Source organism: Vipera berus, assembly GCF_964194415.1.
Source record: "Vipera berus genome assembly, chromosome: 16".
Lineage (NCBI taxonomy): Eukaryota > Metazoa > Chordata > Lepidosauria > Squamata > Viperidae > Vipera > Vipera berus.
This window is the reverse complement of record NC_138219.1, coordinates 1,063,157-1,184,369: the sequence shown is the minus strand read 5'-3', so window position 1 is coordinate 1,184,369 and position 121,213 is coordinate 1,063,157. Positions and strand designations below refer to the sequence as shown.

At 52.8% G+C, this 121,213-nt stretch overlaps 1 protein-coding gene across 7 annotated transcripts; it reads left to right on the top strand.

The window, feature by feature from the left end:
- The first annotated feature begins 10,356 nt into the window (after positions 1 to 10,356).
- MEF2D (myocyte enhancer factor 2D) lies at positions 10,357 to 92,640 on the top strand. Of its 7 annotated transcripts, none has more exons than XM_081340342.1 (11): positions 10,357 to 10,733; positions 57,289 to 57,562; positions 73,139 to 73,342; positions 77,767 to 77,904; positions 80,825 to 81,035; positions 81,787 to 81,843; positions 84,503 to 84,693; positions 85,488 to 85,508; positions 87,728 to 87,854; positions 91,231 to 91,378; positions 92,097 to 92,640. In XM_081340342.1, the coding sequence occupies exons 2-11, from the start codon at positions 57,509 to 57,511 to the stop codon at positions 92,563 to 92,565; spliced, it is 1,620 nt and encodes a 539-aa protein (XP_081196468.1). In that variant the 5' UTR covers positions 10,357 to 10,733; positions 57,289 to 57,508; the 3' UTR covers positions 92,566 to 92,640. The 7 variants fall into 7 exon arrangements, with proteins under 7 accessions (XP_081196468.1, XP_081196465.1, XP_081196470.1 ...); XM_081340339.1 differs by having other exon boundaries at positions 10,358 to 10,733; positions 87,725 to 87,854; XM_081340345.1 differs by having other exon boundaries at positions 10,368 to 10,733; positions 87,725 to 87,854; positions 92,211 to 92,640.
- Positions 92,641 to 121,213: the final 28,573 nt, after the last annotated feature.

The following is a 121,213-nucleotide window of genomic DNA, read 5'->3' as shown; positions in this document are numbered from 1 at the left end:
GGTGTGGGTTTTTTCTTTTTAAAGGAAAAGAGGGTAGTTCTAAGAAATGTCAGTCGGCTGCACTAGTTAGAGCTCCCTGTTCAGAGGCAGTCTATTTGTTCATTCTGGCCAAGATTTCTCTAAGAGGCCCCGGAGAAACTCCGTGGAGAGCTGGCTTTCTCCACACTGATGCTGGGCCCAGGACTAAGCTGAGACCTTCCATGCCAGGCACCCCCCATCCCGCCCCTGGGTGTCGAGTGCTGCTTCTCAGATGAAGAGTTTTGCATCCAGGACCGTTGACGAAGGGCACGGAGGGGGTCTTCTCAGGAAGAGGGCTGGGCTTGGGAAGCTGCCCATCCAAAGGAGGCCCAGAAGAGCCAGGGTGCCTTCAGGCCTTTCCTGGGGACCAGAGGTTGGCACGGGCCTTTCCTGCTTAGGAGTGTCCGCTGGCTGCCCTGGCTGGGCTGAGGGCTTCACTGGGCCCTTCAACAAAGACCAGCTTGGCTTCCCGGTTCTTGTCCTGTCTTTTGGCTCAGACGTTTCTCTCCTGCCCCAGGAGCTGGGCAGCGGCAGAGGAGGCTCTGCCCATGCAGCAAGAGGGACGTTCTGGGTGGAGGAAGCGCTGAGCCAGGCGGCCCCAGCCCTCCTGCTTCATGGAGGGCTCCCACGCACTCTCTGACTGATGGGCAGGGCCTGGGGAGGAGCCAGGCTGGGCAGCAGAGGCACCCGTCAACCCCCGGCTGGCTGGCTGCACCCCCACCTGAGCCCTGGCAGGAGGACGGGGCATCTACGGCCATGTGGCTCAGCCAGGCCAAAGCAGAAGGGGCAGGGGAAGGCGGCGAGTGCCTCCCCTGAAGTGGGGGAGAAAGAGTGGGGCCCAGCAAAGCTTGGAGTCCCAAATGGGGGGTGATGAAGCCCACTGATGCTCTGCTCAGTTCAGTAACCCCAGGGGTGGCCTGCAAGGGCAGCCTTGTGAGTGGTGGTCAAGGCGTTGATCGCGGGAAGACTGGCCATTGAGAATGAAATTCAATGGTGAAAAAAGTAAGGTTCTACACTTAGGGAAGAAAAAACAAATGCACAGGTATAGTACTATAGGTGGTACCTTGCTCAATAGTAGTAACTGTGAGAGGAATCTCGGAGTCCTAGTGGACAATCACTTCGATATGAGCCAGCAGTGTGCTGCAGCTGCCAAAAAAGCCAACACAGTGCTAGGCTGCATTAACAGAGAGACAGAATCAAGATCACCTGAAGTGTTAATACCACTTTACAAGGCCTTGGTAAGGCCACACTTGGAGTGCTGCATCCAGTTTTGGTCACCACGATGTAAAAAAGATGCTGAGACTCTAGAAAAAGTACAGAGAAGAGCAACAAAGATGATCAGGGGGCTGGAGGCTAAAACATATAGGGAATGGTTGCTGGAATTGGGTATGTGTAGTTTAATGAAGAAAAGGACGAAGGGTGACATGATAGCAGTGATCCAGTATCTCAGGGGCTGCCCCAAAGAAGAGGGAGTCAATCTATTCTCCAAAGTGCCCGAAGGCAGGACAAGAAGCAACGGATGGAAACCAATCAAGGGGAGAAGCAACCTGAAACTTAGGAGAAACTTCCTGACAGTGAGAACAATTAACCAGTGGAACTACTGGCCTCCAGAAGCTGTGAATGCTCCAACACTGGAAGTTTTTAAGAAGAGACTGGACAGCCTTTTGTCCGAAATGGTATAGGGTTTCCTGCCTGAGCAGCGGGTTGGACTAGATGACCTCCAAGGTACCTTCCAACTTTACTATTATGATTATGATTAAGGTCAACCAGCCAGCTGGCCAGTGAGATGGCACAGCATCTTCCGAGTGAGGATCATCCAGAGAAGCAGCTCCACACGTCTGGTGCTGATCCTGGCAGCCCCAATCAAAATTCAGCATTATACGAGGGCAATTCAGAAATAAACCTCTGTTGGTTATCAATGACAGACACTCGCAGATACAGAACTTTTATTATACACATTAGAAAACTACAACATGACATGACTTTTTGACATAATCGCCATTCCAGTTGAGGCCCTTGTCATAACAACTTACAAGGTTTGAAGTGCCTTTGAAGTGTCACTTGTGCCAGATCTGGGCTATGGGGTTGGGTGATCCAAAACATCCCAAGGGAACTGCTTCAAAAGTTCTTGGGTGCATCTAGCGGTGTGCGGGCGAGCATTATAGTGAACCGACACCACCCTCCGATGCTTGTTATGGATGCTCGTCTGACTTTTCGTAACGTTTCACAGCAGACGTCTGAACTGAGGATCAAACCATGCTCCATGAACTTCACTAGCAGTTACTCCTTTGGCGGGATTTTCCATGGCACCACTTCCAGTGTGGTATTCATTCACAATAATGCTCGCCCGTGCACTGCTAGACGCAGCCAGGAACTTTTCAAGTAGTTCCTTTGGAATGTTTTGGATCACGCACACACACACACACACACACACACAGAGAGAGAGAGAGAGATATTTGGCGCCAAGTGACAACAACTACGGAATTTCAAACCTTGTAAGACGTTATGACAAATGGCTCAATTTGAATGATGATTTTGTCAAAAAGTAATCTAATGTAGTTTTCTAATGTGTATAATAAAAGTTTTGTATCTGCGAGTGTCATTGATAACCAAACGGAGGCTTATTTCCGAATTGCCCTTGTAGGATCGAGTTATCATTGCAGGACATTTGGCTGGTATTTCATCAGCTCCTTCCCCGTGGTCTTCTGCATAGTGCCTGAGGTCTCTTACCTCTTTAAGTGACCCTGACAGGGTGAGACCCCCCCTCTTTGTAGGAGGGAAGCCTCTACAGGGCGGGAGGCCAGAGGGCAAGGACCCCCCCCCCATGACTGCTGAAATAAAAAGGCCACGGTGGACTATTCAGCTTCATCCCTGGCAGATCTGGCTGCAGGCCAACTGCAAGTCCGCCATTGGCACAGGGAGCCACTATCCTGCTGGGGGAATAAATGGGTGCTGGGACCCCCTTCTCTGGAGACAGCTGTGCTTGCTCCTAGTGCTTTCATGGTTGTGGATATTAATGTTGCAAGAGGGAGCTAATTTGCAGTTGGCTTCCATCGTGGCTTCTGGGGTTGGGGTGAGGGGGCCTGGTTTACTTATATTCGGCTGGGGTGGAGCTGTCTGTGGGGCCTTTCCTAAAAGAAGGCAAGCAAAAGGATTTCTTCTCCTCTTGGAGCCGAGCTGCTGGCGACTGAGGAGTGGGTCCGCTCAGTTGGAGGTCCTTCTTTCCTAGAGAGGGCCAGGAGGATGCCGGGCAGCAGCCTGGCCTTTGATTCAAATGCTGCGGCCTTGCAAGTCTCACATACACAACTCCCACGGTAATGGTTCCCTGCCTCTGGGAGAGCCTTCTGAACCGTGGCCTCATTGTGGCCGTTTGCCAAAAGCTCTTCCGAGGCTTCCAGTCTTGCTCCACCTCCCTCTCCTTGGTTGGAGGCTGCGTGGGCAGAGGAGGTGCCATATTGCACAGGCATTGGCACCCCCCAGCCCCTCTCTGGTCCCCTACTGGAAATGCCCGTCTCTTGCACAAAGAACCTGAAACTGGCCAAAGCAGAGCCATATCGGACCTTTGCCCAAAAGTCATTGTGGTGATGGGTGCCAGTCCCCCCCTTTCTACGCTGGCACAACTGTCCAAAATGTCTTTGTTAGACAGTGAACCTTCTTCAAATTAACGAACATAAGGTGGTTATGGTTGCCAGGGCGACATCTGATTGCCTTGGCAACCACAGCCGGGTAAAGCCAGCTGAGTTTTATCAAGGGTCATGTTGCAAACAAAGGAGAAGTGGGGGTTTTCAAGAAGGGGGGGCATAGGATACCACCCCCAGGCAAGTGCAGGGTTCAAGGCCGGGAGCTGCTGCCCACCATTCCCTCCCTCGCTCCCCCTCTCTCTTGGCCCCTCCCAGGGGGCTACTTTACACAGGGGCATCACAGGGAGGAGCAGAAGAGGTGGGGGCATTTTCCTGCCCCTCCTTCACTTCAGTGATGTTGTATGGGGTTGCCTCCCCAGCAGGGCCTGACTGGCTCCCCAAATGCCCTTCTACCTCTAGGGGATTTAAAGGTCTAACATTCATTCCCAGCTAACTCTGGCTAAGAAAGACCCCGGGGGACCCCCTGCCAGCCAGGGCTTCTGTGGGACCTCAAGCTAACCAGCCAAGGGTGTCAGACACCTTCAACCTGGGTGATTCATTAATGGCACTGTGTGTCCTCAACGCCCCAAATTTGGGCTTAGAGGTTACTTAAGGTGGAGGTCACGCAAAGCCCCCCCTTCCTGCCTAATGAGAATTCAGGCACTGGCATTCTGGCTTACTCTGGACATTAGAGATCCTGGCTTGCTTAGAACAGAGTGAAGGGGCTTGCACCTTGCTGGCTTTTTTGAAATTGTGGTCAAATTGTGCTGCTCTTAATACAGGCAAGGAATCCTGCGTAGCGCAGATGTGACTGGCCAGTAAACCAATTTCGACATTCTCCATGTTATTAAGAGGCATGAAGTGGAAACCTTGACTGAAGAAAGCCATGATGAAGGTCAGTGTCCATTGTGATTTCACACGAAAGAGGAGCGAAGAGGAAGAGCTGGGAAAAGTATATTGTCTTGCCTGTGAAAACAAGAGCCGTTCCTCTAAATGCAGCGTAAAGGGGCCAAGATGAAACCTTCATTTCGTGCAGTTTGCCTAACTGCTCTAGCATTCATGCAGACCACGATACAATTTAGTCACAGCTACAAGACCCCCAGCTGATATAAAGATCAGAGGGAACCTTGGAGGCCATCCAGTCTGCCCAGAGCAGGAATCCACCCCACCCACCGTGGAGATTTAAGCACCTCCGTGGAAGGAGACCCACCCTATCCTGAGTGCTCTACCCTGGACAGCTGATGTCCAGCCAGGTGCTTCCTTGCTTCTAGTCCTGCCTTCTGGAACAAATATGAACAACAGTGCCCCGTTTTCTAGGTGTCAGTTCTTCAGTGGCAGCTTTGATGTCTCCCTAAAGTATTTATCACTTGGCTGCTCTGCTCTGGACCTGCTCCAGGGTGGCCTGGCACTTCAGCCTCGTGCAATCCTTTCCTTGCCCTCCCTTGCCGTCCCTCCCCAGCCTCTGGGGACTCTCAGCCAAGGTTCTTCTGCTTCAGGTTCTCTCTCCCCCCTGCATGGGCCAGTCTCTAAGCTGACCCTGACCCAAATGAGATTAAACAGAGATTTGTCCAGCAAAAGCAGGGGGCGGGGTGTGTGTGTGTGTGTGTAGAACTTTGTTGGTTGCACATGTAGAAGGGTGGACACTTTTGCAGGCAGATAAAGCTGTGCTCTTGGCAGAGAAATCATACTATACAAGCGATGTCCACAGCTTTGAAAATGAATGTATGGAAGATGAAAGCAGCTGCATTTGCCAACAAAAATAGAGCAAGAAATTGGATGTTATTCATAAATGGCCAAAACTAGATCATATGCCTACACTTCTAGAGTGTGTATATTGAGGATGGGATAGTGCATGAAGACATTTCCAGGTGGACAAATATGATCTGCTACTAGCAACAAATACGCGTGCAAAGAAGTGAAAAAGGCTTGGTGTCAGAGGCGGCTTTGGCCCACTTTGCTAGAGGGAAGCAAGAGTTCTCTGATAAATTGAAAGACAAAAAGGACAAGTATAAGAAGTAGAAAAGAGGGGCACATAACTAAGGCAGAATATCAGCAAACAGCCCGTGCCTGCAAAGATGAAGTGGGGAAAGCTAAGGCTCAAAATGAACTAAGGCTTGCGACCAAAGTCAAAAATAACAAAAAAAGCTTCTTTCAACATATAAGAAACAAGAAAAAAGTTAAGGAAATGATTGGTCCATTAGTGGGGGAAAGTGGCAAGAAGGTGACAAGCAACAGGGAGAAAGCAGAACTATTTAGCTCGTTTTTTTGCATCTGTCTTTACACAAAGGGAAAAAACAGTCCAACCTACCAAAACCAGTGCCATAAAAAACAGAATAGAAACGCAAGTTAAGATAGGCAAGAAAATGGTAAGTGAGCACCTGTCCAGCCTAGACGAGTTCAAATCACCAGGACCAGATGGATTACACCCCAAGGTTCTCAAGGAACTGGCAGACGTGATCTCAGAACCACTGAACTGTATCTTTCAAAGATCCTGGAGCACTGGGGAACTACCAGAGGACTGGAAAAGAGCTGATGTAGTTCCCATCTTCAAAAAAAGGAAAAACAAAATGGATCCAGGAAACTACAGTCCTATCAGCCTGACCTCAATACCTGGGAAGATTCTGGAAAAGATAATCAAACAACGAATCAGCAAACACCTAGAGACAAACAAAATCATAACCAAAAGCCAAGGTGGGTTTGTCAAAAACAGATCATGCCAGACAAATCTTATTGCATTCTTTGACCAAGTGACAAAATCAGTGGACCAGAGGAATGCTATGGATATAATTTACTAGGACTTCAGTAAGGCATTTGATAAAGTAGATCACAACCTACTACTTGATAAGATAGAAAAATGTGGGTTAGACAGCAACACCACCAGATGGATTCGTAGCTGGCTGACAGGCCGTACTCAGCGTGTGGTCCTCAATGGAACCGCATCTACATGGAGGGAAGTGTGTAGTGGGGTGCCCCAGGGCTCTGTTCTGGGCCCAGTGCTCTTCAACATCTTCATTAACGATTTGGATGAGGGGATAGATGGGGAACTCATCAAATCTGTGGATGACACCAAGCTGGCAGGAATAGCCAACACTCCAGAAGACGGGCTTAAGATGCAGAAGGATCTGGACAGACTTGAACACTAGGCGCTATCTAACAAACTGAAATTCAGTGGTGAAAAAAGTAACATTCTACATTTAGGTAAGAAAAACCAAATGCACAGTACAGTATAGGTGGTACCTTGCTCAATAATGGTAGTATACAAGAGAACCTCGAAGAAAGTTGAATGCAAAAAGGAGAAGGCAGTCGAGAATGAAGGGGGTTGAGGGACAGGGGACAAGTACAAAACTGGGTTTACTGAGAGCATTTGAGGGAATCAAACTGCCAAACAAATATATGAAGCTGGGGTGCCTGGGGTGGGGGAGGGCCCAGTAAAGCAGCTGCTGTCAACACTGTAAACGCAGGATGTTCCCGCTCTGACAAGTGATGAAAATTGCAGCCATTTTCTCTTTTCTTTTAAGATGCTTCTTCTGGTGTTTAGAAATCGGCTCCAGGAGGAGGGTGGGGTGGAGGGTTGGAATGAAAGCATGAGCTGATAACGCTGAGGAGCAAGCCCACGTTTTAGGCGAATTGGAGAATGTGATTTATGACAGCTTATTGGGGGTGGGAATTGCACTTTGTTACTTTGTATCTGGGGAAGGGAATTTAGTTTTGGGGTTCAACTATGTAGTGCTGATACTTTGTTTCCCGAATAAGATGTTCTTTGAGGAAGAATTTTGCCTTGAAGTTCTTTTGATGGGTTTCATCTATCGGAACCACGACAGCTGCAACTTACCTCTCCCGATTTCTCTAATGCAGAGAACAGGGAAGGTGTTGTGAGGAAGGTTGAGAAAGCTGCCATTGACTTCTGGCTTGTGGATTTCAGTTTCAGAATTCTTTAGCCAATTCAGGAATTCTGGGAGTTGAAGTCCACAAGTTTTAAAGTTGCCAAGTTTGGAGGCCTCTGTTTTCCAGTCATAGCCAGCATCTTGAATTGCACCCGGACGGTACTGGGAGCCTGTCCAACTTACACAACAGGGGTGTAATGTGGGTGAACAGGGGGAAACCACCTCACTGTGTGTGCTGCCATGTTCTGCACCAGTTGTAACGCGGCTTGTCTTCAAAGGCAGCCCCACGTAGAGGACACTGCAGTAATCTAGGAGGGAAGGGACTGAGGCGTGGATGGCCTCTTTAGATCGGTTTCCCTTTCATTACTTGGGTCTCGTGGCTGAATTTTGCTTATTATTTCTTACTTTGGGGTGTGTGTGTTGCCTGACATTGCTTACCGCCAGAGGGGGCTTGCAGTACCTGCTCTCCGTGGGGTGGTGGAGCCAGAAATGGCTGGCTTTCCTCTCTTGGCTACATTATTCTGGCCTGCCTCATTGGTAGCAAACTCTTCCTGAGGGATTTTGGGAACTAAGTGCGTGCTGCTAGAGCTGAATTTATTGGTTAATTAATTTACATATATATTACTATTGTGCTTTGTTTGTTTATTTTGATCTGCTGGCTTTGTTGAATTTTGTGTTAAGCCAACGTGAATAGCTTATGGTTTGGCAGCATATATGTTGGATATGTAATACTGAGATGGTGGAGGAGAAGGCTTCTCCCTGGAGTAGGAAGGTCAGATAGATCGACAGAGAGAAATTAATCAATCAGAATCTCCCCAAAAGCAGGAGACAAAGAAGATCTTGTTAAGGCCCCCCCCCAATATTTTTATTTTTTTTATTTTATTTATTTTTAACATATTTATTGTCTCTCAAGCCTTTGGAAGTGCTGCGACCTCACAGTTCTCCACTGATGGCTGCTGCTGTATGCAGAGGACTCTGATGATGGAGAAAGCAGTTTTCTCCCAGCTTCTCTCTAAAGGCGTCTGTCCTGGGTGCCGATGGATTCCCCCCCTACAATTAAGCAGGCCAAAAATAGCCTTGAGGTCTGCTGACCGTGGATGGGAAGTCTGCGAGGAAAGAGCAGCGGTCTGAGGAGGGGAATGGCATTCATTTGCCCTCTTGCAAAGACTGAGAACTTGGGCGGTAGCAAGGGTTCCACTCTGTTCTGGGTAGGACATCAAGACTAATTGGGGGAAGGGGGGAAGGACAGGGTCGCTGGCCGCCTGAACAGTCTGGGCAATCCAATAAATAAATAAGGTGGGGAGATGCACGTCTAGAAGTCAAATTTTAGGTCGCTTGCACTATCTTGATACTTGAGGACCCCCAGGACAGCTTTGTCTAAAGTTCTGCCTCTCCTGACCCAGGTGGACCCAGGTGAGTCTCTTCCCAAGTGAGCCAGCACAAGAATGAGGGAGAACCTCGGGCCAGGATGGAGCCGGACTGCTTTGTTCAGTTTTGTCTAGTTGAGAAGGCAGAAGGCTTTTGTTCCGAAGGTGGGAAACAGCTGGAGAAGACCAGTTCAGAGTCAGGAGAGGAGAGCTGAAATTTTCCAGTAATCCGAGGCGATCGCAGCCTCCAGAGACGCGGGAAGAGACGGCGGTATTTATCGGATGGAAAGACATCTAAAAAGAAAGCAAGGAAGCGCTTCTGGGTGCGAGCAGCTGACTCGGAGCAGGAGCGCCGTTCCTCCTCGTGAGAAACTCCTCCTGGCCGCTACCTTCGGCTCCCTCTGGGTGAATTCGCACACCGGGCTAACCCAAACCTCCCGTCCCGTTTGGCTTGTTGCTCAGCACCCAAGTAAAAAGATGGCGGTAGTCGCTAGATTTTGTAAAACAAATAAACGAATTAATACAGTGCTTTTATTTCACAAAATGTAGCCACTGCACCCATTAGCCCTGCTACTATAGCCAAGAAATTTGCAGAGCTGGAAAAAGGGAAACAAAGTGATCTTATAAGGCGACGTTTAAGGGCTCCCGACGTTCCCGCTGTAACCCGTGCACGGGAGGGAGGCACCCCACTGGGCAGACAGACAGGGAAGAGAAGGAAGCATTTCTTTGCAAAGCAGAAGAGGCTTTTAAACACGGGCTCGGAAGGCTCCCTTCCCCACGACTCCTCAGTCCCGGGCTTCGCCGCTCAGCCACGCGCCGCCCGCCCCCGCTCGTCTGCCTGGCATCGCGCGGCCCACGCGCAGGCGCGTCCCCAAGGGGAGGAGCCGGGAGGGCGTGGCCGCCGTCTCCCGCGAGGGGGCGTAGGCCGCGCGCCGTCTGGTCGCCCAGGAGACGGTGACGCACGCGTGACGCCAACGCCGCGGGGGCGGGGCCGTGCACCGTCGTCGGCCGGGCGCGAGGGGGCAGAGCGGGTCTTCCTCCGCCGAGGGCCCGGCTAGATCCGCCCTCCCCTCTCGGAGGCTTCGCAGCCGCCTCTCGTAAACACCGTGTCCCTCCGCCGCGCGCGCAATGTAGTCCGCGCCCCGGTCGCGTTCTCACAACCCGGTTCGCGCGCTTGCGCTGCACGCGTCGCCCGAACGCGGCCGCCCTGCTCGGCCCGCATCGCTTCGAGGTCGGTTCGCCCCAGAAAGCAGGGCTGGCCTGATACAACGTGACACCCGAACTGCTGCCGCCGGTTCAGCCCGGAGTTTGGCTCCGCGGCCGGAGAAGCGCAGTCGACCCGGGGTGGGCGGCGGGGCCGGAGCCTCTCGGGGCCCAAGGCTCCCCGGGGCCCGCCCGCTGCCTCGGCCCACGCCTGGCCCCGCCCGGCGCCCCGCCGCTCCTGCGTCGCCCCGGCTCGCCCGCCCGACCCCCAGGGCCGCCCCCGTCCGCGCTCCGCCGCCCCCCGCAGGGCTAGAGCGGGGCCGGCCGGGGAGGGGGCGGCGGGGGGCTCGGCCGGAGGGTGGCTCTGCGCCGGGCGGAGGGATCCGGGCGGGGCGGGAGGAGGCGGCGGCGGCCCGGCGATTGGTCCCCGCCGCAGCTGCCCCGCCGCCTCGGCCCGCCTGGCTCGCCCTGCTGGCTGCCGGAGGGGCTGAGCGGCGCGGCGGCCTCGGAGCAGCCAGCGCGGGAGGCAGGCAGAGCAGCGCCGAGCCGGGCCGGAGCCGCCGATGCGGAGCCCGCCGCCCGAGCCTTGAGGAGGAGGAGGAGGAGGAGGGGGCCGCCCGGCGCCTGGCCGGGGCCCGCAGGTGAGCAGCGCCCGCCGGAGCCGGGCAGGGGAAGCGGGCCGGTCCCTCCAGCGCCGCCACCAGCCTCCGCGGCGGGGCCGGGCAGCGGCGCGCCCTTGGCGGCCTCCCGAGCGTGGCGCTGCCGGGGGGGGTCCGCGGAAGCAGCCCCCCCGCCGCTGCTGGGGAGGACCGGGGGGGGCGGAGGGCGCCGCGGGGGGGCGCTTCGGCTGGCGGACCCCTCCGGGCTCCTTAGCCCACCGGCCCAGGCCCTCCGGCCCCCCGGGCCCCTCGCCTCCAGCGGGGCAGCCGCGGGGAGGGCCGCGGCCCCGGGCGGGAGGGGCTTTGGGGGCGGGCGGGCGGGGAGCCTTCGGCCGGCCGTGGTGGGGCGGCGGCGGCGGCTTCCGATCCCGCGCCTGGCCTGTCGAGGTCCCGGAGCAGAAAAGGCTCCCGCCGGTAGAGTGCAGATGTAACGCCGCCCCCCCCCCAGGCCGGCGGGAGTTTTGGCCGCGGGTGGCTTTGCGCGTCTTCTGCATGGCTGCTCTGCGAAGGGAGCTGCGCGGGCGGGCGGCGCCTTCTAGGACGGGCGCTGCTCAACCCCGATTTTCCCGAATAAACCACCCTGGCTGAGCCCCTGAGCCAGGAGCCGCTGGATGAACGGTAACTGGTTTGGTGTGCTAAGTTGTGAATGATGGGATGTGACAGCTGTGTTTCATTCACGCCGTACGCCAGACTATAATGCGGTTGGTTTATCTTAATGTGTTTGAGAATTGTGGCATATATCTGATGAGTTATTATTTATCCTTTGGTATGATGGTTTGTTGAAAAAGCTGTAGTTAACCCATGGCTCAGTCTTTGAACCAATTTGACTGCATTCCCACAATAAGTTAACATTTCTCGGTTTTTATCTTGGTGGGTTCTTTTTTGACACAGCGATACAGCCATTGTGGTTAATTTATCATTCTTCTGTATGTCAACCCAAAATTGGGTTAATTGAGTAAATGGTGCCTCAATCAGCTGGGGGTGATAAGCGTGCTGTCTGAACTCAGCCTCTGATGTGAACGCATCCAGGTTCTCGCAGAATTGCAAGTTGCTCTCTAACCACTTCCCTGCCTGGTTGTGTGTATTTGGTCACTCTCTTGCTGAATGTGATGATTCTTTGAAGCTGCCTCTCTTGGTTGTTATGTATATCCGTGGATAAGATAATTTTTCTCAAATTGAATTTCCCTGAGTTTGGGTGACATTGGTCTATGTAAAGAACACCCCGGTTGGTCTGACATGCCAGGCTAGTTGGGTTGCTGGTTTTGGGTGCCATGCAGACACGGGGACTGAATCGCCACTGGGCAATGCCATTTTAGGTTAGAATGTCTTGCAGAATTGGCCAGTTTATTCCTGTTGGATTATTTCCCTAAACCATGGCCAAATTTATTATGCGTAAGCCTGTTGTGAAACCAGCCACTGGGTTGGGTCTTCCACTTTCTGGAAGTGTCCCCTGAGTTGGACAGGGGGGCAATCGGCTCCTCGTCTGCCAGCATTTCAGACCTCGCTTGCTGCCTCCTTGGCAGTGGGTCTCTGGCAGGCAACGGGCAGCGTCTGGTCTGCCAGCTGTGAAGGCTCTCGTGCCTGGGTGAGAGTCGCCGCTTGGCCCACCCCGTGAACACGCCAAGTAGGCTGGTCAGACTTGCATCATTGGCAGGAGTCGGCAGGCAAGCCCTGGGCTGGGAAAAGCTTGTTTTGGGGCAGGGAACCTGGGACGGACGGATGGAAGGGGGAGGGAGGGAGGCAGGTTCGGCAGCTGAAGGGGTCAAGGAGGTGGTTGTGAATGAGGCCCACAAGTGGCGGGGGCCTTTGCTCTTGTGTGGGATAAGTGAAATATGACTGACTGACTGCCACAGTGGTTTTGATTTCACCTTTTTGTGTACGTTGCCACAGCTGTGTGTGCACGCTCACACAGGACCCAGGATGGGTTCTTGTTTCCACAGCTGGGTTCCCACAACTCGTTTAGCTTGGTTCCTGAATGAACTCCGTATGCCGAGCCCTCAGCCGGGCAAGGAGGCACTTCACACCAAATTGCACAGGATTAAAATTAGCCACGCTGAGCACGTGGGAGTGCAGCCACCGGTCCTCCCATTAAGCCACTGAAACATGTTGTGTCAATACAGCCCATGTTGCACTTTTTGCGAGTCTTCTGCCTGGAACCTGCAGCTGTCGTCTTCTGGGCTGCGCCTCTAGAGTGTCGTTGAGGAGGGCTAATCCGAATTGAAACGGAGATGAGCACCGGCCCCTAGTGTCGGAAACGACTAGCACGCATGTGCGGGGGAACCTTTACCTTTACCTTTAATCCGAATGGTCAGAGGAGGAGGACGCTGAATGTCTGATTGCTGCATATTGACCATGGCTTGATGTGGCCGGCATGCACCATTTATTCTGGTTATGTAAGTCGAGAGTTTCTGCAGCACCTGAACAATCTGTAGTCCTCTGTGCCATGGGAACGGTCACTTCAGTTGCTGAGAGAATTGCTGAATACCAGGCCGGCGATGGGCATGGAGAGATGGGCGTTCTTTTGGTTGCTCACCCCTAAATTTGGGTCAGCGTCTTCCCAGGAAGGGAGAAATCTCCTTCTAGGGGCGCTGAATGGTTTTGCCGTTGGCTGTGGATCCGCAAAACGAGGCGTCTCCTGTATCCTTTTGGTCTCTTCCTTGAAATACACGTTTAAATTGCCTGTTTTGAAAGGCTTTGTAAGTGCCCCATTTTCAGGCTTCCCTGTTGGTTGGGGCTACCGGAGCTTTGTGCTGGCTGGTGCTGAATTTTCAGATATAGCCCCCAGATAGGAAAGGAAGGAAGGAACATTTGGTTGATGCGCAAGAAGGAGATTTTGGTGCAGTTTGGACCATTTCAGGGACTGGCGTAAAGGCTTGAGGGGGAGAGAAATCCTTGCCCATCTTTGGGTTAGACGTCTCCTGCCATTGTAGCCCCATCCCTGCCCCACGTCTTGAGGGCTACGGTTGGCCCTTCCGCCTGCAGCCTCCCCTCCCACGTCTGTCTCGGCTGACTGGGCCGGAGCAGCAGCCTCGGAGGGCCCAAACACCTGGGCCAGCTCCTTGTATGGGTGTGTTTTACAGGCACACATACCATTTGCACCCGCTGCCTTGCTTCAGGCTTGCCCAGTTGTCGCTTTCAGTATTGTGGCAGTCCTCTCCCCTCCCCGCCTGGCCGGGAGAGAGCCCAGCTGCCATCTTCCTGGAGGGTGGGCAGAGCCTGTGGGCGCTTTCGGCAAAGCCAGCCACCGCTGCTGCAGGTGGGTGCAGAAGCTCTCGCTGCACCCTCCTTGCGCCCCTCCTCCGGGCAGGCTCTTGGGCTGGCTCTGCTCTTCCTCTTTCTCAACTCCATTAGTTGCATTTTGACCATTTGCAATGCTGTCATGCCTGGTTTTGAAACTCCCTTATGGAGGGCAGAGCTCTCAGTGATGCCTGCCGCCTTCTGCTCTGAAGGGCAAAGAGGGAGGGGAAAACGAGCTCAGAAAGACGTAAATCTCCCACTTATTTGTATCCACAGGAGAACCCCCTTACGTGCTCCTCTCTTCTTCCCTCCCGATGAAAACCTTTGGCCTTGTCCCTGCCTTTTCTCCTAACTGCCACTGGCTGAAGGATCATCTCTTCTGGTGTCCGGAAAGGTTCCCTTTGGGGAGGGGGGAACTGCCTTTCCAGTCTGGGCAATGGAGACAGACTGGCAGGGCTGCCCGGGGGTGGGAGGGGGGCCGCAGGCTGGGGGTGAACCCAAATCTGGCTTAGCCGGTCCTTGACAAGCACAAAGTGCTCATCGTCCCAACTCTGCAGGTGGCTGTGGGAAACCATAGTTTGGGATCCTTGGCTATGCCTGCGGTTTCGATTTCGCCTTTTGGGGTGCTGATGTTTGGTGCTTGTTGCTGCTGTTCACTATTTTGTTTTTATGGTGAGCTATAATTTTCTCTTTTTTAATGTTTCCGTTCAGTTTTAACTGTTTACCTTTTGTTGGTTTAATTCCCTTTTCAGTTGTTCAGTTTTAAATAGGGTGTAGACAGAAGAACAGGCTAAAAGTAAATCACGGTGCCCAAAAAAGAACAGTCTCTGGCTTCCCACATCAGTTTGCTTAATCACAGTTTAGTGAATAAGCCACAGTTGGCTGGATTTGCGTAATGTTGCAATGCTTTAGAATTCATGCTTTAAAAACAGTAGTAGCTGCAGCCCCAAAATATGGTAAGTCAGAGGCATGCAAATCACGCAGTGGCTTCATGCTGGGAAGCTGGAGAGTAACTTATTTAAGTCCTAAAATTGTTGCCCAGCCAGGAGATGTGGAGGACAAACTCCAGCGGGGCCTTCCCCAGCCCGGCTTTCTTTATCTAGCTAGTGACAGGCAATATGGTTCAGAAGTCTTCACAAGAGGAATGCAGGAAGAGGAATCTCTGAACAGTTTCAACAAAACCATCCACAACATTAGCAAATCTGGATGTGGTATAATAAAACCACAGTAATGCTACCTCGTTCCTTTTCCCCCCTTAAAACCTGGATTGCCAGGGTTTGGGTTTCTCCCCTTGTAGCTCTGAAGAAAGAAAAGCCACTGGTTCTTCAGAGGCATAGCTCCGTCCATCCGTCCATCCGTTCATTAGAGAGGCAGCCCACCTACATGCAGGGACTCCTGTTCAGCCCCTCCTCTTTTGAGGGCTTGTTTAGCTTTGGACGCCGTCTCTCTGTTGGCTTCCTTGGAATAAAAAGAAAAAATGAAGGGCTTGGTCACTTTTGGCAGCCATAAATTCTGCACCTGTGAACTATACTTTTTTCTGCTTGCCATAAAACTCTTCTCCCATCCTACAGATCAAATCTGATCAAGTGATCCTATTTCTGTACTGCCTTGCCTTACCGAGATTTGCATCTGCTGCCTAGATTGTAAAATTTGGTACCAGACACTAAATCTTCCACTGCTGAAGGGGCTGATGGATGTTGATAGCTCCCAGGTGACTCCGAACCCTGTGGTCCAAGCCTGAAATTGTCTCAGGGGGAGCTTTGGGTTATTGGTGCCAGCCCGTGGTCAGTCTCCAGTGTAAAGGTCACACGGAAGCATGGAGTCATTCCAGTTGCAACCAGTTAGGGCGAGTCACCCATCAGACTCTGTGGAGAGCTTCTTGGTCAGGGAGCTGATGTCTTCAACACTTTTTAGATCCTAATGACCTGGATGCCAATCAGCTTCTCTGCTTTCTTTGCAAAGGAGCTGCTCGATCAAGTCGCTATTCCACCAGCTCAGCCTTGAAGTGCTGCTGTTCTCCTGGGAAAGCCCATGCCAAGTTCTGTCTGCATTGGGTGGTGTCTCAAGAATGTCTTCCCACTTAAGGATGTTGGGCGCCCAGTTCACCAGCTGGGTTTTGGTAGAGAATGAAGCTGAGGGGACAAAGAAGGAGGACCAGTCTGACTCCTCTTTATAGGCCTGTTGGATGTTGTGCCCTTTGCATCATCGTTGGCCTGAATTCCTGGGCAGCAACAGCCAGAAATCCAAAGACACAAGTTGCGTAATCAACCACAGCAGTGTTTCCAACCTTGGGTACTCTTAAGATGTGTGGACTGCAACTCCCAGAATTCTCCAGCCAGCTATGCTAGTTGAGAAATTCTGGGAAGTGAAGTCTACATGTCTTAAAGTTCCCGAGGCCGGCACTCAACTAAAGCGATTCCTGCTCATTAATTGGAGAGGCTGCTCAGCTATTGGATGCTCAGGTGTAGCTTCTGAAAGTAGGCAAAGACAGTGAACTTGAACTTTCTAAGATCCCTACAAAGGATAGGTTTGAATGCAAGATTTCATTTTACTTGTTCTTAATCACATTTCTATAGCCACCCCTTTCGCCCAAGGCTGACTTTCCACCATGTTCACACCATTGTGGACACCATCTTGTCAGGCTTGTTTACTGTTGCTGTTGTCTTCTTAGCACACTGCAGGCAAGATAAATGCAAGGCAGTCTCCCTAACCAGAAGCAAGGGGGAGGAGGAGGAGGAGGAGGTGGTGGTGGTGGTGGTGGTTCTTCCAAGAATTTGTCCCCAGCGTCTCCTCTCCCTCTCTCTGCAGCAGCAGATTCTCTGAGATGTGGAGACTTCATTGCCTGCTATAGAGTGGCCAGAAGGTCTACAGCCTCTTTAGGATCATCCAAGCCTTCGCCTGGCCAGTAGACCTGATGGCCCTTCAGGAGGAGACATTCTGTTCTTCCACAGGACAACAGAGATTTGAGATCACTTGGTCCGTTTTATTAAAAATGAGAGACAGTGTAAAATATTCATCTGAGTATTTCCTGCTGAAGTCCCAGAAATTGAGAGCCAGTCCTGGAAGGCCCATGTCCTCTAGCCCAGCATCGCAGGAAGGATCTCCGGAGAGGGCCGTGCCCTTCTCCGGGCAGCAGCACAAGAGCAGTTGCTCCCTTCCACTCCAGCACCATCCAAAACTAACCATGCCCAGCCCTGCTTAGCGTCCCAGTCCAGACCAGGTCAGCCAGTGCTGCCTCTTGTTGAGTCTTGCCTACCAGCATAGAACTGAGGCCGTCCTGTTTTGATCTTCCATGGGGAACTGCATTCTACGAAGCAAAGAAATAGAGTACAAAATAATAAGCCAATTTTTTAAAAAATTAAACGGTTGAGATAAGGAAAGAATAACAGCAAATGTAATTAACTCTATAACAAGTTCCACAGGCTGCTTCAGGGCCTTTTGTTTTGTATACATTTCATCAGTTTTTCAGGATATCATCGCCTCCAGCCAGTCAGGTTTCTTGGGTTTCCCGTTTATATTTGGCTCTTGCTTTGTCGCACATGCTTCTTAAGTACAGGTAGTCCTTGACTTACAACCATTCATTTAGCAACCATTTGAAATTGCAACACACCGGGAGAAGAAACTCACAAGTCTTGTGATTGCTGCAGCCTCACCCACGTAACATGATCGGAATTCAGGTGCTTGACAACCAGCATGAATTTATGACAGCTGCAATGCCGTGTGTGTGTGTGTGTGTGTGTGTGACATTTGCCACCTTCCCAACCTTCTGACAAAGTCAGTGGGCAAAGCCTGATTCACTTAACAACTGCATGATTCACTTAACAAGTCCAGTGATTTGCTTAACCAAGGCAAAGATCAGGTGTGATTCACTTAACCATCTTGCTTAAGAATGGAAATTCTGGTGCCAATTGTGGTTGTATGTTGAGGAGTAGCTGTACTTTCTTCCTTCTGCGTCAAATGTAGAGGTTTAAAATTTCTCTGAACCAGTTCCTCTGAATCTGAGCTCCAACTGGAAAATGTAATTCCTGATTTCCTGGAAAAGCCTGGTGGCTGTTTTGTTTGTCCTTAAGAAGAGGGACATCTGACTTTGCAGAAGCGAAAGGAAGGAAGAAATGGGAAGGGCTCTGCCCTGCGTCCCCACTGCTGGTTTCCCTGCACCCTCTGCAGAGCGGTGGGAATCGCCAGCTGCCTCAGCGCCTCCTGGCAGCTTTCTGCCAAGAGGAATGGCAGGTGTGCCCAGGCTGGCTCTTGGGCAAATGGGCTGCTTGCGTCTGGCCTCGCTTCCCTGCCTAGTATTATGGCATGCTTTTGATGGGCCTTCATCAAGGCTCTTGGCTTCCCCCAAACTGGCTGATATTTAGTTTGCCTTGTAATGTGTGTCAGGGTGTCATACAAGGAGTGTCCGAGGTGTCCATCACTCCTGCTCTGGTTTACCTATCCACAATTGAGAGAATTTGAGCTAAATGTTCTTCCTTCCTTCCTTCCTTCCTTCCTTCCTTCCTTCCTTCCTTCCTTCCTTCCTTCCTTCCTTCCTTCCTTCCTTCCTTCCCCTCCATGACACATTCACGGAGTGAATTCACTGAAGTGTTTATTCTGTGTAATGTGGTTTTTCCTCCTCCCAAGGGGAAAAATGGGACAGTTGGTCATCCTTAGGCGAGAGTCCAGAGAGTGGGGTGCCGTTCTCTTGGCAGCATCTCTCTGGCTGGTGTCAGAGGCCTTGGACTGGCAGTGGGGCTCAGGCAGAAGCTCCTGGTCCGGCCCCCTCCCCCCAGACCCACTTCGGAAGGAGGCTTGCCTGAAATGGCTCTGGACAGCAACACTGGTGGGAGGTTCCCCCCCCCGCCCCACTGCTTTCTTTTCCCTCCGTGTCACAGCCGCTTGTCTTTAAGGCTACTCACGTGTTAAGCTGGGGAGACAGTGTCAGGGTAAGAGAGTCGCTTGTGAATGTTGCATCTGGAGCTGCAGGGGAGGTCTGGGCTGCCCTCTGCGGTGGCTCCGAGGGCCCAGAGAGCCACGGGAGGGCTGTGCGCTGCTTCTCGGCCAGGACGAAGCAGCTCTGGGAGGAGGCCGAAGTGTAGGCCGAGTCGCCAGCTGGAACTGGCAGCTTTAGGAAGAGCCGAGTGTTGATGGAGTCACCTTCCCCCCCTTCTGTGCTGGGCTGAGCCGCTGCAGAGGGACACCTGTCCTCCTGGGCTGCCAGTGGTGTCACATGCCCTGATGGCAGGATGCCAATGTGGGCATGTCATTCCTCAGCCCTGGGGAGCCACGATTGATGCCCCGGAGACCAGGGCTGTCACTCATCCAGAGAGCGGTCCCAGAATTGGCCTCTCTATTGAGGAGCTCAGCTTGTGCAGGCCCAGAGGAACTTCCTTGAGGAGCAGCTTCAACCCGGCTTGCTCCTTAACGAGACTCTTGGAAGACCCCTCCCCACACCCCACCCCACCCCCTGTACCCAGAGGGCGGCCCTCCCGTTGCTCCCAGAAGCCATTGGTGACCGGGACTTCAATTGGGTTGCCTGGCCTTGGCCTTGGTTAGGAGCGAGAGAGACACTTGACCAACAAAGTTTTTGTATATTATGTGTTGTATATAGTGTTTTAATTGCCCTGTAAACCGCCCCGAGTCCTTCGGGAGAGGGGCGGTATATAAATTCAAATAATAAATAAAGTCACGGCCTAACCGGAATGTGCAGAAACTGGCATTTGCCTTTGATGGTCAGTCCTCAGCCAGCCAGAAGCGCCCCTTGGTTAAATGTTGGGGCCCCTCAGTTTAAGAAGTCTGCCTTCTTCTTTACTTGATCTACAACAGGAACTCCAGAATCCAAACAGCAGGTGGTGAGAAGGGACGGAAGCCGGGGGGGGGGTCCCCCAGGGCTGGGGTCTTGGGAGCAGAGATGGGCTCAAAAGACTTTTCTGTTGCTTTGCAGTGGAACGTTGGAAGCCTTTGGGCACAGGGGATGAAAGATGGAGAAGCCCCCAGCCGAGGGTTGAATCCTGTTCTGACCATGCACCGATTAGGTGGCCTTGGAAATCCAGACTCACTTCTACTGCGCGATTGTGGCTGGCAAAAAGGCCCCCATGAAACTGGGAAGCTGGTTTGGGAGGGCAGCTACGCTTCCGCCCCTTCTTCCCTGGTTGAAACTCAAGAGAGCTGTATGGATTGTGTATTGTTGTGTGCCTGCTGCCGCAGCTGAGCTAACCTAGCTGGCTGATGCTTCCACCGAAGAATCTGCGAGGGTCCCTTATTTAAAAGACACGGCCCTCCTTTCTCCCAGGATGGAGAGAGAGAATCTGCCGTGTGTGATTTGTGTGAAGTTCCGGACAGTCTTGGGCAGACCCAGGGGCTGGGAGTCGAAAGCACTTGTCCTGCGGGCAAATGCAGCTGGCCCCAAAACTCAAGCTGAAGAGGCTTTTGCCTGGGCTGGGTTGGGCAGCCTGGCTGGGCTTTAGCAGAAATACCTTCAAGTGCAGAGGGCATCACAAATGCCGTAAGAAGGCCTTCCTTGCTCTCTTATGTAAGGATTCTTAGTCACCAGGCTGAGGAGGCTGCCTTGCGGGTGCTTTGTGAGAGCTCGTCAAGGGAGGCAGGAAGGAAGAAGGCAAGGATGACCTTGGCTCCCACATCCCTCGGCGCTGGGCTTGGCTGGCCAAAAGAGCCTCTTTTCCACAGAGGTCAGAGCAGGTAAGCCTCCCACGAGCCTCTGTATTGACCGTTTCGTAGCTCTAAAGAGGGATCGCCAGTGTTCGTAATGTAAAAACAAGGCATCCTTCTCTTTTCCTTCTCAACTTTTCTATCCCGCCCTACATTTCTATCCCTCTAACATTCACTTCCTCTCCAGAAATCTCTGATGCTGATTTTACAACATCCTGATAGTTTCTTTGGCAATTTTGGTTTTGGTATATATATATATAAAAACCCTGTAAAAATAATAATAATAATTTGTCAGATTTTTGGCAGTCAAGATGTGAAAGGGTGAGAATGGAACATTTTGTCAGTCTTTTAGCGAACTGGCAAACATTCAAAGAAAAGTTGCTGTAAGTTGCATGTAACTTTCAGGTGTTGATCAACAGACGCATCCCGGCTTTCAAGGCAGAAGAGTCAGTGCCCAGAGCAGGTCTCCTCAGCGGAGCTAATTCTAAGTCACTTATAAGCCTTGCTCAAAAGATGGGGCCGCGGAGAGGCCCCAGAATCCAGGGGCACCATCATCTTCCTGACCGAGGCCAGCCCTTTGTCTGGCTTTACCTTTTCATTTTGCAGGTAAAACACGGCAGTTGAGGCAAGGACATACTTCTCCTATCTGCTCTGATGGTTCTGCTCTGGTTGGTGGGTCTCAGTCCATGATGGTAGAGCACCTGCATCGTGCAAATCTGAGGAATTAACAGGTGGTTCACCGAAGGTCCTGCGTGACGCCAAATGGAGCTTATGGTAGCTGAAGGGGCGACCACCCCTCAAATATACCGGGGTCTGCAGACATGCTGGAACAATTGCCAATGTCATTTAGTAGGTTGTAGGAAGACTGGTCCCTTCCTTCCGTGATCTCCTTGCTAGAAACAGCAGCTGAAGTGTAAAGCAGCCCCTGGGGTGGATGACATGTTCACACGACACGGGATTCATCTCCCCACCGTAATGTCTCAAGGATTAGGGCTTCCTTGTATCTGCCTGGTTCCCCCTTTTCCAGCCTGCCCTGCTGGTTTCTAGGTTTCTGAAATGGCAGAAGACACACACACACACACCCGAATCATTCCATAGACAGGCAGCATGATGGCCTTGTTCCACACAGAACCGCTCCTGTGGATTGTCCTTCCTGGTTCTTACCTGGCTTAGCCACCTGTCTGAAGAGACAACAGTTCTGATCGGTATTCCAGTCTCTTTCCTAACACCCCATCCTGGAATGTGCCCTTTTACAAACTGGCTCTTCACCTTCCTTTCCTCCTCACTTCCTCTTTCTGGAGAATTCTCACTGGATACAAATCCACCAGGACAGGTATGAAAGGTGGGTTTTATTCCTCAATAATTTGATGTCATCAGCTTCCCTGCTCAACTCCTCTTGATGAAAAGATTATTAAAATATTTTAAATATTTCACATTATGAACCTTCAAAAAAACACGGTCCTATGGGAAAATTACTTTTTTGCATGCGTCTTGCAAGAATACTTATTACCTGTATTCAGTTCTTTAACCCATTGCTGATTTTTAAGAAGGCCTCTTACTCCATGGTTTTTAAGTCTATTTAGGAGCTCTTAAGAAAGGTTGCCATGAGTCTTTCAAAAATACCATTTAACAAAGACTTCAGATTGCCTGCAACTGTGTACCTGTGTAAGAGATTAGCAAGACATAATTGAAGTTTCCAACAAACATCTCGATTCTTTCTCTTTTGCAATGCTTATCCTTCCAGGTGGGACTGGAGGGGGTCTGAGACAGTCTCGACTTCTGGCCACTGCCTGGACAAGTCCCTGCAGTTTTCAGAAGTGGTTTGCCATTGCCTCCTTCCTAGGGCTGAGAGAGAGTGGCTGGCCCAAGGTCACCCAGATGGCTTAGTGCCCAAGGCAAGACTAGTCTGGTTTCTAGCCTGGTGCCTTAACCACCAAATTGACTTTCATATGCTTGAGTTTTTAATTTTTCTAATAACAACAACAGTTTCATTTTCTGTGGATCTCTTTTGCAAAAAAATGGTGTAACATTGGCCCCTTTCCAGCCCTCTGGACAGAGGTCAGGCATTAAGGACACGGTGTGAATTTTTGCTACAAGATGAGCAATTTCATGCTTGAGGTGAACCTGGAGATTCAGATGTTTCCATTTGTCTTTTCCTGCTCTCTTAAGCTCTTGACTTTTTAAAATCTCTCTCTCTCTCTCTCTCTCTCTCTCTCTCTCTCTCTCTCTCTCTCTCTCTGAAAAACACATTTTATGAAGCAGAATAAATGTTTATTGGTATTCGTTTTCATTCTTCTTGGAAAGGGGGCTACCAGATTTCTGATATTTTGCCACTGTACACTAACCTGGTGCTTCTACAGTCTCTCCTAGGAAGTACCTGGGCGGACTCACCTTTCCATCTGTCTCTTGCTTAGCAAGGGGACTCCTCCATATTTAGGGCATGGCAGGTGCCATCCAAATGCCCAGGAGGCAGAGCTGACCAAGCCCCCTTTGGGAAGCCAGTCGACCTTGGCAGGTTTCTTGCAATTCTCACAAAGCTGCCTCCGCGGGGGGGGGGTGGTCACCTTTTTATGCAGTCTGCATAAAACAATTAGTTCTGGTGTATCTGGCTTATTTTTTTCTCTCTCTTATTTTTATTAGCTGTTTTTGAGGTCAGAATTGCCCTGCCTTTTCCTCCCCTTACAGCCAGAGCCGTGTACAGTTGTAGGTTTTCAAAAGAACCAACTAAATTTACAGCACGCTGAATCCAATTTCAGGAGAGTCCCTGGAAATAGCCTGCTTGAGTGAAAATCCAGGTTTTTGATGAGGTGTCATTGCTCCTTCCCAAATTTTGAGCACGTGAAGCTTAAATGCATATTCGTAGGCTTTAAGAGAGGCCAGGCATTTTTTTGGGTTTGTTTTGTGTACTTTGATTAAAAATAGCAGCAGAGACTTGGTTGCCCTGCTCTGCCCTCTCTTTCCAAAACCGGAGGCCTGGGATATGAGGAGCCTGCTGGCCTCTCGGGGTCATAAGTGTGGGTCAGGTCCTTTCTCTGCCCAGAGTGGAGCTCCAGCAGAGCCACCTGGAGAGACGGCAGTCCATAGCTGGCGTCACAGAACTGAGACCGAACTTGTGGAGCGATTCCTCGGCTGCGGCCGTGGCCATTTCAAGCAGGGCAGAAGAAATTGGTGGCTGGGTGCAGTGATGGAGATGGCTCCTCAGCCAGTGCCCTGTTTACTTTTGGCAAATTCTTGAGGAATCGAGTATGCCTCATCTTGAGGATGGGACAGCAGAAACCCGGTAGGCACCAATTTGTAGCAAAGCATTGCCAAAAGTTTGGGACATAGCTGGAACTGGAGGTATTTTGTGTGTTGTCTCACCAAAGGACTGCCGCTCGGTCTGGCTTGTCACGAAATCTCCATTTGCCAGAAAACAAGCTATTTAAGATGCTGCCTGTCACTTTCTCTGGAGCTTGCAAATAAACTGCTGGACCGCATCCAGTGACCACTTTTGGTTTCCGAAAATATCTCTGGGGTCCACATAGAATGCAGAAGTGATCCTGGGAACAGCCTGGAGGCTGGAGCTTTTTTCTCAGGAGGAAACGGGACTCCTGTGGAATCAGGAGCTGCTGATTCCACCCTCGCGCTCCTGGTAGGAAGGCCTGTTGAATAGGATTGTCCCAGCCCTCTCTAATCCAGGGGAAACGCTTGTTGGGCTCTGGCTTGCACAGTCCACCCGCGTTTATGCTTGGGGGATGTTCCCTGTAACCGTTTGGAATCTGCGGGCCTTTGGCTTAAACGCGTCCTACAAAGTCAAAGTGATGCCACTAAATGACTATGGAGAGACTCAGTCATCCGGGTCATAGTTGTCCCAAAAGTGCTTTTTCTGAAGAGGCTTTTTGGATGAGAAGCGAAAGTCCAGTTGCCTTGGAAGACGCACCTCAGGGCCAATGTGGTATCCTTCCAGCGTTTTGAAGAATCATGCTTTGAAATCCTCTAGATCCTCCATTGAAGATGGGGACAGGATTCGTCTTCTTTCAGTCCGCTGGCATTTTACTGAATCTCCAAGATTTCTCAAAAGATAATATATAAAAAACACACCATCCCCTGGAGATTCCAACTCGTTCAAAATAAATAGGATTTTCTGAAGTTTTCGTCTACCTCCATTTCTGCCCCTTTATCCTGTTGACAATTATTTGGTAAAATAAAAATCCTCTAGTTGGATTGGACTGACCCCAAATTGGGAATTGAGTCGCTCTGCCTTTTCACTGTCACATTTAACATGTTGTATTAGCTTTTTGTCCTTCTGAGCTGCACGTGGCTCTAGCCTCCCTTCACTCTGAGCTGCAGCTTTTCTGACACCAACTCAACGCTTCCACTCACTGGTCTGACTTCCCATTTCTGAGTGTTTCCTTTTTCATTTCCGGATTTTTCCCAAGATTTTAGGGGAGCCATTCTGGCATTTTCTGCCTTTTCTTATTGTTGGAATTGCAAGCCGGTAGTCAAGCGCCAGAATTGCAACCGTACAGCCACAGGGACATTGTGAATGCCATAACTACAACTCTGGTCAGTGAACGAGGACCGCTGTGGTTTCCCTTAAAATCAAGAACACCAGGCCTCCTGTGATCCTTTCCATCTAAGGTTCTTGCTACTTCTCTGCCCCCAACAATGTCTTCTCAATTGATTAGTGTCAGGTCAAGGTAGATTATCCTTCTGTGCCTTTCTTCACTGTCTAAAGGAGGATGTCGTCAGCAAGATAAATGGGGAATTTCCTGGAAGGCCCATCTTGGGCTGGTTTGTCTTTTTAACAGAATAACAGAGCTGGAAGGGACCTTAAGAGGTCAGGCAGAAGACTATACCATTTCAGACAAATGGTTGCCTAGTCTGTTCTTAAAAACCTCCAGTGTTGGAGCACCCACCATTTCTGAAGGCCAGGTGGTGTCTATCAATACAACCCCATCTTTATTTGAAAGATCTGCAATTTGCTTTTGAAGACCTCATCCACATCTCCTTGGCTGGAGGAGCCATGCAGCCGCATTGCTTTTATTTGTTCCTCCTTCAGTGCAGATGTTCTCCTGGATACGTGGGAATGTTTTTCAAGCCCAGCCCCTCCCTCCTGACTCTTTCTGTTCCTCGGGAACGGTTTGTGTCCTTTGGTTGCTCTGTTACAACCATGGCAGCCAATCTCATAATTCGCTAGCGTTGTGCTGCAGTTTGAGCTCGTGGTTGTAGTTTGTGCACTCCAGCTTCTGCTCTTCAAGGGTTAATGCTGGTGTTTTCCCTTCGGTTGGCCCCCAAATTCGGAATTGATGGGGTGTCTGTATGCACCATTAAAGGGGAGAGATGATTCGATGAGCAGATTCTGCTGCTCCTAGGGGTGTCCAGACGGCTGATCCTCCTCCTGTACCTGTTGCTGGATCAACAGCTGCAGGGATGATCCAAAGGGAGCTCAGCCCCTCCTCAGGAGAAGCAAATCACAGCAAGATTTAAGGCCTCCTTGACCTTTCTCCACCTTTCAAAAACAGAAATCTCCAGTCAAGGCAAGAATTAAGCCTTCAGATTACAGAATGAAGACCTTATATACACACTGAGCTCTGGCATAGAGGAAACCCAGCCAGGAGGAGCCAAGCAAACAGTGTGGAGGGAACATCTGGAGGACCCAGGTGGACGGAGAGATGTAGAGTTGTAGAAAGAGCCCTAGAAGGGAGCCGCTCCCTTCAAGACTCCAGCCAAGAGCACCTGGGGTTGGGGGTTCTCCAGCCAACTTGCTTTTAGTGTGATCTGCTTCCTTGGGCCAGTTGTTCCTTGTCCCACCAAGAACAGCCCTGGCCACTTAGGATTTCATGCAAATTGGGTGAGGAGAGACAGCTAGGCAATATCTGAGGGATGCGTCCCTACATTGTCCCCAGGTTTCGCATAAAGCAAAATTCAAAATGAAGATGGGCAGTTCTTTTCCTTTCATGGACTTTTGAGAGAGGCCAGGAACCACATATCCCTTCGCCAAATAATTCCTTATTTATCAGTGTGAAGAACAGCAGAAAGACTAGGCCAGGGTTATCTAACCTTGGCAACTTTAAGACCTGTGGGCTTCAACTCCCATAATTCCCCAGCCAGCAAAGCTTTGTAGAGCTGGCTGGGGGATTCTGGGGGTTGAAGTTCATAGGTCTTAAAGTTGCCAAGGTTGGGCATCCCTGACCTAGAGCAAGTCTTGCCGCACATGGAAGCACTGATGAACCCTTGGTGAGCACAGCTGATGGGAACTGAATGTCTTTAGACGTTGGTTGTCTGTCTTTATCAAGGAGGGACTGAAATCTCCCAGGCTTCAGGACGTAATTCTCTCCTTCCTCGGCGTGTCTGGAAGTTACCCGTGAAATCAGCTTGTCCAAAAGCCACGTTTCCTGCTCCCGATATTCTTTCCTTTCCCCTGCCCGTTTTTGCAGGTTTCCTGGGGACGTGAAAGAGTGGCTGCATCCAACTGCATTGCTGAGGTCTGGTCTGGCTGACTTGTGAGAGAGGGGCTCCTTCCGATTTCCTCCTTGAGCAGTTCATCCGATGCCAAGCTTCTCTCCTGGATAAGGTGCTTCTGGCTTTGGCACTCCAATGCCAGTTGTTTACTGAGATCCAAATCTTTGATTCTTTGCATTTTGCCTCTGGCTTTCTTAGGATTTTTGTTTTGTTCCTGTTCTGGGTCCTGGTTTGATGATAGGAAAAAATAAACTCCTTTGATAGTATTATTTCTGCACCCATCAGCGTCACCACCTAACAGCTGGATTGTCTCCAGCTGGATCTGCTTGTAAAGGCAGATGTTTCCTGCTTTCACTCGTGGTGGTACCTGTTTTCAGGGTGAGGGGCTTGGAGGGGTTGCCTTAGCAAAGGACTGGTAGCTGCTGAAATATAGGAAATGGGCCTTGGGTCACGTGTAGCTGTTGGCATCAGTTCTCTATCAGAGGCTGAGTAAATGGAAACTTAGTTATTTCGACTGTACTTTAAGAAAGATACGGGAAATAAAATTGCAGGCACCATAAGTACACTAAAGAAATCTGTAGGCCACCCAGGCTGGAGGTCATTGTAACGTCTTCTCATTGTCTCAAAGCATCTCGTGGAAGCAGAGGAGGCAACTAAAGGGTTGAGGAGTTGGAAGGGTGGTGTGAAAGCCCGTGTGATGTAGCTAGAGAAAAAGACCCACATTCAAATCGCACCACTTGTTGAATGTCCAGAGAGTTTTGTAAAAAGTGTTTCCCGATTGCCTCTTAGCAGTGAGTATTGGCTAAGACTTCCAGAAATAGCCAGCATCAACTGCCAAGGGCAAGAGGCCGGCCGGAGGCAGTTGTTAAGCGGGCAGCTTGTAGGTTGTTGTGTTCCTCGGGAATAACAAAAAGGCCACTTTAACTGATGGAGCAAGAGTTGTGATTCCACCATCTGGCCAGCTGTGGGGGAAAAAGGTGGACCGCAAATGGGGGCCTGTTCTTCCTTTTACATTAATCCTTCATTGGTGTCCATTACCCAGTTAGCGGTTCAAGGAGCAGAGTTAGTGATGTTGGCTTATGACTATGAGATGGACCGGAATTTACATCACTATGTGATGTGGTTGTAAAGATGACATGATTGCAGGGCTGCTGCAATGGGCCGTAACTTGGGGACTAGTGCCAAAGTAACTTTTTTTTTAAATTGAAAAGTTTTACAATACATTTTATTTTTAACAAAACAAAACAAAACCCCTCCCAACCCCCTCCCCTCTCCCCAACCCTCCCCAACACTTCCCTCCCTTCCCCCTCCCCCCTCCCCGACTTCCCAGAGCTAAATACAGGGTATAAGAATACAAACAATCATAATCTACCTTATGCAAACAACAATAAACTATTAAATCTATCGCACTTTAACTCTTATAAAATAACTACAAGCAATATAAATATCACATCAATACTTATTCAAATGCTAGATGAAACTTTTTAGTTCCATATTTATTCTGGATATAATCAATCCATTTTTTCCACTCCACAATATATCTCTGTTGCAAATGGTCTTTCAGGTACGCTGAGATCTTTGCCATTTCCGCCAGGTTGGAAACTTTCAAAGTCCATTCTTCTATAGTCGGCAGTTCTTCCTTCTTCCAATATTGCCCTACTAAAAGTCTTGCTGCCGTAATTAAGTTCAACATCAACTTAGTGTCCACAACAGTAGTATCAGTAATAATGCCCAATAAAAACAATTGTGGACAAAACTTTATCCTTTTCTTAAATATCTTTTGCATGTTCCACCAGATTCTAATCCAAAAAGCTTTAACCTTTTTACAGGTCCACCATATATGAAAATACGTTGCATCTTCACCACCACACCTCCAACATTGAGGCTGCCAAAGTAACTTTGAATGCTCACTGAATGACTTCCTGTAATCTACTGGTGGGGGGAAAACACATCCAGTGGATCCCTCCCTCCTCCCTCCCTCCCTCCCTCCCTCCCTCCCTCCCTCCCTCCTTCCTTCTCCATTTCCTGAATGCTCACCTAGGGAAGAGCGCAGTTGCACTCAGGAGCTCTCCTACACATAGTAACCATCAGGTGTTTGCTTGCTGTACCTTTCAGGTTCAGCCGAGACGTTTTAGTTCACACGAGGCATCTGGCTGAAGTGAAGGATGAGAGCCGCCCCAGAAGTCTCTGGACTCTTTTACAGAAGAACCTCTGGCTCACATCTGGTCGCCAGGCCGAAACTGCAGCGGATGACTGGGCCATCCCGAAGCCTGGGAACGGGACGGTGTGGGTTAGGCGTGTAGGAGCTTTAAGCTCAGCCTTATCCGCTCCCCACCCTGCGGAGAGGTGTCCTCCGGGGCTGAGGCTTTTGTCTGGATCTGTCCTTTGCCTTTGCCCTGTGGCCTCAGGAAGCGTGGAAGGAGCCTTTGGCTGCGGAGGGCAGCTGTTGGGAGACCCCCCTCGGGCCAGGTGCCCCCGCCCCCTCCCCGGCCCAGAGGGAGAGACTCCCCAGAGCCCTTGAGACCCAGAGCTGCTACCAGACATGCCCCTACTTGGTCCTCAGCCTAAGGGGCTGCTCGGCTCCGCCTGGCTGTTTATCTCCTTGCAGCCCTCATGATGAGGAGCAATAAAATCAGCCACGTGGCTTCACCCTGCCAGGCTGAGGCAGGGCCAGTCTGCGCGTCAGCGGTCAGTGGCGTTGCCTCGGGTAGAGATCTGCCAGCCGGATCGAATTCCTCAAGGGAGAGAGCCCTGCGGTTTCCCATAATGGCCTGGGGGTGGGGGGAGGGGGTAGAGAACCTCTGAGCACCTGGCCTGCTGGCCCCCTCTGCCCCCTCCTGCCCCCCCCCAGCCAGTGGGATTTTGCAACCCTGCAGCACTGCAGCTGCCCTCAGCAAAGGTTGCCTTCCTTTCTGAGAAGAGAGAGCAGCGCTCTCGGAAGCCCTTTTCCAGAGCAGAGTGGGGGAGGGTCTTCCTTTCTAGCCCACCATTGGCACGGTTGGTGCACTCAGTCACAGTGTGATTTGTTTGGGTTGACTTAGTGTGATATGTGAATCCAACCTTTGTTGCCATTGGCAAGTTGGAAAATAATCAGGAAAAGGTCGCTTAATAAACCATGGTGAAGGAGACGGGCTTTGGCGAGAGTTGGAAGAGGAAGGATGATGGTCCGGATCAGAGCTGTGGCAGCTCCAGTAGGAAACTGACAAGGGGTGGAACACAAGCTGAAATCCGCAAGAGATAGACACACACACACACACACACACACACACACAAAGTCAGACACCAGTTCATTGAAGTATTAGAAGGGGGTGGGGAGGTTCAGCGCAATGAGACTTGCAAGATTGTGTTCTTATAGCCAATCTCCATAAAGATAGTTTTAGCCTTCCTGTGGAATTAGAGTGGATTCTTGGTCTGGTCCATCTTGCTGGCTGACTGTCGTCTTGGAGTTGATCCAGCCCATCCTCAACCGGGACAGCGCTGGACTCGCTCACAGCGGCCCCAGGAAACAAAGACGCCAGCAAGGAGGCCCGCCCAGCCTCTCCCTAAAGCAGGGGTGTCAAACTCGCAACGTCAGGTGACTTTTTTTTCATTGCCAGCAATGGGGTGGGCGCAGTTTCGCTATTTGACCCCCCCCCACCCTAAAGGCCCCAAGGAAGGAGAGCCCAGCCTTCCCTGCCGAACAGAGCATTTTCCTGGAGGCCCCCTTGAAATCTTCCTCCTCGCCATTTCACCCCCTTCTCTCTTCTCTAACTTCTGGAGTGACGCTAAACCATTTTGCTCCGTGGTTTAGAAGAGTGAAACAGTTGGGGGGGCTCATTTATTGTGAGGACAGACGGTGGGTCTGTTGAGAAGGCGGCACTGAGCTCCTTGGCGGTTTTCTCAGAAAGGCTGAGCTTTGCTGGGCTGGGAAGAAGCCGCCTTCCGGCAGGTGAGCAAGACCTTTGCTGGCGGATCGCTGGTCCCTGCTGGGAAAGTTTTGGGAGCCTGGCCCAGCCCCGGGTGGCCAGGAGCCAAGGCTTATTCTAGGAAGGAGGGAAGAGGCTGTGGGAATAGAACGGCTTTCAGCAGGCCACGACCCCAGTGAGCACTGCGAAAGGCTGCGGCCACTCTCGAGTCCCAGCAACAGAATTTGCCTTCTGGGAGAAGAAGGGATTGGCTTGGGGCATCTCAGACGACCGCCAGGGACCCAGGTTTACCAGCTTTCTGTCACACACGTGAGCATTTTTCAATTCCTGGGGGTGGTTGGGGTGGGCGTCAGCTAAGTCGTGTCCAAAATGCCTCATCAAGAGCGGGTGAAAATACAGAACCATAGAAATGGCGTTTTGATCATTTTTAGGGCCATTTGTTGGTCCGGTGCTGGGAATGGCATCAAGGGTGCCTCAACCACGTTGTCCTGGTAGAATTGGTGCCATTCCTGTGACCCATAATTCTTCCTCAAGATGGCCGCCTGGAGCAATAGCCTGACGGGGAAGGAACTGAAGGGGTGACAAGATGGCCAGCAGTTTCAGTTCTGCTTCTTCCATTTGCTCCTTTTTGGCTTCCCCTAATGGCTCTTTGGCTTCCCCTAGTTGGAGCTCCTCATCGCTTGAACATTTGGAAGAGGAGCAGTCATGGGAGAGGCAGAGCAGCGAATGCAACTCCTTTCCCACCCAGGTGGAGCCATTCCCGTGTCTAAGGAGTCCACATCCAAGTAGAATAACAGAATCACAGAGCTGGAAGGGACCCTGGAGGTCTTCTAGTCCAACCCCCTGCTCAAGGCAGGAAACCCTACACATTCTGGAGAAATGGCTGTCCAATCTCTTCTTTAAAACCCCAGTGATGGAGAACACACAACTTCTGGAGGCAGGTTGTTCCATTGATTAATTGTTCATGTCACCCCAGTCCTTCTCTTTATTAGACTAGAGATGTTCCCAGTTCCTGCAACTGTTCATCTTATGCTTTACTCTCAGAAGAAAGATAACAGAACAACAGTTGGAAGGGACCTTGGAGGTCTTCTAGTCCAACCCATTGCCCAAGCAGGAGACCCCATACCATTTCAGACAAATGGTTGTCCAATCTCTTCTTGAAAACCTCCAGTGTTGGAGCACACACAACCTCTGGAAGGGAAGCAGGTCATTCCACCGATTAATTGTTCTCACTGTCAGGAAATTTCTCCTTAGTTCTAAGGTTATTCCTCTCTTTCCATCCGTTGCTTCTTGCCCTGCCTTCAGTTGCTTCGGAGAATAGGTAGATCCCCTCTTCTTTGTGGCAGCCCCTGAGATACTGGATCACTGCTATCATGTCACCCTTCGTCCTTTTCTTCATTAAACTAGACATACCCAATTCCAGCAGCCGTTCCTTATATGTTTGAAACATGTCACCCCTAGTCCTGCTTTTCAATAAGCGTGCCCCACATTAAATTGGTCCCATGTTGCTACACCATGTTCTTTTGCTCAGCTTTTCGGCAGTCTCACTGTGATGGAATGTAATCAGAATAACAGGATTGGTAGGGACCTTGGAGGTCTTCAACCTTCTGCTTAAGCAGGAAACATCCAGACAAGAGGCTGTCCAGTTTCTTCTTAAAAACCTCCAGCTTCAGCTTCTGGTTGGCTGACGATTGTGCATCATAGAAGCTTCCACCACATTTGTAGGCAGTTTGCTCCACCACTGATTAGTTTGCATGTCGGAAAGTTCTTTTAATTCAGATTCCTCCCTTTTTCTGTCATTCAGCTCTGTTGGGTCAGTTCTGTCGTGTAGAGTAGTGCTTCTCAATTGTGGCAACTTTAAAAATTGTGGACTTCAACTCCCAGCTATGCTGGCTGGGGAATTCTGGGAGTTGAAGTCCACATATCTTAAAGTGGCTGAGACACACTGATTTGGAGCAATGCGAAGTAAGTAATTCCTGTATCTACCTGCCATGTTGACTAAATTTCTCTTTCCACCTTTTTTCATCAACCTCTCCTGAATATAATCTAGTTCATTAATGTCTTCTTAGATTGTGTGTCTGTACATAGTGTTGGGGATGTAGATGGGGAACCGCAAGATTCCAGGTGAGATTTGGCCAAGGCACAAGAGAGCCAAACTTTTATGCTTTCTTGCAATGCAGCTAGAAGTGCCTTTATTTCTAGCCACTGGACTTTCTTTGTACTTAGTGGATGCCCGTCCTCTGCGGTATGTCAAGTTTTTAAGTATGGAAAGATAAAATTAAATGACATCTTAGAGCTGCTGAGCTCAATATCATACAAAATCTAAGACTCCTAAATATATTTGAGCAGAACTGGGCAGATTGAGAATGGAGCAGCACTGGTTTTGCCGAAGGCTTCAGGACAGCCTCCTAATAAGCAAAATAAGGAGCTGAAGGTAGTAAAATCACGAACTGACTCCTTGGAAAGCCAGCGGAAGGAGGCTTAACTGAAAGCCAATAACTTCCAGTCACATTTAGATTTCAACCCTAATTCTGCATTGCGTTTGATGGGCCAATTATTCTCTAATGCAAGTTTTCTTGTTTTGGAAAATGCAGTTTTGTAGAGGCATTTAAATCCGTGAAAAGGAACGCGATTTAAGCAGCATCCAGTCTTGTCTTATCCCAATAGGCAGCCCTAACTGGGAAGAGGGAAAAGGAGATCCTTTCGTGGGGATCTGAAGGGAGGGAAGGAGGAAGGATTACTTGAAATGCTCAGGTTCAGACTTCATGTCAGGAGGAGAAAGAGTTTGTCAAGCTCCGTATGTTAAAAAAAAAACAACTCACAGTATTTATAACCATGGGACGGCATCTTGTGAGATTTGCAGAGATCGCCCCCCAGCAGTCTCCACAATCCCACGTGGGAAGGCTAAAATCTGGACTGGAATCTTGGAAGATCTCTTGCAAAGTCCCTGGGGGTGGGGCAAGTAAGCAGGAAGGGGATCCTCCCTCCCTTGCTCCTAGGGGTGGCAGGCCCCTTGGGGTCTCCCCCTGCACCCCTCCCTGCATTGGCCCCCCTTCCAGACTGCCTTTGTGGGAGCTCGTTTGCCTCTGGCGGGGGGCCTCGCGCACCTTGCAACCTGCTGCCCGTTGCGGCTTGCTTGTCAGAACAGCAGCACTCTTGCTGCAACCTTTGTGGGCCAGGAAAGTGTATGTGTGCTTGTGTGCGCACACGCGCTTGGTTGCCATGGGAAGGTAGGCAGGCTGTCACTCCACCTTGCATGTGGCGTGTTGGTGTGGGGGTGGTGTGTTTCTCACAGGTTGCTGACTCACAGGGAAGCAGCTGCACATCTGGGCCAGCGCAGGACGGTGCTTCTGCTGATCCCTCTGGCTGCAGCTGCAGCAGGCGGCTCCCCACTGCGGCTCCCTTTCCAACAGCAGCAGCGGGCCTGGCTGCGCGGGGTTTGAAGCCATTGCAAACAGAGGTCATCCTGCCCAAATATGGGGCTGCTGCCGCCATTGCTGTCACCTTGGGACTCCAATTTCCTGGCCGGCTTCCGAGTGATGCAAGCTGCATGTTCTGCAAGGGGGATTCTGTGCCAGGCTGCTGCTGCTGCTGTTCCTCCTCCTCCTCCTCCCATGCCTGAGAAAATGCTTTTCAAAATAAATGTGGACTTTCTGGGAAGACCTCCAAACCTGCAGAGACCTAGGAGGGCTTTGGTGCCCGATTATTAGGAAGCCTAAGGCAGAGGTTCTGAAGGTATAGAGGGGGTCGGCTTCAGGCCTTCCTCAGTCCATCCTGCTCTGAGCAAGGCTTTTGGGTCGCCCCCCCCTCCCCAGGCCCTTGGACCTTCATCGGGGAGGGGGCAGACATTTCTTCCCAGGGCTGGCCAGTCCCTCCCACCCTCCCTCTTCGCCTCTGCTCTTTGCTGTGCACATGCATGGGGTGGGGGGTGGGAATGTTTCCTGAGTGCAATGTGAGAAATGACACCTCCGCAGCCCCCACGGGACTCAGTGGCCATCTGTAAAGCCAGCCTGCCCTGGAGCGGTGGCCAGAGACCGCCTGTGCCCACAGATGTGCCAGCGCCTGGCAGAAAAGAGCTGGATTATGTAACCCAGCAGCTTCTCCCGGTCAGCAATTAGCCAGAGGTTCTTCAATCATTAATGCTTTGCCTGACTCGCCACTAAGTAGGTCAGGAATGAGATGGATTGGGGGGGGGTGTCTCTCCAACCTCGATTGAAGCGGGGCCTTTGCTGGAAGCCTTCCCCCACCCAGGAGCCTGGCTTCCTGCTTCAGGTGGGAAAATTCCCTGCCTGCCTTCCCTTTTTTAAAATTGCTTGGAGTTGAGAGATCTTGAGGCAAATGGAAGAGTGCAATTCTGCATCACTCGTTGGTGCCTCCCATCAAAGGCTTCCAGGCCGTCCCTCGCGGGGCGCTGGGTGGTCCTCCCCTCTCCTGACCCCTGGATAGGAAATGGCTCTGCTGGTGGCTGCAGCCCAAGGGAGGCTCTCTGCGAACCCCATCGTGACCCCTGGAGATGGCCTTGCCTTCCTTTTGTGACAGAGCTGACGGAGGCATAACTGTGAAGGGGCTAGGATTAAGGTTAGCGTAGTCCCAGACCCTCCCCTTCCCTGGAGTTTTCAAGCAGAGGCTACATAATCTTCTGTTGTGGTGAATCCTGGAGTGTGTGCAGGGGGTTAGACTGGATGACCTCTTAGCTCCCTTCCTTTCTCTATGATTCTAATGACAGACTGAGCAGTTTCCCCCTCTGCTTGTAGAATTTGCATTCTTGGGCAGGTGTTATTTGAAACAGGGATGGGTTAAAATGGCTGTGCAGCAGAAGCCCCGCCCCTTTTCACACACATCTTCATTTTCGTGCAAAGGGGCAGGGCTTCCATAACTGGCGTGCCTCTGCTGCTTTTGACTCTCTTGTATCTCCTGAAGACACCCCTAATTTAAAGGCGGTTCAGTGAACTCGTGGCTGAACCCCAACCTCAGTGGGGCCCCCGAAACTGCTGCCCAGTGACTCGCAAGCTCCCACGCTTCTGACCGGCTCTGCTGGGATCTGCAGGCCTCCTCTTCACCCCTCCAGTGGGGAAGGGGTGTCTGTCGTGTCCATCTGAATTTTGGTTTTCAAACGTTAATGTGGTAAGGGCACCAGCTGTGCGGGGGGCGGGCTTTCATGCTTGGCAGAACTGGATTACAGGTAGGCCTTGACTGACAGCCAGTCATTTAATGACCATTTGAAGTTACAATGGCATTGAAAAAAGTGGCTTACAACCAATCCTCACTCTTACAACTGTTACAACATCCCCACCGCTTGGCCACCGGCACGGATCTGTGATGGCCACACCATCCCGGCGTCCCCTGGTAGCCATTTGCGACCTTCTCAGTGTCTCCTGATAAGTCAACTGGGGAAGCTGGATTTGCTTAACGACGGTCTAATTGCAGTGATTCACTTAACAACCATGGCAAAGAAGCCATAAAATCAGGTACAGCTCAATAACTGCCTTGCTTAACAGCAGAAATTCTGGTCCCAATCGTGGTCGTAAGTTGAGGACCCCCTGTATATTGAGCAGCATCCTGATTTCTCAGAAAAAGGAAAACTGTGTTTGTGGAGATAAAGCACACAGTTCAGGGAACTGGAGTCCCTCCCGAAGTCTCCGGTTTGCCAGCCTGCAACCACTGCGTGCCGGTGCCTGGTTTGCCTTTGAAATGGGCCTTGCAAGCGGGTGGGGAGTCATAAAAGAGCTGAGGTTGCCTACCCCCGGCCTACAGTATAGAATCAATATGCAAAATTTTAAAACGTGGGATTGAGGAGTTTAGTGAATACAAATCAGTTCTAGCTCTGATGATGTTACCGAGTTCAAGTTATGAAACATTGCATGAGAACAGTCGAGCCCAGAGAGCACCAAAGACCCCTCATTTCAATCCCGAGCTGCAAATATTCTCCTAACTAAAACTAAAATCAGTTTTAATGTTGTTTGTGTCTGAAAGCAAAGACCCAGCTTTCACTGACCATCTTGAATATTTTTTCCTCAAATATACTTTAACAATTTTAATTACAATATTAAAAATCAATACAGATTTAATTTAGAGAAAGGGAAGAGAATAGAAAGAATTGAAAGTACAAGAAAGAAAAAAAGAAAAAATATAATAAAAGAATATATAAAGAAGTGGCTTCCAACCTTCATTGCAAGTATAAACAAATTTAGTAATATTTCAACCCCTTCAAGCCACATCCTGTCTCTTATCTATAAACAAATCCATGAAATATCAACTTTTCAATCGTGGTGTCAGTAAAAGTTATGTAAAAGGTTATAAGAAGATTACAACAATATGTCTTATTTTAATTTTATTTTATTTATTTATTTTTAAATTCCATTTATATCCCGCCCTTCTCCGAAGACTCAGGGCGGCTTACAAGCTTAGCAATCTTGATCAGATAAACCAACTTTATGTTCCTTTTATTTTCCTTTACAGTCTAAATCTTTAATCAAATGTCATTTTGTTCTAGGATTTGATTTCTCTTCATTTTTTCCCCATTGCATAGATTTCTTCAAGACTTTTAACAGGCCTCTTTTATAAATTCAATAAGAAAACATTTAAGAGGGCATTCTTTTTGTTTATTGTTTGTATTTCCCTTTTAATTTTTAAAACTTCAGCCAGCCCCCCCTTTTTTGATAACTAGTTAAAGCACCCTTTTCCAAATCATTCTCTTAGTCTGTCATTTGTAGTCCCACATTCTGTCCTTTACCTTATCAGATAAAATCTATTCTGCATCTGTCATTCCTTTATTAACATCTTTTAGGCAGAGTCTGTCCTTACAAGCAGACACCATTACTGGCAGGTGTTGCTGGCCTCATTCTGCAAAGGTCTCCTTTATTACTTCCAATGTTATAACATTTTGTATCCTTCTATAAATCCCAGAATTAACAGACATCAAGGTTTTTTTCTGCTTAAAATCTTTAGTCCCTCTATTGTCCATTTTCTATTAACTTTTGTTATAACTTGCAATTGCCAGGATAACCAAATCAAGTTTGTTTCCCATAAGAAGTTGTTCATTTTTTATACTTAATTCCAAAATCTCATAGTAAAAATCAATATTCTAAATTTATCTGGATTCTTTATCTTTTGTTCAGATTTGAAGATAAAATTACCCTATGAACTTTTTTGAAATTTGCTGTTCTCAATGTCTCTAATAGCTTTAGAATAGATAATAGGGAAATTTTGGAAAGTGATTAGAATCTGAGGTTTGTGAATTTAGGGTCCTTTAAGAGTCTGCTGTGATTGCAAACAAGATGGCTGATTCTATTATCTTCCAGTGCTCACTGTCCTATACTCTCCTCTGAGGAGCTGCTATCCAGACCACATGTGGGCGATCTCCTACCTTGTCCTTATCTGGAGAGGTTCCATGGAATGGTCTACTCACAGCTTCCTTAGTCATTCGTCCATTCCACTTTTGCAGAGCCATCTTCAGGTCGCTGTGCCTGTTTCCCAAAAGTCTCGAACCTTCTTCCTCTCAGAGGAAAAAGAACCACCCAGAAGGTTCTTCTAAAAGCTTGTGGTTGGAGAATCCCCTAAAACAAGCTCATAACGTGAGAGCCGTCTTCCAATATTTATGGGGCTGCCACAGAGAAGAGGGAGTTTGCCTATTCTCCAAAGCACCAGAAGGCAGGACAAGAAGCAACGGATGGAAACCGATCAGGAAGAGATCCAACTTAGAACTAAGAAGGAATTTCCTGACAGTGAGAACAATTAATCAGTGGAACAACCTGCCTCCAGAAGTTATGGGTGCTTTTTAAGAAGACATTAGACAGCCATTGGTATAGAATAGGAATAGGAATAGAGCAGAGCAGGAAGGGACCTGGAAGGGTTTCCTGTTTGAGCAGGGAGCTCTACTAGAAGACCTGCGAGGTCCCTTCCAACTCTGTTGTTTTGTTAACTCGTTCCCTCTTCTCTGTCTCTTGGCAGGGACAGCTGGGGGAGAACTGGAAAAGTTTTGTGGACAGTCTGCTTCTAGGTGCGATTGGCTTCAAGCCCTGTTTGGATCTGGGCGTTCTTCCCTGAAACATCCCTCCAGAGTGCTTGCAGGCCCTTTGGCGATCTCTTGATAACATATTGCCCAAGAGGTCTGGGGCTTTAAAAAGATGCTGACTTCTGTGCAATTAGATTTTAGAGGTCTGTGGATCTGGCAGATTCCCCAGTAGCAAACCTGTTGCAACTCACTGCCACAACAGGGTGGTCACCGTCACTTGGCAGAGGTGGTTTGTGGCATGTTACTGGGTGCCGGAGGAAGCAGAGGAAGGGCTCTTTAACTCCCCTCCCCCGCAAGTGGTCCTCCTTTCTCCAGGGAGCAGAAGACATGCTTGAAAAGTCTTTGGGCTTGGTTCTTTGTGCTGCCAGGATTTCCTGCGAAGGCCCTCCCACGCCTTCCGTTTGCTGAAGTGACCGGTTGCTCGAGGGACACGATCCTGGGACTCGCAGGCGAGACACCCCAGAGGGATTGGGGGCAGGGGCTCTTTGCACCGCAGGGTGGCTGTTGAAGCTCTCAGGAGAGAGCCCTTTCTCCCGGGGTGGCTGGGGGGCCCTGCAAGTGGCACGGAGCCGCCTCCCCCACAACTGAGGGGTCAATTTTGTTTTTCCTTGCTCCAGCTTCTCTCCATCTGTTGGTTTCACTTCTTTCTCTCCCCGGGCAAGAAGGAAGTTGATCAGTGAGACTGAAACTCGTGGTTCTAACAGTCACAGCCCCACATCGCTCTCTGGTTCACCACATGGGTTAGGAGTCTCTTGTAGGGTGCAAACACACACACGCACACGCACACACACACTGCCCATGCATCCTGTTGTTCTTCTGCCTGCCCCGTTTCCCGCTCTGTCCCTCCTGAACGGATCTGTTCTCTACAATGTTTCTCAGAAGGAAGAAGGCTGCCCAAGTCAGCGGATGCCCACCCCTCTCTCTCTCTCTCTCTCTCGCTGGCTGCTGACACCTGGCCCCGACTTCTCCTTGTCCTACTCAGTTGTAGCGCAGCCCCAAGGATGTGCTTTCTATTCTTTGAGAGAATATATTTGGGGAAACCCTGGAATAATTGTCCAATAATTTTGGGACTCTTGAGGCCCACCTGGTTCCGCAGATCCCCTGAAGACGAGGTGAGCTGGGCTTTGCCAGAGAAGCCCCGCTTCCTTGGCCTGTGGGGAGACGGGGAAGGGGGTGGCCGGGGTAATCCGGCGAGGGGCCTTGCTTCGGAGCTTTCAGAGAGAGAGTAGGGAGAGCGGGAGTTCTAGTCCCGCCTTAGGCCTCTGATTGTGGTCTCTCTCAGCCCACCCACCTCACAGGGTTCCGGTGGTGGGAAAGCCAGGAGGGAGGAAGGTGTATTAGGTACGTTAGCTGTATTGAATTACCTATAAAGAAATAAATGTGTAAAAATCAAAGAATGATGAAGAATAATCTGATTAGAAAAATGAAGCTATCTTAATCAAGTATGAAAGGGACAGAAAATAAATCTGTTTCCCCCCCCCCCCCAGTGAGATGGTGACGTAATCTGCTGAATAAAAAAGTGCAGGATTTATTTATTTATATTTTATTTATTTATGCTTCATACTTCTTAACCAACCCTCTCTCTCAGAGAGCAACTCTGGGCGGTTTATCAATAAAATTAAACAAAATTAGAATAATTTAGGATTAAACCTTTTAAAATTTCAAAAGGTGAAGAATTAACAATTGTTAATAGGGGGGGGATTTTTTTTAAAATCCCATTTATATCCCGCCCTTCTCCGAAGACTCAGGGCGGCTTACAATTTAAGCACAAACCAATGTGCTTAGCAATAGCCTTCATTCTATGTATATGCCTGCTTTATTAGGGCTTTCGGGCCTTATTACAAAGTCAGCTTATTGCCCCCAACAATCTGGGTCCTCATTTTACCTACCTGGGAAGGATGGAAGGCTGAGTCAACCTTGAGCCTGGTGGGATGCGAACCTGCGCTAATTGCAGGCAGCTGGTGTTACTTAAGGAGGCATTAGCCCACTGCTCCACCAAGGCTCATGGCATCAGCCAGCCCCATAATCGGGGGGGGTGTGTGTGTGTGCCCCCCACGCAAGGCTGCACGGGAGGCCCAGCGACCGGGGGCTCTCCTCACCTCTGTGGACAGGATGTCCCACAATGCAGGGGCAGAGAAGGCCGCTTGCTGGGCCTGCCGGTCAAAACTATAAAGGGTTGAAAAGGCAAAGATGAAAAGAAATAACTGGGCTGATTCCCCTGGTGGAGAAGACCCCAAGGGCCATTCCTGGGATTTCCGAAGTGGGTCAGACAAGGGACTACAGCTTAGCTCAGCGGCCGTGAGACATGGAGGGCTGGCGGATGAGGGGAACTGTCTTGCACAAGGGCTGGAAGAGCCCCAGCAGTCCAAAAAGCAAAGAGATGCCTGGAAAACATGCCTCATTTTGTGACTCTGATGTACGGACTCTTATTTTACAAGCAGTAGCTCAGCAGCCAGTTCATCTTCAAGGATGATGAAGTGCTTTTAAATGGGGGGAGGCAGTGATGCGGCTCTGTGGAAGTGAGTAGGAGAGGTGGGGGTGGGAGCTCCTGGCCAGCCCCTCTCAAACACAGGCTGGGGGGGGGACTTTATGGAGAGCAGAGGTGGGTGGGCGAGAGAGGAAGCCAAGGGCAGCTGAGAGCCTGGCTGGGGGGGCATCCTGTGATCCTCAGCGGAGATCTTCAAACGATCAGAGGAACCTAGAGATGGAAAGCCATATTAGAACTGATTTTGGTGCCGGGTTTTTGTAGTTTTTAATCTTTAGCCAGTTGAGTTTTATAATTTTAATGGGATTTTATACGTCTTTTAATTTTATATGTCTTTTAATTTTTGATTGGGAGCCATACAGAGTTGGTTGAAGACGGATGGCCAAATAAATGTTTTACATAAAATAAATTGAGGCCAACCTATGCTCAGAAAAGCTTGCGCATCAGAAGCTGAAACCTCTCTATGGCCACAGCTCTGCCCAGGGCCCTCCCTCGTCCAGAGCCATCGCCAGCCTTTGGATGGCCCCGAGTTCAGGCCAGGGGCCGGGGGGGGGGGGGGAGGCTGGTCCTGCCCAGAGGGTCTCCCTCCCCTTGTCGGCAGCAGGCACAGAGGCTGGCTTGTTCTTGGGGTGGTGTGTGTGTGTGTGTGTGTGTGTGTGTGAGAGAGAGAGAGAGAGAGAGAGAGAGAGAGAGAGCTGATGGGGTGGGGGGGTGCTAACATGCCAGAGAGGAAGACAGTCTAGCAAGGCTGGGAGCTGAGGGATGGGGTGTGTGTGCGCCATTCCTCTCTTTAAATTTAAATTGCTCAGAAGCTTTGAAGGCTTCGTCTCTTTATCATTTGGTGGAAAAAAGGAATCTGTGTGAGGAGGCTGAGGGTCGGCCCTGAAGACCCAGCAGCCTTGGACGGCTTGGCTCTCTTGCAGTGACCCGACTGCCAGCTTCAGGCAGGGTACCCAGCCCCCCTCTCTCTCTTTGGGTGATGGACAGCTTTGCCTCCCAATCACCTTCCAAAGACAGCTGAGGCTGCTGGGAGCAGACGGACAGACAGGCAGGTGAGGGGGTGGCTGCCAAGAATTGTGGGGCTTGGGGGGGGGGGCTTCCACTCCCCTGTGGGTCCCAAGAAGAGAAAATCCTTTCTCCCTGATGGAGAATCTACCCTTTTAAGACTTTTTCAAGGGAATTGGTTGAGGAATTAAACTGCCATTCTAAACAGTTTAGGATTTGGACTGAAAATAATTGCATCTCTTACTTTTTGGCAAGCTGATTTATCAGCTTCTGGTTTAGCCACTATGTAGGTCAAGCGCTCCAGTGGTTCTTTAGGAATAGCTTGACCCCAGAATTAAGGAGATTTTCTCACTGTGCCAACTACGTGCCAGGAAAACAACTCAACAGCATACTGTGTGTGCGTGAGTGAGCGTTACCTACACAGGGCAGAGGCAAGTCAGACGTTCTGCTTGCCCTTCTCTCCTGGACAGAGGCAGCTGGCTTAGTTTTGTCTTTCCCTGGGAAAAAGCCTCCAGAGGGTTTGGTTACCGGAGGGATGCCGTGCCTGGAATGAATGACTCAATAAAGGCTGCTCCATCCTTGGGTCACGGGGAGGGAGAGCTGCGGTGAAGCCAGGCTGGTGCACAGTCGGGGTCTGGGCAGACGGGCTTGCCTGGGAGCCTGGCCAGTTCAGTGGGGTGTGTCTGGTCCACAGGGGCGCCTGATGTTTTAGCCTCTTTCTCAGGAGTAAACCTATAGCGGGGGCAAAGCCGAGGGAAGAAGAAGGTTGGTCTTGTGCTTGACTTGGAAGCTGGTTGCCTCCAACAGCAGCTCCTTGGCCCACCTCCTTGCCAGCCCCGCTGGCCCCCTCCCACTCTCCACCCCGAGCCCCTCCCTCCCCTCGGACTTCCTGCCCAGGAATCCTTAGGGGTCGGTCAGAAGGGAGGAGGCTCTTTCGGCTGGATCCAGCCGGTCAGTGAGAACTGGCTGGCTTGCTGAGCCTCTTGACTGGGCAGACGCTGGAGCAGAGCCTCTGGATGCAGGGCCACATTTGGCCTGGGCCCGCTGGCACCCGGTGGGCGGCTGAGCTCAGCAAGAGAGTGGCTGGGAGTTCTCCCATCACTGTCGCTCCAGCCATGGGGCTCTGTGTGTGCTTCTGTGGTTCCCATCATTTAGAAGTGGGGGGTCGTTTTGTTTTGCTGCTGCTTCTCTGCCTGTAAAGGAAATCATGGCATGCAGAGTGTTTTGGAAAGCCTTTTTTTCTTATTAATTTAATAAGGATTTTTTGGTTTGGTGTAATGTGTATTTTATTGGGTAAAAGCCTGAATCGGGGGAAAATGAAAACAAATGCACCTTGTGAGTCTTCTTGGGAAATAATAGGATTGTGACACTTTTCGTGGGACACAAGATGGCCTGAAGGTTGGCCACGGAAATGGGTCACCCAGTCATTTTTGTGAGTGTTTCTCCCAAGGACGGGATCAGAAATGGAGGCATTTGTGCTTTACTTTCTTGACAGCTTGAGAGAGCGAGAGCTGCTCCTGCCAAGGCCAGAGGGGTTTGTGCATCCCAGGGAGGGAAGTGGGGGGTGGGCTTTGCTGGCTGGAGCATCGAGCAGCCTTGGCCTCTCTCAGCAGCTGCAGCCCGGCAGATGCACGGAAAGGGGGTGCAGATGTCCTCGCAGATGTCAGGCTCCTAAACGGCAGCCAAAGGACCCCCAAATCCAAAGAAAACTAAGCCACATTTTAAAAGCTCCATCTTGTCAGCAGTCCTGGGGAGTCCGATATTTTTTTGTTCATGGGGATTTGCCAGCAGACGCAGAGGCTGGGCTGGGACAAAGATTGATTTGAGTTGGGCTTGGAGAGCTTGCTGGAGCAGGCTTCAATGGATGATGGTGCAATGAAACCCCCCACACAAAACTCTGTATATCTGCATCTTTTTTCGGGGAAAATAATACGGGTTTTGAACTATGTCTGGAGAGAGAGCTCTGGGTTTGCCTGGCTAGGTAACCCCTAAATTTGGGTTGTTGAACAGTACGCAGGTCTGTGTCTCCCCTAGCCTGAGGCTCACACCAGTAAAGCACAAGGTAGCTTAATGTGGTGGCCTTGGTCACTCTGGGTGCAGACGAGCTCCCTCTAGCCTGGTTGTGTGAACCCAGGAAGCAGGATTTTGCAAAGCTGTTTTCATCCTTAGCGCTGGTTTTTTACTTTGTTCACAGCCTGCCAAGTGCAGAATTTACCCCTTCGCCCCTTCCAGCCACGCTGCAGGGATTCGGGCTTTTCACTCCTCTTTGGAGGGGAGGCCAGGAGTTTGGGCCCGTAAGGGCGAGGAAAACATAGCGATGAAATCGTAGAAGACAACAACAACTGTTTATTGTTGGTTTTGTTTGCAGATTGTGAGACTTGCCTCCGGCTCCATGTTTATTCATGGTTCTTCCAAGTTCAGGAAAACTGCCCTGGTTTGAACAGGTGTGGATTCTTGGCCCAGTTGCTTTTTTGGTGCCTGCAGTGTCTGGATCAGCATTTTGTATGTTAGAGGTGAATACAGTACGATGTATTGTCACCGATGTTCCTTTGACGCACAGGAGGAGTTAGCGAAGAGGGAAGGAAAAGCGAGGGGGCAGACTTGTGTCCCAGTGGGGGCTGAACCCAGGGGAGCAGCATTGAAACGGGGAGACTGCTTGGCCCTCCTTCTGTCTCCCAACAATTTCTTTCGCCTTTAGCCTGGCTTTGGACAGTGCCCCCTGCCCCGTGCCTCTCCCCTACACACACACACACACACACACCCCTTCCCTCCGTCGGGAAGCAGGAGAGGAGCACTGTGTGAGCAAGGGAGTCCAGGTGAGGGGAATTGTCCTGTGTGCTGATCATCAGGCCCCACGGAGCCCTGCGAGGGGGCAGCAGAGGCCTGGTGGGGAGGGAAAACCTCTCTCCCCGTGCCCGGCCGCTGAGGTGCCCCTGGGCCTGGCTGGCTTCCCTGCAGCATCCAGGGCTGGGTAAGGGTGCCGTCTTCCTGGCGCCTCTCAGGGCCGCCTCACTCTTTCCACTGGAGAGTTAAAATTAGCAACCCCCCCCCTCTGCTCCCCTCCCCCTTTCTCTAAAGGACGGGCATTGTTTGAAGAGAGCCCAGCCGCCCCAGAGGTGCCGTTCTTTCTAAAGCGCCTGGCCGCCTGTTTGGGAAGCAGGGCTGGCTCAAGCGAGGTCACGGATGGAGCAGAGTCTGGGCCAGGCTCAGGCAGGCCGCTTGGCGCTCTTCTCTTGTCAGTCGGAAACCCCCCAAATAGACGCGGAGGCTGTGCCTGGAGGCAGCGCTTGTTTCCTGCCAGCAGGGGAAAGAGCAGCCACCACCTCTGCTCCGTAGCGGGGGGGGGGGAGGTGCTGGGGGGCTTCTCCGGCTGGCAGGGTTCCTGACACTCTCGTGGGGCCAGGAGGGGTCGGGCACACCTATATAAAGGGCAGCAACAAAATTACTGGAATTATGAATGGAAGCCAACGGCCAGGCTTTCACTGACTTGCTAGTCTTTCATTGGAGAGTTTGGCATTGTTGATAAGTTTTTTAGGGTTCTTGGTGGTGGTGTGTTTTTTTTGTTCCATAAATCCATCCCAGAGCGTCAGCCTCTTGCTGTGGGGTGTCCAGAAGGGAGCCAGAACTGGGGTGTTCATTGCCAGTAACTGACCTTCCATGATCAGAAACCTCTGAGGATGTGTGCTGGCTCCACCATAATGACATTGGCCAAGGTTGAAGGAGACAACCTTGCCTTGTGTGCCAAGGACACCAGCATCCATCCCTGGGACTTCCAGTAGGCCTGGGGAGGGTCCTTCTGGGCTTGGCTCTCCAGAAAACAGCTGAAATTTGGGACTGAGGAACCCTAGAACAGATGTTCAGCCTGTCCAAGAGCTTAACAAGCTTAACAGGTTGATGCATTCAGAGCAAAAAGCCATAATTGGATTAGGATGGTGGCCCTCAGGAACGAAGCTTAACCCTTTCCTTCGCTCCAGCACCTTGATAATGTACCCCTCCTCCAGTTTCTCCTATGCAGGAAAGGTGCTTTGCCCCCTCCACTTTCTCTCCCCGGGGCGGATCTTGTGAGGTGGCCAAGCCAGTCAGCTTGGTCTTCCCTGCTGGCCTGGGATGGCGGCCCAGCGTTGGGTCGAGAAGGTGTCTGGAGTGTCAGTCCTGTGGGGATCGCTGGCTCCCCTGAGTCTCTCAGAGAGGCTGCTGCAGGATCTGTGCCTTCCATTAGCTTTGCCTGCTTTTATTGCCTGCCCTTTAGAGCCAGCAAGGGACCCCATGGTGGGCACCAAAGCCACCCTCCATGCAGCCCCTCTCTGCATCATGGAGGCCCAGAGGTAGTGGGAGAGGGGTCTTGCCAGTGGGAGGGCCTCCTGTCCCCCCACCCTTCCTAAATTCTTCCCCTCCTGTGTTGACTAGACCAGGAATCTTTTTTTTTCATCTTGGAGGCTGGTGGAGCTGCAGGATGGGGTTCCTAGTCCTTGCGACCCACCCACCCATCCTCAGGGTCAAGCTGGGGGTTTGGTTGCGTTTCTTTGGGCAGTGGAGCTTCCCTGCCCCCCTGCTGCTCATTCTTGCACGCAGAGGGGTGGGTTTGGAAAGCCAGCCGCTGGCCCGGAGCAGTTCCAGTGGCCAAGATCCTTGGTGCCCGAGGTGCTCCGCTTCAGCGCTGCAGCTCAGCAGGCCCTTCCTTCCTCTGTGCCACTTTCTGCTGCCTTCGCCCGCCTCCCCCCAGAGCTTGGAGAGCGAAGGCGAGGGTTGGACCCTCTTCCTGCCCATCTGGGAAAACTGCAGAAGCCAGAGAAACAGACTGGGTTGAGCCGAGGCTGCCTTCAGATGGCCAGTGAGGCCAGCCTTTGGGTCATTGGCTTGGTTCCCTCTGCCGAATGCCTGGCGGCCTCTGGGCCTCCAGGTGTGGCTGATGGGCTCCCCACTCGGAGGGGCCCTGGCACGGGCCAAGGCTGAGCCGTGGGCAGGTAGTCCTCGACTTACAAAGACCTTTCAGTTACGCTTTAAACACGACTTGTGACCAGTATTCACCCTACAGGCCTGTGATTGGACTTCAGGGGCTACCAGCTGCATTTGGCATCCCGGGGGCCTGGGATTGTCATCTGGAACCTCCTTAGGGAACCTCTGATAAGCAAAGTCAGCAGGGGAAGCCTGATTTGCTTAATGACTGCGTGATTCACCTAAGAACTGTAGTGGTTTGTTTAACAACTGTGGGGAAAAGCTTGTAAAACTCACGTAACAATTGCTTAGCTTAACAGCAGGAACTTTGGGCTCAATAATGATTTTAAGTTGAGGACTCTTTGTATGCGTGTGTGCCCGTTGCTGCTTAGGAAAAATGGGTGAGGGGATGAAAGCCATTGGGCTTCTCGTGGGAAGCTCTCTCTGTGCAGAGATGCCCCCAAGAGGCTTCCCAGGAGAACCAGCAAGCCCAATCCCAGCATGCGTGAGATCCCCCGATGTTCCCCTCGGGCTTCTAGGGCTGCTTCCATCCTCCTCACCTTCTCCACTGAGCTGGAGAGCCCTTCCTGCCCCCATGAGGTGCCGAGCTGGAGCAGCCGAGCTTTCCATTTTCCCTGCCGTCATCGGCCGCCCTCACGTGCTTTTATCAGGGGTCTCCATTTTTGCAAGGACTTGAGGGACGGCGCCCACCTTTGTGCAGGGGAATGGTGGCTGGTTATTTCGTGCCCTGCAGGGGGCTGCGGGCGTCACTGGCTTCCCTTCATTTGGAGAGGAAGCAGCACCGGCTGTTTTGAGCTGACATAATTCACCTACGTTGCTGCTGTTAGGACACCTTTGGACCGAGGGCAGAGGATCCCTGGGTGATGAAATGCAAGAGCTTTGCCCCGTCCTCGCCTCCTTCCTTGTAAGCCCTGCCTGGGCTGGAATTCTGTTTGCAGAGTGAAAGAAATGGACGGGCCTTCCTCGAATCCCAGCGAGTCCCCCTTTGCCCACAGATGGAGGGCAGGAGCTCCGTGGCCTCACCCTCGGGCTGCTGCTTAGGAGGTCTCTCCGGGCATGGAGCCAGAGTCCTCCTCCGGCAACATAAATCTGTCATTGCTTGTCCTGGGGTGAGAGGCTGGACCTTGACCTTCTCTGCCTGGTGTCCTTGAGGAGTTCTCAGCCATCTTTCTGCTGGGCCGAATATGCCGCATCTCCTCCAGGGTCTCTCTAGGCATCATGCTTCGTCCCTGCTTCGTCCCTGCTGTGCAGGCTAGAAAATGCCCCCCCCCCCGTCTCCCTTCATGCAGCTCATGCTGAAAGTGTAAAAGCAGGCTTGGACCGACCGTTAGCTTGCTTGTCCAAAGGATCCCGTACAGCTACAGAGTTCCCATGTCCATTAAGGAAGTCAGCCAATCAAAACACGAGATAAGATTAGCCTGGTCTTGTCAAACACATCATTGTTTTCCAGGTGCCCTAGAATTTTTCTGATCCTGATTGCTCTTATTTGCTGGATCCTCCTGCATTCCAGCCCCAGGATTCTGCAAAGATTTAAGGTGTAAAGATTTGGTCAGAGGATCAACAGGTTCCTTCCGTGCCCTAGCAGGGGATTTAGCTGGCCCTGGAAATGCAGGCTGAGGGTTAGGGTCCTCTGCTCTGCTCTCCCCTCCTGCTTTTCCAGACCCTGACTCTGGGACGGCCTTGCAGTTGAAATAGTTCAAAAAACTGGGAAAGACTCAGGAGAGTGATCCAGGGCCCCTGGCTGCCTCTTCGCCAAAGCCCTAAAATGAAGGTCTATCAAAAGCCATCTTGTGTGGAAGGTGTGACTCAGGTGGGGAGAGTGTGTCTGTGGTTTTTGATGACTAGGTTCAAGGGCGGCGTTTAGACTCTTTTCCCTGGGTTTTTAGTAAAAGCTATGTTCATTTATTCCAATGCCATTTCACATCTCATTTAAAGCCAAAATTTGCAACGATGGAATCAATTCTCAGGTATGAAATTTATGGGAACACAAAGACAGGATGGGGCTTCCTCCCCTTCCCCCCCCCCCCCGCCAAAAAAGGCAAAAAAAAAGCTCCTGAGCATTTCTAGAAAATGGGGCCAAGAGGTGTTGCGTTTGTGTTTTGAAACCTGTTGTGTTTTCAAACTCAATTGATGTGGCCACCCACTTGCCAAGCTACTCTTGCTGGCTATCAAGGAACTAAAAACACCAGAATTCACTGAACCCGGCTAAGGCACCTGGAATGGCAGGGCAGCCTCTGGATCGGGGGCGTTTTCTGGCCTGGGAGGAGCGTCCCTCCGCCTCCGTCCCTCCCGAATGCTGTGGGGTCGGCAGGGCGGCTGGCACTGAGAGCTCTGGGTGGCTCCAGAATTGACTTGGGAGGCCGGTGTGTGGTGTAGTTGGTTCACATGGTGTGGTAGGATGGAGGGTCTGTTGTCACTGTGTGTTGGGGGAGGGAGCATGGGGCGGGAGGCTCAGCTAATCTCAATGTACACATGTTGTACTTTGACAATAAAGGTTATTATTATTATTTCTAGAGCATGCTGAACCTGGGATCAGGGACGCTGCTCTCGCCACTCATTCGGAGAGACGCAGAGCACGTTCCTGATTTGAGGTCTGGAGAACCTCAGTCATTTAGTCGCCATTTGATGTTACGACAGGCCTGCCTTGGGGCTGCTGAGCACTCCGATAGGAGTTTCCAATGGTTCCCCCCCCCCCCGTCATGTGACTTAACTTTGGGCACTCACCGACAATGCTGAATTTACAGCCATCACAACTTTTGCTTAGGCTTCATTATGACCCTGACTTGAGGACTGGCTCTGCTGGCGCATGGGAGAAACTTTTGTTTCCACCCTTTGAATTTAGCACAACTGGGTGGTCTTGCAGGACTGTTTTTGGTTATATTGCAAGATGCCAACTTTTAATTACCTTCCCACTCTTTTTGGCTGGCTTTGCACCACTAGCCAAATTCTAACCTATTTCTGGATTCAGACAATCGTAAACTAAACATGTAGACTGGAGTTGAACACTCACATGTAGACTGGAGTTGAACACCCCTTTATCCCTATTAGGACTTTCCCCACCAACTTTCCTCTCTCTTCAGCTCCAGTTTGGAGCAATGGGTTGGGAACAACCCCCCCCCCCCCGCCCCAGCTAACAAGCATCTGCTTGGATGAAGCTGACCAGCCGGGTATTTCTTGGGGCAGAAGGTTGGGGGTGGGAGGGGCTGTGAGGCATGGGATGTTGCTGGTCCTTCTCTGTTTTTCTGGGTCTGGGAGAGCTGGTTGGAATGCAGCTATGTTAGTTATTACTATACAAACTAAAGGGACACGGTGGCTCAGTGGCTTAGGAGGCTGAGCTTGTCAATCAGGTCAGCAGTTTGGTGGGTCAAATCCCGAGTGCCGTGTAACAGAGTGAGCGCCTGTTACTTGTCCCAGCTTCTGCCAACCTAGCAGTTCGAAAGCACGTAAAAAGGCAAGTAGAAAAATAGGGACCACTACGGTGGGAAGGTAACAGCGTTCTGTGTGCCTTTGGCGTCTAGTCATGCCGGCCACATGACCACGGAGACGTCCTCAGACAAGCGCTGGCTCTTCGGCTTTGAAACGGAGATGAGCACCGGCCCCTAGAGTTGGAAACGACTGGCACGCATGTGTGGGGGAACCTTTACCTTTATACAAACTAAATAGCAATATAGCAAGGGTGACAGTTGCAATAGAACAAGGTAACTGTTCTGTGAAAGAAGGGCCTTCCAAAGGACAATCTGATGCCTTAGATCTATAAAAACCTACTGAACATAGTGAAAAAGGAAGCCTACATTAAGGGACTTAAAAACAAAAGAAAACAAATTTAAGTTTATGGTTTAGCCCTCGTGCTCAACCCTAAGAAACCCCAGATGGTGTATTCACACAGCATGTTCAATCAAACAAATAAAGCTTTAAAGGCTTAAAACTACGATGACTGGTTAATATAATATAACAAAATATAACATAATATAAATACAATATAATACACTAATATATATAACCTGGACTATAGGGTTTAAAAAATAGACATGAAAGTTTTGGGAAGCTTAATGGATGTTATAAATTTGTTTCATATTTTAATCCAACAACAGAACTGAATGACCCTGCTGGGACCTTTGTTTATGGCAAAATAATATACATGGAAGTGATGTTATTTCGCAGAAGGTGTATGCCTTAAAGCAGGGGTGTCAAACTCAATTTCACTGAGGGCCGCATCAGCATTGCGGTTGCCCTCAAGGGGCCGGGTGGGTATGGCCAGGGTGGGCGTGGCCTACTGGGTGGGCGTGGCTAGAGTGCGTATGGCCTACTGGGTGGGCATGGCCAGCTCTACATGGTTCGCATCAAGGGTGCCTATGGGGGCCTGGGCAGGAGTGGGACAGATCTGGGGGTCTCTGGCAGAAGGAGGGTCTCTGGGCCGGGGCCAAGGCAGCGGGGGCCGTTCCCTCACTGTTTCCAGGATGGCTTCACGGGCCACATGAAACCACTTTGCGGGCTGGATCTGGCCCCCGGGCCTTGTGTTTGACATGTCTGCCTTAAAGGCAAGTTACAATTTTGCAATGAAAGACACTCCATTCTCTCTTTGTGGCTATGGCCTGTGTTCATGTGTATATTTGTTTCCCTCTTGGAGTTGTCTGGATTTTAGCAACCAAATTCTGGTTCATTTGCTTGCATAGCCTTGTATAAATTCAGATTTGCCTGCATTTGCATTCTTTGGGCTGATTTCCTTCCCCTTTGAGGCTTCTGCTGTAACCCTCTAATCTTTCTTTGCATCCTCAGGTTTTAGAAGCAGGAATTGTTGTGAAGTATAAGAGTGAAGGCTGTCGGGCCTGGTGCCCCCAAACACTGATGCTGGGCCTGCTCAGGCAACCACGTCTTCTCAGGCCCAGAAAAGGTGGCCTGACAGCTGTGAGCGTGGGGGCTGGTGAAGCCCCTCCCTCCCGGCCCTGCTGCTCGCTTTCCCGTCTGTTTGCTGCAAATGGCTGCCATCCCTGTCCTCTGTTTACCTAGTTAGCTTGCAAGCAGGGGGAAGGGGCTTGGGAAGGGGGAAAACCTCTAACTCTGTTGCATAGTAATAGTTGCCATGGAGACCATTCCCTCTGCATCCTGGCTGCCTGATGTTCCTCCTTTGGTCCTGTCTCTCCACAGATTTGAGAGAGAGGCTGGGGTGGGAGGGACACCTCCTGCCTGTCATAGAAGGATAGCTAGAAAAGGTGCCAGTCCTTGCTGCCAGCTGTCTCTTGAGGGCACCAGCAGGAGACAGCATCTAATGCCCCACGGGGTGGCCTTGGGCGCCAGTGGGACCACAAGGAAAAGGTCCTTCCCAGTTGCCACCCACTCCCCATCTGCCCTCCTCCTCCCCCCCCAGGCAGCTCCTTGCAAGCCCAGATCCTCCTTTGCAAACTAGGTCATGCTTTCTGCCTGTCTTCCCAAGCAGCGCCACGTGTGGAAGTGCCCAAGGATGCCCACCCTCTTTTCTGAAGAAGATCCCTGCACCCCACCGCCTGCCTTCCCTTCTGCCTGCCAACCGGTCCTGATGCATTTGTCTTCCTCTCCCAAGGAAATGTTCCTCTGGGCGCCCCTCTTCCTGAAGGCCCCTCGCTCTTCCACCCTTCTCTCGTCCTGGAGGCATCTCGGGGCCACTTCAGCGGGCCCTGGAGCTGACCTTGCGAGGCTGGGGTGCTCTGGGACCTGGCCTACGCTTAGCACGTGTGAAATGGCAGGCTCCCCAACCACATTCCAGCGTAGCCAAGCATTTCGTACAAGTGTGAGACAATTGTATCTTTCTCTTTAATATGAAAAGTGGATCACCGGCCTCATTTTTTGCAAGTAGTTTTTGAAAACGGAACATTTGAGGCTCAAATCCTTACTTGGCGCCAAAGTTCACCAAATGCTTAGGAGGAGGGTGGGGGGGCATCTCATCTCGGTTGCCTTTGCTTCTCGGGGTAGGAAGGCAGGACCCCTTCCTCAGTTGCAGCTGTGCAAGCAAGTGGAGGAAGCGCCCCCCCCCCGCTTCTTAAGCCAGTGGATTCTGCTTGTGGTAGGAAGTATCTAGGCCGCAGGCAGAGCAGACCCAGGAGGGTTGGTGAAAGAGGTAAAAGAGGTCAGAAGAGAGTGGGCAACCCTCAGCGCCTCAGCTCAAGAAAAGCTGCTGTTTCTCATGGTTCTGCATTGGCCAACGCAGCACTCGAATAGCGCACCCAGTTTAGGGCAGCATATTTGAGGAAAGATGTTGAGACGCTGGGGCAGGTCTGGAGGAGGGCAACCAAGAAATCAGGACTCTGGCGCATAAAATTTGCAAGAAGCGGATGGCGACGCTGTGGGGCTTTAGCTTCAGACGTCTCCAGGGCTGCCATGTAGGCGACAGGGCAGATTTGCCCAGAACTGTTCCAGAAGAGAAGACAAGGACGGTGGGTTGAAGTGCATCGAAGCAGATTCTGGCTGGACATCGAGAAAAGATCCCTTAGGCCAGTCAAGGGGAGCAGCTGCCCTGGGAGAGGTGGACTCTCCTTTCCTGCAGGCATTTCAGCAGAGGCGGGGGAGGGGGACACCTGTTGGGGAAGCTGCAGGGGCAGCCCCGGGGAGCAGGGGGATTCTGGTTTTGTGATATGGGACAGATATTGGTCAGGGGGACATTGTCCTGCTGCTGCATGTGGGCTGCTAAGGTCCTCGAGGGGTACGCCAGTTTGAAACGGCTGCCACATTGTGCTGAACCCCACTGCTCTTGCCGAAGGCAGTGTTGGCACACACCAGAGCAACATGTGGGCAGAGACACTGCTGCTGATGCCATCCTCCCTTAGGTCCAGATTGATGGGCTCTGGCCTTTGCTGGGGAGGGATCTTACATGGTGAGTGTAAGATAGGAGACGCAGCCACTGAGGAGCATGCGAATCTTGCCTGGCCTCCGTTGCTTCTTGGGCTTTTCAGAAGGGTGGTGTTGAAGGATGCAGTGGCCTCTTGCTGGCTCCCCAGGTGCAACTTTCGGCATTGGTTGGGTGCTGTGGAAGCGGGTGCAGCTCCTGGGGGGGACCTGCCTTGGATGCAGCTGGCAGCTCTTCTCGGAATCCTGGGCTGTGCAGGAACAGGAATCTCTGTTTCTTGAGAGCAATTGACACTCCCCACCTCCCTATTAATGGGATGCGGTGGCTCAGTGGGTTAGGATGCTGAGCCTGTCGATCAGAAGGTCGGCAGTTTGGCGGGTTGAATCCCGAGTGCCGCGTAACAGAGTGAGCGCCTGTTACTCGTCCCAGCTTCTGCCAACCTAGCAGTTGGAAAGCACATGAAAATGCAAGTAGAAAAATAGGGACCACTCCGGTGGGAAGGTAACAGCGTTCCGTGCGCCTTTGGCGTCTAGTCATGCCGGCCACATGACCACAGAAGACGTCCTCGGACAAGCGCTGGCTCTTCGGCTTTGAAACGGAGATGAGCACCGGCCCCTAGAGTCGGAAACGACTAGCACGCATGTGCCGGGGAACCTTTACCTTTACCTTTTACCTCCCTATTAAAGACTTTGGCTGCTGGATGAGGCTCTGCTCTCTTCAGGAGCCAATGCCGAAAAGGCCCCACTTCTTCCACTTGGGTTGGAGAGTCCCTTTTCCTGCTTCTGGATCACTGTGCCCCTCTTCTGGCAGGCTGGCTTTAAGACGGGGGCTCTGTTGGAAGCTCACACCTCCCGCAGCTGGCAGGTGGGCATCTCTGAGATAGGAGAAGGGCCCGGCCTGGCAGAACTCTTTCCAGCTGCCTCACCTTGCTTGCCCCACAGACTGCCAGCCATTCCCCAGCCAGCTGGGCACAAAAGCCCCTTGTGGCATCTGCTGAATGAAGTGGTGCTTTTTTTCCATGGTGCTTGTGATCTGTGGCTTGATTGTATCTTCACGCACACACAGCTCCCAGTCAGGGGCACCGAGGGGGCCTTCCCGGCTGGGAGGTTTATTCCAGCCCCTGTTTGGGGGATGTGGAGTACTTCTGTGAGTGGCACTCGCCTCCCAGAGCAGTTTGCCCTCAGTGGGCTTCAGATGGGCTGGGTGAGACACAGCAGGACAGTCCACGCTGCCCTGGGGTGTACAGAGGATTGTTCTGAATTCGGGACATGGAGGAGATGATGGCAGGTTCTGGGGCTCTCTTTGGCTTGTAACCAGCAGCTTGGATGCCACCAGAGATCCCGTCTCACTGCTGGGACCAGAAAGCACCTAAAGAGAAAAAAATGGTGGGCTGGTTGCGTTAGCTTTTTAGGAAGGGGGGGGGAAAGGACTAAATTGCCAGGTACAGTTGGGGGGGAGTTTCTTCTGGAATCCTCAGGGGTTCAAGGGGAGCCCAGCCCAACAGGCAAAGATCTACTGGGCAGCCCCACCCTTGTGGGCTTGGGGACAGCGAGGGATTGGACCCCCCGACCTCCCAGGCTCAAAGGGGGCTGCCTCTCTGGGCCTCTGGTTCTTTCAGAACGCCAAGCGCCCACGTGGCAAACGACTGTTTTGAAAGAATGACAAACCACGAATTGATGGTTGGTTGTGGCTCTTTTGTGCCTGCACAGGCCAGGTGTGTACAGTTTGCACTTCCTGTGCTGCTGTTCTGGGTTTAAGTGTTGTTAAGTGGAAACTTTCCTTCCACTTCCCTCTCCTCCTTTCTGGGGAGGGGAAAAGGGCTGGAGACGCCTGACCTTCCCCAGCGTCAGAGGCCTCTCTGTCCACCCGGGAACCATAGAATCCAACCCCCGCTCTCATCATTATATTCTGCTATTTCTTTTACTAAGTGGTAGTATCTGGTTGTACTCATTAACTATTAATTATTATTTTTGGCTTTTTAAAATTTTGCTGCTCATTGACCGAGCAAATATTATTGAGTGAGTGAGTGACTTAAAAAGTCATCAAGTCTAAACCCCTTCACTAGGCCGTCTCCAAGAGATTGTTATCTAGCCTCTGTTTGAAAACTGACCAGCCTTTAGTTATCCTTTTTTATTTTTGTCCGTAGGCACCTTTTTGTATTTCTGAACGTGTTTGTCGCACTGGGCTGACCTTGACTGATCTCAAAAAAATTGAGTGGGCTTTGAGTTTCTCTCAGTCTGAGAGAAACTCTCGGACTGAGACGTCAGACGAAAGCTCTGGAGGAAACACCAAGTCGTGGCTGACTTGATGCAGCCTCGGCCAAGTGAGAAGCTGTGGGGCTTCTTCTAGGCAGGGGACCCGGAGATTCTTCTCTCCTGCTCCTCCACGTTGCCTGGGGGAGGGGAGAGCCCCAGTTGCCTTCTGGAAAGGACAGGTGGGGAAGGGGCTGACTGGTGGGGCGTCGGGAAGTTGCCTTGCAGCCCAGCTGTAGAAAAATAATAGGCTGTGCAGGCAAGCCAGGTCACTGCGGAGGGGCTGCCTTTCCTGGACTTTAGGCGCAATGGGCTTCTGCTGTGCTGTCCTTGACCCAGAGCGGCTGTCCTTGACAGGAGGAGATCAGGGTGGAATTCTGGTATCTCTAGGGAGAATCAGAAGGAAAAGCAACTTCTGTTGAGAAGTAGCAATCGGAAATTGTTAGGGTCTGAATTGAGGGGTCCCCCAACATTTGCCTTTCCGCTTCCTGGGGTTTTGGGGGGAGGATTTTATCAGGAACCTGCTGCAAGATTGTCATGGCAAGGGGGAAAAGGAGGTGAACTGTGCCCACAGTGGTTTTCCGGTGTGTGTTTGTGTGTGTGTGTGTGTGTGTGTGTGTGTGTGTATGCCAGGATCCCCAGCTGATTTTAGAGGCATTCAAAGGGGAGAGAGATGCAGCTCATGCAGCCCCAGAATGATTGGCCCTACAGATCATTTCAAACCCAGCCAAGCCATGATTTTGACCCCGTCTCCTCCCTTCTGCTTCCTTGCAGGGCTCCTCCTGTCTTTTTTATGACTCCCCGTCTGGATTTATACCAAGTGGAATATCATGAACTGAAGAAATTTGCTCTTCTGTTTTTGCCTTCTTAATTTTTTTCTACTTTTTCCTTCTTTTTTAAGAAAGCTTTTTTTTGGATGATAATACTTTGAATTTTTTTCCTTTTTAAACTTTTTTTGAAATAAAAAAATAGAGGCACCTCATATCGTGAGAAGATGGGGAGGAAAAAGATCCAGATCCAGAGGATTACGGATGAAAGGAACCGACAGGTCAGTCGCGGGAAGTGGCTTTATTTGTCTGTGTCCTTAATTGATCCTGATTGATTCACGGAGGCCTCTGTCTTCTTGCTGGTACAGCAAGGAGATCAGAGCCAGGGAGATGCTTGGTGTTCCTGGCTGTGCCTGATGGGCCTCTGGTGGTCTGAGGCACCCAGAATATCATCCCTGGGGATGAGGGTGTGTCTCTGCATTTTAGGGTCACAAGGCTCTGGGATATGTAGGGCCAGGCCCCCTGAAGACTCATTTCCAGGGGCCTGGGCTCCTTTCTTGCTAATTGTGGGTCTGGCAGCTGCTTCCCAACCCTTATCCTGCTGCCTGGGACTTCAACATCCCTGGCTATCTTCTGGTCCTCGTTTGGTTGGTCATACAGTCTAGTGGTTAGACATCAGCCAGCAAGAACTCACCAGGGAAGGCAGCCTGGAAGCCTTTGAAGCCTTAAGTTCAGAGCTGATCTGGGGTGTCACTTTTCTTTTCACATAGTCATCCGTATGGGCAAATACATTGGAAAGTTTCAGTCTGGCAAAATGGACTTCAGAATCTTGTGGACAAAGTAAAGGTTTCTTTTCCGCTTTGCCAAGTGCTGGACCACTCAGTATGGTGATGCTCAAGGATATGGACTGGAAAGCCATTCCTGCTCTTTGCTCGTCTGGCTTGTAAACAGGGAACTTCAGGGTTTTCAGCTTCTTCCTCAACATTCCCGGGGATCCATCCATCCATCCAAATTTAGGATAAGGCCAGAGATCAAGGAACTAGTTTCCATTTTATGTCACCTGAGACTGCTTTATGTCATGACTAATACAAGCTGTTCTTTCCAACTTCATGTCTGACTTTATGAGGAACCCCCCAATTAAAAAAAAGATTACTGGATGAGACCTACTGAAACCAACAGTTAAACCAGCATTTCTGACGTTTTTTGGAATCTTTGGGTGGGGAAGATGATAGGGTGGTTCTAAACTTAGCTTCTCATATTTCTGCTTTGAAATAAATGAGGAAATTCTGGGCTTGCAGTTGTTGGGTTTCTAAGGATTCATGGATTTCTCTGGAGTGGGGAGGGGGATTAATCCTATACTGGTATTAAAGGGGAAACAGATTCCCAAGTTGACCTGGGAAGCTAAAACCATCACTTCCAAGCAAGCACTGACTTTCCTTCTTCTCCCTTGAAGCAACGCAGAGGATGATGGGAGAAGTATTGGAGAAGAGCTTCTTAGAAGGCTACGTCATGTGGTGAAGTTGGCAAAAGAGTTTTCTCTGCCTCTGTTACATCTTAGTGGTGGCTGTGTTTGTACAGTCCTAAACTTGAGTTAATCAACCTCCTTCTTGTGTTTGCATAACATGATATGGCCACCTAAGCTACATCCTTGCTTAACCTGGTGGTCCAGTTCATGTGAAGGAAAGGTTGGCTTCCCACAACCCCTCAAACCACAAATTATCTAACTACTCTCTGTTGACTTTAGTCCAGGAAGTTGTATGAACCCAGACATTGTTATCTAGTAGGCCTGTTTCAGATAATCAAGAGTTTTGAAGAAGGAAATGGTGGGCATTCCATGGACTTAAGGCAAAAGTGTAGGGTGCTTTATAAGCTTCATCCTGAATGATTTTAGGCATTATTTTCTTGACCCAATATGGAAGGGAGTTTGGCCACCCGTTCTCAAGAGGGGAACGGGGAGCAAACCCGACTGAACTTCTGCAGTTTGGAAGCCCCGTCAGCCATGGTGATCTTCTCTGGTGATCAACGCATTGTGTGGCAATGTTTCCACCGCAGCGTGGATGGTTATTTGAAGGATGCACTTACTGCTTTATTTGGGGAAGAAAATGGCATTATAGGGAGGCTTAGGGATCTCTCTGAAATCCTAACAAGAAGCTGTTTGTGATATTATTTGTGGATTAGGTAGAGAGGTCATAAATATGCTGTCTAAGAGTTGGCCTTCGTGGCAGAAAGAAGGGGGACACGAGAAGTTACCTAGAATTGTGTGTGGTGGAGAACGTGGATGGAGAGGTATTTTCTCCGGCTCTTACCACGACAGAAAAGGACAGAAAAGTGTGCATGCGTGCGTGCTCACACGCGTTGTCTTGTTGTGGAATCTGTTCCAACTCCCCCTTCTTGGGTGCGCCTTCCTCCGCCTTTGTCTGCCTTCCCTCAAGTGCCCCATCCTGGATCTCCCTCCCTCTTCCTCCCACTGCACCCGGCTGCCCTTGGAGCTGCCCCTCCCTGGCAGATGGCATCTGTCCCTCCCCAGGGGCTCTGCGGGCATTTGGCCCGTCCCTTCTGTCCATCCGCTGCTGCCCACTCCCCAGGGGGGCCGTTTACACCTGCCTCCCGGGCTGCAGCAGAGTCCTTCCCTGCCCTTCGGGGATCAGGATCTGAGAGTGACCCCCCACCCCCACCCCCCGAGTGGCAGATGGCCTGCTCCCTTGGTTCCCTCTGCTCCGGGTGACCTGCCAATCCTCTTAGGAGACCTGAAGAGCCTCCTTCAGCTGGCTGAGTCCACCCAGCGGGCGGCCGAAGGCGGGGAGTGGGCAGAGGCCCAGGGGGCTGGGTGGCACTGGGAGGGGGAGGGGCCCAGGCTTGGGATGGGGGCCACCAAAGGGGAATGCTGATGCAATCAGACACCCCCCCCTCGGGCTGCTTCCTGGCCGGTCCCCTGTGTCGCCACAGGGTGCTCAGAGAGGCTCCTGGGTGTCCATGTGGGATGTGCCCCCCTTTGCCTCCCCCCCTCCACTGCTCTGGAGGCGGCAGGACTCTGAAACGTCTTTCAGTCCTCTTGGACTCCTGAGGTGGCTGGTCTTGAATCCGAACAGAATCTTGAACCTTCCTCTCCCCGTTGTACCCCCAACTCCCGGCTTCCCGAACATCTGGAGGCCCATTTCAGTGGGCAGCTGAACTCCCAGGCAAAGCTGAGCTGGGGGGGCGGGGGGGCCTTTGAGAAGGGCCAGCTTCATGGATCATCACAGAGGAGGAGGCCGGTGCTGCTGCTGCCATGACTACGAGCACACACGGGTTGTTCCTTTGGGGTGGGGTGGGGGTAGAAAAAGGTGCCCCCCCAGTTACAGGAACTCCACTCTGCACACAGCCTGTGTTCCCCACGCAGAGCGTAATTGGTGGGAACGGGCTCTGCGGACGCCCAGAGGGTGAGAGGGCAAACTGAGGAAGAAATTGACACAGCTGCTCATCCATTTTAGGCCCTCACAAATCCTCTAAATAAACTTAAACAATAAGTTTAATCAGCTGGCTGCACATGTACCATATATGTTGTTTTTTATTTCTTTGACATCATCCGTAAGTGAAATCTCCTTCAAGCCAGCCTGGCTTCTGGTGATGCCATGGAGGCTTTCTGGGCAGAGTAATGGGAGTTTTTTGGCGCTGACTTTTTCTGAGTGCTTTTCAATTTCCTAATAGTCTCCATTCCAAATCCTGGCTGGTAAACTTTGGGATGAGGTTCCATCCCTTTATTCCTGGTGACATTTCCCTTCAGTTGACAGCAACCCTGCAATACAACTATGAAGTACTGGGGGGGGGGGGGGAAAGACTGTTACTTTGAGGAGAAATGCTACATTCATGTGCAAATGTGTGTGAATTTGAATAAATCAATCAAAAGTCGCATGACTGACTGAACATTCTTGATAATGTTTCTCAGCGTTCTGCAGTGATTTAGAGTAGGAGTGTGCAGAATATTTTGAATTTGAACCGTTTTATGTTCCAGTCCCAAATGTCAACCTTGAAAGGCCCCGTTGCTAGAGGGAAGCGGCTGCCTTTACTGTGGGGCGGGATGTCGCTACAGTTTGGGGGGTTGTTCTGAGGACATGCGGTACTTCCAAAATGATCGAAACGGGGGGGGGGGGGTTGGGGTTTCAGGATGAGATTCCTGCCTTCCTGGCTGCTCCCTTTGGGGTGGGGGGGACACCTCCTGGAGCGCGTAGCTGTCGGGAAGCTGGACCTAGGAGAAGGCTGGCTAAATCCAAGGGCCGCCACCGCTGGCTTGTCTAGGAGGGGCCCATTTCACACTAGGCAAAGGACCCAATCTGTTCAGGTCGTCCTTGGAAACAAAAAGGGTGGGCAGGTGCTGGTTTTCAAGAGGGAGACCCTCCAACCCACAGCTCCAGAGAGGTCTTTTCACCGGGGGGGGGGGCAGCAATTTCTGCACTTCCTGGTCCGCAGTGAATGATGGGGGGTGGTCTGTGAGGCAAGTGGGGAGAGAAAATATCCCAGTTATTCAAAGACTGAATCTTTCTTTTTTTTAAAGAGCAGAGGAAACTTGGCGAGGCCAAATAATAACTTTGCTCTGTTGGAAAGGAGTTGTTGGGTAGGAGAAACAAAATCCAAGGCTACCTGGGTGTGCACATACATCCCTGTGCATGCCATAGCAGTGGCTGCTCAGTGAATTTTGTGGAAGTGTTGCGGGGGGAGGGAGACACAGGAGCATTTGTGATTCCTCACCATGATGAAGGAGCAGTGTGGATTTGTGATTGTGGGTGAAGGAGGGCTATTAGCCCAGGATTGGGAGTGTGATTGAGAGGCAAACTCTGCCCACTGCCAGGAGTTCGATCCTGACCGGCTTAAAGTGGACTCATCCTTCCATCCTTCCCAGGTCAGTAAAATGAGGAGGGCGCCTAGGCTGATGTTTGTAAACCACTTAGAGCGGGCTGTAAAGTATTCTGAAACGGTACATGTAGCCCTCGCCTTAGGACCACGTTTGAGCCCAAAATTTATATTTCTAAGTGAGACATTTGTTAAGTGAGTTTTGCCCCATTTTGCAACCTTTCTTGGCACAGTCGTTAAGTGAATCACTGCAGCTGTTAAATTAGTAACACGGTTGTTAAGTGAATTGGGTTTCCCCATTGACTTTGCTTGCCCAAAGGTTACAAAAGACGGTCGCATGATCCCAAGACGCTGCGACCGTCATAAATATGAACCAGTTGTCAAACATCCTAATGGAAATCACATGACCACGGGGATGCTGCAGTGTTCAAAAGTGTGAAAAATGGTCATAAGTCACTTTTTCCAGTGCCGTTATAACTTTGAACGGTCACTGAATGAACTGTTGTAAAGTGGAGGACTGGCTGCGTATAAGTCCAAGTGCCCTCTGTGGGTCATCGGCCAAGGACCCGGCCTCCTTCACGATGATGTGTCACTGCTGGCTGAGCACTGAGCGGTGTGTGTGTGTGTCCTTGGAAAGGTGCCCAGCCAGGGTTCGGGTGCAGCACAGTTGCACTCCTAGAGCAGGGCAGGTGGGCGGCTTTGGTGGCTTTCAGACCTGCAGCTGCTCTGCAGAGAAATGGACATGAGACCCTTTGCAGGAAACTGGGACCCAGTGGATTTGCTGCGTCTGCTTTCCCCTAGCTGAGCTGCTGGATCCACCCCTGGCTGGCTTGGCAGTGCAGGGACAGCTCGGCTTATGGTCTCTGGGGACTTCAACCTGCCTTCCTGGGGGGGGGTCCCAATAATAATCGCAATTGCGGACTTGATGAAACGTGGCTGGTGATGGTCCCACACCAAGTCTAGCTTTTATCTTCTGGCAGAGGCAACATCTGGAATGAGGGAGGTTGCTATCAATGCCTCGTCCTAGGCAGATGTTTCCTCTTGCCTCCCGGTTCTCCCTGACTTGCTGGAAGGAGGAGGGTCCTGTTTGATAGGAGCGCCCCAAATGTTTGATGGAGCCGCAGAAGGAGCCTGGGGCTGTCCTCAAGGTCCCCCAACTGATCCCCTGTGCTGCTTGGAATCAGTGGGTGGGTCACAAGGTGCTTAGGTGGATTCTTGCTGCTTACTGGTCCCAGAGATCCCCCCATTTGGGGAGGAGCTCCAGGGCTTGAAATGTCGGAAGAGATATCCAGAGTCCGTAAAGATTACTCCCTCGGTGGCAGGAAGAGCAGCAAAATGCATTTCTCCATCTTGTGCTATCTTCAGGCTGCCGGCCAGCAGCTTTGGCTGAGGTGACCTGGTTTCTCCTGGGAAGCCCCTGCAAGGCTGCTGCAGATCCGCTCTGAGCTGGATTATCTGGACCCTCTCTGATGATCTGTGGCAGGGAGGGGGTCTCTCCTCAGAGCTGCCCACCCTGGGATCCTGGGGCGGAGGTGAGGAATGGGAGGGCCAGTGCCCCGCCGAAGGCTCCTCCCTCCTCCAGGGCCTTTTGGGTGGGGGTGAGAGAGAGGCCCAGAGCCTCCCTCCGTCTCCCTCCTCCTTTAATGCCCCCTGAAGCTGCCGGGTGAGGTTTCGTGAGGTTTCGTTTGTGGGTGGAGGCCTTTCCCCCTGCCGCAGCTGGTCTGAAGGCAGCCATGCCGGGAGCGACAGAGGCCCCTGGGTCTGCTCGCAGGGACCTTCTGGGGGAAATTCAGGCAGCTGATAGCCCTTCCCAGTCCTGGAGGCTACAGGACTGCCTCTTCCCGCGTTTCTCCCCCTTCTCCTGGGTTGCTCAGGCCCCTTTCGGGCCCCTTTCTCGGCACCCCCGCCCTTGGGAGCAGGTCCCCGGGAGGCTGGGGCAGCTCTGGCAATCTCGGCTCCTGATGGGGCCTGGGAAGCCCTGGGGCTCTTTCCCTGCGCCGGAGGTGAGTGTGGGGGGGGGGTTGTCACCCCAAGCCTCAGCTTATGCAGGACGCTTAGCTTGGATCACAGTTTGATCACTCCGTTGTTTTATTGTTCAGTTTGGGTGGTCTTTTGCTGGTTGCTTTATTCAGCGCCCAGAATAATGTATTTGCAGTAGAGGTTCAGTTATTAAATGAGTAAATCTTTGCAGGGTTCCTGGGAAAAGCAGGGAAGATGCTTGGCGGGCTGGGATGTTCTGAGGAGCCCCGAACGAATAGAGGTTCCCCCCTGAATTAGGGCCTTGGCAGTCGGCCCCTTTCCCTCTCCCCTGTCAGCTGGGGGAGTGGGGTTCTGTGCCCCCCCCCCCGGCTGCGAGTGTTGGATGTCAGGGGTGCATCTGCTCCGTGCAGGCGGTCAGCTGCCTCACAGGGCCAGGGGAGACGGCCTGCAGGTTGCTCTCCTGGTAGATCTCTCTGCTCACCGCAGAACAGGGGGGTGTGGTGGATCCACTGGGCAACTCTGAGCCCACTTTGGAGGGTGCAGCCCTGCCAGCGGGATGCCCTGGGAGGGCAGCTCCTAGAGATGATGGCAGGCACAGCCTGGCTTTAGTGGGCGTCTTGGCAAGATTAGCATCTAATCCTATCTTCACCCAGAGAGGGCTGAGCTGCAGCAGGCCCTCCCCGCTGGCATCCCCCCCCGAACGGACACCTTGGGGGAGCGAGCGGGCAGCCGCTGGGCGGGGGGTGGCTCTGTCTCACTGGGGCGGGAGAGGCCCACCGCTTTCACCCCGATGACACTTGCAGGAGGCTCAGAGCAGAGGTCCTGGCAGCAGAGCTGCCTGTGGTCAGCCTTGGAAAGTGCCGCACCTGGGCACCCCCAAAAGGCAGCGGGAGCCTGTGCCAGGCTGGCAGCCTCCAGCCAAGAGCTTATGTCCCAGAGGAAGAGGATTTGATGGCCCTCTTAGACTTAAAAGGTTAATGCCGCCAGATGAGGAACTAAACCTGGCTTAAAGGGCAAGCAGAGGGAGAGGTTTTGCCGCCTGCCTGGCGGGATGCCGGCTCAGCTCCCGGCAGGGTCCAGGGGTCTCGTTTTGCGAAGACCCCACAGGGGACCCTCAGCAAAGTCAAAACTAGCCCAGCTGACCTGGAGGAACGATTCCCTATGAAGCGAAAGGCAGAGGAGCAGGAAGCTCCCTCGGAGCTGGGTTCAAATTCCCTCCCAGCTGAGCTGCAAGACTGGTTGGCTGTTCCTGGAATCCACGAATGACTGAACCAGACCGCATGAGGCCCTGCTCTTCTCCCCAGACCCTCCGGGGCCCACGTCCCAGGGATGGCAAGAGGAGGAGGGCAGGTGCCTCCCTGGCTCGCCCATGACTTTAGTGTGACCTTCCTTTATTGGGAAACGAAAAGTGGCTGCAAATACGTAAATAAGGACAGGAGGAGGCCAGACGCTCGTCGCTGGAATCCCATCGTTTTTCAGCTACGTTATTTGTCCTCCTTTTGATCGGTTGATTGTGGCCTTGCAACACCTTGTGCCTTAACGTCACATTCCTCTGCCCGGTCATGCCATTGTCTCCCAGACAATTGTGCAAAGCAGAAAAAAAATGATGCATTCTGAAGCATGGAATGTTCTGTAGCAAAATAATATACGAATGCAACATGTTTGGCTATTCAGTACGCTCACGCTGCCTGCAGAAGGCCATTCCTACCTGTCTGTCTTGTTCTGTAATTCCTGCCCTGGCTGGATCTAGTGGGTCTCTTCTGCCAGCCCACCTACCGTGGGCTGCTCCTGACCCTGAAGACGAGGCCGCTCCTGTCTGTCCAGCCAGCTCTTCAGACATGCACAGAATCTCCAGCCTGAAGAGACGGATGGATGCTTTCCCCAAGGGCAATTGGGGGTTGATCAGAATCGTAGACTCTTAGGGCTGGAAGGAGCCTCCTTTTTGCCGTCTTCAATCAGAATACAGGTGGAAGGGACCTTGGAGGTCTTCTAGTCCAACCCCCTGCTCAAGCAGGAGTCCCTATACCATTCCAGACAAGTGGCTGTCCAGTCTCTTCTTTAAAACCTCCAGGGACGGAGCACCCACAACTTCTGGAGGCAAAGCTGTTCCATTCGATAATTTCTCTCTTTGATCAGTTTCCATCTATTTTTTTGTCCTGCCCTTTGGTACTTTGAAAAATAAGTTGACCCCCCCTCTTCTTTGTGGCAGCCCCTCAAATACTGGAAGACTGTTATCATGTCTGCCCTAGTCCTTCTTTTCTCTAGACTGGCCAAATCCAAATCCTGCAACCGTTCTTCATATGTTTTAACCCCCAGGCCTTGGATCATCTTAGTTGCTCTTCTTTGCACTGTTCCCAAAGTCTCAACATCTATTTTGTAGCGTGGTGACCGAAACTGGATCCAGGATTCCAGGTGTGGCCTCACTAAGGCTTCGTAAAGTGGCACTAATACTTGACGTGATTTTGATTCTATGCCTTTGATTATACAACCAAGGATTGTATTACTTTTTTGGCTGCTGCCGCACACAGCTGGCTCGTGTTTAAGTGATCATCCGCTAGGACTTCAAGGTCTCTCTCACAGTTACAGACACCTTCCCCCCCCCCCCAGTTTTTGCTGTGAAGTTTTGACCAGCCAGGCTGCCGGTAGTTTGCTGATGCTGCCGAGATGCAATTTCCTGGGGCCCGGCAGCCTTCAGGGTCTGAGGAGCACCCAATGCTGAGTGACATGTCAGATTGCTTTCTTCGGTCATGCTCTAAAGGAGCTTGTTGACAGTGTTTAGAGGAGTTTGGGGGCCTCCCTGTAGACCTGGGGTCTCCACCTGTGCAACGTTTGTTTGTCTGCTAAGGAGCAATTGCTTTTGATAGGATGCAGCCTCTTTCCATGGGGGAAAATGGGCTTCTGGCTTGTGCAGGCGCTGCCTGGAGGCGCTGCCTGGCTGGCATGGCAAGGGCCTGAAGGAGATGCCAAGGCTTTTCCCAGCAGAAAAAGAGGCAATTTGCTCAAATACGGGGAAGGGGTAGAACGGGTGGCAGAGGGCCTGGAGAGAGGAAGGAAGCTGACTTTCCTCTCTGCCCCTTCTTCAGATTTCCCCTCGCCAGACCTCCCAGGGGGGCCTCCTTTGAATCTGACCCCTTCTCACCCACATCTGCAGTGGGGGGCGGAGGGTGCCTGGTGCACGGCAGCCCGAAAACCCTGCACATAAGCAGGCCCAGGCTGATGAAAACAGGAAGGCGGCTGTTTCTATGCCTTCTGCCACCGGCTGCTTCGGAGGAGGCTTTATCTCCTGGCTTCAGTCCTGCAGGAACCGGTGCTGCCCCTTTGGGCCCCCCAGGCTGCCTGGCCCACTCTGGGCTGCAGAGAGCTCTGCCCCTTTGCCTCCTTTGCCCAGGCAATGGGGGGGGGGAGTGGATGAAAAGTATCTTGCTGCAAACATCTGTGCCTCCACATTATGTTTGCGGTGGGTTTTTCCCTTCACAGCATCTGTGCACACATTTGTTTATTATTTGTTTGTTTACGGCGGTTCGTTCATGGTTCAGTTGCAAATGGCTCTGAGTGGCTTTAAGCAAGCAATGGAAATGTTAAGATGGAAGCACTATCCCCCGGTGGCCGGCAGCGTCCGCTGCTGGTGAGGATTCCCTTCTGCAGAGTCGTCATGTTTCCAGAGGGGAGGGGTCCTGGATATTTGGGGCCGGCTGTTCCACGGAGGAGGCCACCACTGAGAAGGCCCCGCAGAAGTCCCTCTCTTGGTAGGGGACCATTCAAGGATCCCCTCGTCCTGAACTGAAAGGAAGGCTCCAAAAAGAACAGCCAGCATCTTGAATGGCACCCGGGAGCTGATTTGGCTGATCTAGGGAAGTCACGACTCCCTGGGTTGCTGCAAGTTCATGCCAGATGAAGCTTCCAGATGTCATTGAGTTTGGCCCTGTCCAGCATCAGGCAGGGACAAGCTTGCTGCAGCCTCACCCTCCTTCTGTCATTCGGCCTTCAAGTCTACTTGGGGGCAGAGAATGGCCCGAAGAGAGGAATTATCCTCCCTTGAAATAAGAGCCAGTCGTGCGGCAGTTTCAAGGCTGGGGGGCCACTGGCAGCATCTCTCTCCCTCGGCCCGAGAGGCTCTGGGGCGAAACGGTCCGCAAGAGCAGCCGAGGGACATCACCACGTCCCTCTGACCAGGCAGGCCTTGTGCCCTAATGCTGGCCGTACGAAACCCACCGATCCGTGGCAGGTACAGATCTTGTCCATTGAGCAGCCAAGGGAAGCTGACGGACGACAGGCACGAAGACGAGGCCAGAGAGCTGCCCTTGGGGGCGACAGCTTTATTGCGCCTCCCGCAAGAGGGATCTAACGGGCGGGCACCCCAAGGTCAGCCAAGGGCAAGCCCCGCAGCTGAAACAGACCACGGATCGGGGAGGGGGCCCTGTCTCACCTGGCAAACTCCTGTCCTCCTGTCCTCGGCTGCAGACCCCAGCCCGGGGGGGGGGGGGAAACAGCTAGACGGGTCGCTCTCAGACTTTGAAATGTAGCTTTAATGTGACCTTTTTAAATCCCTGGGGAGTGGCAACAGAAGCAGACTCGGGCTCTGTCTTGAATGCTGGGTGCCTTTGCTCAGGAGGGTGTAGGGGACTCCTTTCTCCCTTCCCCAGAGGGGCTCACACGGACAGCAGCCTCCTCTGGGTTTTCTGGGTAGGGGTCTCCTTGACCTGCGCCCAGCCCTCTTCTTCTCCCTCTGCCGCTGGGTCCCTGAGGACCAGCCACGCCTGGGAGGGAAGGGCTGACGGGCCTGGTTTTCTCCTCTGCGACTGGAGGGGCCCTGCTGAGCAAGGCCCTGTTCTCCCCTCCCAGAGGCCGAAGCCAGAGGAGTGTGCCGAGGGGGGGGGCGTGTGGGCCCTCCCAGAAGATGAGGGGGGAGCACTTATGCTCCCCCTGTTCTGGGAACGAGGGGCTGCCCCACGGGTATCCAGAGTCGGAAGGCTCCATCCCGATGAGAAGGCCGCTTCCTGGCAATTGGGAACCTGGCATTTCCTGGGCGAAGGACATTTTTCTCCCGTTTTCCACAAAACCCTCTTTCCGGCGTGCAGCTTCAGGACATGCAGAGAGGCTGCCTGGAACACAAAGCAGGGCAAGGCTTCCCTGGCTTGAGAAGAGGGTATCTAAGGGTCTTGGGTGCTGGGTTCAGATTCAGCGGAGGGTGCTCCTATTGTAACCCCTGCTAGGAAAGCTGGACTCCGGCTGGGCTGGGCATTGGCTTGCTTGACTTTGCCAAGGCTCTGGAGAGAAGCCCGTCTGTCTTCCTCTCCCCCATCCCCCCATCCCCTGCCCAGGATTTGGGAGGTCAGCGTAATCCTGCCCTTCAGTCCACCCCTGGTTGCAGCACGCCCTTGCCACCCCTGTGGGGATGGGGGGGGGGCTCAGCAGCCTTGCCCTGGGACGGCAGGCCGGAGAAGGGAAGTGGCTGCCTGCCGCTGACCTCCGAGCACTCTTGCCCACCGCTGCTGCCGCCACGGAGCCTGGCCACGTGACTGCCCAGCAGAGGAAGGACTGAAGCTGATCCCGCTTCCAGGGGAGTGGGGGAGGCACGGCGGTGTGTCCTTCATCACTCCGGTGCGGTGCGTGGAAAGGCGATTAGGACTCGATCTTGTTAACCGCTTTGGAGCCTCTGCTGGCCATGGAGACATGTCTCCCTCCCACCCCTCTGCTCCAAGGCTGCCTCCCTTGAGCTGGTGAGCCATGTAGCTCCTCAGCTGGTGGGCAAATGAAAGCTGAATTCAGGAGAGTCCCGTGGGTGCAATTGACCATTGTCGGCTGGGCCTGGTTCTTGCCACAGACCGGCCTCGTGACGGTGCCTGTTAGGATGGTTTAGAAGGCCTCCTTAGAGCCAGATCAAGAGCCGAGGAAGTCTGCTGAGATTCCTGCTGGGAGGAGGGCCCCAGCATGGGGGAACTGCAGCCATCAGGGTTGGGTTGCTGTGTGGAAAGACGATGGTTGGTCCCCTCTGTCCCCCACTGCTTCTATTGTGTCCCGCTTAGGAAAATGACTCCTGAAAAGCATCCTAAACAAAGCACAAAGAAAACAGCCACTGTGAAGCTCTAGAAACAAGCTTTCGGTAGGCTTTCGTTTGCCATTATTTCTTTGGTTGTGGTTTAGCCTCTGATGTTGGGTTGCTAGTTCTGGATCGCAAATCTCTGGAGGGCCACTAGATGCCAGCAAAGGTTTTTCTGTATTGCTCTGGTGCCTTCTGGTGGCATCTTTGGATTCAGGCAATGTGCAAACCTCAGGAACCCCATCAGTGGTGGTTAGTTCTGACTGCATAGTGCATGTTCAGCTTCTTAAAAAACTCTGAAAATTAAGAAGAGTGGTTTCCAGAACACAAACTTGTTTTAGAGAAGAAATCCAAAAGAGGGTGGCCATTTAATTAATGATATGAAGCAAAAATTTCACAGAAGTAAAGAAAGAATATTCAGTCTTTCTTAATTGTTTTCCTCAGCCTTTGACTTCATAGAATAGAATAGAATAGAATAGAATAGAATAGAATAGAATAGAATAGAATAGAATAGAATAGAATAGAATAGAATAGAATAGAATAGAATAGAATAGAATAGAATAGAATAGGACCTTGGAGGCCTTCTAGTCCAGCCCCAGTGACTGTGCCGTTTGAAAGCCCCCTATCCTTTGGTGTGCTTTTTAGGATGAGGAGGATCCCTTGGTTACTGTGGTGCTCCTCTAGATCTTGTCTTCTGTTCTGAGAAGAGTCGGGAAAGAGTGTTTCCCTTCTCCATCATTCCCCCCCCCAACCTGCAATCCGAGCATTTGGCTGAAAAGGGGTCAACCAGGCAACCTCCATAAGCTCTAAAATGCTTTGCTCAAGCATGAAAGCCGGCTCTGTTGTGATGGGCAGTCACACTCGCTGGCAGGACAGGTCAGGCTGGCTGAGACGTGACTTCTGGGGATGATGTGGGCAGGGCTGACCCCGAAGCCCTCCGTGAGAGAAAAGGCTTTTGCTTTTTAAAAAGCAAGGGCAGAAGCTCGGAGCCAGGCTGGGAAGAGAAGTGGGGCTTATTCCATCTCTCCAGAAGCCTCGGAATTAATTGCCACAAATCATCGCCAGGGATCTGGAGGAAAAGCCCAGGATTAGTTGAGACAGAGGGAACTTTTTTTAAGGACTTTTGTATTTATTCTCTTTGTACAAATCCAGTAACTGTACATTTTATGCAACTTGGATCTCTTGCTGACAGAGTTGTTCTTAAGCACAGAGGCCAGCATCATCCTATAATCTGCCTTCTTTCCTCATAATTAAATACCGTTTTTTTCTGCCAGATCCTTTTAAGTGATCATCTAAGATTTGAACACATTTTCGTTTTTATTGCCTTTACCACTAAATGTTTGGAATGTCACTTAAAGCTAAAAAAAGATTCTGTCTCTTCTTTTTTTAAAACAAAATGATTTCATTTACCTCTTATGAGAACGTCCTAACTCTTGAAGGACAGATTGATTCTACCAGGGCTACACGGCCAGGGATGGTTATAGAATTTATTTCATTTTATTTATTTATTTTATTTATTTAATTAGATTTCTATACCGCCCTATTCCTGAAGGACTCAGGGCCTTTCCCCCCCTTTTGCCAAAAAAAGTAGCCCAAGTTGCGGGATCGTTGTCCCATATCAGAGTTAGGGGTAGCACCCCAGATTGATGTCCCCTGGAAGAGAAGCAGTGACAGCCACTGAATCTACACCGGGGGGCGGGCTAATGTGCCCCCCCCAAGAGATTTGCAGTTCTTCAGTTTGGGTTCTAAAGCCTTTCCTGGACACTGATGTCTTCCTTCAAGGGCAGGAACCGCAGCAGTTTCCTTCCAGAGGGGAAAGGGGGGGGGATTTTATACCCTAACCTTAAAGCAGGAGCCTTTAATGTTGGAGCTTCTTTCCCCATTGCCCACTTGCCCAAAGGAGGTGAAACCAGTTAGTTTATCCACAGCAAAAAGGAACAAAGGGACTTCCAGAAAAAACCCAGAAAAAGGTAGATTTTTTTTTAATCCCATTTATATCCCGCCCTTCTCCGAAGACTCAGGGCGGCTTACAATCTAAGAAGCACAAATCAATGTGCTTAGCAATAGCCTTCATTCTATGTATATGCCTGCTTATTAGGGCTTTCACACACACACCAGCGGCATTATTACAAAGTCAACTTATTGCCCCCAACAATCTGGGTCCTCATTTTACCTACCTGGGAAGGATGGAAGGCTGAGTCAACCTGGAGTCTGGTGGGATGCGAACCTGCACTAATTGCAGGCAGCTGGTGTTACTTAAGGAGGCATTAGCCCACTGCTCCACCAAGGAACCTCAACTGAAATTTTCTAGTGCAATCCTCCTGAAACCTGCTTCCCACCTGCTCTTTCATCTGCAGATAAGAAGTTGGGCTGACAGGTCAGAGATGCTCCGCATTTTATTTCTTTATTATCCAACAGCTTCCCTCTTTTTCCTTAACATACATTTTGTGTGCACAAAAAATTGCCAACTGAAGCTAAAACCTGCCTTAATGGCTGGAGGGGGGGGCTGAAGTCTGTACAGGAGGCCTCAACCAGCGGGGGGTGGGGGAGCCATGAGGCTTCTGCTCTCCTCCGAGTTTCGGCTTTTCCTGCTTGCTTTACTTCTGGGGGGGGGGGAGTCTCTCTGCACAGGGCTGGGCACACACAGGATGGTTTTGACACGGGACACAGTCAAGGTCCTTCTGTGCGATGCTTCACCAGCAGGCCTCAGCGTTGTACAACAAGGAAGCTTAGTCGAGGCAGTGTAGGTCCTGCATAACGCAGATCCTCATCGTTTTTCAGCGCACCCCGAGGCAGCCTCCATCTTGAGAGGCTCTCCTGAGAAGCCCCACGCAGAAAGGGGTGTCGGGGCCGAGGCGGAGAATTTAGCTCCACTCCCAGATTATCTCCTGATTCTGGCTCCCCAACCCTGGGGCGGGGGAGGGGGGGATCTGGATGGCTTCGGGCTTGGGGCGGATCCTCCGGGCTGCCATCTCCCTGCGCTGATGCTGCTCGCTCTCTGCTGCTGCAGGTGACCTTCACCAAGCGGAAGTTTGGGCTGATGAAAAAGGCCTACGAGCTGAGCGTCCTCTGCGACTGCGAGATCGCCCTGATCATCTTCAACCACTCGAACAAGCTCTTCCAGTATGCCAGCACAGACATGGACAAGGTGCTGCTGAAGTACACCGAGTACAACGAGCCCCACGAGAGCCGGACCAACGCAGACATCATCGAGGTGCCGTGCCCCGTCCTTGCCCAGGAAGGGGGGGTGTCCCGCTGGTGGGCTAATCCTCCATGCCGGCCTGCAGAGCCACCTGCCCAGCCATGCAGGAGACTGGCTGGAGAGCCTTGCTTAGTTCAGTGGATGTGAGCCATGCCGGGCAGAGTTTTAGCCTTGCTCCATGGCCATTGAGCCGTGCCCAGTATTCTTAGGAGCAAACCTAATCAGGCTTGCACAGATTCAGCTGCGCTACCTTGCACCGGCTCCATTCAGCCCACAACATGTCAGCCCCAAAGGACACAACCTTCAGCAGTGGCTCCAGTGTGGCGTGATTTTTCCTGGGATAGGGAGGGAGCTTAGTCAAGGGGCTGGGACCGTGGTCAGCTTAGGGCCGCCACTGTGGCCACGCAGAGTGTGGATCCTGCATGCTCAGGAGGGCTGGCCAGAGGTCAGCGAGAGAGTCCTGGGATGGAGCCGGTTGGCCTCTGGGCTTTCGGAGGACCGGTCCAGCCCTCCAACCCTCTCTGTGCCCGAACGGCTTCCCAAAGAGGGACCAAGTGAGACGCCGCTGCTGCCAATTCTTTGTCACCTTTCAATGAAAACTTGCCCGTGGGTGGCTCTCTCTGTGCTTGGCAGGATCTAGACAAATGAATGGTTTGGCTGGGTAATTATTGACATTACAAGTGAGCAGAAATTAAGGCACACAAAACCTTTAGTCATTCAATTTATCTGCTCAAGATGGGAGAGAATAGGAAGGGGGAGGGAGAGGAATCATTCTGCAGGGAGGTTTTGTGCCAGGTGCACACTTAGGCCCTCACTTGCACTCCCTCATTCACATGTATGCGCGCGCACACACACACACACACACACACACACACACACACACGTCACTGCAAGTGGAATAAAATATAAAGAGGTCTAGAATTTGAGAATCACTTCCCATTTGAGGAGCTGTTTAGAAACGTCTGCCCTTTGTTGATTGCCTTTCAAAGTCCACCCTGGGGCTAGGAGGGCTGGAGGGAGAGTCTGACCTGGCTTCTCCCTTTTCTGCACCAGGCTGCCCATCACCTTCCAGGCCTCCCCACAAAACGGGTCTCCTGCAGGGCTGCTGAAGACCCTGCCAGCTGGGGCGTGTGAGGCTTTGGAGGGGTCCTTGGGGGTCTTTGCCGGGGTCTAGGTGAGTGAGGTCACACGTGGGCTTCTCCCCTTGCACCCAGCTCCATTGGCAGTGCCCTGATTGGCCATCCAGGAGAATCCTCGGCTGTCCTGTCCCACCAGCCCCAGGCAGCCTTAAGCCAGGGCATCGACTGTGGCAAGGAAACAAGAATTGCTCCCCTCGTTTCCCCTAAAGCCTCAGGTTGGTCAAAGGCGCGTTTCCAGGTGGTCTGGTTCTCTGCCATTTAAGGAAACGTGGAAGGTGCCCAGGAGCTGCTATGATAAGCTCCTCTCACTGAAAAGCCCCCCTCTTGGCCCTCCCCTGCACGGCCCCCGGCTTCTCTCCAGCTCAAGGGCCACCCTGGGCTGGTTTGGCACTTGACTCAAAGCTGCCAGGAAAGTCATTTGGGGCAGAGGAGAAGCAAAATGGGTTAATCCAGGTAAGGCCGACACCCTGGGGCCAGGAAACCAACTGATCCGAGGGAAGGATTAGGATTGTCCTAGATAGGGCGGCCTTCCCTGGGGTCCCTGCCAATCTGTGTGTGTGTGTGTGTGTGTGTGTGTGTGTGTGTGTGTGTGTGTGTGTCTGCCACTTTTCCTGCTGGCATCATGGTCCCCGCCTTCCAGAAGGGCAGTCTCCATACAGAAGGTGCCTCCTTTCCGAATCCAAATGGAAATGCTATCCTATCCTTGGGAGCATTTTTCTTCCAAATTTCTTTAACGACCTTGAGTATTTTGAATAATTTGAACTTTGAATATTTTTTGACCAACCTTGAATATTTTCTCGCTTAACATGACAGTTACGTTGGGGACAATGTACAAAGGAGAGCTGGGTCATTGTGGCTGGCAGAACAATCCCCACATCCGTGGGTGCCGTGGACCCAGAGCTGAGTGATGGACGGGGCTTCTTGCCTGAAATTTGTGCACTCTGTGCACTCTCCCATGTGCTGCCCTTGAGCCAGACTTTCCTCATTCTGCAGATGTTTCTCTCCTTTTCCTTGCCCTGCTGCACAGCTTTCATTTTCTCCCTGAAAAATTCCATTCTCCATGTTTCCGCCCACACTTCTAGCCCAGTCTGTTTCAACTTCCCCCCTCCTTTTCTGAATCTTAGCGCCCCCCCCTCATCTGGCAGGGGTCTGCAGTCCCTCTCCCAAAGGCCACCTGAGCCACTGCCCTGGGCCTCGGGCGTGCAGGGCAGCCGTGGCCCTCGTCCACCCTCAGCTTCTGGCACAAGGTGCCCTGCTCGTTTGCCAGGGGGGCAGCAAAGGGCTGCAGAAAGATCCTGCTTGGCCCAGTTTTATTTGCAGGGGGGGCAATCCAATGGCAATAAGAAGCAGAGGGAGGATGGAGGAGGAATCATGGGGAGAGCTTAACTATTGCATCCCCCCCCCATCTTCCTTGGCACAAACTTTCTGACTGAGATGGGTGGCCCAGTGTGGGGGTTGGGCTCAGTGAAAGTAGGCCTCAGCAAAAACCTGGTGGTTGGTGGCCATTTTGTGAGGCTGGTGAGGCTTTGCTGCGTTTTCCCCTTTTGATTGCCTTCCCCCCCCCCCCCCGCTTCCTGATCTCTTGGGATGGCTCTTGCTCCCCCGTCCGAGTTCAAGCCTTGGGGTCTTCCCTGAACTTGGGGAGAGGGTGCCTCTTTGTTGCTTACAACCCCCCCACACACACCTCTTGTGTCTTTGTTCACGTGCACACACACACACACACACACATATCCCATTTGCAAAGGACAGGTTTGCAGGATCGTCCTTGCGAGTTGGAGCCGAGATCAGCAGGGGCTGCGCAGTTGCACCCCATGTGGGCCACATCTGGACCACTTTGAGAGGAGCCACGTCCCGTGCTGGCTGCAGTGGCTGAGCCCAGATGGAAGGCTAGGAAGCCGGATGTGGCTGCCGCCTTCTCTGTTTTGTGCTGGTTTTTCAGCGCAGCTGCCAGGCTGGTTATGAACAGGAGTCTTATTTTTATTTTGTTTGTTTGTTTGTTCATTTATTTATTAAATTTATATGCCACGGAGAGGTGCTTCACTCTTTTTGGTGGCTGTGGGAAGGAGCCCTCCTGGCTCTCCTTCCTCCTCCTCTTAAGCTGGCCTTTGGGGCAGCCCCACCCAGGAGAGGCTGCCCCCCTTCCTTGGCTGCTCCAGAGCTGAAAAGGGCATGGGGGGGGGGCTGAGCTGCCCTTCCAGGAGTGGGGAGGGAAGAGGACAGCTGCTCTAAGCCTTGCCTAGTGCCTGAATCACAGCCGGGATTCAGGCCACAGCCGGCCACCTCCTCTGGCTAAAGTTTGGCCCTTTTGGATTCTGGGTCTTTCTCACCTTTTCTTCCTTTCTAAAATTATAATCCCATGAATTAATAATGGTCAGCCACAGTACATACCGGTAGGTGTACATTGGGAAAAAAGTCCCGAGTCTTTTGCCTGGGTCTTTTCTGTTTGGGGCCTGGATTTAATCCAGAAAAAGCTTTTCTTTTTTGCTGAAATGGCCAATCTCTCTCTCTCTCCCTCTCTCTCTCTCTCTCTCTCTCTCTCTCTCTCTCTCTCTCTCTCTCTCTCTCTCTCTCTCTCTCTCTCACACACACACACACACACACACACACACACACACACACACACACACAAACACGGACACCTTTCAATTTCTCATTAGCCCAACAAGAGATCAAGACTTCTCCACAACCTTGCCAGAAGTTGACTTTTAAAAAGAAATGGCAAGTGGGAGCTCCGTAATGGGGTCTAATTGCTTCTGGTATTTTGAAAACACAGTGATTAAGCGTGGCAGAGGAAGACAGCCTTCAAATCAGCTGCCAGGCCTGGAATAAACACGCTGTTTGATGTCCTCGTGACACACATGGGAAGTGTGCAGCCGCTTCTCTGCTGCCTGGGAAGAGGCAGCGGCCGCTCAAGAGCTGCCAGGCAGGATCTCAAGATCCCTCCAGATCTATGGGATCTCTGTCCAGTTCCTTTTTCCCCCTGAAATGGAGTTCTGGGGTTCAGTTATCGTTCAACCTGCCGTTGTCTCCAGGAAGCAGAAGTGCCTCCCGCTGGCCCTGGGCACTCCAGTGACCGCAGGTCGGCCCTGGCCTGAGGTCCACACTGACCCAGCACGAGTGGAATCAGGAGCGGCAGGGAAGGCCCCGGGGGGGGACTGTTGTGTGGCTGAGGGGGGGATGAGGAAAGGAAAGGTTCGTTGGGTTTCCGCTTGAGCCAGTGGCCCCTGGACTCCCGTCCCTGCCCCCTACCGAGGCTGGGCGAGGCCCCACCTGAACGTCTCCCGGTTGTGCTTTCAGACCTTAAGAAAGAAAGGTTTTAATGGTTGTGAGAGTCCCGAGCCCGACGTGGAAGACTCCATTGACCAGAGCCCGCTGACAGAGGAGAAGTACCGCAAAGCCAGTGAGGACCTGGACAACTTTTTCAAGCGCTACGGCGTAAGTAGCCACCCCCAGCCGGCCAGAAACCCCTCACCATCTCTCTCTCTCTCTCTCTCTTTCTCGTTCTCGTTTGTCTGTTGGATTCGACGCCCCCTGCCCACCCCCGGCCTCCCTTCCCCACTGGCTGACAGGTGCTGAACAAGAAGCATAGAGAGGGGGAGAGTCCCGACGGGGAGGACATCTTTACCCTGACACCCCAGACCGAAGAGAAGTATAAAAAGATTGATGAGGAGTTTGATAAAATGATGCAGACTTACAGGCTCACAGTGAGTAATGGGGCAGCCCACTCGCTCTCCTCCGCATGGTAAGGGCGGCTGCCGGACTGTGTGCCCTGCACATCGTGCCAGCCCTGCGCATCCTTGAGTCCTTAACACACGTGTGGACACTTCCCCGACACCCGCTCGCCTGGCCGAGACTTTCCCGTATGCCTAGGGGGAAGCAAGGAGGCCTGGTCCCCTGAGGAGATCAAGAAGGAAGGGATCCTGCCAGGAAAGCAAAGCAGTCCCGCCCTCCATGCTTTCTGACCCAGGTTCCCCCCAGGAGAGAAACAGGGGAGACTGGTGGCCGGTGGCCTGCCCCCACTCCCTCTGGGCATCAGGCCAGACTAGCTTTATTTATTTAGTATTTATTTATTAAACAAATAAATATATATAACCCCCAAAGTCTCACCTATGTGACTCTGGGCACATTTTTTACAAAATGTAAAAAAATCCATCCTGTAATACCCACCCGCTCCCCCCCCAGGGCTTGCCAGCCTTTCTGTCTCCTTCGGTTTGAGGGTCTTGGTGCAAAAACGGCGGCCGGAGACCAGCTGTAAAACAGGCCGTCTTTGCTTCTGGTGGGCAGGAGACCCAAAGGTGGGTCCTTCCCCCCTTTGCGGCCTGAAACTGGCTGGAGAGGAAGCGTCCAGAGCCACCCTGGACAAGGACAGCTGTGGGGCGCCTCATCTGGGGTCCAGGCCTGAGCAAGTGAGGGGCTAGCAGGAGAACGTGGGGCCCGAGCCGGCTCCAGAGGCCGAAGCTGCCGCCCCCTCCAGAGTCACAGATTTGCCCCAGAAGCGCTGAAGGGGGTGAAGATGGAAGCAGTTTGGGAGGTGCACGAGCCTCCTCAGAGAATTAACCCCAACCCTCTGCCTCGCAAACTAGTAACCCAAGCTGTGCCTGGCCAGAGCTTTGGTGTCGTCCGCAGAGCCGGACCCACAGGTTGTGGGCTTCCTTTGCAGCCCCCTTCTCTTCTCTTCCTGCCCCACAGGGTGCAATCTGTTCATGAGGCCAAGAGGAGGCTGGGGGGCAGCTGAAGGCGGAAGAAACGGGGGGCGGGGGAAGCAGAGGTGGCAGCAGACCCCTAGACCCTTCCCTAAAGGAAGTGGCAGGTTCACGGTCCCAAGGCAATGGGGTGTGAAAGACAGTGGGGCCAGGGCTTTTGGCTGAGCCCGGTATGGGGAGAAAGCAGCGCTGCTCTGATTAGATCCCAGAGAGGTCGCTTCCCACAGATTTCGCCAGGCCAGGAACTTCTGGCTGCTCAGCCTGGGGCCCTCCTGATGGAGCAGCTGCCAGTCAAGACCTGCCTTTGCCTGTGGAGAAGGAGCACCCCCAGCAGAGAAGGCCACAGCCTCCAGAAGGGCAGCGGCTGCCTTGCAGGCTGCTCGGCGCATCCTCAAGGGCTGCAGCTTTGCATGCTCACCTACACACCACTGCCCTCCCCCCACCCCCATCAGGGTTTCCCCCACTTTGCCACAATGCAGCGACCCCTGAAAAATTCAAATGCAGCCAGTGTCAAAAGCAAGGCAGGGAAAGTGCTGCGGCCATCTAATAAACAGAGGAATTAAAACCACCGGAATCTTGTAGTGATTTAAACAATGGCTTTAAAGATCTGAAGAATATTCTCAGTTGGCATCGAAAAGATGATGCTGGGGGCACCTGCCAGTTACCCTGGGCAGGAGACGCCTTCCCTGGAGTGGACAGGCACCCGGGAAGCCCAAGGAAGCCCGGGCCTTGGTGTCTTGGCCAAAGCTTCACGAGGGTCTTCTCAGCAACCTGACATCCAAAGCTTTTGACACCAAGGACCCCTGCAGGGACCTCAGAGGGCAGCTAGTCCACCTTCCTGCTGGATTTAGATCTGCACTTAACAGCATTCCTGCAAAAAGTCCTCCCCACCCCTTAAACGGCCCCCCCCCAGGTGTTTCCCAACTGCTAGCGAAGAAGAACAGGATTTCATTTCTTGCCATCCCTCTTGCGTGACCGGCTCCCTTCTCCCATTAACATGCCTGACTCTCTCGCTCCTTTGGAGTTGGGCAGCTTGTAAGCTCATATAAAAATGAACTAATAATTTTAGCCCCGGCTGTCCTGCTTGTTCGTCTCACAAGCTGCTGCCTTTGCCCAAAAGGCGTCTCTGGAGGGGCTGCAGAACGCGGAGGGCTCCTGACCTCCTCGCTGGGTGTGGAGAAGAGTGGTTGTTGCCTTTGTTCTTGCCCAGTTTGTGTCAGACTGAGGCTGCTAACTCCTCCTTACCTGCCTGCTGCCAAGCCAGATTCTCCCTCCCTTTATTTCTCTCTTTGACTTTGGGGATCCTTTTTGCTTGCGGATGAGTTTCACGCCCTCCGTCTGCTTGGTCTGTGGGACGAACACCCAGAGTTGCCCCGCCTGGGGATCTGGGTTGGGTGAACGTCCCTCTGAGGACTGAAGGGGGGCTTTTGTTTGCATCCCCACATTCCGTGTTCACGGCAGCTCCCTGATCTGAGGGCCTGGGAGGCCGGCCGGCCGGCCATTGGTCACTCCCGGATCCCTTGGGATCAAAAGTCTCCGACAGCCTCAGGTTGCTGAGCGGCGGGTCCTGCGAAGCGCAGGGCAGCTGGTGGCGGAGGAGCCTTTCCCCTCGGCTCCCCCTCAGCCTGCTCTCCTGCCCCTTTTCTCTCCAGTCCTCCGTTCCTGCTCCCAACTTTGCCATGCCTGTGACGGTGCCAGTGGCCAGCCAGAACGCCCTGCCCTTCAGCAACCCCGGGGGCTCCCTGGTGACCCCGTCGTTAGTGACTTCCTCCTTGACCGACCCCCGATTGTTGTCCCCGCAACAGCCAGCCCTCCAGCGCAACACCGTCTCCCCGGCGCTCCCGCAGAGGCCGGCCAGTGCAGGTACGGCCCCCTCCCTTCTTCTCCTTGGTGGGTTCCTAGGCAGCCTGAGAGGAATTGGGCCAACCCGAAAGACAAGAGGGAAAGCAAAAAGCATCCGAAGGAGCCTCGTGACGTTCAGCGCCGGGGGCTGACTCTGCAGGCCCTGGGCATCTCAGGAGAGCAACGGGGACGGGGCCCTTCAGCCACGACCTGTACAGGTAGCCCTTGACCTATGACCGTATTGGAGCTTGCCCAGTTTGATCGTAAAGCAGGTCATCCCACGACCAATGCAATTTTATGATCTGTTTTGTGGTGGTCATTAAGCACATCGCCACGGTTGTTAAGGGAATCCACTAAGCAACTGCTGTTAAGTGAACTCATTGTTTACTATAGAGCTTTTGGCCAAAAACTGGAAGTAAATGCTGGTTTTTGGCAAAAAAAATCATAAATTGTAGTCCTGTGTTCGTGGGACATGGCAAACGGCCATAAATGGGGGCAGTTTACAATTCTGGCCATTTTTTTCACACATTGTGGTTGGTCTGGAATGGGAGTCAGGTGTGTCCAGACATGATTTTCACATTTTCACATATGCCCCTTGGGATGCCCGTCTCCGGACATGATTTTGGGAACATGGAGAGGCCCAGCCTGAGGACTTAAGGGAGGTGGTGGTCATTCTGCCATATTCCCCCCCCCGCCTTGGAAAGGGGGGCTTAGAGGAGCCGGGAGGCTCTGGTGGGACCTGTCTGACGCTCGGCCGCTGGCTTCTTCCTAGGGGCGATGCTCGGAGGGGAACTGGGCAACACGAATGGAGCCTGTCCCAGCCCTGTGGGTGAGTAGCCGCAGCAGGGGCAGCCTGGGGGGGCTCAGGAGGCTGCCCCTCTAGAAGGGAAGAGGCTCTGGCGGAGCTCAGGGGTCACATATGCATATGCTCTGAGCCCCCCCCCCGTGGCCTTTGTCCGTACTTCTCCCCCCCCCACCCGGCATGCAATTTTGGCTCCTTCTGCCAGGCAGCTGAGGCCCAAAGCGATGCCTTTTTGGGGTGTCCAAGAAGGAAGGGGGAGCTGGAGACACCAAAGGAGCAAGTCAGTGGGGGGAATTTTGTGTGAGGGAGAACCAGACGATCCCCTCCCCTTCTGCAGATTGGGTTCCCTCTGCCACTAGCCTGAACGTTGAGCAACAATTCCTCATATTGCGTCTGAATGTGTGCTGAGAATTTTATACATACATATTTAGAGGGAGGCTGTCTTAGGTAGCTATAACCCCCCCCCAAAAAAAAATCGAGAGAAGAGGCCACCTTTGAAGGTGCCTGACCTTGTGCTTGGGGGCCTCTCCCCCTTCTAAGAGAAGCCTTGAATCCTAATAAAGGATTTTGCCAGCTGGCAGGTGAAAGTGGCTGAGGCCAGACCTGGCAGAAGAGAGAAAAGCCGCCTTTGGCAGTGGGAAGCTGAGCGGCAGGAAAGCCTCCCTTGCAGGCTCGGCCTCGGGTGGAGCCCAAAACTGGCGGGGTCCAGGCCAGCCAGTTTTTCTGCCCAGGCTTCAGTTGGAGGCTGCATTTTCCTTATTTGTCCCCGCCGGTTTCAAGACCAGCTGTTGCCTAGAATCCTCCCTCAAAGGACGCCCGTTCTGGGTTGCTTCAGAAATATGGCCAGATGCCTATTTTGACCATTCTGCCCTTAATTACAGCGTGTCAGCAGGCAGCATCCTGGACGGCCCAAGCAGTCTTTCACCAGCTCTGCTGTGCCCGGGTGGCTGTGCGTACCCAGCCAGCCACTCTGGGGCTCTGGGGACTCGCCCCTCTCCTGTCTGTGCCAGGTGGGGGGCAGAGAGGAGTGATTCAGCCTGGTGACCCCCTGACCAGTTGGAGCCAACAGGCAGGACGCTGGCCTTGTCTGGCTTCATGAGCAACTTCCTTTGCTCTTTCCGGCCAGGGGGGGCTGCCCTGGATCCCCCCAAAAACCTCTTTTAGCTGAGCCCACGGGAGACTGGTGACCAAAGCAACACAGAAAAATTCTGTAACCAGCTTCAGCACCTTCCTTGATGGCTCTGATGTTTTTGAGCATGCTTGACATGCTAAAAAGTTAGAATGAAAGACAGCAAAGGGCCACAAGGCTCTCCCCAGGAGAGGAGGGGTTTCCGAGGGGGCTGCAGGTCCCAGAAAGAGGCCCTGCTGATTGTGGGGAAAGTGATCGGTCTTAGCCCAGGCCCCCTCCGCCCCTCCCGGCTCCGCTCCGTTCTCCAGAGCAGCCCCCACGTCAGCTGTTGTGAGCGGCTGTTCCAGCTTGCAACTTGGCAAGGTCCCTGAATGTCAGCATTGACGTCACGAAAACATTCCCCTCGTTCCAGGAAATGGGAGCAGGGAGAGCCCTGGGCAGGCTTGCGCGAGACCCGCAGGGCCACTCGGGACCACTGTCTCTGGGCTCTCCTCTCCGGCTGCAGAGGGCCGCAGGGCGCTGGCACTTGGGCACAGTGCCAGGCCAGGCCCAGTCTCCCTCCCACTTTACATAGGAGGTTAAATCTGTGCGCCCCCCCCCCCCACCAAGTTTTGCTGCTTACTCTAAAGCAGCGTTTCTCCACTCTGGCCATTCTAGGATGGGTGAGCTAAAACTCCCAGAATTCCCCAGCCAGGCTGGAGTGGACGTCAGCCAAGTGGCCAAGGTTGAGAAACCCTCCTTTAAAGCTGGTGCCAGGGACTCTGCTGAGCCCGCAACTCCCCTAATTCCTCGGCCGCTTGAAAGCCAACTGGGTGACGGTGCTGTTGGGCAAGTGGGGGCTTCTGCTCTGCGGCTCAGAGGAAGCCACCCAGCCGCTGAGGCTATAAGCAGCCAGGCAACGGCTGGGGCAGGCAGAGGCCTGCGGAGCCAGCACGGGCACCAAGCCCGCTGAAGGGCTTTCCTGGGTGCCTAAAGGATGCCAGGGCAAAGGGATACAGAACGAGCCTTTGGGCAGATGGCAGGTGCCCTTTGCCCCTCGGCAACTGCCGTGCTCTGATGTTGGGGGCTATGAGCCGTGGTGGTGCGGTTCAGCAGTTTGAATCCCACCAGGCTCAAGTCTGACTTGGCCTTCCATCCTTCCGAGATCCGTAAAATGAGGAGCCAGCAACAGGCCGACTCTGTAAACCACCTAGGGAGGGCTGTAAAGCACTATGAGCCTCAGTGCTGATGCCGACCTTGCAGGCACATTGGCACCCCCCAAAGGGAGAGCGCCCTGCCCTGCTGGGTGACCCTGGTTGGTTCTGGGATGGGGCCAGACGGCTCAGAGGGACTTACCAGCTTAGGGCTGGTGGTCCCTGCCCACCCTTTCCATCCAAATCGCCTCCGGAGAGCTCGTGTCTCAGCAAAAGCCGTCTCTGCTCTCTGCTCTCTGCTCCAGGGTGGACCTTCAGAAACCCTGGGCGGCTAAGAAAAGCTGGGCCTATTTCAGGAACATATAATTTGCATTGGTTGCAGTGGAGAAGGGAGACATTCAAGTGGCTTTGTCCTCTCCTGCAGGCAACGGCTACGTCAGCGCCAGGGCCTCCCCGAATCTCCTCCCCGTCTCCAACGGAAACAGTTTAGGCAAGGCCGTCCCAGCAAAGTCACCCCCGCCGCCCCCACACGGCAACCCACTGGCCACGAACATCCGCAAGCCGGACCTGCGTGTCATCACCTCTCAAGGCGGGAAGGGCCTCATGCAGCACCTGGTGAGTCAAGCTGCGGGATCTGAGCGCTGAAAGTGTTCCCGGTCTTCGGTTCGTCTTTCTGAATGCGCAAAGCGTCTGCCTCCTAGTCCAGAGCCCAGTCAGAGGATGCCTCTTTGGGAGCGGAGATGGCCAAGCGATCGTTTGCCAGGCTCTTCGACCCTCTGAAAAGAGGAAATGGGGCGGGGCTTGCCGACATTGATGCCCCAGTCCAGTCTTTATCAGCTGCCCTAAAGAAGATGCCCCCCCCCAACCTTTTGTGGGAACAACCTCTTGGCAGGCAAAATTTTCTTTTCTTCTGATTTGTTTTAAAGATACAGAAGTCGCACTTTGGCTTCCCGGTCACCGAAAGCTCCCCTTTGGTCCAGCAAAATTATTTTAATCTGTTTGTCTATCTGATTAATGGCATTGATCTGCAAGATGACATCGGTTTGCACTGCTGGCTAGAGAATTCTGGGAGTTGAAGTCCATAGGTCTTAAAGTTGCCAAGGTTGGACACCTCTGTCCTACACGCTTTGTCAAAGGGGTTGATACAGTGTCCACGAGGGGGCCTTGGGCAGAGTTCGCCTAGGTGCAGCCAGGCGATTCCAAAATTAAGGTGACTATTTCCTGCATTGGTGTTTTCCATCTGGAGGTTCCCCAGGCTTAAAAAAAATAATAATAAGTGAATTAGCACAGAAGTGACTTTTTGTGATCCGCAAATGAAACAGGATTCTCAATGAATGTGAGAAGCAATATCAGAATTAGGAATTAAATGTAATAAGTTTCCTTTGCTTTCATTTTTATTCTGTATCCAGACGGACGATCAGTTGGATCTGGTAAGTTATGCATGGGTGTGCCTCTGTGTGTGTGTGTGTGTGTGTGTGTGTGTGTGTGCATACACAAGGATCTTTTGGCAACCGCTGTCCTAGAATGGCAAGTTGGATGTTGGGGGTCTCCTAGAGAAAACAGGGGTTTCTACACTGGCTTTTGACCTCTTCTGAGGGGTTTGGGGGTGCATGCTTGCCAACTGCATAAATTGCCTGTCTCCACCCCCCCCACCACCCCCCCCAGCATTGGCAGCTCTCAGCCTGACAGGCTCCTCTTTGGGCCAGATCGGCCTCTCTCTTGCCCTTCCTTGGTGAGAACTGGCCCCAAATCCTCCCCCCCACGCAGCACCCCCTTGTTGCATGCTCCATCGGGTTCCTTTGGGTGCTGCCATCGAGTGAGAGGCGGGGGCTGCCTCTCTTCCCTGCCCCCGGGGGGGTGCCATGGCTCCCCCAGCACTGAGGAGCAGGCTGGGTTTTCTCACTAACGGAGCCCAGTGAGCCCACGGTGGATGTGCCCCTCTGAGCCTCTGTCACACCCTGTGCCCACATCCCTAGAAGAGAGCTTGGCACACTGCTGGGCTGCCGATGGAGGCAGCCCAGGCTAAGAGCCGGAGCGCTGCTTCCTGGGGACCCCCAAATTGTTTTGGAAGAGGTTCAGCGCCCCCCTCTGAAGCAAGATTCTCATCACAGAGGAAGCAGAGCAGAAATGGAGGCAAAGGTGCCCCGGGGGAGGGGTGGTTGCTTTGCTTTCCTGAGCGAGCAGCCATTGTCCTCGCCACACCCAGCCCAGGCACTGCTGAGGGGGCTTTTCCTTTACCCCCTCGAGCACTGGGGGGCTCTGGTGTCCCTTGAGAGGGAAGGAGGAGGGCTCAAGGCCAGGCATGGGGGGGGGGTGTCTCCCTCTTCCCCCTGTGCTGTTGGTCCTGGAAGAAGGTTGGTTATTGCTCACATGGGAGAAGTCCACACTCAACCTTGGGCTCACACACACACACATACACACACACACACACACACACACACACACTGGATTGTTGTAGAAATTTCCAAAGGGAGGGAAGAAGGTCTGCACTTGTGGGCATTACTGGTAGGAAGAGAAATTGGGGGGAAATGCAATAACATTTTGTTGCTGCATAAATAACACGCATTGCGTGTCCTTTGGGATAAATGAGAGGATTGTAGGGAATTGGGTCTTTCTCTGAGGACGCCTCCTCAGTTGCCCCTGCCCCACCTCTCAGCCGGGGGGCCCTTGGTGTGGAGGATCAGTAGACAGAAGATGCTCTGAGGGTCAAGGAGGGGTCCAGAGAGGGGGCAAGCTGGGCTGGGCTTCTGGACACGAGGAGGAGGAGGAGGAGGAGGAAGGCAGCTCCGTCTGGGTGTTGAAAGCCAGCCCCTCTCCCACTGCTTAGGGGTGGGGGGATACTCTCCACCTTCCCCTTCTTGGCTGCTTTGGCCAAGATGCTTCTTTCTCTTAGCTAAACTGGGCTAAGACGTTTGGCTCAGCACGTCTGGATCCTGCCATTCTCCTGGCAGGAGGGAAGCCCAAACGAGGTCTGGAGCGGCCTTTTATTAGTCCAGCTTTAGGTCTCTATCTGGGGAGAGCCAGACGTTTCTTCGTGTTGCCCGAGAGCTCAGGAGGGCAGGGCGTCTCCCCCCTTTTCCGGAGGAGCCAGGGAGCTTTGAGGTTGGCAGAGTTGGCACCTTGTGGGGTTGAATGGGCAAGACAACATGGGGGGGGTTCAAGCTGTGAGAGGTGCAGTTTGCCATGTGCCTGAGCCATGTGTGGCCATGGTGAACCACAGAGCCTCCACGAGCAATTCAAGAGGACCCCCAGGGCTGCAGTTGGTGGTGTTCACAGCTCCATTCTGCTCTCCTCGGCCCAGTGCTGAGCAAGGGCGAAGCGTCTGCAGAGCCCAGATCTACTGCCCTGGCCCTGGGCTGCACCTGGCCCTGCTCACTCAGCCATGACCCACGGAGGGCCTGGGGGAGGGGAGAAAGAAGCACGAAGGGGGGGAGAGACCTCCGTCCTCAGGATGGCCCATTGGGAGGAATGGCACCCAGTAGCCACGAGGACCACTGGCTTTCCTTGCTGTCCTTGGCACGAGGCTCCCATGCGAGGGACTTCCCCGTGGGGCCAAGGTCCGAGAGCCCCTTCTCTGAACACCCACCCCCTCCTCCTCCTCCTCCTCCTCTTTCAGCTTCCCTGTCTCGTTCTTTCTCTCCCTTAGCAGAACGCCCAAAGACTCGTGGTGTCTCAAGCCACACATTCTTTGACCACGCCGGTCGTTTCGGTGGCCACGCCCAGCCTGCTGACCCAGGGGCTGCCCTTCTCAGCGATGCCCACGGCGTACAACACAGGTGAGACCCGGGAAAAGGGGCATTCTCTCCTCTGGCTCCAGTGGCCCCTGTCCTCTAGGAAGCGAGGCGGGAGCAGGGGCCCTCTCTGGAAAGCAGGCACGATGCCGCCTGAGTGGGGCGTTGCAGCTGGAGAACCTCAGCCAGGATCAAGCGTCATGTGACTAAGGGGCATCTCTGGAAATCCTCCGTCATCCGGGTCATGGTTGTCCCAAAGGAGCTTCTCCGAAGGCCACTTTCCTTTTCCTTGAAGGCGTTTCGCTTCTCATCAATTCCGAAGAAGCTTCTTGGATGAGAAGCCAAACCTCTCCAAGAAAAAAACAAAGGAAGTCCCGTCATTAAGGGACCGACGGCCGGCCTTGCAGTTTCCGGCCATCCAAAGGCTTAGAAGCAAGCAGGGGAAGACTTTTTCCAGAAAAGGGCGGGGGGGGGGGAACAGGTGCCTTAAGCATCTTCAAGGCCACTTTGCCTTTTAGCAATCCAATGTTTGGGCTCCCTCCATTCTGGGAGAGATTTGAGGGGCCTTTCCATGGAAAGCACAGCAGGCCCAGCCGCAGCCGGGGAGCCTGGCAAGGGGCTATTGCCGAAAACGAGAGGAAGGCCCACCTGGCTCAGGGCGAGGCTGCCTTTCAGAGGACACGAGGAAAGGGAGGCCCCTCCGAGGGGTTTGGGGGAAGGGAAGCTCTGCGGCTGGCTGGGAAGGCCTGGGACCAGCCCGAGAGACCGGGCCTTCAGTGGCCACCTGGAGCGAGAGGCGCCTTCCCCAGCTGTGAGTCACTTGCCTTCCGAGTGTGAACACCTTGCTCCCTCCGGCCTGCCTGCCTGGGGAGGCCGTTAATAGGGTTGAGCCTTGTGTCATTCGGTTTCACATAGCACTGCAATCTGCTCACCCTTCCAGCCGCCCCCCCCCCCCACCCCCAGGCGTTGGGAGAGGATCCTCTGCCAAACAGACCAGTGACTCAGCCCCTCTCTGGCTGGGGGAGGAGGGTCTTCTCCTGCGCTGGCAGGCTCTGGACCTGAAAAGCCCCCAGGCTGCACCTCTGCCCTCTGGCTGCATTTCGCTGCAATGCCGTCAGTCGAGAAGGAGAGGTAGCAGAGAATTCTCGGCTCAGTCTTGACTTTTTGGAGCATTAGACGGGGTGTGTGTGTGTGTGTGTGTGTGTGTGTGTGTGTGTATCAGAAACTGCAGACTCCCCCAAAGAGAAGGGGTGAGGTGGGAGGTCCCAACTAAGAGGCCCCCACTATTCAGATGGCCTTGGATCAGCATTCAACCCAGAGAAACCCTGGCCGGCCAGCCGAAACTTCTTCAACGATGCGGCTTCTCTGGAGAAGAGGGGGTTTCCTTCACCCCTTGGCTGGGACCCTTCCCCTCTCCCGTGGGGAGCCCCGCCAAAGACAGTCTCCGGCTGGGCTGCTGCTGCCACCCAGGAGTTTCAAGGTGGGAAGGGAAACTTTGGGTGTCGAAATTCATGTAACGCGATGACAGGTCTGTGGCACGGAGAGTCTTCCCGCCCCGCAGCAGGCTGGGTGTGTAATAGATTGTGAAAAATTAGTTATGCAGAAAAACAGGCCCAAACTCCCTCCTCCCCCCCCCAGAGCCTCTCTTCCTCGGTTGGCGGTGGCTCGGGGGAATATATTCTTCGGGCAGAAAAGAGAAGCGCCGCCTTCTTTGCGTTCTGTAGCTCTCCTGGCCGCCTGTCCGTCCCTTCGCTTTGAGGAAACTGGCCGGTTCCTTTGCGTCTCTCTGGGATTCTCCCGTCTGGAGTTCGGCTTTATCTCGCTTTCCAGCAAAAAGGCTCCTCTTTTCTGCTACATCTGCAACACGTAGTAGAATCCTAGGTGTGGAAGGGACCTTGGAGGTCATCTAGTCCTAATAAGATCTCCGTGCAGTGGGGCCAGCTCCTGTTCTGTGCCCCATAAGATAAATAGAGGAAGAGGTTCCACTTTGGTGCTAGCCACGGGACCACGGAGAATGCCAGGAAACGGAGACCGGCACCTCCCCCAAGAGTCAGACAGGGAAACCTCCACCTGGATCCCCCGGGGTGACCAGTTTGCAGCTGGTACTTGGAAAACGTCTCTGGGGAGGGGGCGCAGCTGCTGGACTGGAAGGAATTGGGGGCTGCGAGCAGTTCAGGCTGCTAGCAGGATTGGCCAAATGCCGGTTCCTGCTTCTCCAAAGGGCGCCTTGTGTCTCCCGCTGCTTTGATAACGTGCAGGATCCAAGAGCTCGGCTGGTTCTCCGGGCGGGTGGTAGTGACGATGGCGTGTGCGCACACACAGACACAGACACAGACACACACAGACACACACACACAGAGACCCCAGGGCTGCAAGGGAGGCCAAGAGGGTGCCAAGGGCGCCATCTAGCGGCCTGTCATTTGGAAAACTAGTTCCCAACCTTGGCAACTTTAAGCTTCTGCTTAGACCAGGGCTAGGCAATCGTGGCTCTTTTATGACTCGTGGACTTCAACTCAGCTGGCTGGCTCAGGAATTCTGGGAGTTGAAGTCCACGAGTCATAAAAGAGCCACAGTTGCCTACCCCTGGCTTAGACGTAAGACTTCAACTCCCAGAATTCCCCAGCCAGCCCAGCTGGGGATCCAGCGAAGACAAGCTGCTGGGTGTCTGCTGATGAATATATTTCTTGGATTTGGATTCTTTCTCTTATTTCTTCCTTTATTTAATTGATTCAATTTGTGTGCCACCAGATTCCCAATGATCCTGGGCAGCTCACAAAACGAGGGAAATTCAGTAATACTTATTTTAAAAAATTAAACAGGTTGGATAGGAATAAAGCGAAGGGCCTTCATCCTCCCTCACCAAAGGCCTGGGACAAAAACCAAGTCTTCAAGCCCCTTTGAAACAATAGCAGGGTGGGGGCTGCCCACAACTGGGGGGAAAGCCTCATTGGAAGCATACTTCCAGGGTCTCCACGGATGGCACCGTTTAATCAGAAGAACTTGGAGCACGCCAACCTGGCCAAAATTGAACCAAAGGGCAGATATTATGGTAGGCAGGGGTCCTTCAACTAGGCCGGGGGTAGGCAACCTCGGCTCTTTTATGACTCATGGACTTCAACTCCCAGAATTCCTGAGTCAGCTATGCTGACTCAGGAATTCTGGGAGTTGAAGTCCATGAGTCATAAAAGAGCCGAGGTTGCCTACCCCTGAACTAGGCAGACCCTGTGGTAACTGGCACCTCGAATTGCACCCAGAAGCAAACGGCCAAGAAGTGCAATCCATCCTGGGCCAGTTTTGGAATTTCTGGGCAGCCTTCAAGGGCAGCTCCTTATAGGAGCATCTTGCAGTAGTCCAGCTGTGCAGACAGGGCGTGAGCCGGCGGAGTGGGAGTGCTTGGCCTGACCTTTCTGCTTCCTTCCAGACTACCAGCTGAGCAGTGTGGAGCTCTCTTCCCTCCCGGCCTTCAGCTCGCCCACCAGCCTGTCTCTGGGCAGCCTCTCCGCCTGGCAGCCACAACCACAACAGCTGCAGCCGCCCCCACACGTCCCGGCCTCCCTCAGCAGCTTAATGTAAGTGGCTCCTCTGGGCCAGCAGGGCAGGGCGGCTCCTGCAGAACGTGGTCTCGGCTGAGGTGGGGCGGAGGGTTATTTTAAGGTAATGCCTTGAACGGGGTTTGGGAATATTTCAGACCTGCCTTCCTTTGCTATTTTAGCTGGGTGGAGGAGGGAGGGAGGGAGGGGAGAAATGAGGCAAGAGGAAAAGAAGCAGGAAGGAGGGAGGGAGGGAGGGAGGGAGGGAAAGATGAAGGAAGAGGAAAAAAGAAGAATATTACTAGATATTCTCAGTGAATTGCAAAAGCCTGTGAAAATAGACAAGCCAGGCTCCCCTTTCTCTGGAATTGGCTAAAATCATTGCCTCTGGAAACCAGGATGCAGGTTTTCCAGGTCGCTCCTCTGTAGGGAGGGGAAGGGCGGTGTGCAGCCATGTGGTGTGACGGTCCACAACACAACACAGAGCCTGCCTGTTGAACCTGCACCTCCACTCCCAGCAGAAACTCCTTTCCCCTCAAGGGCGCCTGGTTTGGCAGGCAAATTAGTGGGTTGCAGGTCGTCCTCAACTTATGGCCAGTCAAAATTATAATAGACCCCCCCAGTTCTGAACTTCCAATGGGCACCCCTCCCCCCCACACACACACATCGCTGCATTTTGAGCACTCAGCAACTGGCCTCTGTTTGTGGCTGGTTGCCGTTTTCCAGTCACATGACCACCGTTTGACATTTTTGCCAGAAACTCGGTTTCCAGCAGATGGGGAGGAAGCCATCTCGGAGCCCGGCCCTGCCTTCCTCGCCACCTGGCCCAGCCAGGTTTCTGCCCCTCACCCCCTTCTCCTCTCTCTGCCAGACAAGGAAGCCGTCTGCCGCACGCCGCCACCGCCTCCATCTCCGCCGCCACCTTGACAGTCAACACCAGCCCCAGCATCAGCATCAAGTCGGAGCCCGTCTCACCTAGCCGGGAGCGCAACAGTGGCACCCCGCTCTCCTCCTCTTCCTTCCCCCACCAGGCCCGCCACGAGCCCAGCGGACGCTCGCCCGTGGACAGTCTCAGCAGCGCCAGCTCCTACGAGGGCCCCCCCGAGCGGGAGGAGCCCTCCCGGCCCGACTTTGGCTCCTCTCTTGGGCTGCTGAGACCCAGCGCCGAGGCCGAGGGGGAGAACCCCTCCATCAAACGCATGCGCTTGGACGCCTGGGCCACGTAACTGCCCCCCACGTGGCCCCCTCTTTCCTGCAGGGGGCTCTCAGCTCCGCCCATAGTTGTGTTGGGGGGAGTGGAAAAGGAGGAGGGAGGGGGGAGGGGAGGCATGGGGAGGGGGAGGGGCTTATTATCAACTGCCTGAAAAATAGCTTTAGGATTTTGTAGGCATCTGTTCTAGAACAAAAAGGCCGCCAGGATCTTCCAAGAAACGGCCTCCCTGAGTGGCAGCCACCTCTTGGCCTGGACTGCAGTCATGGCGAACCTTTTAGAGACCGAGTGCCCAAACGGCAACCCCAAACCCACTTATGCGTCGTCGGGTGCCGGGTGGGCATGGCCCATTGGGTGGGCGGGCTGCGGTGGTCACGGCAGACAGGGTGGGACTAAAAAGTTAAATCCATCAATTCCAACTTTGCGAGATCTTCTTTTTCCCCCGAGAGAAGTTGAAATTGATTGATTGAACCTTTTTTTTTTTTGCACACGGCGGCGGAGGCCTAAAGCGAAAAGGGTTTATAAAACCCAGCTTGAAGGCCCAGGACTGAGGCGACGGCACGCGTTCCCACAGAGAGGGCTCTGTGGGCCACCTGTGGCACGCGTGCCCTAGGTTTGCCACCATGGGCCTACGGTCTCCGGCGATGGCTGGCTCTGCAAGAGGGTCGGGGTGGGGACGGGGTGGAGGTCCCCCTTTGGCCGTTTCTCGTCCTGATTGAAAGAGGAGAGTGCCTTTGGTTGTCCCCGCGGCTAAGAGAGGAGACGGCAGGTTTGTGGCCCAGCATGAGATGGAGCCAGGGTTTCCTCCCAAGCGGTGGCTTTAAGCCAGGAGAGAAACGTGCTGGGGAAGCAGCTCTTCTGCTCTCAGTTGGAATTGGCTTGGAGAAGGCTGGAGAAATGCAATAGCTTTTGAGGATGAGGGAACTTCCTCACTTTGGATAGTCTGGGGCACAGGGTTTTTTCCTTGGATGAAATAGGGAGGCACCCCTTATTTGCTTTCCCTGCCTGTCCTGCCCTGGTCAGCTGGGCGCAGGCAGCTCCCTTCTGTGGGAGGGAGGCCCATGTTGCACGGCAGCACAAGAGAGCCTGTTGTGACTGTGCCCGGAGACAGCCGGGCAGCCGCGAGAGGCATTGGCAGGGGGGGGAGAGTTGGCGGGGCAATTGGTCAGTGATGCCATGGTGGGGGGGGCACATTGCCTGGAGGGATGAAAACTGCAGGGCTGGCTTGGGGAGGGGGAGCCGTTGGGACCCCCTTTCACACACTGCACGGTTCACACTAGGGAGGCTGCAGCTGCTGGAGCTTTGCCTGCTATGCTCCCTTCTTAGTCCAGTGAAAGAAGGCTCCCTTTGTTTTCCTGCTGAGTCAGCGAGTGGGTCAAAGTGGTCCGCTTAAGCCCAGCGTGAAAAGGAGAAGAAAGAGGGTGGAGAGCCACTGAGCCGTCTCAGCCAGCAGGGGGGGACCTGGTGCTCCCAGAGAAACGGGCCTGCTCTAGGGTGAAGGGAGGGAGAGGAATGTGGCCTCAGTATTTCTGTGAAAAAAATCCTAAAAAAAACGTGCTGCCTTTCATTCAGGGGCATCCTTTTCCTTAAGTCTCTCCGCTCATCACCTAGCTGATTTTCTCCGTTCGGACGTTTAAGTGGAAACCGTGCGATGTGTGAAGGGGTGCTGGGCCCTTCCCTGCTCCCCCCCCCCCCGCAAGCTGGCTTCCTCCCTGCTCACCTCCCCAGCTGGCACCTGGGCTACTTCTGAGTAGACCTGGATAGGATTGTGCTGCCCGCTCTTCCCCACCCCCGTCTGGGGCCCGTGGGAGAGGGCTTTCCTTCCGGCCCCCTTAACCTCTGCAGGACCCTGGGTCCCCCTGCTGGGACTGGAGGCGGGGAGGGGAGGGCCGTTCGTTGTTCGCTCAGGAATCTTGCATTCGTTGTCGAAGGGCTGTTGGGAAGCTCCCGAGGGGGAATCGCCCCCCCCAAAGGACAGAGTTTAGTTCCAAGTGGAAGCACCCAATCTTGGTTTGTACATCATTGCTTTTGGTTCATCTTGATTTGCCTTCATTTGTGGCCAGGGAGGCTTGTTCGGATTCCGACGGGGTTGGTCGACAGGATGGGAGCAGAGCCGGAGCCCCCAAGCCCTGTGGGGGGCCCTTAGCCTGGCTTTCGTGTGGGTTTCTTCCATCCGTCCTTTCACCCACCCCCACCACCCCCAACCGCCCCCACTTCGTCTAGGTGTTGAATTATTTCCCTTTTGCCTGGAGCTGCCGGGCAGGAGGGCAGAGCGGTTCCGTCTGCCCAAGGCCAGGCTTGGCCTCAGAGCCCTGGGCAGCCAAGTGGGTGGGGCAGGGGCAGGGCTCCTTCGGCTTGTGTGAAGGTTGAGTTGAAGCCAATGAATGTGATGAGCTCCACTCTGTCACACAAAGAGTGACACGCTGCCCTGGGGAGGGGGGAGGGAGGGAGGCGTGTGGCTTTTGCGCAGGGCTTCTGGGGGGCGGGAGGCGAGGGTGAGCCTCATTGCACTATTCTTGGGTGCAGAAAACGGGTTTGGCCTCTCGGCTGACTGCCTGGAGCCTCCGGTCACCAGCAGCAGCCAGGGGTTGGGGAGGGGGGGCAGCATGTCCAAAGAAGGGGCCGGAGAAGGTCCGGCCTGGTTCAGCCACGGGGGGGGGGGCATTTGAAGAAGCCCAGAATTCTTCCTTTGCTTCTGTCCATCTGAGATCCCCTCCACCCATCCTTTCACTGAGGGGTCTCGCAGCCCCTCTCTTTCTCCTCCACCTCCTTATTTTTTGAAAGACAAGCAAAAGAATGACAATCTACAAAATCAACCCCCTTGTTTGTATTTCTATAAATATATTTCTCGAGAGCTTTTAATTTTATTTCTCGTGTTCATCTGTACTGTTGACAGTTACATTGTGTATAATTTTTTTAATTTCAAAAAATGGCATTTGTATAGGGTTTTAGTTTTAAAGTTATCTATATATAAATATAAATATATATTATATATTTTCCATTTTTAAAAGGGGGTGTTGCAACGAAACACAAAATTGCACGATTTAAAATGACTTTAGTTGAAAATGCTGCAGTTTTTAGAGATGTGGGGGAAATGGAGCTTATTTATTCTCAAAGGCTACAAAAAGTGTACAATGCATGAGAGAAAACATTTACAAAAAACACAAAAAAAGACAAAAAAGTGTAACCTGAACAAAGTGTAGCGTTAAAAAAAATTTAAACTACAAAAACAGCTAATATATTGTGTTTGGCTTTTGGGTTTTAAATGTTTCCTTTTTTTTCTTTGAGAATGAAATACAATCGTGTATATTTTCATATAAGAAGTATGCACTGATATGTTTAGAAAACGATATATTACTTTCTAAAAGCCTGGTTACTTAACCAAAGCCTGTTTCTGCTCTTTTCCTTGACCGAAGTCGGGGTGACCAGACGGTCCTCGGGGCGCGCGGGCGGCCGTGGGGAGAGCGAGGGCCGGGTTGGGGGGCGCCGCCTTCGCCCGGGGTCGTCTCGGCAGGGGGGAGAAGCGCCTTTTCCGAAGCGTTTCGCCCTTGAGCCCCCCCCCACCCCCGACTCTGCAGCGGCTTTTCCCCTCGCCGCCTCCTCCGAGGCCGGGCCTCCTTCCGGCGACCTCCTCTCCCCTCCCTCCCTCCCTCCCTCCCTCTCCTCGCCCCGCCCCGGGGAAAGCCGCGCTGGTGCTCCTGCCCTGCGTGGCTGTGAAAGGGGGCGAAGCTTTTCCCAAGGTGAAACAAAGCGGCCCCCGAGGCCGGGCTCGCTCCGCTCCCGCTGCGGGTTCTCGGGGCCCCCAGAAGCCCCCCGGGAAGGGGCCCAGGAGGGCCGCCCGATCCGCTGAGGCCGCGCGGCGCCGGCTCCGCCGAGCGGCTCTTCGGGGCTTGCAGAGCCCGCTCGAGGGGCCGCTCCGGCCCGGCTCCGTCCAAAGGAGGCGCCCGGACTCTGCAGCGGCCCTTTTCTGAGCTGTCCGGGGCCGCCGCGTCCGCCTCCGGCCTTTCTGGCCTCCTTTCCCTTGGCCAGCGGGGCCGGTCTGGAGGGGGCGTCGATTGGCCTTAAAGCGGCTCCTGGCAGAGGCCCGCCCGGCTTCCCTGCCTGGTCCTCTTCGCTCCCGGCCAGCCTTGGCCCGCCAGCCACCCGGAGGAGGAGCCGCTCGCTGCCTGCCTGCCTGCCTGCCTCTGCCACCCGCCCGCCCGCCCAGCCTCGCCCCACGGGGGACGCCCGGCTTTCCCTCTCCCGCAGCTGTCCGCGGGGGGGCTGGGAGGAAATCCCTCCGCCGGCCGGGCCAGGGGTGGCGCGGGGAGCAGGAGAAGCCTGGACCAGCAGCCTTCGCCCTCCTGCGGCGGCCCCGCACCGGCGGCCGGTGGCTCGGGTGGGCGAGAGGCGAGAGGCGAGAGGCGATGGTCCGCCGACCGCCTGGCTCGCGTCCCCATCAGGGCTGCAATCAGCCCCCTCCTCGGATTGGCTCGGAGATAGCAGGTAGAGACGTTTCTGCGTTTCTTTTGACTGGAGCAAAACCTGCGCCTGCCCTTTTTGCAAGGGTGTCGGCGAGCAGGGCAAGGATGCTTTCACGCACGTTACCTGGTGTGGGGTTTTTTTTGGGGGGGGGAGGCCAAAATGGTCCTTCCAGCCTCAGCAGAGCTGGGTGTGGCTGCTTGGGTGCCTTTCCAGCATGGCTGCTCTCCCCGGCTCCTGGACAGGAGCTCAGCTAATTTCTGGGTACAATTTGCTGGAGGTTGCCTTACAAGCTGGGTGGATTGGCTGAAGAAGGTCAACCGGTGGAGCCCAGAAGCTGAGAAGATGTCCTTTCGGTTGGAGATCTGCACCCTTTGATCAGGACTAGGTAAAGGTAAAGGTTCCCCCGCACACGCGTGCTAGTCGTTTCCAACTCTAGGGGCCGGTGCTCATCTTCGTTTCAAAGCCGAAGAGCCAGCGCTTGTCCGAGGACGTCTCCGTGGTCATGTGGCCGGCATGACTAGACGCCAAAGGCGCACGGAACACTGTTACCTTCCCACCGTAGCGGTCCCTGTTTTTCTACTTGCATTTTTACGTGCTTTCGAACTGCTAGGTTGGCAGAAGCTGGGACGAGTAACAGGCGCTCACTCTGTTACATGGCACTCGGGATTTGACCCGCCAAACTGCCAACCATCTGATCGACAAGCTCAGCGTCCTAACCCACTGAGCCACCGTGTCAGGACTGTCGGCAACCAAAAAGGGGAAGAAGAAAAGCTGGTTATTGTGCCCGTGAATGATTTGGCAATTGATGCACATCACCATCTCCACAATTGTCATTTTATGTTTCTCCTTTTTCTGCAGAAGAAGTCCAGATTGCTAGAAGATCAACAGCTGCTTCAAGTAGCAGATCCTCCTGGCCCTGGTGTCACTCCCCTCCTGCACCGGCTTTTCTGGCTGGCATGCTAAGGAGGGATGTGAGCTGTGCAGCTACCTCAAGGGCTGAGACTGGGGGGGAGGGGAGTCAGAGGTCAACTTCTTTGACCTCTAGGATTAGGTCACCAAGGCCAGACAGGAGCTAGCAGAGGGGCTGGAGAGGTGGACAGGAGCCAGCCTTGAGATGTTGAGGGTGGGACACATTTCTGGAAGGTAGAGTGGCTTGGTCTTAAAAAATGGTGCCTTGGCCCCCTTTTTGCCCCAGACCAAGTATCATGGTTTCTACATTAACTGGCAATTCAAGGTCACTCACTCGAGTTCCGTCTCCCATCCCAAACAGTCACAGAGCCGTGCAAAAGTGGAGTGGCTGGGTTCCCACAGTATGCAAAGGCAGATTCAAAGATGGACAGACAATGGGCCTTTTGACGGGTCAGCTCCATGCCACCACACAAGGCCTCTTCGAGCCTCCCCCAGACCCACAAGGGCAGTTGTGGCAGGGACATTAGGGATGGGGTGAGCCTTAATATGTGTGCCCTGCAGCCCACCTGTCCCCCCCCCTCATCTCAAAGGCAAGTCAATGTCTTGGTATATGTTTCTGGCCTCCATTGTAAATGGCGGGAAGAGTCACGGACAAAATGGCTTTTCAAGGAAGGTTCATTGGCTGTGGGAAATTGCTGTGCGTCAAGAGTCCCATTTCCCATCAGGGAATTTGGGGAATGGGGACTTGCCCCCCCAAAAAAGGAGGGGGGAAATATGGGAGCTTTTTCCTTTGTGCCCTGCATATCCCATGAATCTATTGTAAAGATGAGAAGAAAGAAAATATGTTATATATATATAAAAGAATCCACACCTGGGGGTGGGGGTGATCTGCAAATATGCCCGGAGGAACTCTGCTTCCAGAAAAGGGGGCTTAATGGTAATCCTTTAATCCTCCTCAGAGGCCCTTCGGCTGACAAGGAGCCCCTACTAATTACACTCCTCCACCTGACTTTCCCACCAGCCCAGTTTCCCAGGACTGTGTGGAGGAGGGGGGGGGCTGAGCAAGGACACTTTCAGCGCTGTTCTCAGTGCTGTCTGGAGGAGGGGGGGAGGAGAGGCAGAACAAACCCCTAGAGAAGAGCAGCTCTTCCCTTAGATTGCCCAGCCCATCAGCAGTCAAAAATTTGCTTTTGATCAACTAGGAGCCATCGCCGCATTTAATGGATAGCGAGGTGGGCGGCATCTATATTTAATAATATATAAATTTAATGGTCTGGCAGTGGGACCCATTAAATAATTCTGTGGTTTTTTAGAGTCTCCAATCTACCACCAGTGGCAAAAGCAGCTATACTTGTATCCTAAAATAACACCCGGCCTTAGGATCGGCAGTGAAGGCCTCCAAGGGGCCCCGAAGTTCTGCCCTTCAGGACCAACCACCAACCGGGAAAGAACAGTCAGGACTGGCAATGGGGGAGCAGCCAGCCAGGCCTTGAGATTCAGAGGCGGGAGAGGGGGCCAGAAGCAGAAGCGCGCAACACACGGGACTCCTTGTGACCCTCCCAGGAAGTGACAGTTGTGCTGAAGAAGCTGGGAGAGAAGAGAAGGGGGACTTTTGAACCCTGTCGGAGGAGCCCTGAGGGTCTCCTGGACCGCCAAGAAAACCAGCCGAGGCGTCGAGGAACAAATCCACGCAGGGCTCTCCCCCAAATGACCAGGATCATCTTGAGGCGAAGAGGAAGGGAAAGCAGACCAAGCGGAGTGGAGGCACAATCGGCCCTCCCCTCCGTCCTCCGGCTCCTCAGACGGAAGAAAGCCCCCCCCCCCGCCGCCCGGAACCTTCCCGGAAGGTGAGCCAGCGGCTCTGGCTAGGCTGCGTCCCGCCGAGCAGGGCCGGCCCTTGAAGTCACTGCGGAGGAATCGGCCGCGGCCCCCGGAGCGCAGCTGCTTTGAAGGGGCGCCTCTGGCTTTGGGGTGCCGGCTGCCCGGCGTGTGATCCTTCCTCCCGCCGCGATTCGCCGCCCACCGAGGCTCGGCGGGGGCGGCCGCTGCGCGGAGGAGACGAACCGGACCGCGGCGCCCAGGGGGGGCCAAGCGGCGGCTCCGCAGCCTCGGTACCCCGCCGCGCCTCGGCCTCGCTCCTGGGAGGGGCAGGGCGCAGGGAGGCAGCAGCGCGCGGAGCGCTAAGCCCCCCCCCCCGCCACGGAGCCCTGCCGGCGCGCCCGTCCGGGCCAGGCGAGAAGCCCGAGAAGAGGCGGCGGGGGGGGGGGCAATACCTCGCCCGGCCCTGTTCGGCGGCTTCCTGAGCGGGGGGCGCTGGGCGAGTGCGCCTGGGATTAAGTAGGGGGGGGGGAACCGCAGTCAGTTCGGATGAACTGCGGTGGGGGAGGAGATTCCCGCCTCTGGGCTGCCTGAAAGCCCAAGAGCTGCCCTGGCTGGGATCGAGCTTGACCTTCTCAGGCCCAGCCAGCCCCTCCTGCAGCCGCTGAGACCAGACTAGACTGAGCCCTCTGGGCTTTGAGCTGGCCCTAAGGGGTTCCCCCTGGCCAGATGCCCTCCCGTGTACATGCCGGGTGACCAAGGGTGGGGACGGTTGGGGGCCAAGCCAGGACCTTTTCTGCCTCCAAAGGCTGGTCTGGCTGAAGCGTCCCTGGGATCTCCCTCGCAAAGCCCCTTCCCCTCTTGGCTTGTCCAGGCCTCCCCCCACAGCAGCATCTCCTGGAATGGAAGTGGCTCTGCTCTCTTCACCACAACTCAGGCCAAAGCAGAGCCGGGCGGGGGGGGGGCTCCTTCTGCATCTCTTTAGACCTCTTACCTCTTCACCACCTTCAGCCCTGGTTTGGAAGAAGCCCACTGACCTCCCAGGACCTTGACTTGGGGGTGGCAAACAGGGGCCCCTCTAATCACCCCAAATCACCTCCCCGTCTAGGAATTCACATCTGTCTCTCTGCTGACCCCCCCTCTGTCCTCTGCTGCTGCGGCAGCCCGGGGGGAGTCATGGTCCCGCAAGAGCATTTACTCCCAAATAAGTTGGGTTCTTCTTTAGGAGGTTGTAGAAAAGCAGAGCTTAACACTGTGCAAGAGAGATACGTGTTCCTTTTATCAAGATTTTTCTTTCTCTACTGTTCAAAGTGATATCCCATTAATTGTCCAATAGTTTCCTGGCTCTGACCTTGATTTTCAAGAAGCAAATGGTATTTACATCGGCCACTAGATGTCTTCGGCCTTTCTTTCCATTTTTCTTCACTTTTTTTGTACTGAATCCATGTAATATTCTCTCATAAGTGCCTTCGGGAACATTGCAAAAAGAAATTTGCTGTTCACCCAACTGAGGTCAAAGGTCAGGATCATCCAGCCACCACTGACACCACCTAGCATGGCTCCATAGATCGTCCGGCCAAATGGGGGAGGGGGGGCTTGTTGTGGCTGAGGGCCCCTCTCCGTTCTTAGCTGCCTGACGAGCAAGGGGAGGGTGGAGCTCCTCCTTTGAGGAGCCCCCCCCTTCCCGCCAAGAGGCAGCAGGCTCTCCTTGGGCATCTTCTCTGGCAGGGCCTGAGGTAAAGTCAGCCCTGGGTCATCTGAAGATAGGGGGGGGAGGCCATAACAGGTGGGGCTTATAACCCCCACCCTGCCCTGCAGATAGTCTTAAGGGTGGCATTTAGCTAAGGGGGCTGGAGTGTTTTCTCCTGGACTGAAAAGGGTGGCCAGCTTGCCTCCTTCTGCCACTGAGAGCTGGCCTGCCCTGCTTCTTGGCCAGACTGCTGGGCAAGGGATGCCAAGGTCCCTGTGCCACTTCCAGTCCAGCTGGCTTCCCTGGTCAGTGAGACCCAAGGACAGGAAGATTTGCCCTTGTCTGACAGCTTCAGCCCAGCCCACCTCACACCCCCCCTTGCTCCCCCAAGCTGTTCCGGTTAAGTCTTCTGCTTTTCAGGAAGGTCACATTTACCCAGAGCTGCTAAAAAGTCCTGTTCTTTAGCTGGTTTCTGTTCCAGGGAGATCAGAGTTTACAATGCAATAACAACATGGGAGGAAGTTGGAGACAGAGTAATTAGCAGCATTAGCAGCGTTGACATAACTCACATTACCATAACTGGCCTGACTGTAAGTTCTGTTTGAAAAATTTCAGCTTCATGTGATTTTCCAAGGAAGAGCAGAGAAGAAGAGTTGGGGGGCAGTCCGGGGATGAGGTCCTCCTAACCCGATTTCCCAGAGTTGCTTAGGGTTAATCCCGAGGCGGAGATGGGGGAATCTGCCACTGGCCCATTTCTTATTTCTAAGAGAGAGTCCTGGGCGCCCACCCTGTGTAAACACACAGCACACACTGACTGATGAACACTGCAACAATGCATACGTAGAATTGGCTCAGCATAGAGCTTTTATTTTGTGCATCCCCCCAAAAAATACTCCACTGGCTTCAAATCTTTTTGGAAAAACAGCCTGGGAAGGAAGAGGGGTGCCTTTTGCCCCCCACAAGATGCTCAGTGCAGCCAGGATGCTTTCAAAGCCCACGATTGTTTCAGGGCAAGACCAAAGGAGGCTGGATGGGGGGCTCCTGGGAGTGGGAGGGGGCAGGCAACCAATCCTGTTAACATTCTGGGGGGAACGTGCAGTTGCTGTATAGAGTCTAGACGGCTGGGCCTGAGTTGTTCCATTGTCTTAATTAACCGTTTGGAGCCGCCTTACAAGAGACAAAGCCACCTCCCCCCCCAATTCTCTTGCCTTTGCATGAAGAAAGGGGAGCACCCGAATCAGGGGGCTTGATTAATCTTAGGAAATGCTCCCTACTGCTTTTGATGCCCCCTCCCCAGAGAGTGGCAGACCCCAGGGATTTTAGCTGAATTCCCTGGGAAAATATCTCCCGGTCACCCGGTCGACAGCGGAAGCTGGCTGGGAAGGTGCTCTGCAGATGGCGTCTACCCCCCTCCCAACACCCCAGCACAGCCCCCTTTCTCTCGCCCAGACCTCTCCTTCTGATACACCAAAGTCCAGCTTTGGAGGGTTTATAAAGGTGGGGGTGCGAAAGAGGGAGACCATGGTTGCCTTTGGGGAATTCAAAGTATTTTCAAATCCTATAATCTGCTCGGAGGTAATCAGCCTGTAGAAGAGGACTTTATTCTGGCTACCTTCCCCCAGAGTGCCCACTTCCCACTGGTGGAACAAGACCTCGCCTGACTGCCTTGAGTAGCTGAGCCCCTCCTGGCCAGCCAGAGCTTCATCCTCCATCCCTGGAAAGGTAACTTCACTCTGCCATGGAAACTGCCAAACCTCTCTGTCCAAAAAGAGCTACCAACTTCCTTGTTTTTCTACCATTAACCAACATCCTTTGTGCACACAAAAAAACCAAATTGCCATATTGCTAATAGATTCCATCTTAGGATAAGACTGGATATGGGTCTACCCATTTTTCTGCATTTGAAAAAGGTGAGTTAAACCTGGCTCAAAAACAGCAGCTGTGAAAGGGACCTTGGAGTCCTAATGTACGATCACTTCATGAGCCAGCAGTGTGCAGGAGCAACCAAATACAATCCTGGGTTGTATAAGCAGAGGCACAGACTCAAGATCACGCGAGGTATTAGTACTGCTTTATAAAACCCTAGTAAGCCCACACCTCGAATACTGCAGCCAATTTTGGTCACCATATCACCAAAAAGATGTTGAGAGTTTGGAAAAAAAATCAGAGAAGAGCAACTAAGATGATCCAAGGTCTGGAGACCAAAACATACGAAGAACGGCTGCAGGACTTGGGTTTGGCTAGTCTAAAGAAAAGAAGAAATAGGGATGACATGATAGCAGAATTCTAGTATGTGAGGGGCTGTCACAAGGCAGAGGGGGTCACGTTATTCTCCAAAGCACCAGAGGGCAAGACAAGAAACAATGGTTGGAAACTGACCAGAGAGAGAAGCAACCTGGAATTAAGGAGAAACTTCCTGACAGTGAGGACAATCAACCAGTGGAACAGCTGGCCTCCAGAAATTGTGGGTGCTCCATCACTGGAGATTTTAAAGAAGAGGCTAGAGACAATCACCTGTCTAAGATGGTAGGTCCTCCTGCTTGAGCAGGGGGCTGGACTAGAAGACCTCCAAGGTCCCTTCCAGCTCTATTCTATTCTATTCTATTCTATTCTATTCTATTCTATTCTATTCTATTCTATTCTATTCTATTCTATTCTATTCTATTCTATTCTATTCTATTCCTAATTGGTGCAATGCAAGAATTGGATTAATAATGGTTAACGTCAGCTCATACTAGCCACGTTATGTGAAAAAGCATTTGTTGTTTCCTGTTTGGACTTAACCGCCAATCCAACAAATGCTAAATGCCTCTAAAATCCAATTTTAGAAGCATTCATAGGGCAAGCTTAAATTACACTGTCAAGGTCGGTGGAAGCTCATAAAGAGAAACACAACATAGAAGGAATTTTTTGGCCGCAATTAATCAGTGGGATAGAGTGTGCCCCAGAGTTGTGAGTGCTCCATCACTGGAGGTTTTCAAAACTAGATTGGGCAACCATTTGGCTGGGATGGTCTTAAGACTCCTGCCTTGAACAGAGGGTTGGCCTGGAAGACCTCCAGCTTAGGCCTCTGATTCTATGAAAGTTTCTTCAGGGATATATACGGATAGAATCCTAGAATTCTAGAGTTGGGGGATGGGGTCCTTAGTGCTCTCTGAGCTTGGTTGTTTTCTTGCAGAGATTTCATTACCCAAACTAGGTAACATCATCAGGACTGGTAAGAAGGGTGGTTTACTCTCAAATCTGGTGATTTGTCTTGTCAAAAGCCTCTCTCCCTACCCTAATCTGTTTTTCTGCCTAAGGGGAAAAAACCCTTACACTTCTCCTTTCTAAACATCCAGCAAGGTGTAACTAATATACTGTCAATGAATCAAGCTTCATTTTAAAATAATAAAAATGTTTAACTTTCTTTAAAATTCAGCCATTAAAAACCAAGTAGGGTTTTTAAATATTTCATTCCATTTTACATGTTTTGGCACATTATCAGCATCTCTCAACAGTTTCTAGCTGCTTATAGAAATCAATTGTAGATTTGGTGTCTTCCAAGGTAAAAGGTAAAGGTAAAGGTTCCCCCGCACATGCGTGCTAGTCGTTTCCGACTCTAGGGGCCGGTGCTCATCTCCGTTTCAAAGCCAAAGAGCCAGCGCTTGTCCGAGGACGTCTCCGTGGTCATGTGGCCGGCATGACTAGACGCCAAAGGCGCACGGAACGCTGTTACCTTCCCACCATAGTGGTCCCTATTTTTCTACTTGCATTTTTACGGGCTTTCGAACTGCTAGGTTGGCAGAAGCTGGGACAAGTAACAGGCGCTCACTCTGTTACGCGGCACTTTGGATTCGACCCGCCAAACTGCTGACCTTCTGATCGACAAGCTCAGCGTCCTAACCCGCTGAGCCACCGCGTCTTCCAAAGCACTTCCCAATTAAAAAGAACAACATTTCAAAAGCTGCTGACTTGTCAGGTCCAATGTAAGAAATCCAATTTAAATATTATATGAAGAATATGCAGTTCAAATTGTTGCTGTGACCGTATTACTCCGGGGGGGAAAACATGTCACCAGTCAGCGCTCCAATTCCACTTTTCAGAACCTGGCATTAAGAGCATCGAGCAGTTGACATAATAACGTATCTAGTTTTTTTTTTACACAGCCCTACTGAACTGAAACAGAAGAATCCAGAGCCATCTTCTTCTTGATTGTAAATGTCTCACAAAAAAACCCAGTTTCTGTTCAGGAAAGTTTTTTCTCTGTTTTTCCCTTTTTGCCCGGAAGACAACAAGTACTGAGATTGTGCCATCCATCCTGGCTTCCACAGTCTGTTGATTCATAACGTTCAAAAGGCATTCTGAACAATTGTTTTCTCATCTGATGCAATTCCATATAATTTGCAAATTATATTTAAAAATTCTTTTACAACATATATGGAGCGTTAAACATTCCCGCACCAAAACCAGAGCAATGCTGCAGTGGCGCCATGAAACCAAGGCCGCCAAGGTGCCATTGGAAAGTTTGGCTGTGGAAGCCTCCCTCACTGAGGCACGAGCCAAAGAGGAATGTGCACTGATGGAAATACATTGCTGCATTCTAGGTACCACGGGGTAGAGTCTGTTACAGAATCACTGACTGAACCAGAACATGGAACATGGTCTTAGTAGACAATCACTTCAATATGAGCCAGCAGTGTGCTGCAGCTGCCAAAAAAGCCAACACAGTGCTAGGCTGCATTAACAGAGGGATAGAATCAAGATCACGTGAAGTACTAATACCACTTTACAATGCCTTGGTAAGGCCACACCTGGAATACTGCATCCAGTTTTGGTCACCACGATGTAAAAAAGATGTCGAGACTCTAGAAAGGGTACAGAGAAGAGCAACAAAGATGATTAGGGGGCTGGAGGCTAAAACATATAGGGAACGGTTGCTGGAATTGGGTATGTGTAGTTTAATGAAGAGAAGGGTGAGGGGTGACACGATAGCAGTGTTCCAATATCTCAGGGGCTGCCACAAAGAAGAGGGAGTCAAGCTATTCTCCAAAGCACCTGAAAGCAGGACAAGAAGCAACGGATGGAAACTAACCAAGGAGAGAAGCAACCTGGAACTAAGGAGAAACTTCTTGACAGTTAGAACAATTAACCAGTGGAACAACCTGCCTCCAGAGGTGGTGAATGCTCCAACACTGGAAGTTTTTAAGAAGAGACTGGACAGCCATTTGTCTGAAATGATATAGGGTTTCCTGCCTGAGCGGGGGGTTGGACTAGATGACCTCCAAGGTCAACTTTATTATTATTATTATTATTATTATTATTATTATTATTATTATTATTATTATTATTATTATTATTATTATTATTATTATTATTATTATTATTATTATTATTATTATTATTATTATTATTATTATTATTATTATTATTATTATTATTATTATTATTATTCACCCGAGAGGGAGCTCGCCTGACCAAGAAAGGGATTCAAATTTGGGCGTGATTTGCCGACAGACCTTTGGGCTTTTCTTGCTTGGGTGCGCTCAGGGCGTTGGCAGCAGCAGCTGGCTTCCCACGGAAGAACAGGGATGCCGTGGACCTCAGGAGGCAGGGCAGTCCAGGTGTCTCCAAGCTCTGTTGCAGGGAACAGAGCGAAGGCCTATTCTCCTCCCAGAGGGCTGACCGGTGAATTTGTCCCAGTGGGCGAAGAGGTGAGAAGTTCTTGCACCGAGTCTAGATTGAAACACAGGGGCGGGGGTGGGGGGCTGAGTTTCTGAAGAGTTACTCATCCCCCAAAGGGGCAACTCACAGATACTCACTCTGACAGCGGAAGATCCCTGGAGAAGAAGGGCCGGTGACTCCAGTTCTCAGCGGGGAGAATCCAGGCTCATCAATGGGGTAGCGTCTATGTTGGCCTCATTCAGGGATTCCCAGATACTGAGGCTTTACCTTAGAAGATGGCACGGGAGGGGCGCTGCCAGGTTTTACCAAGAGGTTGAGCAAGAGGGACAGGGTGGCATATGCCAAGGGAGGCCTCAGCATGGGGGTGCCAAGCAAAGGGAGTCTTCTGACCCCTGGCAGCAGGCACATGGATGCAGCGCAAACCTCGATGGACGGGGTGCCCATAATGCAGAGACCCGCTGACAGGCTGATCATTATGTTACCTTCCACAGTTTGTACACAGTCCAGTCATTACACATTCATTTGGTTGCCGCGGCAGCCAGCAAAAGTCCTATTATGTTCCTTTCCTGTTTTCCCCTTTCTCCCCCACCCAACCACCCCCCCTCCTCACACCCTGTTTTATTATGATTGTTATTAGCATCTTATTTACAGTTTGACAGAGTGGCGGGATCCCTTACAAGCCATTCTGTGGCTTTAACGTCTGGAAGAAAGAGGCCCCTCCGAGGCTGAATGGAGTTTGGGGACTGATTGTTTGACCAAATGCAAACTGTGGGGGCCATTTATTTATGTCAGGAGGAGAATAGGCTGGGAGGATCAGCCTGTGAGCCAGGGGAGGAAGGGCAGGCTGGGAAAAGGCCCAGAAGAGCTGAGCAAGGCAACCGGCCATTCACCACCTCCCCTCCCCCAGGCCTCCGGTGGCCCTGAACTTGGGGGAGCCCGAAAGCCCCATCCCCAGGCCTCTTCCGGCCAGGGGCCACCTTCCCTCTCCATGATGAGGGCTTGGGGGGCTGCAGCTCCCCACCTCCCTGCCTTGCCCAAAGAGGCAAGAGGGAAGAGGGGCAGAGGCCGACGGAGGGGGGGGAGGGGGAGAACCACTCATCAGTGGCCAGCCCTCACCCGCTTTGCAAGGGAGGGAGGGAGGGGGAAAGTGACCATCCGGCTCTAGGCTCCCTTCAAGTGAGGTGCCGGTGACTCTCACCCTGGTCACCCTGCAAGCTCCATCTTGTTTTGCACAAAAAGGGTATTTCTTGTAAGGCTTTGGACATGGAGATCAACCCTGAGGCAGCTTTATAATTTTCCACTTCTAGTCAAAGCAGCTCAGGGGACAAAGTAAGGCCAGGGAAAAAGCTCTCCACCCAAGACTTTCCTTTCTGGGTAAAACCAGCAACTGAAATCCGAACATAGTAGAGTGAAACTTTTTCACCTGGATCCCTGGGCTGCAGGTGTAGCTGACAGCTGCCACAGATAAGAATAGCTTTGGGGCAGGATGAGGCCACTGCAGGGACCGCACTGGAGAGGGTGAGGGGCTTGTAGGCAAAACCCACAAAAAAGGTCAAAGGTGAAGGGGAGATGCAATCCAGGTGTCTCCAAGCTCTGTCGCAGGGAACAGAGCGAAGACCTATTTTCTGTACTGCCCAAGGGTGGGCCTAGAACCTCCTGGCCATCAGAGCTCTTAAGCAGTGGACCAAGCGGTCTCTGCGGTCAAGGGGCTCCTCAGTGGAGCTTTTCCAACCAAGGTTGGGCATCCATTTGTCCGTGAGGGGAGGAGAGCTCCTGCTCTGAGCTTGGGGTTGAAGGAGAAGACCACTAAGGCTCTGGCAACCCTTGGAATCGATGACGTTGTAAAGGGCAAATTGTGGCTTTTCACATGGAATGTTTCTCTCACTATTTGCAAACTATGTCACAAATCAAGAGAAAATGCACACGCACGCACCTGTTCACAATCTCATGCATACAGATATCAGTCTTCTATGTCAAAGGTGCACAATTCTTGATCCGCATTGCCTAAATCTGGAGATTTAGAGAAAAGGGGGGGCCCTCCTGCATCGGAGCCACCGTGGCGGCCTGGGTCCGGGGCCCGTCTCAAGAGTTAAGGATCACCTGGGATGAGAAGAGAAGGGAGGGGGCACTGGCGGAGAAAACCTGAGTTTAGCCAATTTGTGGAAGAGGAAGAGAGGTTTTCACTCAGCTCAGGCACACAATGCTCTTCTATTCTGTGGATCATGGAAGCTAATCCACTTCACTTTTAATTGGCATTTGAACTAAGCTGATTTAAACCTCTTCACCTTCTCAGGAGCCTCCTTTGCCCATTACTGGCGGGCTTGCTTTCTGAAATCTCTCTCCCCCCCCATTATTTTAGCCCCCAGACAACAATCTGCCATCATTACCATTCTGTCCCCAACACAATGATATCTTTGTATGCGGAGGGAGGGGGAAAGACCAAGAGGGGGGGAATACCAAGCCAGCTCTGAAACAATGAAGAGTTTTATGAATTAAGCAGGTCACTGGCAAAAGGAGCGGCTTTGCTGGGCTTCATTAACAAATGTGCTGTCCAGTTCACATCCCCCCCCCCTCGCCTACAATCCCTCACTAACATTTTGCTCCATCCAGCCTTTGACAAGCTTCCAGTGGTGCTGGTGCTGGTGGGGAACCTTGGAATAACTCTGTACACAAAAACACACATGGCATTTACTAGTTTTCATAACTGACGGGGGTTGGGGGGGAGTGTGAAACGTTCTCTAGAAGCTGGCAAAATGGCCAGCAGGGCAACGCTTGAGCACTGGAGCCTGAAAAGGACTTCCTGGCTGGGTGCCTCTTGGCCCCCACATCTCTCTTCTCTCCCTTCCATTGCAGCCTCTTCTCAGCTGCAGCTGCTCTCCAGGCTACCACCTGAGAAACGTAGTTGGGGGGGGGGGGCTGCTGTGAGTGCTGGCATCACACAGATACAAGGAAAAGCCCCTTTGACCCCGTCGTCTGGCCAGGCAGTGGCCTGAAGGAGTTTCAGACACCAAAAGAGGCTCCTCTTTTCTTGGGAAGGTCGGGGGGGGGGGAGGGGGAGAGAGAGACCATTGCTGGTGCTTTTGTTTTATTTCTTGAAACACCCCCCTCCCTGTACATGCATTTGCCAACTGCAGTTAACTTTGGATCTTTGCACAAGATTTTGCAGAAACTGCCATAGGGCAATAATTTCACAGGCAGAGAAACACACATTTTAATAATAATGGAGCTCTAAAAAGGAACAGCGTTCTTCCGAAAGTGTTTCCTGGGACCAGCTCATCTGCCAAGCAGCTAGTTTATCACGGGTTACTCAGGATAAATGTTAGGCTAAGGCAGGGGTAGGCAACCTTGGCTCTTTTATGACTCGTGGACTTCAACTCCCAGAATTCCTGAGCCAGCTGTGCTGGCTCAGGAATTCTGGGAGTTGAAGTCCACGAGTCATAAAAGAGCCAAGGTTGCCTACCCCTGGGCTAAGGGAAAGCAGATCCTGACTGCAGTGAACAGGAGCTGGGAAGCTCCCCTCCCGTGGAGGCTGGACAACCATTGACCAGGAGTGGACTCTTGCCCTGGCCAGAGATTGGGCCCAAGGGCCTTTTCCAACCCTCGGGTGCTTCAGCTCTCTCTTTAATGTGGAAAGAACACCAGCCCGAATGAAGAGTTCAGCTGCTCCTCGGGCCAAGACTTCCCTCCACTAATGTGGGTCTGTCTGGTGGGCCATGGAAAAGCAGAAACTCTGCAAAAGACTCAGAAATTCACAGCTCGAGTTCTGAAATGAAAAACCAAGGTGATGACCTCTGTTAGGTCAGCCCGATCTACGGGATTAGACAAAGTCAGAGAGAAGAAATCTCGCTGTAGCGTCAGGCCAGCAGAGCTGAGTTTCCTTGCCTCCTTTTGTACTCAGGGAGGGAAGAGCAAATCTGAAAAAATCTTACATAGCCCACAAAATTGAGGTGGTTTGACACACATCCACAGCAGGGACCAGTGCAAGAAGCTGTTACACATTCAGACAAGCACAATGACTCTGGTTGGTTTGCCATCCGGTAGAGCTGCTGAGGACGCCCCGGAGAGCCGGAAAGGCAGGGGAAGAAACCCACGTAGGGCTGGGAACCCTATGACTTTCTTAAATAGGGCTTCTCTTTTGCAACCAAAAAAGTGCAGAGAAGAGCAACAAATGTGCCCAGGGGTTGGAAGTCACATTCTTTCCTAGAAGGGGCAAGAACTGGGCTTCTTTAGCCTGAAGAGGAAAACCCTCAGGGAAACCATGAAGAAAGTCTTCCACGCTTGAAGGCTGTCCCAGGGAAGGGGGGGGGATTTAATCTCCATGCACCGAAGGGTAGAACAAGAACCAGGGGGGTGGTTAGAAGCCATAGAGGGAGACCAGTCAAAATAAGGAGGAATTTCCTAACCATGAAAGAGGGAAGAATTGTGGGGATTCGTGAGAGATGCCCATTAACCACATAATTTTGGTTGTAGAATTGGCTTCACAAGATGGCCTAATTCATGCATGCTAGAATAATGAACCATTTTACCCTTGTCAATGGCTATGCCAGTCTAACCATTGAGGAGGACCTTTGCTGACACTGGGATGGAGCCATTGCCAGCCTAGGTACCGTGGGCAATGCCACGCGGAAGGTCTGGGATGCTCTTCCGCTAAGAGTTTGTGCGCAGACCCCAAAGGAGACATCACAGTAACGTCTGGGGAGCCAATGTCTCTGGCTATCGGAGCAAACGGGCTCCGGGCCCCAACTCGGGCTGGGCCACTCAGGCCACTGGAGAACGGAGAAGCTGCTCAACCTCCAGCACCAGCCCGGCTCAGGGGGAGCGCAGAGGCGTCGGCCCCTGGGGGAGGCTCTCGCTGACCCTCTGGAAAGCAGACCTCCCACGAGGCTCTCGGTACCCGACCTGCAGAGTCGGCCATTTTACAGAGGCTACCTAAAATGGTAGCTGCCCTCGCCCTGCCTGCCTGCCTGCCTGCCTTCCCTTTCACCTCACCCCGCCGCTTCCGAAGGGAAAAGAGGAGGTCACAGGAGGGGAAGCAGCTGGGAGGAAGCGGCGAGAAAGGCAGGAAGGCTGAAAGGCGCCTCTGTCTTTGCCCGGGAGAAAGAAAAGCCGTTGCGTGCTAAGGCTGGGATGGCGGGGAGGGGAAGGCAAGCCCCGGGGAACTGGAATCTTCCCTTTTGTCTTTGCCGGAGCCCCCTCCCCAAGTCGCCCGCTTTGACTTTTCCCACAGAGGTAGCCAACAATCGGGAATGCAAATGAGGTTCATTATGCAAATGTATGCAAATCAAGTTTAACTAAAAAGAGGAGGAGGAGAAAAGCGGGCCCCAGAATTCCTAATGAAACGTCCCTTTGCAGTCTGCCGCGGTTGGGGTGAAAAGCGCCGGTGTCTGCCTCCGGCGGGGGGGAGGCGCGGGGGGGGGGCTGTGGCTGGGGTCATTAATTACTCCTTCTCGAGAGCCCGCTATTCCCACCGTCCCTTGCCTTCGGAGAGCCGCTCCATTTCCCCTGGCCACTTCCAACTGGAACAGGCCGGTCATTAGCAGGCGGTGCCTCCTCTCAGCCACCCCGTTTCCTGGGGGGCTGCAGTGCCAAGAAGGAGCTGGCGCAGAAGCATGGGTGCTGCCAACCGCCAGCGGGGAGGGCGCGAGATGGGCGAAGCAAAATTAAGGGGCGGCCGGTGGAGCCAGAGCACGCAAACCTGGATTACCCCGGTTTAGCTGCAAAATGCTTCCCAGGAGCAATGTTGTTCCCCGCCTGCCGGCCTTGGCTGTTCTGGAGGAGGGGGCTCTCGGTGCGCTGCAGGGGCAGCGGCGCAGGATGGGGCAAAAGCTGAAGGGCAGTCACGGGGGGGGGGCATATCGCTGCACAAGTGATTTCTTGCCGAGAAAAAAATGAGTCTCGGCTTCCCCTCAAAATGAATCGGCAATCCAGAGCTATCTAATGCAGAAGAGATTCTCCAACTCCAGAGAGCAAAGATGCCTTTTCCCCAAGCAGAACAAGGCAGAGATCAGCAATGTCTCCCGGCTAAAGGCAAGGCCTCCTGGGAGAAGAGTCGGCAGGCACAGCACCAGAGGGGCAGCTGTTCAGGACAGCCAGATTTGGGCCAAAGAAGAATCTGACAGCCCTTCTCAACTGGCATTAACTTTTAATTCCAGATTTTGAATTGATCAGATTTGGCTTTTCCCAGTTTGTGGCCTCTGTCAATTTCTGGGCGAGGATGAAAGCATCGGCCTAGTGGTGGCTCCACCTGTTCCCAGCTGCCTGGTGCTCATTTCTCCATCCTTGTCAGTGTCATGCAGAGAATCCTCGCCACCCCCCAGCTCCACCCATTGAACCAAGTCTGTCAGAGACCTCCCAACTTCATTCACCCAACTTACTCCGTTTTAAGTTGGTTTCGGCCTTCACAAACCAGCCCACAGGCCGCCAGAAAGGCTGCAGTGGAGGGGAAAGGCAGCTGGTGCATTCGGAGGTATTTTATTCCAGCAGGAATCTGCGGGGCTGTTTGTTAAAGTAATTCTGGGGTAAGGAAAGTGAGTTACACTCAGATGCTATTGTTTCCCCTCGTCCACACAGTGCAAAGTCTGGAAACACCCGACATCTGTTTGGCTACAACACTTTTAAGGGAATGTTCCTATTGTTCAGGTGGGCAATTTTTTTCAGCATCAGTTGCCCTGAATAATTGCCAATACCTGCATCAAGTGGGCAAAGAGAAGCTTAGTTTTTAAAGAAATCTGGGCAGGAGGGTGAGGGTCCGTTATATGAAACAACCATTCTGAGAAAGAGGAGCCCTCAAACATAGTGCCACACAAATTAGCCTGTAAGATGCTTTGTTTCCAACTTCTGTGATGGCAAAAAATTGTTTTCCCAAGGTTCACGTTTCAGAGCAACACAACAACAACACCATGCAAAGCACTTTTCAAGGTTTCAAGATGCAAATCCTTCAGTTCGTTTAGTCAGTCATTTGTTCTGCAAACATATCAGAAGCTGAAGCTGAGCAGGTGTTTCTGCCTCGTCTGGCAAGCACCAAATCCAGCAGTCAGCGAGGCCCCAACCCCTCTGAAGAGAAGGGGTGAAGGGAGACCTGGACCAATGCAAGAAAACAAATATTTGGTAGGAGAGAAAATTCCCAGTCCTGGTAAAGAACAGGATCTGCCTGAATTATGCAATTTCAGAATTTCCTAGGAAGCTCCATTCTCCTGAATTATGGAGTTATTTTGTTTGAGGGATGTGGTACCTCCTCATTCAAAAAATAAAATAGAGCGGGGCTCCCCAAGATTCACCCAAAGAAAAAAGGCAGCCAGGCCTTCCCCTCTGTTCACTTTTGGGGTAGCTTCTGAGAACCCTCAGAGTGCTTCGGTGATTTCCCCAGCTCGGAGCGGGTTAAAAACGGAACTGCCTGTCCACAAAGCAAACCAACCATTTCAGCACCGTGGACAGAGAATTCGCCTGAAAGTCATCCAGACTTGCTACTTTTGCGGGTCATCCTCTTCCCTCCGTCCCTCACCAACCCACCGATAACTTTGGTGCCCCAACACAGAGAAGCCACGACTGAAGAAAGCCTCCGTCTCACGAGCCAGTCTGCTCAGTTGCCCGTTCGCCCTATTGCCTGCCAAGTATTCCGGAGAGAGAGGAGATGGTTCTATATGGCTAGCGTATTCCCACGCTGACATTCTCCGGGCCAAGCAGACTGAACTACTTTGCTTTTGTACACACCCAACTCTGTACTCACCTCTGAAAACAGAGGTACTGGAGGATGCTGTGCTGGACAGCCAGCTCTAGCGGCATTCACTTAAAGAAAGTTTTTTTTAAATGTTTGATCTCACGATTAATATTTCAAAACAGCTACAACTCAAAAGGCTACTGCTTTGAAAAAATCCCAGAGATCCCAGTTCCTCAGAAGTAGGACGGGGACTCTTCCCCTTAAGAATGGCAACTCCCAGGAAAGCCATTTGTCCCCGAAACAGCAATGCTGGAGCATGCAAGAGAGGGGGGGGGGAGAGGAGCAGTGAGACAATACCATCCCAAAAAGCAGAACAATGGGAAACAAGCGGGCAGTTCCTGGACAGGTAAAGAGCTCCCCACCCCCCTTATCCGAGATGGCCATGCTTCCTGCTCCGCTTTGTATCCAGAGGAGACTGTCCAGAGTTTCCTCTCTGAGGTGCCTCCCGGCCCTTTTTCCTTCTCTCTTGGCCAGCGGAGATTTGCAGGTGCCCTTGAGGGACATCCAGGAAGGAAATGGAACCCACGTGGGTTTGTGTGTGTGTCTCTTCCTTTCACGTCTCCCACAAACACGCAGCAGCTTTGACTCTTCTTCCTTAAGAAACCCCCTCCTTCCCCTCCAGGCTGTTCTGGAATCTTTGGGGTTCTGAGCCACCATGAGGCGCCTCCAGATTTCCTGTAAAGGGCTGAGGAAATCCAGGCAAGATGGCAGCCACGGCAGGTGCCCCAGCTCTCCTCATTTTGAAAGGCTCTGATCTGTGGGATCAGAAGTCCTCAAAGAAAGGGGGGGGGTCTGTGAGGAGAAAGTCTGGCCCGGGTCCCTCTTTCTGGCCCTGCCACTACAAAATACTGGACAATTTATCTCAACCTGTAAGATGTTAATCAATGTGAGGAAATGAATTAATGCATTCATCTAGGAAAGGATTATTTAGCTGCAATATGAGAAATATAACATGTTACATCTACATCCATGTAGATCTATTCAGCTTAATAATTTGTTAAATTTATATGCTGCCCATCTTTACCATTCAAGCGTGAAAGTAATTTACTGGGTGAGTTATGGAAATTTAGTCTCATGGCACTAAAGCCAATAGAATTATTTGCTGATTCTACTTTATAAAGAATCAATAAAACAAACTCAGTAAATGGAAATGTGAGCTTAACTCTAGCGACCAATGGGGCAATACACACAGGATTCCCAGGCAGAAGTACTACCCAAATAACAGGAGAAAGTGAGAAAGCACCAAAGACTGCAAGACATGTGTGAACCCAACTCATCACTTAATTTTCCCAGTTCTGTGTAAACTGGGAAATTTACTCTCATTAGTCACCAAATTAAGGATGCAGACCCAATCCGGACAAAACCCGTCCTGAGACCAGATGCCAGAAAGGAGACGGGCCAGAGACGGGCCAGTGTGGACAGCATTGACCTGGATAGCCGGTGCCCTCTTCACACGTGATGTTACGGAGAGGAAAGGCAACGGGCAGCCCCGTGTCAAGGCGATCCCTCTTCCAGCAGGCGCTGCGCCCAGGCCTGGGTATCTCCTGGCAGGGCAGCCTTTCAACGGGCAGAGGCACAGCTGGGAGGCTCCCGGCCCTCCGCGCCACGGGGCTCACCTCCAGTCCGGGCTGACGGCGGCCACGGCCAGACTGAGCGGCTTCACCTTCCCGGGCGCGGGAGGGATCTCTTTGCCAGCTGGCTGCGCCTGACCGAAGGCCCCACGCGCCCTCGGCCCGCTACCCGTTCCACGCGGGACCCGAACCGCCTCGTCTCACCGATTCCGCGCGGCCTCCCGCAGACGCAGGCGGGTTTCGGCCCCACTTCAGACACGGCTTCGCCCTTCTTGCTTCTCTACCCCAGGCGTGTAATGGGGTTGTTTTTACTTTCGGTTATCTAGCTTTATGAAGACTTGACCCCACTCATACAGCTAGATAACCAAAGATAACAGCCAACCCCTGGAGGCAGCCTTCTTTCTCTCCGCATCCGGGAGGGTCGCTCCGAAGCAGGGACGGAAGGTCAGAGGCCGCCGCCGAGGCCGGGAAGGAGCCCCCTCGAGCTCTGGGGACGGTGCGCGCCGTCGGCGGACGTCTGGGGGGAAAGTCAGCGGCGCAAACGCCGCCGCCGCCGCCTCCCCCCGAACGCGAGGCGAGGCTGAGGGAGGTTCCTACCGGGGGACGCGCGGGGGAGGCCTGCGCGAGGAAGCCGCTTCGCCGGACGAAAGGCGTAAGGCCGGCGGGATTTCAAGGCCTGCCCGGATCACCCGGGCGCTTTTCAGGAGGCGGAACGGAAGTCTGGACGGTTCGCTCCGAAGCCCCCGGGGGCTTCTCTCTCCCGGGGCTTTTTCGGTGCGGCTGTTCTCCTCCAAAGGCGCTCGCAGGGAGGAAGCCCGACGAAAGCGAAGGAAAGGAACTGCCGGGGCGACCCATCCAGGAGGATTCAGGAGCGGAGGAAAGTGGCGGCCTCTTGGGGCTTCCGCCCCGGGAGTTCCTCCGTCCGCCTCGGAGCAGCTACCATCAGGCTGCCCGCGGTGCGAGGCACGGGGAGGCTCGGCAACTTCACAGCCGCGACACCAGCTTCCCGGAGTCGTTGCCCAGCCTGCAGTAGCCGCCGCGGTGCGCACCCAGAAGGGGAGCTGGGAGGTCCGGAGCCCCGAGGGAGAGGCCGAGTGAGGAACGTCCCCGTCGGAAGAGAGCCGAGGCACCCAGAGCTCCGCGCGGCCGGAAAGGCTCCGAAGGCCGAGCCCGGAGGCCGAGGGTGGCGCGGGCTCCGTGGGGGCCAGGCGGGGCCGCAGCCGCTCCGAGCACCGGCCGCCCGGTGGCCGAAGTACCCCGGGAGGGGGACGCCGCCCCCGCCCGCCGCCGATTGGCTCCAGCCCGCTGACGTCACCGGCCCCGAGGCGCTCCTCTCCGGCGCCCGCAGCTTCTCACCGGGAGGGACAGGCCGTTCCGCGGGGCCCGCGTGACGCAGGCGCCCAGGGAGCCGCGGTTGCGCCGGGTCCGGACCCGCGCCGGGCGGTTCGGCCCCTCGCCCGGGCCCCAGGGAGGTGACGGCAGGCGAATCCCGACCGCAGCCGGGCTGGCGCACAACGGCCGGGCTCTGTCAGCGCTCCGGAGCCGGCGCTTCCGAGGGCTGCGCGGGGCCTGCTGGCTGCGTAGCTCTCCTGGGCAGCTTCGCGCGGCTTGGGTTTCTCACCGCTCCGAGTCCGGGGATTCGCCTGCGAAACTCCCCCCCCACCACCACACACAAACCTTTTCTCTCTAAGTCCGCCCGCGGTTGGAGGCCTCCGTGTCGTGTATTCCCACATCACGCTTTCCCCGTGTGGAGAGCTGCCTTGGCAGGATTAGCCACCGTGAGGAGCGCTCGGCCATGGCGCGAATGAGAACACGGATCACTTCTGCGAACAGCCCTGTGGAGCTCTTCTCTCTGAGCGACGCTTTTCTCCAGCGCGGGGAGAAGCAGAACCGCCGGGGGCTCCGGTGCGCGACGCCGCCTGATCAGCCGCCCCCGCAGCTTTTTACGGCTTTGGTCTCGGCACTGGACGGGACCCACTACCACCACCACTGTGGACTGAGACGACGGCGCAGGTTCCCGCTCCGTTCAGTTTCTGGTTTTACCTTTTCAGGAGAGGATGAGCGTCCGTGGGGCGCTCGTTGGTCTCAAGCGGGCCCTCCGCCTTTGCGAAGGTTCTCGCCCCGAGGAGTCTCCTCCACGGCAACTTACGCCCCACGTAACTCCCCCCCCCACGAAACGGGCTGCTTTCCAAGAAGTCTCAGGCTGAGGCACAAGCAACGAGCGGCGCTCACAGGGACGGGTGAATCGCCGGAGATCTTACTCCAGGCGGTTGAATCTTTAATCTCGCCTTCAACGGGCGCCAGGCTGCCTCGAAAGGGGACCAACTGGCCCAGGAGCCCTGCAGATGGAAGCGCTGCTGCGGTTGCCATGCGAGTCGGCGGGAAACAGCAACGGCCAAACCCCGTTTTCCCTCGCGCCCGATTTATTCTGATCTCGGGTAGCTCCGGAAATTCTTCTGCGGCCTCTGTGGGAAATTTAACGGGCGCAGACCGTGGCCCAGAGGCAGCTGAACACGCGCGGGAGGCACACCCGTCCCGGGTCACCTTTGGGAGCCAAAAGGATTCTGGGACATTCTGCGCAATTTGAATCAGATTTCAAAAATCCGTCTCTTTTTTGAGATCGAAATATGGAAGCGAAATCTATCCGGCTCAGGGCAGAGAACTCCCTTGGCTTGATCCGCCGTGGCCGTGGCCATGGCCGTGGCCGTGGCCGTTGGGTGAGGAGGTGAAAATGCCGGAAACACCCCGCTCTCGCTCCCGCCCTTTGGCAGCAGGCTTTTCTACAGGAAATGGAAAGGTTGGGTTACAAGGTTTTCGAATTAATGTTTAAATCGGTCGGTCCGTCTCGAGCCGCTTTCTTTGTCTGGCGGCGAGACCAACGGGGCTGTTTGCTGCTTCTTTCCCTACAAGCAACAGCTTCGGCTTCTAGGTGGGTCTTGCCCTAATTCAGAGTCGAACGGAAGGAAAAGCGACTTTCTTGGGCTTATAACTGAAAAAAATGCGGATATCTACACATCCGTTTCTTTCATTCTGCGACTAATTTATTAATTGGAGCATCCTTCCAGACTTTGGATATTTTAAGAATTGATTCGCTCTGGTGGTTTTTAAAGCAATTTCCAGGAATATGAATATTTAATATTCACGATTTAGCCAAAACGGGAGATTGATTAAGGCCCGGTGTGCCTTCCCTCACCTTCCCTCCCGATAGCCCCAGCCCGGGAACTGGGACCAAGCCTGCCATTCAGCACAACCAGCCAAATAGAGGATGAGGAGAGGATGGGATCACCATTTGGGGCTGCCCTTTTCGAGAGTGGATGAAACCCCCAACATCTCAACAGTTGAAGGGCCCTTAAAGGCGCCTCGCATTTTTCCCATCAGAGTAGTCTAGGGCCAATCATTCCAACCCTTCCCTGCTTTTCTTATCCACTCAAACCGGGAAAGAAATTCAAATAACTGAAATAATTTGTGGGATGATATTTCAATACATGAACGTGCAATTATTTGTCGGCAAGGGTCACACTTTGATGACTGATATAGGTCTGATGCCCCCTCCCCCAAAAGTTGTACTTGAGGCTCGCATAAAAGTAAAGACAAATTTTGATTTCACAGACCTTTTGTTCCGTAGAATCACATTCTATGGATTTAATTATCTCCCCTAACATTAAAAATGATAGATTGGTAACAGTTTTGGGTGCCATCCCTTGGGGACCCTCTTTTTTCTACCAGATCCCTGAACTGCCCCTCTCTAAAGGGATTGGAAACAAAATATCGCAGCCATTGCTCACCCAGGCCAAAAGGTCCACATTTCAGAACTGTTTTATACACAGCAGACCTCCAATAACTCACATTTTGCAGCAGATGCAGATCACATCTGATTTGCTATACACAATTGACACATTTTATCCTCAACTTTTGCGTTGCCCTCTCAATTCTCAGCCTCATCGATTAGCAGCCTGCAGGGACTGGTGGGTTGTTCAGCCTGAAGCCCTGAATGATAAAAACACTGCAAGAAAACAGCTACTGTGCACCCCCACAACCCCACCTGGAGCTATTTGAACAGGGCTGCACTCTACAAATCCAGGGGTGGAGGGTGGGGAAAGTGAGGGGGGGGGATCATTTCAGCAGCCGGTGATCAACTAATGTATAGTAGTTGTACCATTTTAGTCTACCTTGCAGTCTGCATAAAAACTGATATAGGATAAACAATGCTTTGGAAATTCAACTGGCTGAAACACAGAGACAACAACACAAAGAATGACCTGGCTGGGTCCATGCACAGACTGTCTTTGGGCCCCCTCCCCTTTTGCATTCCTTCTGCCCCCAGACCTTGTCCCACCGAAGCAGACGCTGCCCATTCTGGCAGCTCTCTCTGAGTCTGCTCCTTCTGGTTCTGGAGGGGGGAGGGAGCAGCCATGCCTGAGATCCACGGTGCCTACAGATGAGAAAATGGTGTTTGAAATGAATTAATGTGAGCCAGTATTAGTTACTCCATTGCCTACCGATAGTCAGATGTGCTCCTAGGTCGCCAAGCAGAGCCTTCAGCCTCCGCCTGGACACAAACCGATGGAAGTGTGAATGGCGTCCTGCAACTGTCTGTCCACAGCAAGATTTTGTCACCAATCTGAAGCAGAGGATTTGGTCTACCAGGGTCCTTCCTCGCTTTTTAGATGTCCCTCATTTTCATGTCCCTGAAAGATGGCATCTCTTTTGTAAGCCTAACCGCATAATAAGCTCATGTGAATCAGTGTCTCTTTAAAAGTATGGAATGCAGTCGTAAGAAGTATGATCAGTGGAAGCTTATATGATCATAAATTATCTTTAGCACATCGGT

Coding starts and splice junctions, on each gene's coding strand:
- MEF2D (XM_081340339.1), top strand. CDS start 57,509: ATGGGGAGGAAAAAGATCCAGATCCAGAGGATTACGGATGAAAGGAAC. Junction 81,844..84,502: donor AGCCTGTCCCAGCCCTGTGG/GTGAGTAGCCGC, acceptor CCTCTCCTGCAG/GCAACGGCTACGTCAGCGCC. Junction 85,509..87,724: donor CGGACGATCAGTTGGATCTG/GTAAGTTATGCA, acceptor TCTCTCCCTTAG/CAGAACGCCCAAAGACTCGT.